The following is a 110000-nucleotide window of genomic DNA, read 5'->3' as shown; positions in this document are numbered from 1 at the left end:
GTCAGAGTAACGATGGGACAAGATACGCCTGACAAGTTATTTTCTGCTGCTTGTTTTGTGTCGTGTATAATATAAAAAGATCCTGGACGCGCACATCACTAAGGCTTGCTGAGTGCTCCGTTGTTTGCATACAGCAGATGAAATGATTAATTTCGATAATTTTTTCTGTGTAACATTGTTTCTTCCGCCATGGAATGCTCTTGGTTTTGCATGAGGCTCAGGATAAATTTTCAGTGTGCAGTTACAGGGAGCCTTGGTAAAGCCTTAGCAAAACCTTAGCGGGGTGGATAAATTCATTGGCCATTGTAAAGCATGGCAGATATTTTAACGGATCTTTACTGAATGTTGTTTTTAATCTTAGGGAATGACAGCTAGAAAAACAAATACATCAATGATTTGATATGCCAAGGTCAAGGATAGACAGGGGCGATTCCAAAATCTTTTTAGATAACAGCCTTTAGAATGTGCACACGACTTTGAGACGCTCCCGTGGCAACCTGAATGAATCAAAAGGCTGGAACAAATCAATAATCATCAGCGAGATCTAGGAAAAGCGGATAGATCTGACTAGGTGGGAGAGTCACACAAAGGTGCACAAGGATGGTGCAGCTGAATGGAATACTGAGAGCATCACGTGGCGGTGGGACACGCCAGCAGGTGAGCAGCGCACAAGCATGGAGAAGGAGCTTCCACACCCCAGCAGACCAACCTCCTCTCCGCTGTGATTATGGTGTCCATCTGCAGCCACCATGACAGATTAACTGTCAGACCCCAGTTGGAATTTGGATTTGAAGTCAGCTGGTCTTGCTGAGGTACCTCTGATTATGTGAAAGGTACCGAAGACATGCAAGACCTTCAGCCATGAGGAGAACTGGTGCACTGATGCTAATTTGCCTGGCTGCTTCAAGGCCCTTCCTCCTCCTGCTCATCATCATCACCACCTCCACCACCATCTGCACCATTCCTCAAGCTCAACTACTGCTCGTAACCTGTCAGTTGTCTTCCAGTTCCTGGGTGGTGCAATGAGAGATGATTCACAGTGATGACTGGTCATCACTGGAGTTTTCACTTCATTCACTCAGAGAGTGACATCTTCATCTCAGAACCCCGGCCAGTATTGAAGAACAAAATCTACCTCTGACAAAATGAAGTACGTCCACCCTAAGTTAGCATTAACAAACATTTAAGTGTAAACCAATCAAATCTCCAAGATTGTTAGATTTATTTTTTTTCCAGCTTTAGCCCCCTCAGAAAATCACTACAAATGCTTTGTGACAACTTACTTTTAAGAGCTGCATTTCATAAAACCTGACTGGCAGATCGACACAGCTGCTAAAAGCCCCAAAGGCAGAGGTGAAGAGAGGACAGTTATGGAGTTAGTGACACTAAACACAATGGCAAGTGACATTTCCTGAGAAACACTAGAAACAGGACTATCATATAACCACACTGATACGAAGGGCAGAAAATCATGAAGAAGGTGCTTTGGACACATGGTGTCTATGGCAGTCTGTGTTGTGTTAGCGCCCCCGTGTGTTCAGACCAGGTACCAGTCCACAGGTGCCTTCTGCGGAAAATGGACCTCTTGTACACACGCATGTAGTGGTCAAGCAAAATGAAACTATGACAGGCACACAGCCTGTGACCTGAACTCGTACAAAGTGTTTCACAGGTTCCCACAATGCACCTGTGTGCCCCATTCAGTTAAAGGAAAACCTTATTACAAAATGGAAACTCATATGGGATGGAAAAAGTAGGGGAGCTGATTCTGCTTGAATGGTAAAAAGACATGTAAGAAGCTCTGTAGATTAACACATTTTATAAATAACTAATGAAACTCCCAGCTAAATTTCCATCTCAGCGTGCCACTTCCCGGCCTTCGATCTCTGACATTAAACCGATTGCCAAGTTAATCTTGCTTTCTCTTCACTTTCATGTTAGACTGAAAATACAGTGACAATATGAATCTGCAAGCACACCAAGCCATTTTATGAAACCAAACTGCTTATAATTTTAGCACATCGAGGGATTTAAACAGCAAGGATGAAAATGATTAGGATACAGAGCTTATACAAAAGTAGCCACGGTAAACTTTAAACTGTTAAACATATACTAGACCATGGGTGGCCAATCTTATCCGCAAAGGGCCGGTGTGTACGCAGGTTTTTGGGATAACCTGTAGGTCAGTTGTTCAAACCCAGTTGTAAGGACTCTTCAGCCAATCAGTCTTCTAATTAGTAATCTAATTAGGGAGTTGCAGCAAAAACCTGCAGACACACTGGCCCTTCGCAAATAAGATTGGCCACCCCTGTACTGGAAAATACCGAAAAGGAGCAGTCAATAAAAATTGCAGCTTGCTAAGTTACTGTTCTAACAAAACAAAACTAACGCTCTGCGAATTTTATAACCAAGATTTATAAATACTGATACTGCATCAAAAGTGAACGCTTCTTATGAAAGTATAGGCAAGTCAGAATTAAGTTAGTTTTATTGTAGTTTGTACACAATACTTTAGAAACCATTAAATTTTGAAAATGCTGTTCAAAGAGTAACAATAGTGCTCACAATATTTTCCCTTACATCTGAAAATGAACAATCCTTCTGGCCATTCATTAAGAAAAGTTACTTTAATACTAACTACTGTAAACTGTCCTGTGATGAGAGATGGCCATACTGCCATCCCAATGTTTGGTGATACTGCAGCTGGGGTATGCATCACCTTCCTCATGGAAGTAACGCAAAAAACGCATACTGGCCATGATGCGTGTGGATCAGTCATGAATCAGACCATGGATCCAAACACTTTAGGTATGCCTGAAAGCATATTAGACCAACATAAAGACTGACACCAATGTGAAGACAGATACCTTGATACAATAACACTCAACTGATCTTAGGAAACATGGCTCATTTATAATGAAAGTCACTCCTGTAAAACCAAAAAGCCCAAACAGCCTAGGAGGGGGGGGGGGTTCAGATACTGCAGTTGACAACAGCTCTAGCTGCAAGTGCAAGAAGGTAAACAGGAGCTTGAGACAAAAACCTGTAGCTGGAGCTCAAAGCCAGACAGGCCAATGAGAGTCATTCCAGTCTGGCTTACAGCTGAAGCACTAGTTAAGTGTTACATCCTCCTAATAGGAGGAGGAAGGATAGAGAGAGGAAAAACCATAAAAGGTCAGTGAAAAAGGGAAGAGTTGTACCAAGAACATAGACCAGGGAGCAAAGGAACCATGAGATCTAGTTTAATCATGGAAACACCAAGCATTACAAATAGCTCCAAGATTAAAATAGAATCTAGTTGAGGATTTGGCTAACCTGGAAAACATCCAGCCAATGAAGCGTCAAGTCAGGCTGTAAGCATCTATTAAGACTAAGCCATCACAGAGTCATCCTCGTCCCGGGCCAGCGTGGAGTTGTAAGCGTCCTCGTCCCGGGCCAGCGTGGAGTTGTAAGCGTCCTCGTCCCGGGCCAGCGTGGAGTTGTAAGCGTCCTCGTCCCGGGCCAGCGTGGCGTTGTAAGCGTCCTCGTCCCGGGCCAGCGTGGCGTTGTAAGCGTCCTCGTCCCGGGCCAGCGTGGCGTTGTAAGCGTCCTCGTCCCGGGCCAGCGTGGCGTTGTAAGCGTCCTCGTCCCGGGCCAGCGTGGAGTTGTAAGCGTCCTCGTCCCGGGCCAGCGTGGAGTTGTAAGCGTCCTCGTCCCGGGCCAGCGTGGCGTTGTAAGCGTCCTCGTCCCGGGCCAGCGTGGAGTTGTAAGCGTCCTCGTCCCGGGCCAGCGTGGCGTTGTAAGCGTCCTCGTCCCGGGCCAGCGTGGCGTTGTAAGCGTCCTCGTCCCGGGCCAGCGTGGCGTTGTAAGCGTCCTCGTCCCGGGCCAGCGTGGCGTTGTAAGCGTCCTCGTCCCGGGCCAGCGTGGAGTTGTAAGCGTCCTCGTCCCGGGCCAGCGTGGAGTTGTAAGCGTCCTCGTCCCGGGCCAGCGTGGAGTTGTAAGCGTCCTCGTCCCGGGCCAGCGTGGAGTTGTAAGCGTCCTCGTCCCGGGCCAGCGTGGAGTTGTAAGCGTCCTCGTCCCGGGTCAGCGTGGAGTTGTAAGCGTCCTCGTCCCGGGCCAGCGTGGAGTTGTAAGCGTCCTCGTCCCGGGCCAGCGTGGAGTTGTAAGCGTCCTCGTCCCGGGCCAGCGTGGAGTTGTAAGCGTCCTCGTCCCGGGCCAGCGTGGAGTTGTAAGCGTCCTCGTCCCGGGCCAGCGTGGAGTTGTAAGCGTCCTCGTCCCGGGCCAGCTGGGCTACACTCTGCTCAGCAGCTCTCAAGAGGCCTGGGGAGAGAGAGAGAGAAAGAACAAGTTCGTCCATACTATGAAAAGTAAATGTTAAACACGACAAGAAAGTAATTAAATAGTGTTTAAAAGGACAACTTACCACCATGAAAAAACAGCACCGAAACAGACAAAAACCATATTGCAGCCATTACTGTTTTACAACTCGCAAATCAACTAACCTACCAACTTGGTTGTTAACAAAAGTGATCCAAAAACATAGACTTTACTGCTTTTATATGCTGTCAGCGCCTGCGGAATCACTTCGTTTCTGTGCAACGCAGCTGTTAACCGTGTTAAATAAACATCAGAGCTAATTAAAATTATTTGAAACCATTTGGGGTTAATTGTATTGATTGATTCTCTGCCATATATTTTAATGTTGATTTTGAATAAGTAGTCTGTTTTTTTTTTTTTATTTATTAATACGACGGTATTGTGTATTTGTAATTGCTTAAAAGTGAACTTAAGAATGATGGATGTTGAACTTGGTAATATTGGCATTGGCCAGCTAAGATTTCTGGGATTGCTGTAGAGGCTGCTGGGATTGCTGCACTGTGCGGGAGTGATGTAGACGCTGTGTGCACTTGTGTTGTGCGCCTTTTGAAGCGGATGACTGGAATTATCTGGAAGTATATTTGAGTGTTTGTTGTTGTTCCATTTTTAACTTTTATTATTTTTTTCTCGGTCTATGTGAGTACTTGTCTGTCCTTGTTGATTGACAACGCGAGTGTTATCGATAGCTGCAGGCGTTGCGCGAGCGGCGTTTCTGTCTGCGTACCTTCGCATCAAACACCCGCGGGGTAATATTATCTAACGCCGGTAACATTAACTCGGAAAGGACAGTTGCTCCTGAGCTTTGCTCGGTCGCCAGTCGGGCCGGGAGGACATTCTCCACTTTTTTTTCCTGCTCCGGCAGTAACCTGCTTTGAGGGTTTTTTGTGGTTTTTCGGCCTCCCTAGAGCAACTTCGGATTGAGTTTACTACTTGAGTTTAGCTAAACGTGGTTCAGCAGGAAGTTAGTCTCGGGTAAGTAATTGTTAATTTGGTTATTTGAAAAGTTTTAATTTAAAGGTTGTTATAGCTGACGCTGTCGGATAATTTTATAAAAAAAGTTCCGATTTAACGCGTGTTAATTTCTAAAGTGTTTTAGTGTACTCGGCACTTTATTGTTTTAGCTATACGTTAAATAGATCAACTAAAAGTTTTTAAATAGGCTATATTAATATACTGGGCTGGGAGTAAAGGAGGGGGGTCATAGTGAGTTAGGGAATTATGGGGCCAGCTCAGTGTTGTGTTTGCAAGATGTTTGCCCTTCTGGATGCTTGCGTCCAGTCGGCCTTCGTCTGCGAGCGATGTAAGTTAGCGGACTCACTCATGGTCCAGGTTCGTGACCTCGAGGAGCCACTGGCTCTCATCCAACATAACAGTGAGTTTTAAAGGAGAGAGTTAACACGCCTTTTAGGGAGACTGTGTGTACGTCACAAGCGGGGAGGGGGGAGAATGATGTACAGGTAGGTCGAGAGAGCTGGGTGAACGTAGGTCGTAGATGTAGAAAAGGGTGTACACAATTCAGAGGCGGCATCACCTGAAGTGACGGTGTCTAAGTGCTTTCAGGTGCTTCCAACTTTAGAGCCGGAAGAGACTGGGGAGGCAGGTGGGCCCTTGGGCACCAAGGAACCGCCTACCCCCAGGAGGAGGGAGGTTGTGGTAGTAGGGGATTCAATTATTACAGGTGTAGATAGTTATGTGTGCACCCGTGATAGAGGGTCCCGTACGGTGTCTTGCCTGCCTGGTGCCCAGGTAGGGGACCTTCCGAATCGAGTGGACAGGCTTTTAGCCCCAGCCGGGGTGGATCCAGTGGTCGTGGTGCATGTTAGCTCCAATGACATAGGGCTGTTCTGCAGGATAAATTTATAGAAGTCGTGGATAAGCTTAGAAGCAGAACATCCACGGTGGTATTTTCTGGAATACTTCCCGTGTCACGTGCGAGTCAGGCTAAGCTAGCTGAGATAAGGGTATTAAATGTGTGGCTGAAATGGTGGTGTAGGAAAGAGGGGTTCAGGTTAATGGGGCACTGGAAGACCTTCTGGAACAGGTGGGACCTGTTCAAGCCGGACGGGTTGCATCTGAACCATAGGGGAACCAGTGTATTGGGGAGTAGTTGAGGAATGTTTAAACTAGGGACTGGGGGGCAGGGAGGTTAGTTACAAATTTATGTGGGGAGAGACGGAAAGCCCAAATAAATATTATAAGTGGGCACTGTAAAAGGCCTACCATTTGTGGTTTGTATTTAAATGCTAGGAGTATTAAACAAAATTAATGATTTAGAGGCTTTAATTTCATCGGACACTTGCGACATTATAGGAATAACTGAAACATGGATGAGTGACAATGATGGGGAAGAATATAATATGGATGGTTATACGTTGTTCCGTAGAGACCGGATAGGCAAGAAGGGAGGTGGTGTTGCAGTATACGTAAAAGAGAACTTGCAGGCAAGGGATCTCACTGATAAAAATAAAAGTGCAGAAGCTGTATGGATAAAACTGAATGCTAAATGGCCTAATTGTCGGGGTTTATTATAGAGAACCTAATGTAGCTGCAGAGGAAAACAGATGATATCAGGATTATGAGTAATAAAAATGATGTGGTGGTTATGGGTGATTTTAATTTACCTGGGATACAGTGGGACACAGTCTCTGGCTCTTCCGTAAATGAACTTGAGATGGTGTAATTAGTACAGGATTGTTTTTTTACTCAGTTTAATACCCCTACTAGGGGAGAAGCCCTTCTTGATCTTTTCTCTAATAACCAGGATAGGATTGGAAAATTAGAGGTTTTAGAACCATTGAACGGTAGTGATCATAACATGGTTAAATTCGAGGTTAATTTTAGTGGCAGAAGAGCAGTCAAAATTAAAAGTATACCATGTTAGGAAGGCTAACTTTAATGGTATGAGACGGAAACTAGAAACCGTCCAGTTTACAGAGTTAAATAGCAAAACAGTTGAGGCATGGGAATTTTTTAAAAGCACATTGTTGCAAGTGCAAGAGGACTTTATACAGTCGAACCTCGTTACAACGTACCCCGTTTATAACGTTTACACCAATACAACGTTCAAATTTCGATGTCCCGAATTCGCGTAATGCATTATTCCATTTGCCGGTATCGCTTAGAACGTACACCTTTACAGCGTAAACTTCGATATAACGTATGGTTTTCAGAGGAAAATAGGCAAATTGACCTTCGTTACAACGTACAGCCTCATCTTCCGAGTGTGTGCACAATTCAGAATCGGCTGTTGCCGGCCATCTACATCGCTTAGCAACGCCTCACTGTATGAACTCTATGAATCCTCACGAAGCATTCCACGCCGGCCGGACTCCTTGCATGCAGCCCCCGTTTTTTCATGGTTTTGCATGGTGTCATGCTGCCGCATATCAAGCAAGATGCCTGCTAAAAGGAAACGGATTTCGCTGACCGACAAGGTGTAAATAATTCTGAATTATACATGGCAGCCTTATACTGCCGACGCGAACTAAGTTCTGAAACTGTGTGGTTATTGGGGTAATTGTGTGACATATAGTGAAAGAAATTAACAAAAGACAGATGTCTAACACGTATCAAAATTTATTTCAGCCAATTGAATCATATACAGGTGCATAATTTCGGTTTGACATTAGGTTACAGTAAGGCGATTTGAACGATAACGCAAAATCCACTGCCGGCTTATGTCGGCTGTCTATGAGTAACTGATATTAACCTAGTTTGAAGAATATAGTTCCTATTACAGTATATTCTTCAAACTACACAAGCTGTATGTCAGTGTCTACTTGAGGGGTGTTTTCTAAAAGTTTTTTTATATACATTTTGTGTTCTATCATTCATTTTGAGGGACTTGGTTACAACGTACTATGGTTATAACGTACAAATTCTTAATTCCCCCGAGGTACGTTGTAACGAAGTTCGACTGTACCTGTTTCCAGCAAAACTAAATCTAGGAAACAACAACCAAGGTGGTTTACTAAGGAAATTAAGAATAAAGTCAGGAGGAAAAGGGCTCTGTTCCACAATTGGAAAATAACTAATGATTCCAAAATTAAGCAGGAGTATCTAAGTCTACAGGTAGAGTTAAAAAAAAATAACATTAGACTGTCCAAGATGGATGTAGAAAGAAAAATTGCATTGGAAGCTAAGGATGACAATAAAAGTTTCTTCCAATACTTTAACTCCGATAGAGCTTTAAAAGCTGAAATCACTAATTTGCAGGATAGTAAGGGCCTTGTAATTGAAAATGAAATTGATATAGTAAATGAGTTTACTGTGAACACCCGTGAAAAATAAGTGACTTACCACCAATTAGTACGAATACAGTGTCATCTATGACCAATATATGTATAACTGAGGCTGATGTGGTACTAAGCCTAGCTAAACTAAAAATAAATAAATCGCAGGGCCCTGATGGCATCTTACCTGTAGTTTTAAAAGAGATGAGGGATATTATTAGCCAACCTTTAACTTTAATATTCCGGAAATCGTTATCTGCGGGTGCGGTACCTTCAGATTGGAAGCATGCTAATATAACAAGTAGTTATTAGAGTCAAAGTCATAGTGGGGTTCCGCAGGGTTCAATTTTAGGACCACTATTGTTCCTAATTTACATTAATGATACTGACACCAATACATACAGTAAACTGGTTAAATTTGCAGACGACACCAAGGTGGGTGGTGTAGCAGATACTGATCTAGCAGCACAGAGGCTACAACGGGATCTGGATTTAATTAGCGACTGGGCTGATACTTGGCAGATGAAATTTAACATAGATAAATGTAAGGTAATCCATGCAGGGAGCAGAAATATAAAGTACAGATATTTTATGGGTTCCACTGAAATAAAGGTAGCTGATTACGAGAAAGATCTGTGTGTATGTTGATGCTTCCATGTCCCACTCTCGCCAGTGTGGCGAAGCAATAAAGAAGGCCAACAGAATGTTGGGTTACATCTCTAGGTGTGTGAAGTTTAAGTCAAGGGAGGTGATGCTACGATTATATAATTCCTTGGTAAGACCCCACCTAGAATATTGTGTGCAGGTTAAGAAGGAGATTGCTGCCTTAGAAAAGGTGCAATGGAGGGCTACGAGAATGATTCCTCGTCTTAGAGGAATGTCTTATGAGGAGAGGTTAGCTGAGCTGAATCTGTTTAGCCCTGAGCAAAGGAGACCAAGGGGAGACATATGATACAGGTATAGATTCTAACAGGCTGAAATACACTTGCTGTGAGCTACGTATGCGTATCCGTACACAGTTGCGTTGTTAACGTTTGTGCTGATATACTTGCGTCCGTACTGTGCGTCGTAATCTGTAGTGTGTACTCCTTACCACCAGGGGTCAGTGTCGAGGCCGCAAACCAAATAAATGAATACCTGTATATTAAATTCGTCATCTGTTATTACGGACAAACAAGTCTTGAAGAAATATTAATCTTCATTATACTGAGACATTATACTTTTCTCTGGTCTTGCCAATGAGAGACATTGATGAGGAAAAACATCGGGAATATTTCCGAATGTCACCTAAAGTGTTTGACGAATTGCTCTGTCGAATTCGCCCTCATACTGAACACAATCAGACTCACAGTGACCCAACAGGCAGCGCTCAGTGACTGGCTGTCACCCTTCGGTTTCTCGCAGCTGGGATGAGCTATAGAGCCCTTGCAGCCAGTTACAAGCTTGGCTCAGCCACAGTTTGGCGCATTGTCAGTGAAGTGTCCCAAGCAATATGGGTATCGTTTAAAACAAGTTTGTTGCATACCCTGATCAAACAAAATGGCAAAGCATTAAGGGGGATTTTTTGTCTCTATGGAATTATTCCAATTGTTTAGGATCAATCGATGGGAAACACGTCAGGGTATGAGCACCACGAAACAGCGGCAGTCAATTTTACAACTACAAGGTGTATTTAAGTTTTATTTTGCTCGCAGTGTGTGACGGCGGATGATTGCTGGGCAAAACACCGGGTCAGCAGGATCACCGTTTCATTTCGCGGCTAACCTTTTCCGCGCTCAAACATACCGGTCTCGCACTTGTCGCCATTTGTTTTTAAAATTTCCTAATTAACATTCAGGATGTTTGAAATCTCTTGCCAACTTTTATTACATGCTATTTTGTAACTGTGAAGAGGCTCTGTCACATCATATAAATGAGGACAGTTGCGGACTTGCTCAATCAACAGGTCCACAAACGTGGACATCTTCATTATTGAGTGCAGATCTCGCAACACTGCCCCCTACAATTTACGCAGGTATTGCATCTCTGTATACGTTCCGTTAAGTACGTGCACAAAAACAGACGCAAAGAATGCAGGATACGGACTGCAGCTGTACGTACGTATATTGTATATTTCTGCCTTAAGGGGGGACATGATCCAGGTCTATAAAATTCTAACGGGTCTGGATGCTGTTCAGCCAAATGGCTATTTCAATATTAGTTTAAATACTAGAACTTGTGGCCATAAGTGGAAATTAGCAGGGGAACATTTTAAAACAAATTTGAGGAAGCACTTCGTTACACAGTGTGTAGTTAGAGTATGGAATAGTCTTCCTGCTAGTGTAGCGGAAGCTAAAACCCTGGGTTTTAGCTAGATAGATAGAGCTAGATAAGATTTTAACAACTCTGAGCTATTAGTTAAGTACTCTCCAAACGTGCTTGATGGGCCGAATGGCCCCCTCTCGTTTGTAAATTTCTTATGTTGAAATTGAAAATATAGCAAACTGGTGGTCAATTTGCTGTGCGCTGTTTAATTCATTACAGTACATGGGACCAATTAGGTACCAGCCGATTGATTGCTCAGTATTGTTGTTTGCAATAACTCCGAAACAGCACGGAAGGAATTTAGGAGTTACCGCACACGAAAAATGACGTCAGCTGCATGTTAATAACTGTTGCAAGATGTTTAAAGCATGTAGACTCCTAATAATGAGCACAGGATGCGTATTAACGATTCATGGGATATGAAATTTACAAACGAGAGGAGGCCATTCGGCCCATCAAGCTCGTTTGGGGAGAACTTTACAAATAGCTCAGAGTTGTTAAAATCTTATCTAGCTCTGATTTAAAGGAACTCAGGGTTTAAGCACTAGCTCTAACGACACGCTGTGTAAAGAAGTGTTTTCTAAATTCAGTTTAAAATGTTCATCAGCTAATTTCCACTAATGGGCACGAGTTCTATTATTTAAACTAATACTGAAATAGCAATTTGGCTGAACCGCATCCAGACCTGTTAGAATCTATACCTGTATCATATGTCTCCCCTTGGTCTCCTTTGCTCGAGGCTAAACAGATTCTGCTCAGCTAACCTCTCTTCATAAGACATTCCTCTAAGACCAGGAATCATTCTCGTAGCCCTCCGTTGCACCTTTTCTAAGGCAGCAATGTCCTTCTTAACCTGCACACAATATTCTAGGTGGGGTCTTACCAAGGAATTATATAATCGTAGCATCACCTCCCTTGACTTAAACTTCACACACCTAGAGATGTAACCCAACATTCTGTTGGCCTTTTTTATTGCTTTGCCACACTGGCGAGAGTGGGACATGGAAGCATCAACATACACACTGAGATCTTTCTCGTAATCAGCTACCTTTATTTCAGTGGAACCCATAAAATATCTGTACTTTATATTTCTGCTCCCTGCATGGATTATCTTACATTTATCTATGTTAAATTTCATCTGCCATGTATCAGCCCAGTCGCTAATTAAATCCAGATCCCGTTGTAGCCTCTGTGCTGCTAGATCAGTATCTGCTACACCACCCACCTTGGTGTCGTTTGCAAATTTAACCTGTTTACTGTATGTATTGGTGTCAATATCATTAATGTACAACCCCAATTCCAAAGTTGGGACATAGGGTAAATTGTAAATAACAACAGAATGCAATGACATATAAATCTCATAAACTGATATTTTATTCACAACAGAACATATAAAACATGTAAAATGTTTAAAGTGAGACATTTTGCTATTTAGTGAAAAAGTTGGGACGGGGGCAATAGGAGGCTGGAAAAGTTAGTGGTACAAAAACCCAACAGCAGGAGGAACAATTTGCAAATAATTAGGTCAATTAGCAACAGGTCAGTAACATGACTGGGTATAAAAAGAGCATCTTAGAGTTGCATTGTCTTTCTGAAGTAAAGATGGACAGAGGATCACCAATCCCCCTAATACTGCATCGACAAATAGTAGAGCAATTTCAGGAAAAAAGTTCCTCGGTGTAAAATTGCAAAGAGGTCGAAAATATCACCATCTACAGTACATGATATAATCAAAAGATTCAGAGAATATGGAGAAATCTGAGTGTAAGGGACAAGTATTCTGGATTCCCATGATCTTCGGGTCCTTCGGGCCTCACAAATAGGTATGATTCTGCAATGGAAATCACTAAATGGGCTCAGGAATATTTCCAGAAAATGTTATCAGTGAACACAATTTGCCGTGCCATCCAAAGATGCCATTTAAAACTCTATCATTCAAAGAAGAAGCTGTATTTGAACATGATCCAGAAGCTCTGATGTCTTCTCTGGGCCAAAGCTCATTTAAAATGGACTGTGGCTAAGTGGGAAAACTGTTCTGTGGTCAGACGAATCTAAATTTGAAATTCTTTTTGGAAACCAGGGATGCCGTATCATCCAGACTAAAGAGGAGAAGGACAACCCAGTGTGTTATCAGCGCTCAGTTCAAAAGCCAGCATCCCTGATGTATGGGGGTGCATTAGTACATATGGCATGGGCAGCTTGCATATCTGGAAAGGCACCATCAATGCTGAAAGGTATATCCAGGTTCTAGAGAAACATATGCTGCCATCCAGATGACATCTCTTTCAGGGAAGACCTTCCATTTTCCAACATGACAATGCCAAACCACACACTGCATCAATTACAACATAATGGATTTGTAGAAGAAGGGTCTGGGTACTGAACTAGCCTGCCAGTAGTCCAGATCTTTCACTCATTGAGAACATTTGGCGAAAATTACGACTAGAATCCTGTATCTGACAAGAACGGGACAACATTCCTCTCCCGAAACTCGAGCAACTGATCTCCTCAGTCCCCAGACGTTTACAGGCTGTTGTTGAAAGAAGAAGTGATGCCACCCAGTGGTAAACATGGCCTTGTCCCAACTTTTTTGAGACATGTTGCTGCCATGGCATTTAAAATTACCTTATATTTATCTTAAAATTATACATTTTCTCAGATTAAACATTTGATGTGTTTTCTATGTTTTGTTATGAATAAAATATGGGTTTATGAGATTTCCATATCATTGCATTCTGTTTTCATTTACAATTTGCACAACGTCCCAACTTCATTGGAATTTGGGTTGTAAATTAGGAACAATAGTGGTCCTAAAATTGAACCCTGCGGTACCCTACTATGAACGCAGGCCCCTATGACATTGTGCCTCTAATAACTACTTGCTGCTTCCTGTCTGTTAACCAGTTTTTGATCCAAGTTGCCACAGTTCCTAAAATCCCTGCAGCTTTGAGCTTTAGCAAGAGCCGTTTGTGGGGGACAACATCAAAGGCCTTCTGGAAATCTAAGTTGATCACATCATACGCCTTTTTGTGATCAATTTCTCTTGTAGCTTCCTCAAAGAACTCAAGTAAATTCATTAAACAGGATGTACCTCTCCTAAATCCATGTTGGCTATCCCTCAGAATGTTATTTGCATCCAGGTAATCTACCATTTTCACTTGGATTATAGCTTCCATTATTTTTCCAGTAATGCTAGTTAAACTGATTGGCCTATAGTTTGCTGAATTACTTCTATCCCCATTTTGGAATTTGGGCGCTATATTAGCATGCTTCCAATCAGAAGGTACCACACCCGCAGATAACGATTTCTGGAATATTAGAGTTAAAGGTTGGCTAATAATATCCCTCATCTCTTTTAAAACTACAGGTAAGATGCCATCAGGGCCCTGTGATTTATTTATTTTGAGTTTAGCTAGGCTTAGTATCACATCAACCTCAGTTATACATATATTGGTCGTAGACGACACTGTATTCGTACTAAATGGTGGTGTTACTTATGTTCTCTACTGTGAACACCCGTGTAAAATAATCATTAAACTCATTTACTATATCAATTACATTTTCAATTATTAGGCCCTTACTATCCTGCAAATTAGTGATTTCAGCTTTTAGAGCTCTTTTGGAGTTAAAATATTGGAAGAAACTTTTATTGTCATCCTTAGCTTCCAATCCAATTTGTCTTTCTATATTCCTCTTGGAGAGTCAAATGTTATTTGTTAACTCAACCTATAGACCAACGGTCACTAGCAGGCGGTCCGCCAAAACATTTAGTTATTATTTAAAACCGGACGGGGCGTTTTTATTTTAACCGGCGCAGCGTTTGTAGTTTTTTCGGTAGTGGAGTAGCAGTAGAACCGCCGTTTCCCACGCCAATGAACGTCAAACGCCTTTGACCGCCAAGCAAGACGTATAGTTTGGCGTATGCAGCCCTTTGTCTGCGCTAATGTGCCTTTCGTGTTAATAGCAGCAGCGAAGCTAACACCCACAAACAAAAAGCGAAATGTTCCTAACAGAGTGGCTGCGCTCTCCTGAAATCGTAAAGCTGAAAAGATTTCAAATACAATATGTATTATATAACACGTTGGATAAATAGACGTAGCTAGTTTATTGTTGATTTCATGTTCGTTGAAGTTTCTGCATTTTAACATATGTATAAAGTAATGTTATCTGTTATATAAATAAACTCATGTGAAACAAAAAATGTACGTTTTCAGGGTTGCCAAATCTCAAGCATCTGGCATGACAGGCTTTCAGACTCATGCTGGAAATCATACGTCAAACCTATATTATTCCATTAAAAACCCTAAAATTAGTTACGTCAAAAGTGTATTAACACGGTTAAATACAAAAGCAGACTATTTACAAGGTGAGAACTGTTACATGTGTGCAGACATCTCAAATTGAAAATCTCACTCCAGCCAGCTGGCCGAAGTTCTATGTCACGTGACAATAAATAATGTCAAAACGTTTTTGAATTGTACTGAATTAATTTGATTTGACAGTCAGGTACTGATTACATACAATGTTGATGCAACCAATAGGCTACTTAAATATACACTCACCTAAAGGATTATTAGGAACACCATACTAATACGTTGTTTGACCCCCTTTCGCCTTCAGAACTGCCTTAATTCTACGTGGCATTGATTCAACAAGGTGCTGAAAGCATTCTTTAGAAATGTTGGCCCATATTGATAGGATAGCATCTTGCAGTTGATGGAGATTTGTGGGATGCACATCCAGGGCACGAAGCTCCCGTTCCATCACATCCCAGAGATGCTCTATTGGGTTGAGATCTGGTGACTGTGGGGGCCATTTTAGTACAGTGAACTCATTGTCATGTTCAAGAAACCAATTTGAAATGATTCGAGCTTTGTGACATGGTACATTATCCTGCTGGAAGTAGCCATCAGAGGATGGGTACATGGTGGTCATCAGAGCATGTGAGCGCAGTGGAGCGGTGAGAATTTCCGCTCCTCGCTCACGAGGCTGTTGGCTCCGCCCGCTCCTCCGCTCTAATTCGCACTAAGTCGCTCCGCTCAACACCGCTCCTCACTCCACTAAAATTTCCTCCCGCTCCAGTCAAATTGCTCCACGCTTGCACCAATTTAAAAGAGGGACAAATAATCTGCATGCCTAACAAATGTCACCTTAAAACGATGCCTTATATCATAAAGAAATGTGAGCAACGGCACTCAGAACAGAAAATATTTATTTTTAAACAACATATAGGCAACAACGGACAGGTTTGGCAATGGCATTCCAGACAAAATAGGCTTTAAAATAAAGGAATCAGTGGGCTTACAGTTTTTCTCAATTGCTAAAACACTAAAACCCATTAGCTGAAGAAAGTTCTCAGTTGCCTGACCTCATTTAGCTAATTGTGCAGTCTGTCGTCAATACCTTAAACCATTTCACATGGTAAAACACAATATGCAGATCTTACTTTTCAGCAAAACTCTAAACACATTCTCATTCTCAAAACACATTCTACACTCTAATGCACACGTCATCCATACTGGTAAACACAAGTAGCAATGCTCAAATACAATTAGAGAAAACATGTCATTGATTGAACACAACCACTCAAAATTGATGTCACCTGTTTCAAATGATGTGACACAACCAATATAAGCCAGTTCATAGAGCAAACAGGTTGTTGAAGGTAGAAAGGAGAAAGTCTGAGCATGGATAGAAGAAACAATGTGAGAGGACGAGCGTATGCAAGGTGGGCGACGAGGAGAAGGAAGAGGAGGAGGGCGGCAAGAAAGAGGAAGAGGAGGAGGGCGGCAAGAAAGAGGAGGAGGAAGAGGAGGAGGGCGGCAAGAAAGAGGTAGAGGAGGAGGAAGAGGAAGACAGAGTGGAAATATCTGATGAAATTCGAGCAACAGTCATAGACCATGTTCTTGTCCATGGACTGACAATGAGGGAAGCAGGACTAAGAGTGCAACCCAATTTGAGCCGATTTTCTGTGTCCACCATAGTAAGGACATTCAGAGAAGAGAACAGGTACAGTATACTACTCTACACTCAGAGAAGAGAACAGGTACAGTATACTACTCTACACTCAGAGAAGAGAACAGGTACAGTATACTACCCTACATTCAGAGAAGAGAACAGGTACATTATACTACTCTACATTCAGAGAAGAGAACAGATATAGTATACTGCTCTACACTCAGAGAAGAGAACAGGTACAGTATACTACTCTACATTCAGAGAAGAGAACAGGTACAGTATACTACTCTACACTCAGAGAAGAGAACAGGTACAGTATACTACTCTACATTCAGAGAAGAGAACAGGTACAGTATACTACTCTACATTCAGAGAAGAGAACAGGTACAGTATACTACTCTACATTCAGAGAAGAGAACAGGTACAGTATACTACTCTACACTCAGAGAAGAGAACAGGTACAGTATACTACTCTACACTCAGAGAAGAGAACAGGTACAGTATACTACTCTACACTCAGAGAAGAGAACAGGTACAGTATACTACTCTACATTCAGAGAAGAGAACAGGTACAGTATACTACTCTATTTTTGTAATTGCAAATTTACTGTACTACACTCTATGCAACTGTTTCAATAGACATTTGTAAAGTTCATCACTGTATGTATAGTACTGCATGAATATTTGTTGTAACTGCACATCTATTTTTTGTAGAATTGCGAGGCTGCCACATGCAGGTGGAAGGACGGCTTTATTCACTCAAGAGCAAGAGGCCGTTATAGTGGGCATGGTCCTTCAAGATAATGTAATACGACTCAGAGAAATCCAGGAACGAGTGATACAAGACAACACACACTTCCAGGGAATCAACAGTGTGAGCATTTCCACAATTGACCGTGTCCTCCATCGTAACAGGATGCGACTGAAACAAGTATACAAAGTACCCTTTGAGTGCAACTCACCAAGGGTGAAAGAACTGCGAGCTCAGTATGTGCAAGTAAGTGTACATTCAGAAACATTTACTGTAATCCAGATTTTCTACAGTACTAACACATGTGTGAATGACATTACTCTTCAGTACATGCAATGTATGTGAATCAGAAGTGCATACAGTAGGCTTAATTGTACTCTACAGTATAGCACTGTCTCTGTATGACTTACAAAATCTAACAAAGAGGAGACGGAGAGGCCGAAACATCATTGGACAGCGGGCCATTGTTGAAGTCCCTGGTCAACGAGGTGGCAATGTCACCATCTGTGCTGCTATTAGCAACCATGGTGTTCTACATCACCATGTTACACTCGGGCCATATAACACCCAGCACCTTCTACGATTTATTGCCAATCTAAGAGATATTTTATTTGAGCTGCAGGTTCAAGACCATCAGGGCCAAGAGCTAAATGAGAATCCCATTCCCACCTATGTGATAGTGTGGGACAATGTCAGTTTCCACCGAGCTGCTCCGGTAAGGGAATGGTTTAACATCAATGAGCAGTTTATGAACTTGTACCTCCCTCCATACTCGCCTTTCCTGAATCCGATTGAGGAGTTTTTCCTCCTCTTGGAGATGGAAAGTGTATAATAGACAACCCTACACCAGAGTAAATCTTCTGCAAGCCATGGATTTAGCTTGTGGTGATATAGGTGAGGAATCATGTCAGGGCTGGATATGGCACACAAGAGGCTTCTTCCCCCGTTGCCTGAGGAGGGACAATATTGCTTGTGATGTTGACGAAGTGCTCTGGCCTGACCCAGCCCAAAGACGAGAAGAAGCAAATTGATCACGTTTACTCCTTTGATTTTTGTCCCTTTTAGTATTGTATACTGTAGTACAGTGCATTGTATGCTGTTTACTGTACAATGAACAAATTGTATGGGCCAAAACATTGAGATTAAAAATTTGCTTCTCCCTGAGAACTATATGTTTTGAACAATGTGTTTCCTGTTTTTTGTTGTATTGTTTACTGAGTGCTTGATAGTGTATATCATTTTGATCACTTTGTTTTTGATTTGAGAGCAGTGCTTGATTTTGAACGCAGGTAAAACAGTTTTTAGGCGAAAGTTTCATTTTGCAAGAGGACTCAGAGGTTTTGTAAATAGTGCTTGAAGATGAGGTTTTGCATTTAATGGTTTCAGAAAATGGAGCAAGGTTTCAGAAATTGTGTTTTAGCAATTGAGAAAAACTGTAATAGCCTAAAGAATATACAGGCTAAGCGCATCCACGTTTTAAATTCCTCAGTTATTTTCTGTTGATGCTGCTGCTGCGTCTATCTCTATAAAATAAAATTTCACTGACAGCTTTACGTAAATTAAAAAAATCCTGTTAAACCTAATTTGAATGACAAACTAATGTATTTGATTACCAAATTATAGGCTTTTATACTTTTATTTACTTTATAGACTTGATATGCTACAACCATATAAAACTTGCTCACGTTTTGCTCTGGCCTCCGCGTGTTCGCGTAGCACACTCATGTTTCCGAGAAAAGTCTTTTTAGATTCCAAAGCGGATCTAAATCTTGATAATTGTATAGATGAATTCTGGGAAGATTTGCGCACGCCTCAGAGTCGAAGTGTGAGCAGTATCGGAGCGAAATTGGAGCGAGACAGAGCGACCGCTCCAGCCTTAATTAAAAAACTGCTCCGCGCTCTGACCAAATTTCGCCCGCTCCGCTCCTCGCTCACGCTCCGCTCCACTCCGCTCACATGCTGTGGTGGTCATAAAGGGATGGACATGGTCAGAAACAATGCTCAGGTAGGCCGTGGCATTTAAACGATGCCCAATTGGCACTAAGGGGCCTAAAGTGCGCCAAGAAAACATCCCCCACACCATTACACCACCACCACCAGCCTGCACAGTGGTAACAAGGCATGATGGATCCATGTTCTCATTCTGTTTACGCCAAATTCTGACTACCATTTGAATGTCTCAACAGAAATCGAGACTCATCAGACCGGGCAACATTTTTCCAGTCTTCAACTGTCCAATTTTGGTGAGCTCGTGCAAATTGTAGCCTCTTTTTCCTATTTGTAGTGGAGATGAGTGGTACCCAGTGGGGTCTTCTGCTGTTGTAGCCCATCCGCCTCAAGGTTGTGCGTGTTGTGGCTTCACAAATGCTTTGCTGCATACCTCGGTTATAACGAGTGGTTATTTCAGTCAAAGTTGCTCTTCTATCAGCTTGAATCAGTCGGCCCATTCTCCTCCGACCTCTAGCATCAACAAGGCATTTTCGCCCACAGGACTGCCGCATACTGGATGTTTTTCCCTTTGCACACCATTCTTTGTAAACCCTAGAAATGGCTGTGTGTGAAAATCCCAGTAACTGAGCAGATTGTGAAATACTCAGACTGGCCCGTCTGGCACCAACAACCATGCCACGCTCAAAATTGCTTAAATCACCTTTCTTTCCCATTCTGACATTCAGTTTGGAGTTCAGGAGATTGTCTTGACCAGGACCACACCCCTAAATGCATTGAAGCAACTGCCATGTGATTGGTTGATTAGATAATTGCATTAATGAGAAATTGAACAGGTGTTCCTAATAATCCTTTAGGTGAGTGTATATCACACTATTAAATAGTTAGACATTATGATCTTCCGGACCTCTGCTTCAAGAATTTTTCTCTAACTGGACCTCTTTAAATTTTAGTTGAATACCCCTGCTGTAGACTTAGATACTCCTCCTTAATTTTGAAATCAGTTATTTTCCATTTGTGGAACAGAGCCCTTTTCCTAATGACTTTATTCTTAATTTCCTTAGTAAACCACCTTGGTTGTAGTTTCCTAGATTTAGTTTTGCTGGAAACAGGTATGAAGTCCTCTTGCACTTGCAACAATGTGCTTTTAAAAAATTCCCATGCCTCTTCAACCATTTTGCTATGGATATCATGTCACGATTATGGGGAACACAGGTCATAAATGTAAATATTTATGTTTCACATACAAAAAATTCCCATTTTTGTCACAGGGTACGTACCATACGCATAAGCTGACAGATCCATCTGTAACGGGGGTTAGTCCCTCTCTCTCTCTTTTATGTACTCTGCGTTGTGTCGTGTGAAGGACGGACGCTACAACCGATCTTCAAAGAAAAATCTGATTTTACTGAAATAAAAGACAATAAACATAGTCAAGCACCGGAGCGAGCCAGACGCACACAGCTCCTCTGCCTCAGGACAGTCGAAAAAGAGCGCGCGTAAGCGCTAGCTGAACATCATACAGTGTACAAATAATATTAATTAAATACATAAATTATGACATACCTGAAATAAAAGACAATAAACATAGTCAAGCACCGGAGCGAGCCAGATGCACACAGCTCCTGCCAAACACAGGTAAAACACACATATAAAGTACACCGTAAGCTCTGCTAGCACATAGAAAGAAAAAAAACTTCACCAGCTAAGTACCTGCAGCTGGACTAACTTGGCTGCAGCGTGGAAAACCGATGTACTGTTAAATATATACAGTATGTATAAATAAAACAACAAACCTATACGTATGGTGCACAATACACTACAATGGCCATTATTATTTCAGATACCCAAGAACCCGATTTGCAAATAGAATCCCCAAAACAAGGACCATGCCTGACATGACACCACCTACCTCTGCCTCAGGACAGTCGAAAAAGAGGCAGAACAATGGACAGCAGCCAAATTAAGGGACCCAGTGTGGGGAAACCACGCCCCTGTATGACCGTACCCCATAAAAAGAGAGAAATCTGTATATATTATATGTATGCAAATCACAGGAACCTTAAATACGGTGGCCGACAAATCCAACGCGTGGGAAAATTCAGGGAAACACACACAACCCTGTTACACATCCATCCACTTTCTGTAACCGCTCGTCCTATTTAGGGTCATGGGGGGTCTGGAGCCTGACAAGCTGATAGGTACTCTAGTCAATAAACTTGTCATCTATATCCACCACTGTCTCAGCATCCAACAGTAGTTTTTCATCATGTTTATTTGTGCTTATTTACTCAATATTTCATACTGCTTTGCGGTACATACCATTTAATACTTTGCACTGTATCTTCGCTGTTGTGGGACTGTGCACACTCCCCAGCTCTACTAAATGTCAAGCGATGTGACAAAGGAGATGGGGGTTTTGGGCATGAGGGGGGCATTGCGGGGCTTCCTGGACAGCAGAGCTGAGCTGAAAAAAAAGCAGCATCTCTTATTGGCATGTTTCTTTTGAAGCCAGACATGCCTGTGGTTTAAGTGAAACCATGGCTGAGGGGCGCATCAAACATTTGGGCCTGATGGCAGCACCCCCCACTGTAATTCTGGCCCCGTTTAGAGTTTACCTTTGTTTAGCAGAAGGCAGCTTCTGTTGACATTTGTGTGAAATGGGGACTTGACACAGCTATGTGGGGACTGGCCATTCATTTTTATGGGCAAAACCCCAAATCCCAACCTTAACTCAGTATTTTGAGGTCAGATTTATAAAATTGAATTTCCCCTCGGGGACTGAAAAAAAAAAAAAAGGTCTTCAATGTCACAGGTTTCTCAGACTGCGGGGAGATTTGGTCCCCACAATGTAATGTACACCTGGCACGCACACAGAGCCTGACAGACACTCAAATCATGAGAGGTCTGCTGCATGAGAAACAAGGCCAGAGCATGAAGCAGGCCACCAGAGCTGGACAGGCAGAAGGTAGTCATGCCCACACTGATGGCTGTGGTGGGCAAAGTACTGCAGTCACACCCAAGCTCAAAAGTACAGTAACAGATCCATTGTGAACCAAGGACAGACTGGAAGCGATGCCTGTAGTCCTGGAGGCATTGCACCAAGAACAAGAGATAAGGGAGCAAAGGATTCAGTAGGTCTAGTTTAATTGTGGAAGAGCCAAGCATTACAGCAAGCAGCCCCAAGATCAAGATGGTTTAACACAACACAGCTCTGAACTGGAAAACATAGTCAGTCAAGCATGCATTATGGCTGAAGCGCCTTCAGCAGTTGTAAGCGTCCTCGTCCCGGGCCAGCGTGGAGTTGTAAGCGTCCTCGTCCCGGGCCAGCGTGGAGTTGTAAGCGTCCTCGTCCCGGGCCAGCGTGGAGTTGTAAGCGTCCTCGTCCCGGGCCAGCGTGGAGTTGTAAGCGTCCTCGTCCCGGGCCAGCGTGGAGTTGTAAGCGTCCTCGTCCCGGGCCAGCGTGGAGTTGTAAGCGTCCTCGTCCCGGGCCAGCGTGGAGTTGTAAGCGTCCTCGTCCCGGGCCAGCGTGGAGTTGTAAGCGTCCTCGTCCCGGGCCAGCGTGGAGTTGTAAGCGTCCTCGTCCCGGGCCAGCGTGGAGTTGTAAGCGTCCTCGTCCCGGGCCAGCGTGGAGTTGTAAGCGTCCTCGTCCCGGGCCAGCGTGGCGTTGTAAGCGTCCTCGTCCCGGGCCAGCGTGGAGTTGTAAGCGTCCTCGTCCCGGGCCAGCGTGGAGTTGTAAGCGTCCTCGTCCCGGGCCAGCGTGGAGTTGTAAGCGTCCTCGTCCCGGGCCAGCGTGGAGTTGTAAGCGTCCTCGTCCCGGGCCAGCGTGGAGTTGTAAGCGTCCTCGTCCCGGGCCAGCGTGGAGTTGTAAGCGTCCTCGTCCCGGGCCAGCGTGGAGTTGTAAGCGTCCTCGTCCCGGGCCAGCGTGGCGTTGTAAGCGTCCTCGTCCCGGGCCAGCGTGGAGTTGTAAGCGTCCTCGTCCCGGGCCAGCGTGGAGTTGTAAGCGTCCTCGTCCCGGGCCAGCGTGGAGTTGTAAGCGTCCTCGTCCCGGGCCAGCGTGGAGTTGTAAGCGTCCTCGTCCCGGGCCAGCGTGGAGTTGTAAGCGTCCTCGTCCCGGGCCAGCTGGGCTACACTCTGCTCAGCAGCTCTCAAGAGGCCTGGGGGGAGAGAGAGAGAAAAAGTTTGTCCATACTATGAGAAGTAAATGTTAAATACAACAAAAAAGTAATTAAATAGTGTTTAAAAGGATAACTTACCATCATGAAAAAATAGCGCCAAAACAGACAAAAACCATATTGCAGCCATTACCGTTTTACAACTAGCAAATCAACTAACCTACCAACTTGGTTGTTAACAAAAGTGATCCAAAAACATAGACTTTACTGCTTTTATATGCTGTCAGCGCCTGCGGAATCACTTCGTTTCTGTGCAACGCAGCTGTTAACCGTGTTAAATAAACATCAGAGCTAATTAAAATTATTTGAAACCATTTGGGGTTAATTGTATTGATTGATTCTTTGCCATATATTTTAATGTTGATTTTGAATAAGTAGTCTGTTTTTTAAATACGATGGGTATTGTGTATGTGCCTTCTAAAGCGGAAAATCACCGTCTTGATGCATTTTATAAGGCGATTAAATTTGCACTCGCAGTGTTAAAGTTGAGCCTCTAGGTCTAAATTGGCGGAGTCTGTTCATGAACTAGTCTAAGGTGTATCTGAGGCGCTCTGGCGTTTTTCATTATCAGTGTCCGATCAATATTAAGATTTTTATTTATGACGACTATATGTAGCATGTGCTAGAATGGGGTGTTGCACAATTTGGGGGAAAAGAAACGGGATTGCAAAGACTAGTTCTGCTGCGAAGTTGTGATGGTGATTGACTGATTATGACGTGTAAGATGAAGGCTACACCCAAAAAATAACCGTGGACATTTTAGCTAATTCATTGTGATTACTGTGATTTTATTTTAAGTGCTGAAAAGTGAACTTGAGAATGATGTTGAAATCGAAAATACAGCAAACTGGTGGTCTGTTTGCTGTGCACTTTTTAATTCCTTACAGTACATTGGACCAATTAGGTACCAGCCGATTGATTGCTCTGTATTGTTGTTTGCAATAACTCCGAAACAGCACGGAAGGAATTTAGGAGTTACCGCACACGAAAATAAGTGATGTATAAGTAAGTAAATAGACTCAGGAGTTGAGCGGGTGGCCCTGAGCCCTCCCCTGGATCGGCAAGGGCCCTCCTCTAGCTAAAAGATGCATGCCTTAACACGTACTAAAACCATATACCAGTTACATTGATATATCTCCTAAACTCTCGACAGCTAGAGCGTATTATTTGTGTCTTAACTGTGACTTGCGATTTTATATATATCTGTCATTTTTGGTATACATTTTTATTATGGTGGGTGTATGGTGCAAATTTCTAATAAAAAAAATTTTTAAAATCCCTACAATATAAAATACATATTAATGTTTTGAAATCAAACTAAGCTGTTCCTTTTGTATTTAATGGTTTTCCGTTTGAGGAATTTGCAAAAAAAAACAAAAAAACGGCAGTGCATGATGGGTAGTATCTAAAGGAAAAAAAAACTTTGAGCAAGTTCTGTTCTAATAGGCTATTATATGCACGCCTTCCGTTTGTTTGCAATTTCGAAATGTAGGCTACGTTCTTAAAAACTGCTTTTTGTTGGATATAGCCCGATTATATGCAGTGGGCTTTTTAATTTGTTTCTTTGCAATTTCGCCAGTGGCCTGTAGTACGAAGCAGGGTTACTGGCTTATCGGGGTAACTTGTCGGATTTAAGGTAGCACAGTTTAAATAGACTAAATATTCACTCACTTACATTATGCCCAGACTACCTTAAATCCGTCAAGTTACCCCGATAAGCCAGTAACCCCGCTTCATAGTACAGGCCACATGCAGGTAGGCTACCTTCTTTAAACTGCGTTTTGTTAGACTACATATTGTAGTCTTTGTAAATATGTATATAGTTTAGCCTAACCCAGCCACTTAAGGGAGCAAGCCAGCTCAACTAGGTGCCGGTGTTCTGTCGATATATGCTGCCTTGTCGAAAAATGCTACCGTAGTGCTAATCGATAGCCCTAACCCTAACCACCCAAAACCCCTAAAACTCCTACCTTAACCCTAACCCTAACCCCTAAAACCTAACCATAATCCCAAAACGGTGGAACTGCACATGCGCATGAGAAAGGCTTGATAGCACGTCTCGATAGGTAGTATTTTATGACAGAACACCTGTCCGAAGCCCGGATTAATGGGGAGGGTTGGCTTCAAGAAATAAAGATCGAGGCTGTATCTTCACTGCATCACTGATGTCAAAATGTGGGAAATATGTGGTTGTATAAATAAATGCGTTAACGTATGTTAATGATTCTGTGCTGTCTAAATTGTATAACAAGTTAGGCTACATAACATTTGAATGGGCTATACCCGGACGCATGGACGCATTATGAGAATGAAAGACGTTGTGTGCGCACTAATTAACCTATACCCTATTCACTTAGACAAGACACTGTAATTTTTGTAATAGAAACGGTTTGATACCGCGGTGAAGTTGGTTTTATGTTCGATATTCACCACATTTACTGACATCTAAACTGCAATATCTTCGGGGTCATGACGGCAGTTCTTTTCAGATTAGGCTCCACATGTGAAGTTAAACGAGGGCAATATTTCACACTTTAAGTTAGCTCAACATTCTCCAGCAATATGAATTAAGAATACAAAGCAAGATGGGAATAGACACATAGTTAGGACACATAGGGCTGGTGTTCTGGAAATCAGATGGGTGTGAAAACTTCCTGAAAGGGTGTGAAAGATGAGGGAGGGGCAGAGGAACTCATTGAACTTGGTTTGATGTTGATTAGTTCAAAAATGATAAAGTTATTACAATTTATCCAACTGCAATATTGATACACGTTTTTAGGACACATACGGCTGGTGTTCTGGAAAATAGATGGGTGTGAAAAATTCCTAAAAGGGTGTGAAAGATGAGGGAGGGGCAGAGGAACTCATTGAACTTGGTTTGATGTTGACTGGTGCAAGAATTAAAAAGTTATTACAATTTATCCAACTGTAATATTGATAGACAGTTATAGGACACATAGGGCTGGTGTTCTGGAAAACAGATGGGTGTGAAAACTTCCTGAAAGGGTGTGAAAGATGAGAGAGGGCCAGAGGAACACACTGAATTTGGTTTGATGTTGATTGGTTCAAAAATGATAAAGTTATTACAATTTATCCAACTGCAATATTGATACACGTTTTTAGGACACATATGGCTGGTGTTCTGGAATACAGATGGTTGTGAAAATTTCCTAAAAGGGTGTGAAAGATGAGGGAGGGCCAGAGGAACTCATTGAAATTGGTTTGATGTTGATTGATTTTAAAAATAAAAAGTTATTACAATTTATCCAACTGCAATAATGATACACGGCTATAGGACACATAGGGCTGGTGTTCTGGAAATCAGATGGGTGTGAAAATTTCCTAAAAGGGTGTGAAAGATGAGGGAGGGGCAGAGGAACTCATTGAACTTGGTTTGATGTTGATTGGTGTAAGAATTAAAAAGTTATTACAATTTATCCAACTGTAATATTGATAGACATTTATAGGACACATAGGGCTGGTGTTCTGGAAATCAGATGGGTGTGAAAATTTCCTAAAAGGGTGTGAAAGATGAGGGAGGGGCAGAGGAACTCATTGAACTTGGTTTGATGTTGATTGGTTTAAGAATTCAAAAGTTATTACAATTTATCCAACTGCAATATTCATAGACGGTTATAGGACACATATCGCTGGTTTTCTCGAAATCAGAAAAAATCCTGAAATGGTGTGAAAGATGAGGGAGGGGTAGAGGAACTCATTGAACTTGGTTTGATGTTGATTGGCTTAAAAATGAAAGAGGTATTACAATTTACAAGTGGTGTTATGCTGATTTGCATTGCACTTTCAAGACGGTCCCTAAATTTTCCGGCAGTTAAATGCGAACAGAACGATATTCCCATCTTGCTTTGTATTCTTAATTCATATTGCTGGAGAATGTTGAGCTAACTTAAAGTGTGAAATATTGCCCTCGTTTAACTTCACATGTGGAGCCTAATCTGAAAAGAATTGCCGTCATGACCCCGAAGATATTGCAGTTTAGATGTCAGTAAATGTGGTGAATATCGAACATAAAACCAATTTCACCGCGGTATATGGAACAGATGGGCAGGCAGCTGGAGGTGGAATTTTTGTCCTTGGTAAAACTCTGACGGTCTCCACACTGCACAGCCAAACAAAGTTCCTCCTGTCTGAAAAGGCAGGTGTAGAAAACGCAATTTAGCCACTAAAACTTTACAGTTTTTGTGAAGGACAGTTGAATTCTCTCGTTAAGTTTTTTGTGTTCTTGCACCCACACTTTAAAACTCGTTTTAGCGCCGCCACATATACGTATGCGTGCGTAGGTGTGTGTGTGTGTGTGTGTGTGCCAGAGCATGTGAGCGCAGTGGAGCGGTGAGAATTTCCGCTCCTCGCTCAAGAGGCTGTTGGCTCCGCCCGCTCCTCCGCTCTAATTCGCACTAAGTCGCTCCGCTCAACACCGCTCCTCGCTTCACTAAAATTTCCTCCCGCTCCAGTCAAATCGCTCCACGCTCGCTCCAATTTAAAAGAGGGACAAATAATCTGCATGCCTAACAAATGTCACCTTAAACCGATGCCTTATATCATAAAGAAATGTGAGCAACGGCACTCAGAACAGAAAATATTTATTTTTAAACAACATATAGGCAACAACGGACAGGTTTGGCAATGGAATTCCACACAAAATAGGCTTTAAAATAAAGGAATCAGTGGGCTTAATAGCCTAAAGAATATACAGGCTAAGCGCATCCACGTTTTAAATTCCTCAGTTATTTTCTGTTGATGCTGCTGCTGCGTCTATCTCTATAAAATAAAATTTCACTGACAGCGTTACGTGAATTTAAAAAATCCTGTTAAACGTAATTTGAATGACAAACTAAATTATTTGATTACCAAATTATAGGCTTTTATACTTTTATTTACTTTATAGACTTGATATGCTACAACCATATAAAACTTGCTCACGTTTTGCTCTGGCCTCCGCGTGTTCGCGTAGCACACTCATGTTTCCGAGAAAGGTCTTTTTAGATTCCAAAGCGGATCTAAATCTTGATAATTGTATAGATGAATTCTGGGAAGATTTGCGCACGCCTCAGAGTCGTAGTGTGAGCGAGACAGAGCGACCGCTCCAGCCTTAATTAAAAAACCGCTCCGCGCTCTGACCAAATTTCGCCCGCTCCGCTCCTCGCTCACGCTCCGCTCCACTCCGCTCACATGCTGTGGTGTGTGCGCGCACCCGCGCGCGGGGAGGCCGATCGGTGTTTTGCCCCGGGGCGTTGTGTGCAGTTGTTCCGCCACTGAGTAGACTCCTAATAATGAGCGCAGGATGCGTTTTAACGATTCACGGGATGTCAGGATGATATTTATGAATTTCACATACAAAAAAATTCCCATTTTCGTCACAGGGTACGTACCTGTATGGCTACGCCACTGGTGATGGCAGAGATGAATTTCTTAATAAACTCCCCCTGAAATCTAAGCTTATTCCTCCATCCATATTCAATGACAGTTTATATCCCATACAGGATTGTGGTGGATATCATGTGTTAGATGATTTCATCACACATAACAACCTTGTCTGATTTCTGATCTATCACACTGCTTGATGAGTGTATTTTCCAAGGCACTTAATTGCTTAAACCATGATTTGGTCTAATAATTATGGTTTACTCGTATTGATATCCACTTTAAAGGTTATGTTAAGAACAGGGCGGTGCAAGCAGAGTGGTATCACAGAGTGCCATCATCCACTTGTTTCCATGGGGGGGGGGGGGGGTTCCTCCAGCTGCCTACAGAACTATGTTATGTTGCATGTAGCTGAATATTTGTGTGCATGTCAAAAACTATATGCTAATCAGTAGTACTGTATAGTGCACCCAATGTCCATTTTCTAAAATCTCCACAGCGTGGTCCCCTGTTACCCAGAGTGATGCTTGCGTCTCCTTGCTAACTGAATGCAGCATCTTCCAAAAGCGGGACCAGCTCAGTGAACACCCGTGTCATCATGCTGGCTGCTGTGCTCCCTCTCTCCTCTGGGTGGGAGTGTGGAACATCTTTGACAGTGAATGGACACCTTGGGGGTGACAGGGACAGAGGGGACACCATCAGGATGGGGTTTCCGTGATTTAGAGTAACTAGTCTTTTCTCGCTGAGAGGTGACTTTCTCCTGAAAACCACAGATATGGTTCTATGTAGACCAGGCTCCAAAAGAGTGTCCTGCACGGGTCCACTTTTGGAGACCTGTACCCGCACAGTACAGCACCACACCCGCCTGTGCACCCGTGATTATTTCAAAGTTAAATCCGCACCCGCCTGAGCCAGTTAACATTCCGCCCGTTACCCTCCGTACCCGTGATAAATTACACACAATTAGTTTTTTCTATGCACCTCTCAACGCGACAAGCGCTAGGCCTACATGAATTTTGAATTGAAATGAAAAAGTCCGTTTAACACAAAATCAAATCAGATAGATCTAAGCTATCCATACTGTGACGAGCGTGAAAGAGAGAACACGACCACACTATTCAACAAAGATTCAGATGTGTATGTGAATGTTTGTCGAGGCGGTTATCTATTGGTGCGTCCGTTTTTCTCTCGGAACTCGGAAATTCCGAGTTGAGTGACGTCACGTCCGACAATCTCCCGTTCTAGCTACCACATCTCGGAACAAACATGGCTGCCTCCATGAACACGCTACTGTGTTGTTTCTTTATATTTTAGCAGATTTGGAGTGAGATTTTTTCCAAGAGACAAACAAGAAACATGAACTAGTCAAATCACATTAAAAGCTTTATAAAATATTTTAGCACATTCATAGCAATATTCTTTTTTCGAGAGGCAAACAAACTACAAACCAAAGAAACTAGTCTGGTAAAAATCAGATATTACATGCTAGGATACTGTTTAGTCATATGGTATTCTCTAAATCGAACACGTGCAGTTACATTTATAACTAAATACATTTAACAAAATATTTTTAAAGATTTATAAAATAGAATTACTGTTGAGTGTGTAAGCCGTTTTTCGTGACGTTTTCATCCGAGTGTTTCTTTTGAAGCCAGACATGCCTGTGGTTTAAATGAAACCAATGCTGAGGGGCGCATCAAGCATTTGGGCCTGATGGCAGCACCCCCCCACTGTAATTTTGGCCCCGTTTAGAGTTTACCTTTGTTTAGCAGAAGGCAGCTTCTGTTGACATTTGTGTGAAATGGGGACTTGACACAGCTATGTGGGGACTGGCCATTCATTTTTATGGGCAAAACCCCAAATCCCAACCTTAACTCAGTATTTTGAGGTCAGATTTATAAAATTGAATTTCCCCTCGGGGACTGAAAAAAAAAAAAAAGGTCTTCAATGTCACAGGTTTCTCAGACTGTGGGGAGATTTGGTCCCCACAATGTAATGTACACCTGGCACACACACAGAGCCTGACAGACACTCAATAAATCATGAGAGGTCTGCTGCATGAGAAATAAGGCCAGACCATGAAGCAGGCCACCAGAGCTGGACAAGCAGAAAGTAGTCATGCCCACACTGATGGCTGTGGTGGGCAAAGTACTGCAGTCACACCCAAGCTCAAAAGTACAGTATCACACATCCATTGTGAACCAAGGACAGACTAGAAGTGATGCCTGTAGTCCTGGAGGCATTGCACCAAGAACAAGAGATAAGGGAGCAAATGATTCAGTAGGTCTAGTTTAATTGTGAAAGAGCCAAGCATTACAGCAAGCAGCCCCAAGATCAACATGGTTTAACACAACACAGCTCTGAACTGGAAGACAGTCAGTCAAGCATGCATTATGGCTGAAGCGCCTTCAGGAGTTGTAAGCGTCCTCGTCCCGGGCCAGCGTGGAGTTGTAAGCGTCCTCGTCCCGGGCCAGCGTGGAGTTGTAAGCGTCCTCGTCCCGGGCCAGCGTGGAGTTGTAAGCGTCCTCGTCCCGGGCCAGCGTGGAGTTGTAAGCGTCCTCGTCCCGGGCCAGCGTGGAGTTGTAAGCGTCCTCGTCCCGGGCCAGCGTGGAGTTGTAAGCGTCCTCGTCCCGGGCCAGCGTGGAGTTGTAAGCGTCCTCGTCCCGGGCCAGCGTGGAGTTGTAAGCGTCCTCGTCCCGGGCCAGCGTGGAGTTGTAAGCGTCCTCGTCCCGGGCCAGCGTGGAGTTGTAAGCGTCCTCGTCCCGGGCCAGCGTGGAGTTGTAAGCGTCCTCGTCCCGGGCCAGCGTGGAGTTGTAAGCGTCCTCGTCCCGGGCCAGCGTGGAGTTGTAAGCGTCCTCGTCCCGGGCCAGCGTGGAGTTGTAAGCGTCCTCGTCCCGGGCCAGCGTGGAGTTGTAAGCGTCCTCGTCCCGGGCCAGCGTGGAGTTGTAAGCGTCCTCGTCCCGGGCCAGCGTGGAGTTGTAAGCGTCCTCGTCCCAGGCCAGCTGGGCCACACTCTGCTCAGCAGCTCTCAAGAGGCCTGGGGAGAGAGAAAGAGAACAGGTTTGTCCATACTATGAGAAGTAAATGTTAAATACAACAAAAAAGTAATTAAATAGTGTTTAAAAGGATAACTTACCATCATGAAAAAATAGCGCCAAAACAGACAAAAGCCATATTGCAGCCATTACCGTTTTACAACTAGCAAATCAACTAACCTACCAACTTGGTTGTTAACAAAAGTGATCCAAAAACATAGACTTTACTGCTTTTATATGCTGTCAGCGCCTGCGGAATCACTTCGTTTCTGTGCAACGCAGCTGTTAACCGTGTTAAATAAACATCAGAGCTAATTAAAATTATTTGAAACCATTTGGGGTTAATTGTGTTGATTGATTCTCTGCCATATATTTTAATGTTGATTTTGAATAAGTAGTCTGTTTTTTAAATACGATGGGTATTGTGTATGTGCCTTCTAAAGCGGAAAATCACCGTCTTGATGCATTTTATAAGGCGATTAAATTTGCACTCGCAGTGTTAAAGTTGAGCCTCTAGGTCTAAATTGACGGAGTCTGTTCGTGAACTAAGGTGTATCTGAGGCGCTCTGGCGTTTTTCATTATGGTATCCGATCAATATTAAGATGTTTATTTATGGCGACTATATGTAGCATGTGCTAGAATGGGGTGTTGCACAATTTGGGGGAAAAGAAACGGGATTGCAAAGATTAGTTCTGCTGCGAAGTTGTGATGGTGATTGACTGATTATGACGTGTAAGATGAAGGCTACACCCAAAAAATAACCGTGGACATTTTAGCTAATTCATTGTGATTACTGTGATTTTATTTTAAGTGCTGAAAAGTGAACTTGAGAATGATGTTGAAATCGAAAATACAGCAAACTGGTGGTCTGTTTGCTGTGCACTTTTTAATTCCTTACAGTACATGGGACCAACTAGGTACCAGCCGATTGATTGCTCTGTATTGTTGTTTGCAATAACTCCGAGACAGCACGGAAGGAATTTAGGAGTTACCGCACACGAAAATAAGTGATGTATAAGTAAGTAAATAGACTCAGGGGTTGAGCGGGTGGCCCTGAGCCCTCCCCTGGATCGGCAAGGGCCCTCCTCTAGCTAAAAGATGCATGCCTTAACACGTACTAAAAACATAGACCAGTTACATTGATATATCTCCTAAACTCTCGACAGCTAGAGCGTATTATTTGTGTTTTAACTGTGACTTGCGATTTTATATATATCTGTCATTTTTGGTATACATTTTTATTATGGTGGGTGTATGGTGCAATTTCTAAAAAAAAAAAAAAAATGTAAAATCCCTACAATATATTTAAGGTAGCAAAGCTTAAATAGACTAAATATTCACTCACTTACATTATGCCCAGACTACCTTAAATCCGTCAAGTTACCCCGATAAGCCAGTAACCCCGCTTCATAGTACAGGCGACAGGTAGGCTACCTTCTTTAAACTGCGTTTTGTTAGACTACATATTGTAGTCTTTGTAAATATGTATATAGTTTAGCCTAACCCAGCCACTTAAGGGAGCAAGCCAGCTCAACTAGGTGCCGGTGTTCTGTCGATATATGCTGCCTTGTCGAAAAATGCTACCGTAGTGCTAATCGATAGCCCTAACCCTAACCACCCAAAACCCCTAAAACCCTTACCTTAACCCTAACCCCTAAAACCTAACCATAATCCCAAAACGGTGGAACTGCAAATGCGCAAAGGCTTGATAGCACGTCTCGATAGGTAGTATTTTATGACAGAACACCGGTCCGAAGCCCGGATTAATGGGGAGGGTTGGCGTCAAGAAATAAAGATCGAGGCTGTATCTTCACTGCATCACTGATGTCAAAATGTGGGAAATATGTGGTTGTATAAATAAATGCGTTAACGTATGTTAATGATTCTGTGCTGTCTAAATTGTATAACAAGTTAGGCTACATGACATTTGAATGGGCTATACCCGGACGCATGGACGCATTATGAGAATGAAAGACGTTGTGTGCGCACTAATTAACCTATACCCTATTCACTTAGACAAGACACTGTAATTTTTGTAATAGAAATGGATGAGATGGGCAGGCAGCTGGAGTTGGAATTTTTGTCCTTGGTAAAACTCTGACGGTCTCCACAGTGGTAACAACGTTGTTTTCTAGGCACAGCCAAACAAATCTCCTGTCTGAAAAGGCGTAGAAAACGCAATTTAGCCACTAAAACTTTACAGTTTTTGTGAAGGACAGTTGAATTCTCTCGTTAAGTTTTTTGTGTTCTTGCACCCACACTTTAAAACTCGTTTTAGCGCCGCCACATATACGTATGCGTGCGTAGGTGTGTGTGTGTGTGTGTGCGCGTGTGCGCGCCCGCGCGCGGGGAGGCCGATCGGTGTTTTGCCCCGGGGCGTTGTGTGCAGTTGTTCCGCCACTGAGTAGACTCCTAATAATGAGCGCAGGATGCGTTTTAACGATTCACGGGATGTCAGGATGATATTTATGAATTTCACATACAAAAAAATTCCCATTTTCGTCACAGGGTACGTACCTGTATGGCTACGCCACTGGTGATGGCAGAGATGAATTTCTTAATAAACTCCCCCTGAAATCTAAGCTTATTCCTCCATCCATATTCAATGACAGTTTATATCCCATACAGGATTGTGGTGGATATCATGTGTTAGATGATTTCATCACACATAACAACCTTGTCTGATTTCTGATCTATCACACTGCTTGATGAGTGTATTTTCCAAGGCACTTAATTGCTTAAACCATGATTTGGTCTAATAATTATGGTTTACTCGTATTGATATCCACTTTAAAGGTTATGTTAAGAACAGGGCGGTGCAAGCAGAGTGGTATCACAGAGTGCCATCATCCACTTGTTTCCATGGGGGGGGGGGGTTCCTCCAGCTGCCTACAGAACTATGTTATGTTGCATGTAACTGAATATTTGTGTGCATGTCAAAAACTATATGCTAATCAGTAGTACTGTATAGTGCACCCAATGTCCATTTTCTAAAATCTCCACAGCGTGGTCCCCTGTTACCCAGAGTGATGCTTGCGTCTCCTTGCTAACTGAATGCAGCATCTTCCACAAGCGGGGCCAGCTCAGTGAACACCCGTGTCATCATGCTGGCTGCTGTGCTCCCTCTCTCCTCTGGGTGGGAGTGTGGAACATCTTTGACAGTGAATGGACACCTTGGGGGTGACAGGGACAAAGGGGACACCATCAGGATGGGGTTTCCGTGGTTTAGAGTAACTAGTCTTTTCTCGCTGAGAGGTGGCTTTCTCCTGAAAACCACAGATATGGTCCTATGTAGACCAGGCTCCAAAAGAGTGTCCTGCACGGGTCCACTTTTGGAGACCTGTACCCGCACAGTACAGCACCACACCCGCCCGTGCACCCGTGATTATTTCAAAGTTAAATCCGCACCCGCCTGAGCCCATTAACATTCCGCCCGTTACCCTCCGTACCCGTGATAAATTACAATTAGTTTTTTCTATGCACCTCTCAACGCGACAAGCGCTAGGCCTACATGAATTTTGAATTGAAATGAAAAAGTCCGTTTAACACAAAATCAAATCAGATAGATCTAAGCTATCCATACTGTGACGAGCGTGAAAGAGAGAACACGACCACACTATTCAGCAATGTGTATGTGAATGTTTGTCGAGGCGGTTATCTAATGGTGCGTCTGTTTTTCTCTCGGAACTCGGAAATTCCGACAATCTCCCGTTCTAGCTACCACATCTCGGAACAAACATGGCTGCCTCCATGAACACGCTGCTGTGTGTTGTTGCTTTATATTTTAGCAGATTTGGAGTGAGATTATTTTTTCCGAGAGACAAACAAACAAGAAACATGAACTAGTCAAAGCACATTAAAAGCTTTATAAAATATTTTAGCACATTCATAGCAATATTCTTTTTTCGAGAGGCAAACAAACTACAAACAAACCAAAGAAACTAACTAGTCTGGTAAAAATCAGATATTGCATGCTAGGATACTGTTTACGGTCATGATATGGTATTCTCTAAATCGAACACGTGCAGTTATATTTATAACTATTAATACATTTGTTCCCAAATGTGCAATTTAAATTGGTATTACCACAAACTAACGGTCACGCCTATCTAAGGGTAAGATGGGCTGTTTGAATGTGAATATGTAATGTAATGTCTGTACAATTTACCCAAAGTGTGATATCTGTTGAGGTGCAACCCAAAACACCAATACCATATACTGATGTGAGTCAGTAACATACATAATACAGTATAAGTAATTGTTAATTAATTAATACAGATGGTATGAGGTGTGAACCGCCAGACTGGTATGGCACGTTTGGTGTCAAACTGATGGACAATCATCAGTAAAGGGGGAATCAGTCTGGTCATAAATCCCAAAAGGACTGATACAGACCCCCGTACGAAAGCTCGCCAAATGGATGGTCAGCCGTTGGTTCAGGTGTCGAATTCCTGGACATCCCTATTCATGAACTTTAGACCATAAAACCTGGCACCTCAGAACAAAGCCTCGGGAGCAGCAGAAAAGAACATCAGCCCAGGAGAAGAGAAGCCCGCAAGAAGCCCTCCTGAAGCCTGCCGGTGAAGGCCTGCTACCCAACAGAGAACTGCAACCAAGACAAAGTCTTTCACCTTAAAGCTTCACAAGGAGAGAGAATCCAAGGGGCTCCACTCCAACAACCACTCCAAACGCCGCGCCTTCCTAAGTGCCATCATCCCATCAGTTCATCAGCTCTGCAACCAACTGTCAAGACCCCCCCCCCCCCCACTCTGCAACCAAGTAAACCAACTTCCTTCCATTCTAACAATCTAAGTTGTTCTGTTAACCTGCTATATAACTTTAGGGTTGTGTTTCCACAAACTGTGCTTGCTTTGCAGAACAGTATTTCCATTTTAAGGTTACTCATTTAAATTTGGTTATTGCATTTCCATAATTACATTCTGTCTGCTTCTATTCCGTTATTTTGTATTTGTTGTTTGTGTTAAGTGTAATGTCTGTCATGTTAGTTGTACTGTTAGTTAGGAATAAATGCATGTCTTTTACACAACTTTAGCCTCCGTTCATTGAGTGCTCACAATAGTCCCTGCCTCTGTGCGATCTGGCTACTAAGCTCTGAAAGCTCAAACTCGCCTGAAATATCGCGAGACTCTCTCTCCACAGCTGTGAGGGGAGCTTCGCTACCAATCGTTTACGTTACCTGGTGACGCAGCTCGGTGGACGAGTATTCTAACCCAGGTTACTAAGCGATACTGGTAATTAGTTAATCACATTCAAGTCTCACATTAACTGACTCACGGGGGTAACCGCAATTGAGTTTGGAGGAACCAATCATTCAGCATAACAATTAAATAATAATCATCGTTAAATAATAATTAATTCAAATGTAATTAATTTCAAAACATATTGGTGGAGATATTAAAATTTACCTGAGTTAATAATTCCTACCATATGAAGGGATGCTCCATGGGCATCGTTTGGTCCGATGTGTAGATGTATGAATTGATGCGGCAGCAAAAATATGAGGGTCAGGCAGAAAAAGAGTCTCTTTAAACGGCAGATCTGACCATACAGCCATCCGGGGGGGTATGGTGCCTTTCCCAGGCAGCACAGCTGCACCCTGGACAGGATCCCAGCCCATCGCACAACACAGATGCATGTACATATTTTACAAGCAATTTAGATGCAATTTATATGTCAGTGAGCCCAACAGTGAGAATAAAATATCACACCTGGAGGAATCCTGCCCAGACGTGCAACCTGCACAAACACACAAAGCAGGGGGGGGGGGGGGGGGGGTTCCGAACCAAACTGGAATGAATCAGTTATGAAAAGTGGGTAAAAGCCTATTTCAGGATTCCCCAGTTCAGTTCCTGGAGAGCCAGAATCCAACACAATTTACCAGTGGTGGTTCTAACTTCTAGCTAAGTTGAAGCACCCTGGGTCAACCCCCCTTTTAGCATCGTGACCTCTGCCCCTGCCAACAAAAACTGTGTCTGCATGAGATTGGAGCAGAGTGGCTGTTTTTGGCAGCTCTAGCACAGGTATCGTTTGAGGTGCTGCATGAGATTGGAGCAGAGTGGCTGTGGGAGCAGGGTAATGAAAATAAAAAGATGCTTTATTTGCCAAAATACGAGTGTAGGTACATCTGAATACTTCATCTCACATACAATGAGGAAAATCATTATTTGACCCCCCATTTAAGTCCTAAGTTCACCCATTTATAAAGAAATGAGAAGTCTATAATTTCAATGGTATGTTTATTTCACATCAGAAGATAGATTTTCAACAGAGCAAACAAGAAAAAATCATTATGTAACAAATATAAATTTATCTAAGGAAATAAGTATTTGATCCCCTTCAAATCAGCAAGAAATTAACACAAGTAGTACTTAATTAAGTATTAACAGATACCAAGCCAGCATTCACATTTAATGGCATTACTTTGTTTAAAAAATATTCTTTGGTCACTAACCTTTCTAGATCTTCAATCTTATCACCAGGAGAGACACCAGAGAGCCGTCTAAGGATGTCAGAGACAAGATTGTTGACCTTGACAAAGGTGGAATGGGCTACATGACCATCAGCAAGCAGAACTACATGGGAGGAGCTTGATAATGATCTCACAGCAGCAGGGACCTCGATTGCCAAGAAAATCATTGGTAGCACAGTTATAGTTTGAAATCCTGCAGTGCTCACAAAGTACCCCTGTTCATGAGGGCCCATGTTCAGGCCCATCTGAGGTATGCCAGTGAACACCGGAATAATTCCAATGAGGCTTGGAAGAATGTGATGTGGTCAGATGAGACCAAAATCGAGCTGTTTGGCATCAACTCCACTCACCGTGTTTGGAGGGAAAAGAATGCTGACTGTAACCCCAGGAACACCATCCCTTCTGTCAAACACGGAGGTGGAAGCATTATGCTTTGGGGGTGTTTTTCTGTCAAGGGTACAGGACGGCTGCACTGCATCGAAGGAAAGATGGATGGGGCCATGTAGCGTAAAATCTTGGAAGAGAACCTCCTTTCTTCAGCTAGCACTGAAAATGCATTGTGGGTGGGTCTTCCAGCAAGACAAAAACCCTAAGCTGCTTCAAGAAGAAGCAGATGAAGGTCATGGAGTGCCCTAGCCAGTCTCCGCACCTTAATCCCATAGATGACCTATGGAGGGAACTCAAGCTTCGTGTATCCAAGTGACAACCTAAAAACCTTAAAGACTTGGAGGAGATCTGCAAAGAGCTCCTGCTGAGCTGTGTGCAAACCTGGTGACCAACTACAAGAAACATCTGACAGTTGTGCTTGCCAACAGTGGTTACTCCACCAAGTACTAAAGCATGTTTTCCAAGGGATCAAATACTTATTTCCCTAAATAAATTACAAATTGGTTTGTAACTGTTACATAATGATTTTTTCTGGCTTGTTTTGTTGATATATTTATCTTTTGCTGTTAAAATAAACCTACCAGGGATGTTATAGACTTCTCATTTCTTTATTAATGGGTCAATTTAAGAATTCAGCTGGAGGTCAAATAATTATTTCCCTCACTGTATGCCATCATACTCTCCTGTGGGGACACATCCACACACAGGGCAGCTTGGGGTCTGAGTGCTGGGTCAGCCATTTATCAGGCTGTTAAGAGCCTTATTCAAGGGCTCCACAGACATGTGACTATTCTGCCATGGACAGGATTCAAGCCAGCATCCTTCATAGGCACAGAGGGCCTGTCTGCTGAGGCTCACATACAGGAAGACTTGACATCCACGTACTGTGGCTGAGAGGAGCCGGAGAGGCAGAGGAGCGTACACTATTTGCCCAGAGGAGATGCAGGGCCTGTGACCTCAGAGAGCACAACGATTCGGAGGAAGCTGAGGACCAGCCTCAACTGGCCCTGATCCAGGCATCTCAAATGTCATCTTTCAAGCAGCTTCGCAATGGCTGACGGTATCACGCCATTCAAGGCTCGTCAGTGACATTGGCTCTTGTGCCGAACCTCATGCTCAAAGGAAAGAAAATTATATTTAATTGCCTTAATTTGCTTTTAGAAGTGAGGTTTTTTCAGGTGTAAGGGGCCAGCTGCACACTGAAGGGTTCAATGTAAGTGTGTCCAAAACAGAATAACAGCACTTAATAATGGTACCTAAGTACACTAATCTCACATAGGCTGTTATTCTTCATTAAAATTGCAGCTTTTCATCCTATTTACACCAATTTATCAGAGTAGCCCATCAGTTCTTTTAAAAAACAGCTATTTAAATTAGATTATGCCAATTCAGTTCATTTTCATTGCAGAGCCACACCAAAGCTGGACTGGATTAACTGCAATGCAGGGGGCAGCATCAGAGGCATGATGGACCAGGATGACACCCTGGAGAGCAGAGCCGACAGAAAATGACAGAAAGTCACTGGCTGCTCCGGGGAAGACATTTCAGCCACCAGGGCCGCAAGCCGCAGTATAACCTGACGAAGACATTTCAGCCACTGGCGCTGCCAGCCGCAGAGCGCAGCACAACCTGACGAAGACATTTCAGCCATCAGGGCCGCAAGCCGCAGTGCGCAGCACAACCTGACGAAGACATTTCAGCCACCAGGGCCGCAAGCCGCAGTGCGCAGCACAACCTGACGAAGACATTTCAGCCACCAGGGCCACAAGCCGCAGTGCGCAGCACAACCTGACGAAGACATTTCAGCCATCAGGGCCGCAAGCCGCAGTGCGAAGCACAACCTGACGAAGACATTTCAGCCACCAGGGCCGCAAGCCGCAGTGCGCAGCACAACCTGACGAAGACGTTTCAGCCATCAGGGCCGCAAGCCGCAGTGCGCAGCACAACCTGACGAAGACGTTTCAGCCATCAGGGCCGCAAGCCGCAGTGCGCAGCATAACCTGACGAAGACATTTCAGTCACCAGGGCCGCAAGCCGCAGTGCGCAGCACAACCTGACGAAGAGCATTCAGACTCCGGCGAGGAGGGAGTGTGTGCAGCACCAGCTTGATGTTCCCTGCAGCATGCAAATGATCAGCATTTACCACATTTCATCTGCTGACATGTGGATTACAGCCTGATGCTCCCTTACTCTAGACTCTATTTTTTAAAGATCATGTCTCCTGTTTTCTGAATCCTTCCATTAAAAGTGCCTCACAAAACACTGAGCTCAATCAGAAACAATTCTTACTTTCACTTGCTTACCAAGTGACACATTTTAAAGCAGATAATCGGACAACGTTCCTGGGCCTATTGTGACCGTGTCTTTTGTGTGCTCTGGCGATTCTCTGAATGGTGAGGAAGGTGAGTGAAGTCCAAGGTCATGCTTATGCTTGGTTGTCTGTGAACCAGCGGAGTACCTGCCCTCAGAGAGAGATGTCAGCTGATGGTCAAGATTAGGAATAAGGGATGAACGGAGGGAAAAGGAGACAGAATGACAGACAGTATATAATTCTGAAGCTTTACTAGACAGACAGACACCGGCAGACTTGCATACACATTATCAATAATTACAGAGAGCTTCCATCAATGCTTTTTTTCTGCTGTTTGTCTATCTCTGTTCTTCCTGACGATGGAGGTGGCTGTAGCCAATGGCTGTCCAACTGATGAAGGTTAACACCATTAACTGATGGCCCAAAGTCGTACGATCCACCAGTTAACAGATCGATGGTCGAGAGAGACAGCGGGGTCGAGTCAGACCTGCCGATATGTCCTGTAGGAGACAAGGTGGAATCTGTGGCGTTGGCGAGCAGGTGCATCGTTATTCAGCTGACTCTCCATGAACAAATCTGTGCCCTGCCTCACATGCTGACATATTTATGGACTGGTCATATATAGACATAAGTCATTCACCTAAAATCTCAGCTAGAGATGCCTGAAGAAGCAGGACAAGCTGGAGCATCCAGGAATAACTGGAACAACATGGGGCAGGATGGAATTTTCTGGGTCCAGCCAGGGATCTCTGAAAGGAAAATGAGCACAGTGTTTAAGACCTATGTACCAATGTTCTCAACAGCCTACTTATTCCACACATGTACATATATAAATACTTATTGATTCCTGGACCCTCTCACTACTAGGGCTTCACGATTCATCAAGTAACTCAAATAACTCCATTACAAAAAATCCTCAATGCAAATTCTTTGCTTCGATGCTTCGTGTAATCCGCACGACTATGTGCTGCTTAGTGATCAACGTGTTTCACTCGAAGAATCATTACTGTTGCAGTGTGCTTACAGTACACTGCATTACATGTAGCAGGTTTGATCAGAGATGGGGTGTACTCAACTAGATCTATTTCAAGGCTTTAGTAATATTATTTTGCAGATTTAGATTAATATGAATAATATTACATAACTATAATAATATAAATAATATAATATAAAAATTACCCACCCCCTATCCCAACAGCCTTGGGCCAGTAAAACTCTGAGACACTGAATTATCATTATTTCCTCTCTTTCTCAGTAAATCACAGTGTCTTATGGACAGCTTTGTTTGGGCAGCTGCACCATGTTCAGTTCAGCAAGCTGCTGAGTTGACCGACAGCATTTTGAGCAATGTGCTCACTCACATTCACTTACACACACATGAACACGAACACCATACATACCTCATTCAGGAGATACAATCCTGTCAGAACTTTTTTTTTATGCCTCCTATAAATGTACAAGAATACAGAGAATAAAGGCCATTTTAATTTATGCCTTAGTTTAAGATATATGTATACCTTTTTTCAGTAATTTTATTTGACATTGCTTTATTTATTTTTGCATTTAAGAAAGTGTTTTCTTTAAAAAAAAAAAAAACAAAACAAAATAAATATGTACATAAATGCACTATAAGGGTTTAGTTCTTTTGTCAGTTGTTGTATGGAGTTCAATCATTAAAAATGTTCCTAAAAAAGGAAACCCATGAGTTGTTCATTTTAAGAGACCTGTCTGTTTTTCCTCTTTTGAATAGATACTATAGCTCTTTAATAAGACAAAAGTATTTCTTATCCGATTACTCGTTGGAATAATCGATAGAATACTCGATTACTAAAATAATCGATAGCTGCAGCCCTACTCACTACCTCCATTTCCTGCCAATTTTCCACATTATAGATATTTATGATTAATATTTAATGCCTAATATTTGTAATACATTATGTCTTGTCTCCTCTTTTCTATTAAACTTACGTCATTTTTCTTCCAGTCTGGGGCTAGGCGATGTGTATTTCTCTGCACACTGCACTCAATATAACTGTGCAGGTGAAATATGAAAAGTATGAGGACAGGGACACTAGAATGTGTTAGTTTTCGCATATCCCATCTTCCTCTCCTTTGAGATATTTACACGTATAGGTGAGAGTGAAGCTTGGGGTCTGGAGTATTTCTGGAGGTTGAGGGCCTTGCTCAAAAGCAACCTTCCAAACACAGGTACACCAAAGTCTCAAGCTTTCACATAGCATCAGAAAGGAGAACTTCTGGGTGGAAGGTTCACAGTGACATTGGTAGTGCGGCAGTGTGGCTCAGAATCGAGGCCCCTGTACACTGTAGAATGAGGTGCACTTTACCAAAGTCATTGCTGGTTCAAAGACAGCTTGATGCGGGGGGCCTTTGAGTTGATGCACTACACACAGACATTAATCCTGTGTTTGTCAATCGGGGTCACTGTGAAGGAGCAAACAGCATCTTCCTGCTATTGTCTATCCACATCATTAAGTATAAACAGAAGCTTTATCTTACTGAAGCCACAGGAACTTCAGGTGGGAACTGCAGGCCCATTCTTTGCCCTCCTGCTCCAGGGTAAGACACCTCCTGTAACAGATATACTGTAGATGGGGGTGGGAGTATTGTATGACACAAGGAAGGAGAGATCATTGGTGGGGTTAGGGAGTAACTACAATCTGCTACATTTTTCGTTTGATATATAAGAAAGAAGTAAACACAAATGGTTTACTTATTTCTTCCACAGATTAGAAAAAGTAACAGATTCACAAGATTATACACTAGACATATACTGTGCAAACAAATAAGATCCTCTTTTACTCATATAAAGGTGGGGAATACTTAAAGGGAACAGCAGAACCTCGTACATTCAGATTTGACACAACCAGCGGAGGCTCCACATTGCCATCAGATTCAGCATCTTGAGGCATCTGCCTCTTCTCTATTTACACAGTAAGACACCGTTGCACTGATTTCAACAACTTCCTTTGTATTCTGCGTTACAATTTTAATTTTTCCAGACAGCGCAGTACTGTTTAACGTATGTGCGATATATTAAATTATGTACAGTGGAGGAAATACACCATACATCCTTTGGTACGCCCGAGTATTCAAACATACTAGCAAGAATAATTATGTCAGAAACGCGTGAAACGGCCCTGCGCACGCGCGCACCCGCACACGCCCGCCCACGCTTCCAAACGGAAAGCCCGCGGTTTCGGGCGCGTGCGCGGCGTTAACTGCACTTAGTCGAAACTGCTGGGGAGTCTGTGGGAAGAATCTGTACAAGAATCTCTTAAAAATACCCAGAGTAACTGTGTACGTCAATATATTACAATTTTACATAACTACCGAAAACAGTGCTGTAACACTCCATTTTAGGTTTTCTCGTTAAACTTAACTGAGTGAAATCTCAAACCACCGCTTCACGTTTGGAAAAGTTCGGCCCGGTTGGAGCCGGACAGTGTTATACGGCTCTTCTCGCACCCAGGTTCGACGCTGAGGATGACCGGGAGAGCCAGGGCCAGGTCCAGGGGTCGAGCCCGGGGTCCGGAGGGCGCGACTCCGGGCGCGGTGAGCCGCTTACATGCATGCCACTTGTGTGAACTTAATATTAAATTTAATTGAAATTTAAGAGATAAAAATACCTCACCAGGACGGATAACGTTACGGTTTCATGTCTTTAGCCGCCACCGCCGCAGGTCCCGCCGCAGGAGCCCCAGAGACCGGGCGCCGAGCTGGTAGGCCGAGGGAGGCAGAGGATGGCACCGGGAGCCCTGGGCGCGGAGAGTAAGGAACGGGCGCGACTGAAAGCAGAGAAAAACACCGTGATGGGCAGTTAAAAGTGGAGTGGGACATCGTAATGCGTGTGTTAAAAGCGGAGTACAGGCGGTGCCAAGGTTACGAACGAAATTCGTTCCCTAAGTTTGTCTTTAAGTCGAATTTGTAGTAAAAATAATAAAATACATAATTATAATGGTACAGTTAGGGCTGGGCGATATCGCCTAAAAGTAATATCTCCAATTTTTTTTTAACTTGGACCAAATTTCCAATTGTAACAATACAAGCATGATTTAGGAACAGCAAACATTTTGCTTTTCCTGTATTTTTTCCTGGTCTTAGTAGTTTACACGGAGATTCCATGCGGCCAGTGAATCTTTCAGCCCCTGGGCGAAAAACGTTGCTGAGGGAAAACAATCGTTCGCCACAAAATGCTGAGGTAGTTGAGTAAAACAGCACATTCTCTAGCAGCTTCGCGGTTTTTTCACGTGTACTACTTTATAAGCGGGGTAGGGCTACTTATGTAAAATACTTTCGGCTTGGGAGCTCATATTTGGGGTCGATCGTTTTTAGCATCTATAGGCAAACCCGCATTTTTTAAGTGTGAATGGGCGCCATATCTTTGGCGATATGAAATGTCACCGCATCTATAATTTCTTTCCATTGGGGTCCCTTCTTATCGTATGGTACGCAACGCAAAAAAGACGCTGCTATCGTTATCTGAATTTAAGCTGGGTTTTGGAAGTTGTCGCTTGCTTGTGCTTCTCGCATACCTAGGCAGTCCGTCCATTCTGATGCGTGCCTCTGATGGAGATTATGAAATGTTTGTTGTGCTGCTACCTTTGGTAGCCAACGACTTGAAACAAACTTTACAGCGGACAGTAGTTCGTTCGGGGTTTGGCGAAACCAAACCACTTACAAATGACGGAGGTGACGCTGCCTGTTTTCCAGACGAGCTCATCACTTGTTAACGCGTGTGCTGCCATTCTCCTATTGTCGTCCATTGTTCTCCGAACGGGTGGGAAGCCTTGACTGCGGTCTGGTTTGCTATAATTTAATGTACCTCACTTTTTTTTTTGCAGTATAAAAAATTTTGTGAGCATCATTTACTCAGTTGTATTAACCTGAAACTACAATAAATCCACGTGAATCCCGATTTTCATTTTGCACATCGTCTTAAAAAATTCTAATTAATTAATAAATCGATTTATCGCCCAGCTCTAGGTACAGTGATAATAAAAGTACGGTAGTGTACCTCAAGCCGACGAAAAGCGGAAGCCGCGCAGTGTTTCGATGAGGTTCACAAAGTAGTTTGTGCGTTCCTTAATGCCAGCCATTGTATTTAACCCGAATTTGGCAGTCTTCCTAAGCAGGAGCTGTTCGTAAATCGGTAATTTTAATCTGGGTGCCTGTAAAACATAATTGGCCGGGGGGGTGTTACACCGGAGTGAAACACAAACAGGGGGGGGGGGGGGGGTTAAATGCTGAGTAAGATTGTAATGTGAGTTTTAAAGCACCTTAATAGACTAATGTTTTGGGGGGGGGGGGTTAAAAGCAGAGCAAAACACTGTTATGAGGGATTTAAAAGCAGAGCAAGAAACCATATTAGGAGGGTAGGCCCACATCTTACGTTATGTTCCCATACAGCCGTCTTCCAGATATCTGCTGGTTTCCAGCAGGTGAAGATAGGCGAACGAGGGGGCCGGAGGCGGGACTTCTATGACACCGGGATCAATACCCGGCAGGCCATGGAACATGTGAGGGAGTCCAAGACTGGTAGGTGTGCTTGGAAATAGGTGGGGAACACTCTCACAAAGAAGCCACTTCAGTCAACCTTACTGCATGTCCTTGGGACCATAGGAGGATAAGCCAGGGCACACTGACACATTCTGGTTCTGTATGAGACTCACACTTGTGAGCATGTCAGCCTGCAGCACCTAACCGTGTCTACGTTTTCCTCAGCTCAAAGTAATTAGGCCCAGAAATATAGTTATTAGTACACAGATGCCTGCATCAGTTAAAATCATCCAGCAAATCAGCCATAGTGATGCTAGCTACAAGATGTAGTTGGATAGACAGGATCGGCTGTAGTGTGATGCTCAAATCTGGAATCATAAGCCAGTCTAAGTTTTTCATCACACTGAATCATTGAGTCATACTTTTAATGATAAATCATCTGTCCATTTAAAGAGTCATTTGTGTGACTAGGAAGAGTAAGTACATGTTCAACAATCTGTGCGCCGTCCCCTAGGTAACTTTGAGTCATTTGCCAGGTAAGAATTCAGCGTTGCATACATCTGAGATTGTGCCTCTCCCCCAGATAAAATCAATCATTAGGTGGATAGGAATTCAGCAGTGCATACATCTGAGATTGTGCCTCTCCCCCAGATAAAATCAATCATTAGGTGGATAGGAATTCAGCAGTGCATACATCTGAGATTGTGCCTCTTCCCCAGATAAAAAGAGTCGATAGACAGGTAAGAATTAGGGCTGATATGTTTCAGCACTGACGTTGCGATGTGCATATGCACAATAATCATATGGCAGGACGTGCAACATCAAGTAAGGCAAGTAAATCAAAAACGTCTTGCTACAATGTTTTTGCTCCTGAATACAAAATGACAACTTGTGCAGTTCACGTTTTCCATGACTAATCTACAAAAGAAGTCTGATATAAATTGCTCTGTGTATTCAGGTTTTTGGATGCAGAGTTTGTTGCTAGTGAGTGACATGCAGACTCTGCAGCAGAACACCAATCGCAATCTTGAAAGAGCAGTAAAATGTGCAGTATTAATATTGACATTGCATGTTGTACACAAAGGATTGGGATGCAACGGAATACAAGCAATGGCAGTATGTATTCAGAATCCAAAAATTAAGTATATTGAGTCCATGTTACATTTTGAAGAAAATATTTATAATTTAGGTAGAATCGATCCGCTGTAATAAAAAAAATTATAAATCTTTTTAAAATATGCCTGTTTTTGAAATCGTGTACAAACTTTTCCTTGTTCCTTCCAATGCGTCAAAATTAGTCTGCATTGAAAGAGTCCACTTCGAATTCAAAGAAACATCTCAAGATAAGTGGCCCTTTCAAATTGGAACTCAACCTAGCCAGTGATGCACAGGTCCATTCAGGAGCAATCCAAACTCTCCCTGTGCTTTAATTCAACTTGATCACAACTGTGAATAGGCAAAAAGGTACCCGACCCGCTTCTTTCTGTAAATTGTACTTGGTGCACATTCATTTATGTACCCTATGGGCTAGGTAGAACTGTTACATTTTAGTCAAGAACAGAAAGTAATTAACAAATTTACCACCCAAAAGTATTTCTATTACAAAAACAAACAAATGATGCAGCACAGCTGTTTTGCACATGCTGTATGAAAGTATCTGGTATTTCATGGAGACGATATTGAGCAAAGTGATTTGTCGGCGCTGCTTTTGTTGTTGACCAACTTATTTGACACACATTAATAAATAAGTTCTGTTTGGCTATAGTTTATTTTGGGTAAATTTCATCTCATTTTTCATTTTATATATAACAAATAAAAATGATTATTAAAAAAAAAAAAAAAACATTTCAAATAGTCCAAGTAAGAATACAGCGTTACACCTTTGAGACACTATGCCCTGCCCCCCAGGTGTCTCCGGGTCCCCCATCGAGCTGAGGGCCAACTTCTTCCGCCTCGTATCCCGCCCACAGTGGGTGCTGTACCAGTACCACGTAGACTTCAACCCCCCGATGGAAGCACGGCGCTTGCGCTCTGCTCTGCTCTTCCAGCACGAGGAGGCACTGGGTTCCGCGCGCACCTTTGACGGTGCTGCCCTCTTCCTACCCCAGCGCCTCCAGCAGACGGTAACTCTGTCCCTGTGGCCACCCTGTTACCTAGGCAGGACTGTGCTGACCTTGGCTGTCCGGTTTCTGCATAGCTGGTCATAGTGTTATCGACAGTAAATGCGGGTGTCTGGTGCTGTGCAGGTTAATGTGGTGCACTCTGCTGATATACCACCGCAGTGGTCATATGGCTAATCTGGTGCTTGGGCTTAACTTCTCCCTTCCACCATGCTCATGGTCGCCCCCCTATGGTCCTGACCCTCCAAATGTCGTGCAGGAGACGGTCCTTTTCAGCGAGACCAAGCATGGCGAGAAGGTGAAGATCACGGTGACTCTGACCAACGAGCTGCCCCCCACCTCCCCGGTCTGCCTCCAATTCTACAACATCATCTTCAGGCGGTGGGTTGCAAAACCCAATGTACAGACCTCATATCCTCTTCTCATTTTATGTTTAGCAGAGGCTTTTTTCCAAAGTGGGGATCAGGGAGAAGTGTCTGCCAGTCCCTGGAGCAGTTGGGGTTAAGTGCCTTGCTCAAGGGCACAACTATTACATTACTCTGCCAGTAAAGGGAATTGAACCTGCAACCTTCTGATCTTAGATCTCCCACCCCAGAGAGCCAAACAGAACCGGACACCTTCCCATATGATACTACAAGAGGCAAATTTTGACAGTAGTACTGGTGTCAGGTAGGACATGTTGTGGACTACTCATGATCATCTTGCAGGATCCTGAGAACTTTGAACATGCAGCAGATCGGCCGGCATTACTACAACCCGCAGGATCCCTTGAACATCCCGCAGCACAGGTCAGCGGGCAGAATGGAGGGTGTGAGCTTTGGCAAGTGGCCTAAAACGGACAGAAGATGACACACTTGGTCCTTGTGCACGGGCTTGTGTTTATAGGTTGACCATTTGGCCCGGCTTTACCACCACCATCCTACAGTATGAGTCAAGTATCATGTTGTCCATGGACGTCAGCCACAAGGTTCTGCGCAGCGAGACTGTCCTCAGTTTCATGGGCAGCCTACGGCAGCAGTCTGGGCCTCAACGCTTCGTCGAGGCCTGCACACGCGAGCTGGTGGGGCTCGGTGTGCTCACCAAGTAAGCCTGTCACTGACTTGGGATCAGCCGTGCTCTGTTTGCAGAAGCTTGATGGGCTGTCAGCTGAATAAGATTCAAGTCTATGCCTCCCAACTTGCTCATTCTGATGTTAAAAACTGACCCTGCCATAGTCAGTGATGCTTCAGTTCCCTCATGTAGCTTTGTGTCTTTGCCATAGTGATGATAAGTGATAAGTCCCTGGCATTTTCAGTCTATTTACCCTAAAACTGCCAGGTAGATCAGTCTAGTCCGGTGTGGTTCATGAGTCCACCAAAGCATTACAATGAGTCTGGCTGCCTTTGGCCCTGTGAACTTTCACTGTACCTGCCTGACACAAAGCTGTGTCTGTCCTTCTCTGTAAACGGTGTACCAATGAAGTTGTACTGCAAAGTGGCCAGAGAGCAGAGCTCTGATCTCACTGTAAGCTGGTGATATAGGTACTTAGCTGGGGCTTGTCCTTCTCTAACCAGATACAACAATAAAATGTATAGGATCGACGACATTGCGTGGGACCAGACCCCCACCAACACTTTCAAGAGGGGGGACACTGACATCTCCTTCAAAGACTACTACCGGATGGTGAGTGAGACCCAACCTCCAGGCCCTTCAAGGCATCAGCCATGCTGGAACGTTATAGAAAACGTTCGAGTATGGTGTTTCTGAAGGGCTGCTCGGTACGCTGTTCTTGAAATTTTATTAAATGCTGGTGAGAGCTGGCTGTCACACAATAGAGCAGCTGTGCAGAGCTTTGATCCAGCTGTACTGATTTCTGGGATGTCAACTTTGGTCAGCTGGCTGGTGTGAGATTTCAATTTGAAACAAGTCTGCACACACATGCACACTCATTGCCTTGAAAATACAGTAAAACCTCGGATTGCAAGCATAATTCATTCCGGAAACGTGCTCGTAATCCAAAGCACTCGTATATCAAAGCGAATTTTCCCTTTAGAAATAGTGGAAACTCGGATGATTCGTTCCATAACCCAAAAATATTCATATAAATTAATACAAAATATATATATATATATAATATATAATAGATTAATACAAAATATAAAGTAAAAGTACATAAAACAACCTACACTTTACCTTTGAAAGGAATCATGGATGGTGTGAGGGAGACGAGAAAGAGGAGAAGAGGAGGGTTATTTTGTAGGACGACTTTCACTATAACTATCGGAATCACTGCTATCTGTTTGTTCACTGGAATATTTTTCTTTTTGTGTGACTTTAACAAGGATTCTATCCAATGACAGCCGCTTTTGCCTCCTTTTCCATTTCGCGGAAATGTGAACATTGTCGTTAATCAGATTCATCGCTCGCACTGCCCTTATGCACACTGCTTTTCTACAAAATTTTGACTATACGAGTGAGGCACGCCGACTGAGACCGAGCATGGGAAACGATTACCCACAATCCCGCAACAAGAGAAAGAGAAGAACCATTGACTCAGTTGTGATCATGTGATGCTTGGCAGACAAAGCGTATACATAATACTCATATTGCAAGACCTCACTCGTTTATCAAGTTAAAATTTGTTTTAAATTTTTGCTTGTCTTGCAAAACACTCGCAAACCGAGTTACTCGCAGTCCGAAGTTTGACTACTCTGCAGGGTTTGCAAACTACCACAACGCTTTTGACATTCCTTTATGAATCTAAAATTAGCTATTGAGCTGGGCGGTTTGACCACTACTACCTCTGAAGTAAAAAATCTTGGAGTCATGATGGACTCAACACTTTCTTTTGATTCTCATATCAAATACATCACCAAAGCAGCTTTTTTTCATCTCAAAAACATATCTACAATATGTGCTTCTCTTACCTATAACTCATCCACGCCTTTATAACCTCTCTGTTAAACTACTGTAATGCCCTGCTATTTGACATTTCAGCTAAGAACCTAAACAGGCTGCAATATGTTCAAAACTCTGCAGCACGTGTTGTCACGTCTACCAAATCCAGGCAACATATCACCCCTGTACTACACCATTTTCACTGGTTACCCATTCAATACCGCATTCATATTTAGAATAGGAACTATATTCTTCAAACTACACAAGCTGTATGTCATAGTGTCAACTTGAGGGGTGTTTTATAAAAGTTTTTTATATACATTTTGTGTTCTATCATTCATTTTGAGGGACTTGGTTACAACATACTATGGTTATAACGTACAAATTCTTAATGTCCCCCAAGGTACGTTGTAACGAAGTTCGACTGTATTATTAAAAATAAAATCTGATTTTTTTCACAATAAATCAGATTTTTAATTTTAATCAATTTTCCTAATCCCCTACTCAAAATCAAACTATAGATGACAAATAAATGGTTCAAAAGTTTTAACTTTATTTTGTTTTTTTTTTTGTTTTTTTTACTCTGAAGTGCCAAACAAAATATGCTTGTGAGATGGCAGACCACGTCATTGTAAACACTTTTAGAAATTTATAAAAACTTTTAGCATGTTAATGAATCCCGGCTTTTCCACAGTATGTATGGGCACCATGTCTTTTGCAATATACATCGCGACAGCGTTTATCGCCTTCCACCGTGCCCCATTCTTATATGGCACACCGTTCGAAATCGTGTCAGGGACGGTTGCTTGCTTAACTTTGTATGTTGTGCTGGTGCTGCGGGTATTTTCATTTCGCTGGGAGCTGTACTTCTCCCACTCCGCTTTGTGCCTCTGCTTTAGGTGCTGGAATAAATTTGTCGTGCTGCTTCCTTTGTAGGGATGGGCATTTTTGATCATATTTCATTTCGACTAATCCACAGGTTTGAGAAACGAGTACTCGATTAATCGGGGGTGGAGTTTAAGCAAAGGGCGGGGCGTTTGCGTCACAGTATACAGTAAACATTTAAAAGAAGTAACAGCATGAGGTGAAGCTGAAGGGCTTTTTCTACATGACGCATTGTATATAAAATTTATCACATAGCCTAGGTACATAAATGTGTAAATGTTATATTACAAATTGTATTTATCTACACAAAATGCATGTGAGCTTGAACTACGTGCCAATCATAAAGTAGTGGATGCGCTTCTCCCGTTACTTTAAAACAACGGCAACTGAAGCCCCGCAATCCTTGCAGTGACCGTTTTGCGCGATGGGACAGTATAATTGGGCTCAACGTAATTCATTAAACGTTTAAAACCTTCACCTTCAACAAAACTAATAGGCAGCAAGTCTTCTGCTGTCATTTCTGCTATTAACTGCGTCATCTTCTCTGTCCTGCCTTTGTCGCATTTCTGTCTGATGGTGAAATCTCTTATGCTTGTCTGACTGCTGGTAGTGGCATCGGCATCATCTGCTTTTTTGTGTTTATGTGCAAGATGATAACACATCGAACTCGTTGTGGAGTTGTAGACGATTGTGGTGCTGCACATCTTACACTTGACTGTTTTTTCGTCAAGTTTTTCAAAGTGTTGCTAGACATCTCTGCACGCTTTAGAAGCCGTTTTCGCTCTGTGCTTCGGTCTTGTCTCTAGACCGCAACTTCTCACAGCCGTAACCAATCAAATATCAGACTACCGCCCAAATACCAGCATAACCAATCAGAAAGAATGAAAGTAGTTTAATTTAAAAAAATGCATTTTTAGAGCCAATTGATCGTCATTTTCATGCTCGATCGTCGCTGATGGGTTCGAGTAATCAATTAATCGAGTACTCGTGCACATCCCTATTCCTTTGGTTGCAAGTTTTTAACTTTGCAATGAGGACTTGTTTGGTCTGTGTCCGATGGCGCAAAACCGAACCATTTAATTGCCATGTTGTTTGTGAATCCGCTACAGTGTTTGGGTGCGGCGTGCTAATTTACCAGTGAAGAACGGCTGAAAGAGGCTGAAAGCATGAGTGCCACGACAGATGCGTGAGAGCTGGCAACCAAACCTGAAAACGTATGTTTACGGTTTCACTGTAAAAAATATTACTTTATACAGTTGTTAAAAAAAAAGTAAATAACAAAATCACCAATAAACTGTCTGTTTATCCAATATTTTATAAAATACTGCATTTGAAAACTTAAGCTTCACAATTTCAGGACAGAGCAGCTACTCTGTTAGGAACCTTACGGCTTTTTGGTTGAGGGTGCTAGATTCGCTGCTGTTATCATCACTAATGGCATATTAGTAATAATAAAAGGGCTGCATAAGCCGAAGTACGTCTTGTTTTGCGGTTAAAGGAATTTGATGTTTATCGGCTTGGCAAACGGCAGTTTGTGTTAATTGGACAGTTGTGCCTTTTACCACACACCTTGCATGAGGGCAGTGGTACATATATATAAACTGATTTAGCAAATTTGTTTTACTTTTTAATTTGCCACTATATGTAACCAGGTTATTTCTGTTTAACGTGTATAATGACATAAAATCTATTTTGAATTTGTTCATTTTTCTATCACGACTTGGCGTCGGAATGTTTAGAAAATTCACACAACTCAAATCGGTTACATATACTATATAATGACAAGTATTCAGATTATCACTGAAGCCTTGAAGAAAAATAAAATGTTCTTTTATAAACAGGCTGTTGTATAAATAGGCTGTTGATATCGCAGCGTTAACAGTATACTGCATATCCATATCCTGGCACACAAACACACCAGTAATAACTATGGCACCGGTGTACTGTCCACCCGTAATGTGTAGCAGTCAATTTTGAATACGAAAGATTCTTTCTTTATAAAATGAAATTCATTTTGTCCGAAGCCTAAACTTTTACATACACGCTAAACCTGTTTTTAATTTATGGAAATTCACAATAATTTACCAAATACCGTAATGTAGTCATAAGTAAGCAATTAACATGAATCTGTAACAACAATTAGTTCATTACAGTACCGTGACATCAGTGTTTCCCCTAGGTTTACAGCTTTGGGGGGGACAGACGGACACCTACAGGATTCATGGTGCTCATGTGTTTCTTTTAATCCTCTGGGGTCGAGTGCATTGTCGGCGACGCAGCGTACTTTTCGCGTCTATTTCAGTTTATAAATCGCTGAAATCTTAATGTAGGATCATGAAAAAAACGCTGGCTAAATCCATAATCTGTCTTCTTTTCAAAACGTCCATTGTCGGAAGTATTAAAGTTTAAATTGGGTTAAATCAGCAAAAAAGTAAACCATGTTATCATACTTTGTTTTACCTGCATCGGGGGCGTGTAGTACCACTGTCACCCGAAGATCGCTATTCACATTATAAATAGCAGCATTAGCGCGTATTCAGATCGCATTTGCATGGTAATTTGATGAACAGCGCAGTGGTGAAACACGATCCAGATGCATCCCCATCAGCACCATAAAAGGGGGTGGGGGACGTGGCCAGGTGACCATGGCTCATTCATATACATGAAAGTTGCTACATATTCAATGAAAGGAGCCAGAAATAGTGACATGAGTTAGCTTTTTCTTATTTATTTATCCAAATGAATGTTGCAACTACACCATTTAGTCATCTTCATGTAGCCAAGACTTTGGTGATCAGATATCTGGGATCAAAACAAACTGCCAGCATTGCTTACTATGTACTTCTATGTTTCTGCAAGTGTTCCAAACTGCATTTTGCAATGTCTATACTTTGATGTCAAAAATCTGACATATTTACTATATACATTAAAATAAAGATGAGTGTAATGGCAAAACAAATATATAAGAAATAATTTATTTGCCATGAATTAAGTTTGAATTATGAAGAAATGTGTGATCATGCCCCAGTCAGTGAAAGTGTGTTTCCTACCCCTAGACCCCAGAGGGTTAATGACAGCAGTCAATATAACAACTGAAATAAACATCAGAACATTTCTTTTTATGGCAATTATACGGAGAATGTGCAGCTTTTGTCACTGCAGTGTATCTTTCTGGGCTTCTGGAAGAACATTTCTAGAGCCTCTTGATATGGGAAGTCCGAAACGTCTGGCCCATGTATTGAGATCCGCATGCAGGCTGCAAGATGGTCTCCTTGCAGCCTATTGCGGATGTTTGTCTTGACCTGCAAATACATTAACTGTTAGGCTTTAAAAGTGATAGCTGTTTAAAATAGTGATACAGTGGTACCTCAAAACTCTAACTTAATCCATTCAGAACTCCAGATCGAATCCTAAAAAGTTCGAGTTCTGATGAAATTTTCCCCATAAGAAATAATGGAAAACCAATTCATTGGTTCCCGGCCCCAAAAAATTAAACCTAAATGTTTTTTGTTTTTTTTACACATTTAAACACAAAATGAACCGGATAAAACAAGAAGAGTATATACTGTACTAAACACATCTAAGCACATTTATCAAAACAATAATTTGTAAAGTAAGAAAATAAATGTATCCAAACAATGTGTAAAGTTAAAAATAACAATGTGTCCTGCCCCGATCGTCCGCTCCTTCTGTGTGCCACGCCCCTTCGTTAATCCCGTGTGATCAGCTGTTTCTGGTTGTTTTTATTAGCTCTCGGTATTTCGTCCGCGTTTCACTTTGTTTTCCCAGTCCGGTCATTGTATTGTCCATCTGCGTTTTGCCTGCCTTACCTGTAATTAAACCCTGTATTCCCCGATACCCTGACGTCTGCACCTTTGTCTCTGTTCCGTCCCTGCTTGGCACGACAATATTATTATAATTAAATATATGAATGGATTATTATTAATATTAAAATAATGAATAAGAAATCTATTTTAAAATGTATTTTATTATATAATAATTACTGTTACTGTCTATCATTGTCTAAATGTATTTTTACTGTCTAAATATACACTCACCTAAAGGATTATTAGGAACACCATACTAATATGGTGTTTGACCCCCTTTCGCCTTCAGAACTGCCTTAATTCTACGTGGCATTGATTCAACAAGGTAGAAATGTTGACCCATATTGATAGGATAGCATTTTGCAGTTGATGGAGATTTGTGGGATGCACATCCAGGGCACGAAGCTCCCGTTCCACCACATCCCAAAGATGCTCTATTGGGTTGAGATCTGGTGACTGTGGGGGCCATTTTAGTACAGTGAACTCATTGTCATGTTCAAGAAACCAATTTGAAATGATTTGAGCTTTGTGACATGGTGCATTATCCTGCTGGAAGTAGCCATCAGAGGATGGGTACATGGTGGTCATAAAGGGATGGACATGGTCAGAAACAATGCTCAGGTAGGCCGTGGCATTTAAACGATGCCCAATTGGCACCAAGGGGCCTAAAGTGTGCCAAGAAAACATCCCCCACACTATTACACCACCACCAGCAGCCTGCACAGTGGTAACAAGGCATGGTGGATCCATGTTCTCATTCTGTTTACGCCAGATTCTGAATGTCTCAACAGAAATCGAGACTCATCAGACCAGGCAACATTTTTCCAGTCTTCAACTGTCCAATTTTGGTGAGCTCGTGCAAATTGTAGCCTCTTTTTTCCTATTTGTAGTGGAGATGAGTGGTACCCGGTGGGGTCTTCTGCTGTTGTAGCCCATCCGCCTCAAGGTTGTGCGTGTTGTGGCTTCACAAATGCTTTGCTGCATACCTCGGTTGTAACGAGTGGTTATTTCAGTCAAAGTTGCTCTTCTATCAGCTTGAATCAGTCGGCCCATTCTCCTCTGACCTCTAGCATCAACAAGGCATTTTCGCCCACAGGACTGCCGCATACTGGATGTTTTTCCCTTTGCACACCATTCTTTGTAAACCCTAGAAATGGTTGTGTGTGAAAATCCCAGTAACTGAGCAGATTGTGAAATACTCAGACCGGCCCGTCTGGCACCAACAACCATGCCACGCTCAAAATTGCTTAAATCACCTTTCTTTCCCATTCTGACATTCAGTTTGGAGTTCAGGAGATTGTCTTGACCAGGACCACACCCCTAAATGCATTGAAGCAACTGCCATGTCATTGGTTGATTAGATAATTGCATTAATGAGAAATTGAACAGGTGTTCCTAATAATCCTTTAGGTGAGTGTATATATATATATATTATTATTTTATGTATTTTTTTTTTTTTTTTTAATACGGTGGCCCTAATATGTTGTCGTGGGGATCAGGCTTATGACTGGCTGAAAGAGCCACTCCCAGTTTTCATGTGAGACCTTAATGCTGGGCCCCAGTCTGATCGATGCAAGGCTCATCCTGTCCTTACAGCAATATGGCCTGGAGGTCACAGACGACAACCAGATACTGCTGGTTAGCAATGTGAAGAGGCTGGGGCCATCAGGTCAGCCGCCGCCAGGCCCAGCGCTTCTGGTCCCCGAGTTCTGCTACATGACAGGTAAGTGTCCCGACCCTAAGACCTGAACCCCCCCCCCCCCCCCCCCCCACAGATTGCACTTTTCCACTTCTACGTCTTCTCAGGTCTGACGGACAAGATGCGCAACGACTACAACATCATGAAGGACCTCGCATCACACACACGGCTGACCCCCGAGCAGCGTGAGAGCCGCCTCTCCCGCTTTATCGGCAACATCCACAGGTTTGGACCCCATCCCCATGTGGTCATCCCTATCCTCGTCCCAGTCTGGTCATCCCTTTCCCATTGTTCCCATCTGGCTGCTCGCCGCCTATGCACCAACCCTCACAGCTGCCCCCTTTCTCAGGAGTGCGGATGTCCAGAAGGAACTTGGCAACTGGGGACTCAACTTCGACAGCAAGCTACTGGAACTGCGGGCTCGTGTACTCCCAGCTGAGAGGATCATGCAGGGCTCCAGGACGGTGAGCGAGAGGGAGGGGTGTCCTTCCCACATTGTCCTGGAGCACTTGTGTGTAAAACCAGGGGAACCTGATGGGATAACTGGTGCTAAGGGACAAGATCACCTGAGGTACCAAGGGAGCCCCCAGAGACTAATTGGCCATGACTGACGCGTTAATGATGGCTCTGCTCCTTACAGTACGAGTATAACCCCTGGGCTGCCGATTGGTCCAAGGAGATGAGGGGCTTGTCACTGATTAACTCACGTCCACTGGAGAATTGGATGATGTTCTACACGCCCCGGAACTACGAGCAGGCACAGGCGCTGCTGCAGACGCTGGGCCGTGTGTCTGGCCCGCTGGGGATTCGCTTGCAGCGTGCTGTCATGTAAGAGTCGGGCTGCCGTGGTCCATTTAATGTTTCTGTGGTGCTTTATGGTCACAGAAGGGATGGGTCTCATCTGCATACTGTAATTGGACCTTTGCAGGATTGAGTATGAGGATAAACAAGAGTCCCTGTTGAGGGCGTTGCAGCAGAATGTCGGCCCTGGAACGCAGATGGTGAGTCTGACAGGCATGTTTGACTGCCACATGTTGGTGGAAAGGGCAATTGGAAGACAGATGGGATTCATTTGAGCTAGATGAGTATCAACACTTTTTAGGTACATCTGTCACTTACATGTGTTCTGCTATTCCCCTCTCCTCCTGTAGGTGGTGTGCATTCTAGCCACCAACCGCAAGGACAAGTATGATTGTGTGAAGAAGTACCTGTGTGTGGAGTGCCCCACCCCCAGCCAGTGTGTGCTGGCTCGCACCTTAGGTCGGCCCCAGGCCCTCATGACCATAGCCACCAAGATTGCTCTGCAGATGAACTGCAAGATGGGTGGGGAACTCTGGAGCGTTGAGATTCCGGTGGGCTTGTCCTTCATGCCGGGGGTGTAACTCAGGGGCCAGGGTTACACTGAGCCCATATCAGGGGAAAGGTTTTTGAGCCGGTAACACTGAGCTTGGCTGCTCCAGACACTCAACCCTGACTTCTGCTTTGGCAGCTGAAGCAGCTTATGGTGGTCGGCATCGATTGTTACCATGACATCTCGGCGGGGAGGAGGTCCATTGGGGCATTGGTGGCTAGCCTCAACCCAGGGATGTCACGGTGAGCCCCCGTGTTATTCCCATTCTTTCTGTCTGTCTGTCTGTCTGTCGGAGTCACTCATATTACTTGTTGCGCTCACAGGTGGTTCTCCAAGTGTGTCCTTCAGAGCCGAGGTCAGGAGATCATGGACAGCCTAAAGGGGGCACTGGAAGGCAAGCAGATTGGATTGGGGGACTGGGGATGAATGAAGCCTTGCTTGGGGTTCTGCTCACACTCGTAGGGATATCAGTCGGCCTTGCTACCTTGCTCACACTCGTAGGGATATCAGTCGGCCTTGCTACCCTGCTCACACCCGTAGGGATATCAGTCGGCCTTGCTACCTTGCTCACACTCGTAGGGATATCAGTCGGCCTTGATTCCCTGCTCACACCCGTAGGGTTATCAGTCGGCCTTGCTACCCTGCTCACACTCGTAGGGATATCAGTCGGCCTTGCTACCCTGCTCACACTCGTAGGGATATCAGTCGGCCTTGCTACCCTGCTCACACTCGTAGGGATATCAGTCGGCCTTGCTACCCTGCTCACACCCGTAGGGTTATCAGTCGGCCTTGCTACCCTGCTCACACTCGTAGGGATATCAGTCGGCCTTGCTACCCTGCTCACACTCGTAGGGATATCAGTCGGCCTTGCTACCCTGCTCACACTCGTAGGGATATCAGTCGGCCTTGCTACCCTGCTCACACCCATAGGGTTATCAGTAAGTCCCAGGGGTCTCACTTCGTGTTCCAGCTCTTTCTCTTACTCCCATTGGATGCAGGCGCCTTGGTTGCCTGGAGGAGGTACAATGACGGGCTGCCGGCACGCATCATGGTGTACCGTGATGGCGTGGGAGATGGCATGCTGCAGAGTGTCGCAGACTACGAGGTGGCACAAATCCTTGAGTGCCTCCGAGCCGTGGGTACTGACTACAAGTGAGTAGCAGAGGTAGCAGGGCTCCAGAAGGGGGTGGGGCTCTGAATGGAAGACAAGCTGAAAGCTGGTATCTGTCTGAGCGGCTGGAGGTGTGAGCCTCTGTGCTCTGGGTGCAGGTATAGCAGGGGTCTTGTGGTTTTTGGATAGCCTCTTTCCCCGGTAATCAGTGATGTGACCATGTGCACGCAGGCCCAGACTGACCGTGGTGGTGGTGAAGAAACGTGTGAGCACACGCTTCTTTGCCCGTATTGACGGGAAGCTGGCCAACCCACCTCCGGGGACTGTGGTTGACATTGAAGTGACCCGACCGGAGTGGTGAGAGGATGTCACAGGAGGGTGGGAGGGGGTGGAGAGTGGCGCTGCTGGGGCTGGGAGATAACTTCTACATGTATGTCAGGTACGACTTCTTCATCGTGAGCCAAGCAGTGCGCATGGGCAGCGTGGCCCCCACCCACTACAATGTAGTGTACGACTCCAGCGGACTCAAGCCCGACCACATGCAGCGACTTACCTACAAACTCTGCCACATGTACTTCAACTGGCAGGTAGGTTCTGCCCGGCCCTATCTGCATGGGACTTTCGCAAGATCCTGTCTCCTAACTGTGGCGCCTCCTACGGCTATTATAGGGGATTATTCGTGTGCCAGCCCCGTGCCAATATGCCCACAAGCTGGCCTTCCTGGTGGGTCAGAGTCTCCACCGTGAACCCAGCTCCAATCTGGATGACTTGCTGTTCTACCTCTAGGGGGAGGTGCTGTCACTGGTGCCAGAGTGTTTGTTCAAGCATGTTTGTGTGAATTGCCTTTTCTGCATTAGGGGAAAGTGATTTTTGCAACCTGATTGTCATCTTAATGATCAGCTGGCAAACCTTAGATCAAGTGGTAGATTTCTGAGTTATAGTTTTGGAATGATTTTGGTTTAATTGTATGTTTCATTTTGATGGCTGATGTATTTCTGTTATTTGGGCTGTTATATTTAATAAAGAACCCCCGTTATCTACTTTGTCTGTCTGGACCTTTTCCTGTGCACACCCTACCCACATTATATTCCTCCCTTGTATCCATATCCCATAATTTATCTCTGTGAAATGCAGGCCTAGTAATGACAGGCTAACCTGTATTCAACTGATTTAACATGGAGGTATGTGTGGAAAACGAATTGGGGAAGAGGTGTCTCCTGATCACCGGGTTCATTACATATCACCAGCCAACAGAACAGAGTCATCTTTGTGTTGGAGAGGTTTATACTTTGACGGTAATTCTGCTTACAAAGCACCTGGTCACATGACATGCAGGGTATTGATGGGACAATACCCACACAAAACAGTATGAGTTGCAGCAAGTACCTTTTATTCTGCACATTGGGAGTTTTGAAAGATGCTTAATTATACTCGTGTGGTGGAGTGGAATCTGTAGATCAGATAGCTTTCTGTTATGACTCCACAATGTCTTTAATTCGTTCTTTAAGCTTCAGCTGAACATCTGGTGGTATGTTCAGTGGTTCAGGCCTGTAGGCATGAAAACTGTAGGGGAGTCTGCTGTTCATTCCAGATATCACCCACCCACAGGGCTGTACATGCTAGACCGATCTGTCAATGGGGCTCCCATAATGGGGAGAGTCTCCCCACCTTATAAGTCTTCAAAAGGTCATTACATGGCACCTGTCCCAATGTATTTACGGGAACTTGTCGTTGACCTTAAGGCAATAGGATCCTGGGTGATGTCATTCCATGATCAGGTGGCCCGTCTGGCTGCCGCCAGCCTCTTCCACAGCCTCTTCCCCTTGGAGAGCAATCCCTTTTTCCTCTTGGAGATTGGGTTTTGGGGGGCCATACTGGCCCTGATGGCAGGTAGGTAAGGGCCAGGACTGGGGGAGGCTGTGGTCTGGGGAGGCTCTTTGCTTTCCTGGGGCACCTGTGGGAGATAAGTATGGGAGGGCTTTCAGAGTGAGAACCCCACCATGACACTCCCAGTTCAAGTTTACTATCAGTTTGACAAGTTAGTGTCCAGAATGATACAGTGGTTCCCTGCCAATTAGCCTACATGGGAGCATCAGAGAACAGCTTTGCGAGGTAATAGTGTACTGTTTGTTGTATGGAGAGCCGGTGTACATAAACTCCAGTATACACATATCTGAACAGAACCAGAATAATCAATTGCTTGTTTTCCAAGCACTATATTCAGTTACCTAAACATCTGGCAGTTTCCTTCAACTCCATTGGTTCATGCTACTTGCTGCCTTTTCTCCCACCCCTTTAGCTCTTGTCAACTTTGTTTTTGTGGAACTTTTGGTGCGGAACAGGTAGGAATTCAGTGTTTTTGATGCACAAATTTCACCTTCTGGTTTTTGGAATGAAGTTGGTTCAGGAATCAAGGAGTAGATGCCTGTTACAACTCTAAGGTCTTTCTATGCTTCACCAGAATGTGTCAAAGTGACTTGCTCATTACTATGTGAGGCATGAGGTCAAACATTTCAATACTAATCTGTTCCCCATACATCTCGCCAGATCTATAGTGTATTGCTCAGCTGTTCTGTTTTGTTCATTCTCCTTTTACTCTTTTTGGATCAAACTGAGGTAATCACATGATCATAGTTCCAACAGCTATGGTCCGGCAAAAGTAGTGTGCTTACAGTTTGGGTGCCCGTCAGATGGATCTCAACATTGTCAGGCACTTCTTCAAGGAAGTTGGAGGGAACTAGGCCTCTTTGTCCATTTATTTCACCCTACAGGAGAACCCGGAGTAGAGAGAATCATCATGGTAGGAATTAACTCATGGCTCACGTCCTGATGTCCGCTGAACCTCAGCCCTTTGTTTCATAGGTTAATGTGCAACATGTATTAGTGCCTCATCCAGACTTACGTAGTAAAAGCCATCTTCATCAATTTCCCCCAAGATGGTTATGATGTCGCCTGCAGAGAAGGTCAGCTCGGCCTTTCAGCAGAGACAGAACAGAGCTCTGTGAGATTGATCAACGTATGAGTTACACATCAAAATAGTATCAGAAGGTCTTGTTGGGGGCCCCAGTACCTCCATGTCAGTATTGGGGGAGTTCTCCCTGGGGTCATAATCGTAGAGTGCCACCATCTTCCTCTTGGGTGTTGGGGGATGTCGACCACCTTGCCTCTTCCTATCTTTATGAACCAGAGTAAGAGACAGGGCAGGAAAAGTGTCCTGGATTGCCAAATGTCTCTGATTCACCCATCTGCGTATCACGGTTTAATGTTCACAGGCTGATCCTGGATCAGAGCACTGCATGCAGGTCAGTTACCGATTTTAGCTACTGGGGTGCTGAGGGGAAGGAAGCCCTGATGAACTAGCTGGTCTGTCGTATTCTTGTCCCCCGCTTCAATCTCTGCCACCATGTTGCAGGGGACGAGGCCCGTTCTACCATTAATCTCTCCGCAGTAGAACCCATCTCTGTCCTTATCACCAAACACCTGAGAATGGACCAGCCACTGTATCATGACAGGAAAGATTCCTGCTGCTCGCTCATTCGACCAGCTACAAGGCAAGCTTTTGGATTTTTCTTCATTGGGCCAGTTTGCTTGCATGCTGAGCTTTACCCTCTATTGTCAAACCTACCTTCAGGATCTGCCCCTCCTCGAAGGAGAGCTCCTCAACTGCCCTATCATGGTTGGGGGACATCGAGAGGGGATCATAATCAAACAGGGCGACAAATATCCCAGACGACTCCTTGAGCCTTGCTACTCCATCATGCTGTTGACCAAGGGCACCATCTACAGTGCAGTGGGAAAAAAGTATTTACAACTAAAACTTGGGGTGGCTGCATCGGAGACAGCTAGTTTTGTAAAGCTGGTCCACTGGTTCCTCCAAAGAGACCCACGTACCATTTATGTGCTCTGAAGATCCATTGTAAAATGAAGGCCATAACTTTCTTTGTGCCAGATTGGCATCAGAACAGGTCTGTTCTTTGGCAAGTGATAGGCTCTCCTCACTGTTACTCTCAGGAGTGATCTCTGTGGGAAGCACCCAATCAAAACTTCATGCATTGATAATTCTGCCTCTCCATATGCTGAATGTTAATAACATTCTATTATTGTACAGTCTGTTAAAACTGTTAGATCCCACAGAAGTACTGTGAGCAGCAGAATCTATAACTGCTTTTCTGAGTGGGGGAGTGTCCTCTGCAAGAGCTACTCACTGACCAATGGATGGGACCGTGATGGCTCTTCTCTGGTAGGATCCACTGCTACTGGCGGACCTTCGGTTTGAGCATGTATCCACTCGGGCAGACCGGCCCACACGGCGACAGCTCCCTAAAATCTTAAAACAATAAAAACTCCTCATATGGCAGCCAGTAATCCAGTACTAAGTTCTGATTTAAGTTGAACTGGTTTAGCCCACCTTAAGCACACTGCGGGGGTGGACACCCTCCTTGTCCATCACTGAGTGCAGCTCTTCCTCATCCTCCTCCATGATGGCGGACAGGTCTGAGCCCCGGCTGCTCTCACTGGGGCAGTCCACACTGTGCCCTCGCTGAAGCCAGGAGCAATGAAACGTTCTTGGCACTGAGAAGTAACTGAAACATTCTCAGCACGGTATTGCTAACTGTCATAATTATATGCTGGATATCCTTGAATTTTAGTGGAATTATTAAATGATTTTTTAATTTCAAGTGACTGAACTGACAGTAGAGTGTTTCATTTATCCAGCTTAGTCCAGTGGAATGTTTTATTGAAATGTTACTGTCACTGGACTGTTTAATTTACTGAAATCTTACTTTCATTGCTCTGTTTACACTAATTGGAATGCTTTTGGTACCAGATTATTTAAATTGCTGGAATGGAAGTGTTCTTACAAATGGATTTTTATACACAAAAACCACAAAAAAATTGTAAAAATTAATTTTGTTCCAGCGAAATACGACTTGTGAAGGTCCGTATGTGAAATACGACTTGTGAAGGTCCGTATGTGAAATACGACTTGTGAAGGTCCGTATGTGAAATACGACTTGTGAAGGTCCGTATGTGAAATGTGACTTTAAATCTTGCTTTACTTCATACAGTACATGGCTCACATTTTTCCCCATTATGTTCTGCTTATGCATGTAAGCACACATCAATATTTTCAGATTAAAGGGGCACTTTGTATATATGTTGTGTCTGGAGGTGCACAAGTTGGTCACCTGTCTTCCAAACTCGGAGTCTGTAAGGAACTCATGCACAGAAGTTCCTTTCTGTCTTAAGTTTTCATGCTCATGTTTATCCTCTTCTTCATCTGAGCTCTGAATACGAGTGCCATAAATCATCTAGCATAAAAAAATTGCAGCATATAGCTAGTGACTGTAGCCACACATTGCACTCTGGAGCACCACACTGACAATTGACCCAGAGCCCCCGCTGAGCCCAGGTTATGCAGCACGCCTCCATGTTAACAGGATGACGGATAGGTGGCACTCACAGTGCTCATGTTGGATTCTGCCCTCTGTGTCGCCTCTCTCGCGATGGCCTTGATGATTACATTGGGAATGGGGGCACCTTGAGGCTGCGGCAGGATCCTCTGGGGGGAAGGTGAGCGACGAGCTTGGAGGGGTGGAGCCTCCAGGGTTGGAGGCACTAGGGTAGGTGGTGGGTGACAGCCCAAAGCCCAGGGCTGGCTGGGTTCTGTGCATTGATGGGCTGGATCTACCTCCCTGTCCTGGCTATCACCTGATGGTTCGAACTGAGCCTGGGGAGTACTGTGCAGCGGGTGTGGTTGTAGAATGCTCTGGTGTGGCTGGAAGATGGGCTCACTCTGGGGGGTGGGGTTGGGGATGTGGGGGTCTGTAGAGATACTGGGGAGTGGCAGGTCAACAAGGCGGGGGCAGACTGGAAGTAGGATGTGTGGAGCTGGGGGCGGAGCAGGAGGCACCATCAGCCCCTGGCGGATGGTGGCGACCTCTGAATCCTGGGACTCGCCCTGCGCTGATAGGGTCCGAACCACAAGCTCTCGGACCTCAAGGTGCCAAATCCGGTTCAGTTCCACAGTTACATGTTCTGCTGCAGGATACATCACTTCTGCAATCTGCCGGGAAAAAAGTCATTTATTTCCAAAGTCACTCACACAGCTAATAAACGATTTTTCATTTGTGCCTTTTTTTTTTTTACCAAGCTAATCGCGTAAGAGCGGTTTCCCAGCACCACTAAACACGATGCTGTGTTATTCATGAAATGTCCACTAGGTGGTGACAGTGCATCACATAGGCCCCGTTCAAAGTGTGACCTGCAATGAACTGTGATTGTTATGCTGCCAGTTTACTCAAATGTTTCCTTATCACAACCAAAAGGTTTATGATACATTAAATACAAAAAAGATACTCCTATGTAACATCTTTTCATCTTTGTCTCCCTTGGCTTGTAGATTTATAGTAATTACTGAGAAATGCCACTTGATTCTATAAGTCCGTACATATGGTTCATGTATCACAGGTGATCCAAGCCCTACAGATGTCACACATGAGAATTCCAACATTCCTTAGATATAAAGCTATTGTTTCCGTGACAACGGCAGTGACATGCTGTTACCCTCTGTCCTCTGGTGCACACAGCGTAGCCGGTGACACAGGCACCATTGGACGTCCCCAAGGGTGTAAGCGCAGGTGGCTTCCAGCTGACATGCAGTTCACCTGGCGTCTGCCCGCACAGCACCTGCACCTTCTGGGGGGGCAAGGGGGGACCTGGGGTGGGGGGACAGGCACAAGAATAAAGAGAAATGAGGGTGAGAGTCCCGTCCACTTTAAGGTTATGATTGCTGGAACAGCATGTACACACACCGCTGGGGGTGGAGGGACAATTATTGGGCCGGCCTCAGAATAACAAAGGAGGTTTGTTGATTGGTTGTGGGTGTGCTGCAAATGTGAAGCTCCGAGGGAAATCCTTTATGATAAGACAAAACGTACCCCAGGGGCTGGTCTGACCCCACCCCCCCTTTCCTGAAAACTGCTCCATCCCCACCAGCGCTTGGGGTGAGTCAGCAAGCCCCCTTCAATCACGCCGAGACATCACATGGCACATGATGTGATGAAGTGGCAGTATTTATATTATAGTGTTGTATGATATTCCCAAAGGGGGTAGAGTTTCTGACCTGCAGGCAGTGTGCAGAGATCCAGGTACGCCGCTCTTTGCTCACGCTGCTCCAGCGGCAGCCGCCAGGGAACACGGTGCGGCCGTGCCACCACAGTGACCCGGTACACTGTCATGGGGCTGAGTCCACACAGCCGACAGCGGTATCGACCTGGGCCAAGCAGCACACGCTCGACCCCATCCAGCAGCACCGCGTGCTTGTAGTTGCTGTCGCAGGGCCACCAGGACAGATCGGCGGAGTGCTGAGTGACATTATGGAGCTGCAGATGTGCCGGAGCCAGGACCACACCGTGACCCACCAGCAGGCTGCAGCGGAGCTCATCGGAGACGCCGTGTTGCGTCACACAGCGGATCGAGATCCGATAGGCCTGCGCCGACAGCTCCAGCTTCTCAATCAGCAGCTTGCGGCGGCCCGTGGGGGGCATGCGGAAACGCACCTCCTGGTCCACAAGGACATCATAGGCGCTGATGGCCGTCTCGTTGGCGCCGCCCCCCTGGCCTGCCGGGGGCTCCCAGCTCACAATCACACTCCTCGCCAGCTGTTTGATCAGGGTGATTCTGCGAGGGTGGGGTACAAGCTCCTCCTCCAGCTCATCAGCATGGAGGCTCCGCCTCCCCTCCTCCCTGTCAAGCTCCGCCTCCTGGCTGTCATCAGAGCCTGGGGTGGGGGCCGCATCCTTGTCCTGGACAAAGTCCACATAATTGGAGGGTACCAGGCCCCGCTGGCCATCGGGCAGCTCCCCTGAGACACAGAGACGCAGCAGATCAGGTGGCCTGTCACATCCCAGCAGAGCAATGCACAGACATTACCCAACATCAGGAACAGGCCTGTAAGCAGGCACCTGGAAAAAGCCCGGAAACAGGACATTCAACGCCACCTTACTGACTGCACGAAAAACAGAAAAGCCACCCAATCAGCCAAAATAACAACACTTGTACAAATACACACAATCATGCACTATGGACATTCACATAATCAACACCCCTCTTTAAGGTCACAGGGCAACCGGGCCTGATCAGACATATCATGCTGCACAACCTCGGTAGAAGCCATCATCATCCATCGTGCCATAGATGTAGAGGTACTTCCCAGCCACAAGAGGGAGCTCTGCCTCCGGGTGGTCATTGGGGCCATCATAAGGGTTATAACTGGAGGCAGAAAGGAAGAGTGCAGCGTGTCAGGTATGTGGGCAGCACTGAGTAACAGCATTGAGACAATCACCTTCATACAAACTGAAAGGCACACTCAGGGACTGAGGATACACAAGGGTGCCAAAGTGACTGAGTCGCTGGACAAGGTGGTAACAATGGCATCCATTGTTTCCATAAAGGAACCCCAGCAGAAACATGCCTTGCCATGACTTCAGCTTACCTGTAGCGAGCGGTGCAGAGACGGACTTTGCCTGTGAATCGGGCCTCAGACCTTGTCGTTCTGCTCAGGTCACCGTCCATCTGGCGGGGGCAGGCAGAGGGTTATAGCCATCTTAAGAGTGTTAGGGTATGATGAGCACATGATGTGGGTGATTATATGATAATTAATTCCAGGTCACACATACTATTGTCATACCTTTTAAGATCTTCAGTAAATGGCTAAATTTCATATGACCATAGCTGTCAAGTCTCCCGTTTTGGCCGGGAAACTACCGTATTTTACCCCTCTTTCCCGCCGTCCTCCCGTATTAGTATTTTCCCGTAAATCTCCCGTATTATAATATCATTTTTAAAAAATTCCTCTGCCTCTCTAAACTGAACTGTCAGTAGCCTCGAGAGAACTGCCTTTACAACTGCATTTACAACATTAACCAGGTCATAAATGCGGAGGTTAAAATGACAATGCTGTGTGCCAAAAACAACGTTACTTTCACCTTCTGTGACGACTTCAACAAGGATACAAAGTCTGCAACAAATCTGTATAATAAGTCATTAGTGAATGCCAGAGAGCCACATGAGTGAACATGAGAAATTACAAGAAAATGTGTAATGAAAATAAAATGTAAATGACAAGTGGTTATTTTAGATTTCTTGTACACCTGTCTTAAAATGTAAGGGATACTGGAGCTTGGTTGGGGTGGTGGGGTGGCTCGCGGTGGGTGCCGGAAAATTTCCATTATTTTCAAATTCAAAACTTGACAGATATGATATGACAGAAGTACACATCAGCGGGGCAGCCATGAAATGCTCAGTTTTTCACATCACGTGACAAGTGGGATGAACAGGGTGGTCAGAGACATCAGGTCACGGGTCAGCAGAGCCCCCGGCGAGCGGCAGACCACTGGACATCAGAGCGACGGGCTGAAACCCGGGACGCACTTCTGGCTGGGAATCCCGCTGGGGGCTGGAAGACCCACCCAGGGCTGGGGGGGCTGCCTGAGTCCTTCCTTCACTGGTCGGGGTCCCTGGTAGGAGCTTGGGCTTCAGCCACCGGTCACCAGAATTTGTGTGGCCTGGAGTAGCAACACAGACACATTGGGCAAGTGGCCATATTGATGGTAGGGCAGGTTAATGCAGCCCTACACAGCCAGGTAGGTACTGCAGGTACCATGGAGCCGCAGAAAATAACACTTTCGCTGCTTTGGGTCGGTCTTATCATAACATATTCATCACTCATTTTACGCTGAACTGAACCAAAACAGATAAATTCTTTATTGGCCATTTAAATTTTTCCCTCTTCGATTGTCCCCCATAGTGCAGCATAGCTGGAGCTAGAAGTTAAGGGCCTACAGGCTTGTGATCATTCTGCTGAGGCCAGGGCTTGAACCAGTGACCTTCTGATCCCACACACAGAGACACAGAGCCACTATGCCAGGGATGGGCAATCTTATCCAGAAAGGGCTATTGTGTATGCAGGTTTTTGCTGCATCTCCCATATTAGGTTACTAATTACAGAAGTGATTGGCTGAAGGGTCCTCACACCTGGGTCTGAGCAGCTGACCTAAAGGTTACCCCAAAAACCTTACACACCGGCCCTTTGCAGACCCCTGCATTAAGGTGGCTTACCTTCCTCAACCTGGGAGGCTAGTCCATTGAGAATATGAATCAGAGTCTTATCCACGGGACCAAGCGGTTCGTCTCCAACAGTGTCCGCCGTTCCAGACTGCAAGCAGAACCTTTCCAGCTGCTGGTATAGGAGGCTGAATTGCTCAGCTTGAGACTTACACCTCATCTCCAGTTCCTGAACCCTGGCCTGCAGTGGACAGGCGACAGACAGAAAGAGCAGAATGCAGAGGTAAAGATGGCACACAGCGATTAGATGGAAGGATGGATACACAAAAAACAGATGTTTGCAAACAACACCAAGTGCTTAACGCCCGATTTAACATCTAAACACTCGCTATCACAGTGCAGTGCTGCCTGCCAGTGACTGTCTGAGGACGGAGCAGGTAGCACAGTATAACACGGACATCATCGGCCTGACATCAGCTAACAAGCCTGTTGTGAATTTTCCCATGTGAAGAGCCACATGCTTCTGCAGGGAACAGAGGATTTCCAGTAGCACCCCCCCCCCCCACCCCGACGCAGATCACAGAGCCCCCAGTCACCACCACTCGCATCACGTGGCTGTCACCAAGGCAACAAGGCTGTGTTCCAGCAAACACATGGTTCTTTATCTGTCTGTGTATATTCATTGGGGTGTCTCCACATATTCATCAGGGGGGTTGCATACATATTCTACATAGAATATCTGTTGATGTTTGCCAGTGCATTTCCTTCATTAAGGAGACAAAAAGGTCCGTTGCTCTAAACATCACCATTGACCTCTCACCTCTCAGCTCTGACTCACCTCTAGCTGGTGCACCGTGCCGTCATGCTCCTTCTCAGCCTCTATCTGAACCTGCACCCTGCCCTCATGCTCCTTCTCAGCCTCTACCTGAACCTGCACCATGCCCTCATGCTCCTTCTCAGCCTCAACCTGAACCTGCACCGTGCCCTCATGCTCCTTCTCAGCCTCTACCTGAACCTGCACCATGCCCTCATGCTCCTTCTCAGCCTCTACCTGAACCTGCACCGTGCCCTCATGTTCCTTCTCAGCCTCTACATGAACCTGCAACGTGCCCTCATGCTCCTTCTCAGCCTCTACCTGAACCTGCACCGTGCCCTCATGCTCCTTCTCAGCCTCTACCTGAACCTGCACCGTGCCCTCATGCTCCTTCACAGCCTCTACCTGAACCTGCACCATGCCCTCATGCTCCTTCTCAGCCTCTACCTGAACCTGCACCGTGCCCTCATGTTCCTTCTCAGCCTCTACATGAACCTGCAACGTGCCCTCATGCTCCTTCTCAGCCTCTACCTGAACCTGCACTGTGCCCTCATGCTCCTTCTCAGCCTCTACCTGAACCTGCACCATGCCCTCATGCTCCTTCACAGCCTCTACCTGAACCTGCACCATGCCCTCATGCTCCTTCTTAGCCTCTACCTGAACCTGCACCATGCCCTCATGCTCCTTCTCAGCCTCTACATGAACCTGCACCGTGCCCTCATGCTCCTTCTCATCCTCTACCTGAACTTGCACCATGCCCTCATGGTCCTTCTCAGCCTCTACCTGAATCTGCAGAGGACACAGAGGACACACTCTATGCCCTCTATACAAAGGGACATGCATGGCCAATGACCTTTTAATGATCAAACAGTGACCCTCACTTGAGCCCCCTCTCCCCTAACCCCACCTGCCGTTCAAACCAGATAATCCACCCGAAGCTAAGCAGGTTTGGGCCTGGCTAGTACTTGGATGGGAAACCAACTAGGAAATTGGGTTGCTGCTGGAACAGGTTAGCCCATCCTGTGCTCTGTGTGGATCCCAATGCCTCAGTGCAGTGACAGGGACACTGTACTGAAAAAATGGTGCCATCCTTCAGATCTGAAGGTGTGGTGCCTTCTGATGGAAGCATGCCAACATAACACCCATTTTCAAAAAAGGGGATAGAAGTAATTTGTCAAACTATAGGCCAATCAGTCTAACTTGTATAACTGGTAAAGTTATGGAGGCTATAATCAAAGAGAAAATGGTAGATTACCTGGACTCAAATAACATTTTGAGGGATAGCCAGCATGGATTAAGGAGAGGTAGATCCTGTTTAACAAATCTTTTGGAGTTTTTTGAGGAAGCTACTCAGGAAGTTGATGATAAGAAGGCCTATGATGTCATCTACTTAGATTTCCAAAAGGCTTTTGATGTTGTCCCCCACAAGAGTTACTTAAGTTACTTAAACTCAAAGCGACAGGTATTTTAGGAACTGTAGCGACCTGGATTGATAACTGGTTAACAGATAGGAAGCAGCGAGTAGTTATAAGAGGCACAATGTCACAGTGGGCCTGCGTTCATAGTGGGGTACCGCAGGGTTCAATTTTAGGACCACTATTGTTCCTAATTTACATAAATTATATAGACACCAATATATACAGTAAACTGGTGAAATTTGCAGATGACACCAAGGTGGGTGGTGTAGCAGATACTGAACTAGCGGCTCAGCAGCTACAGTGGGATCTTAATTTAATTAGTGACTGGGCCGATACCTGGCAGATGAAATTTAACATAGACAAATGTAAGGTACTCCATGTAGGGAGCAGAAATATAAAGTACAGGTATTTTATAGGACCTACTGAAATAAAGGTAGCTGATTATGAGAAAGACCTTGGTGTGTATGTTGATGCTTCCATGTCTCATTCTCGCCAGTGCGGGGAAGCAATAAAAAAGGCCAATAGGATGTTGGGGTATATCTCCAGGTGTGTGGAGTTTAAGTCAAGGGAGGTAATGCTAAGATAATACAATTCCTTGGTGAGACCTCACCTAGAATATTGTGTGCAGGTTTGGTCACCATATCTTAAAAAGGACATTGCGGCCTTAGAAAAGGTGCAGCGTAGGGCCACAAGAATGATTCCTGGTTTTAGAGGAATGTCATACGAGGAAAGGTTAGTTGAGCTAAATCTGTTCAGCCTCAAGCAAAGGAGGCTGAGGGGGCACATAAACCAGGTCTATAAGATTTTAACAGGTTTGGATGCTGTTCAACCGAATAGTTACTTCAGCATTAGTTCAAATACAAGAACTCGTGGCCATAGGTGGAAATTAGCGGGAGAACATTTCAAACTGGATTTAAGGAAGCACTTCTATACACAGCATGTAGTCAGAGTATGGAATAGTCTTCCTGATAACGTAGTGCAAGCTGAATCCTTGGGTTCCTTTAAATCAGAGCTAGATAAGATGTTAACAACTCTGAGCTATTAGTTAAGTTCTCCCCAAGCGAGCTCGATGGGCCGAATGGCCTCCTCTCGTTTGTATAGTTCTTATGTTCTTATGTTCTTTTGAGACAAAAAAAAATGAGGTCCTGATTCTGTGAGATCATAAAAGATCCCTGGGTATCTTTCAAAAGAGTTGGGGTGGTACCCTGATGTCTTAGCTTAATAGTCCACTGTGGCCCTATCAAATCAGGCATCCGAATCATCCCCTATACCTAACTGGTGAATTCTCTCCTGCCTCTTTTCCACATTATCTACTGTGTGGTGAGTATACTGGCACAGAATAGCTGTCGTGGCATCATCCAGGCGGGTTGCTGAAGGGTCCCCAGGGCTTTGGGTATTGTGAAAAGCACTGTATAAATGCAACTTTCATACATTCATACCCCCCCAAATAGACATTCTGTAGCTCACCTTCTGCAGATGTTTGATCTCCTGCTGTCTGGCATGAAGAACCTCCAGCGCCAACTCGTGGTCTTTCTCCAGCTGCTGTTGCCTCTCTGCAGCCTCATGCATATGCTGGGGAGAGGGTAAGGGAAGCGGGAGAAGCGGGGGCAGCGGGGGTGGGGTCAGTAAGCATGGAGTGTGTCCCAGTGTCTATCCCACTGCCAGACACTATGCTGACCCCCTGAGGCTGGGGGATGTATTTCCACCTGCTCCAGCTGCTGTAGCCTGCTCTGCAGCTGGCTCCTCTCCCTCAGGGCAGAATCTCTCTCCTGAATCACAGAGGTACAGGTCTCCCTGAGCTGCTCATAGTCTGACTTCACCTGCAGGTAGAAAGGTTGCCGGATCACCCAGACACCACGTGAGAACCACAGCCAGACACCACGTGAGAACCACAGCCAGACACCACGTGAGAACCACAGCCAGACACCACGTGAGAACCACAGCCAGACACCATGTGAGAACCACAGTAGAACCAGATGCGAAGAGCTTCTGACAAGCACATCACCTGATGATATCAAAAGCAGGTAATATGCCACCTGTCACCTATCACCTGGATCTATGTCACCTGCTTCTCACAAATGTATTACATCAGTGATTCTCACCCGCTCATACTGCGAAGCCCTCTGGATCTGGCTGGAGAGCTCTTGGTTCAGACGACTCTTCTCCTGCAGGGCTTGTTGAAGCTCATTCTTCTACAGATGGAAATGGAGACAAGCTTACAAGCTTGATCTCTTCACACAGGAAGTCATTCTACTGCCATCAGATAAATTCATTTGTCAATAATGGCTTAAAAGAGATGAGAAGCAGGAGAAGCATCTCAAAAGCACAGTAACTTCTACAGGTGTTGGCTGAGACTGCGGCCCAGTGTGAAGGAGGAAACAGGCATGGGGGTAGGGGGAGGAGAAAGTAACAATTTCCATGCCAACCACCAGCCCATAACCATCCTGTGCTGCATGAAAAATGATCTATAAGTCTAATGGAATCAGCCTCCCTCAGTCAGACCATCCTCCCCAGTGGGATCAGTCTCCCCCAACAGGATCAGCCTCCCCAGAGGGATCAGCCCTTCCATAGCGGGATCAGCCTCCCCCAGAGGGATCAGCCTTCTATAACAGAATCAGCCTCCCTCGGTGGGATCAGCCCTTCCATAGCGGGATCAGCCTCCCCCAACAGGATCAGCCTTCCATAACGGAATCAGCCTCCCTCAGCGGGATCAGCCCTTCCATAGCGAGATCAGCCTCCCCCAGCGGGATCAGCCTTCTCAGTGAGTTGAGAGCTGAGCTATATGGTCAGCAAGCCAGCTGCCAAAGCCAAGTGCAGGCGTGCGGGAGGAGGCACACTGTCACACGCTCCCACGAACACGGCAAACGGCGCGGGACGGCACTTCAGCACACGCTCCCACGAACACGGCAAACGGCGCGGGACGGCACTTCAGCACACGCTCCCACGAACACGGCAAACGGTGCGGGACGGCACTTCAGCACATGCTCCCACGAACACGGCAAACGGCGCCGGATGGCACTTCAGCACACGCTCCCACGAACATGGCAAACGGCGCGGGACGGCACTTCAGCACACGCTCCCACGAACACGGCAAACGGCGCAGGACGGCACTTCAGCTTGATCACATTTCCTCATTGCAGTCAGACTATCATTGTATGCAAACCATTAAGTAACACCTGCAATACTCATGGGTAACCGATTACAGTATTCACAGGTAATTATATACAATACTCATAAGTAATGACTCATGATAAACACATTTACACGTTCACAACACTCACTGTACTACAGATCAACATACTCAAATAAAATACTCACAACAGACAGTCCTGACCAGTCCCAGGCAATAGAGTGGCATATATGAATATGAGTAATGACAGGCAGATTTAAAGCTGCCACATCCTCTCTGTGAGTGCCTTCATCAGCTAGTGCTGAAGCCGGCTCCTCACACACACTGCAGGTGAAACGAGAGACAGGGAGCTGAGGAGGACAGCTGGGTATGTATCTGTACACCTGTGTAACTGTGTGTACCTGTGCTGGTCTGTACGCCTTTGTGTCTGTGAGGGTCTGTATGGCTATGTGTCTGTGTGTACCTGTGCTGGTCTGTACGCCTTTGTGTCTGTGAGGGTCTGTATGGCTATGTGTCTGTGTGTACCTGTGCTGGTCTGTACGCCTGTGTGTCTGTGAGGGTCTGTATGGCTATGTGTCTGTGTGTACCTGTGCTGGTCTGTACGCCTGTGTGTCTGTGAGGGTCTGTATGGCTATGTGTCTGTGTGTACCTGTGCTGGTCTGTACGCCTTTGTGTCTGTGAGGGTCTGTATGGCTATGTGTCTGTGTGTACCTGTGCTGGTCTGTACGCCTTTGTGTCTGTGAGGGTCTGTATGGCTATGTGTCTGTGTGTACCTGTGCTGGTCTGTACGCCTGTGTGTCTGTGAGGGTCTGTATGGCTATGTGGCTGTGTGTACCTGTGCTGGTCTGTACGCCTTTGTGTCTGTGAGGGTCTGTATGGCTATGTGTCTGTGTGTACCTGTGCTGGTCTGTACGCCTTTGTGTCTGTGAGGGTCTGTATGGCTATGTGTCTGTGTGTACCTGTGCTGGTCTGTACGCCTGTGTGTCTGTGAGGGTCTGTATGGCTATGTGTCTGTGTGTACCTGTGCTGGTCTGTACGCCTTTGTGTCTGTGAGGGTCTGTATGGCTATGTGTCTGTGTGTACCTGTGCTGGTCTGTACGCCTTTGTGTCTGTGAGGGTCTGTATGGCTATGTGTCTGTGTGTACCTGTGCTGGTCTGTACGCCTGTGTGTCTGTGGTCATTTATACGCCTGTGTGTTTGTGCCAGTGTCTGTCCCCTCCCCGCTCTGATGCGAAGCAGGCATTGATGAGACCGCCTAACAAACTAAGCCAATCACTACGCTGGAATTCCTGACTGGCAGCTAGAGTGGAGATAAGAGTGAGAGAAGGATGTGGAGCGCAGACTTGGCACAGACACAGACAGGTAGCCATTAGTATGGCTGAGATGGACACGGGTCCAATCAGATTTCAATGACTATTTTTATTTTCATTGATTTCACATTGATTTTCACATCTCCCCATTTGCACTGCTGCAGAGGGATGTTTCTGTGTAACCTGTCTGTCCCACCTTACAGGTTTCATCTTCATCTTGCTCTAATCTAGGGCTGCTTTACTGTTATCTTTCATTAATTACTGACAGAAAATTACCATCATCTCTCCTTCATCACCCGTTTCTCAAATGTACCTTAAGGTGCAATGTCTTCAGGAATGTGACACCACAGTCTGCCGAAACAGCAGAGTGAATTCTCCCTCATCAGAGTGTGACTGCGCTGATCTATAGCCTCACAGTCCTACAGATCTACAGTTCCACAGTCCTAAAGCTCAACAGCCTCACAGTTGTACAGATTTGTTGCCTCATAGTCCAACAGATCTATAGCCTCACATTCAACCAATGTACATCCTCACAGTCCTACAGATCTACAGTCTCACTGTACTACAGATCAACATTCTCACAGTCCAAAAGATCTACATCCTTACAGTCCAAAAGATCTATAGCCTTACAGTCCTACAGATCTTCAACTCCACATTCTTACAGATCAACAGATGTACAGTGCTACAGATCAACAGTTCCACAGTCCAACAGATCTGCAGTCACACAGTGCTAAAGACAGCAGCAAGACAAAACGTCAATACTACAAAACCCTTTAGAGTACAAAAAACTGGACCTAGGCTCTTTAGTGTACTTTACTGAAGACATCAGCCACGTCTAACTCAGCTGATGTCTTCATGCGTGGCATTAGTCCCCCCCCAGGGAGACTCACCAGGGAGCGGCACTGCTGCCTTTCATGCCTGAGGGTTGCCACCTCCAGCCTGAGGCACCTGTTCTTTTCCTCTAGGAGGCGCCAGCGCTCTATGCTCTGGGGTGGCAGCACCCTGAGTTGCTGGGTTGGGAGGTCACTCCGTAGCTATGGGGCCAGGTCCATGGGGGAAGAAAGGAAGGAGAGAAAAAGGGCAAAGAAAGAAACCAGGGGGATGTATGGAAGAAAAAGAAGTGGGAACCAGACTCCAGACTTTACTTTTTATGCATCAGAAGGTGGGGCTGTTTCCTCATGTTGGCCAAAGCCTTCTATGATGCCAGTATGCATGCTCTCCTGTGCTTACATGTTCTTTTCCATGTTTTTGTGCTCATTTTTCAACCCACATTGTAAAGACACACAATGCACATGATCAGAGGAACCGATGTTGGTCTTGGTGTGTGACTCTTTGAGTACTCTTTTGTAAAAAAAAATGTATTTATCAGTTGGCAGCAACTGGGGTTAAGTGCCTTGCTCAAGGACTTAAAGGCAAAATCATACTGGTAGCCATGGGATATGAACCAGCAACCTTCTGATCACAGGCATTTCTTGTGTTTATCTTCAGTCTTGTTTTTATTTATATTTATCCTTGTACCTACTGCTGTGTTCTGCCTGTAAGCTGCCATACAAAACTTCATACAATGTCAATAAACTGCTGTCTTATGTTATCTCTTACAGTGTCCCAACCCACAAAGACTTTACTGAAGCGAGAGATCTAAGTAATACTGTTTACTTAGCAGAATAACGTGAGTAATACTATTTTCTGAACAGAATTATCTGAGTAATTGTCATGTTGGCAGGCAACAGAAGGAACAAAGGATCCAATGTGCGAAATACCCGTCAATATTCCAGGGGGGGTGGTCCCATTTCCCTATTGTTGCGCAATACCGATCTTGAGACCCCCTTAAAATTTTGCTTTTGAGGTCTCATGGGTTAATCGGGGGTGTCAGACCCCCCATATTTCGCACACTGTAAGGATCCAATCTGCAGCCTTTACAGACATAACCCCTGCCCCTTTATTTATGGTGGGAATAAGTGCTGAAGATCTTGGGGCCGCATTTATAAAAAAGTTGCATAGAAACCATCTAACATTTCATTTCTGAAAAGTGCGTGTGAGTCAGAGAAAATGAACGCAAGCAGAAAAAAAAATGTGTGTACGCCACTTTCACAGATGTGCAATCTATAAATCAAGAATGATCCTGAAAATATGCACCGCTGAAAACCAATGCATGTGTGTGGGGTTTAGGGTCGTGAGACAGACATATTGAGTGCCCAGCAGTGCCCTCTGCTGGCCAAACAGGAACAGGCGGAGGTAGGATTTGACAGTAATACTGCTTGCTTAACGTGTATTTGAGGCTAACTAAAAAGGAAGGGTTACTATGTCTTTTCGGTGTATGCACACAACCTTCGGAACAATCTCCCATTTAACATCAGCTCATCAATTACTTTTTTCAGATCTGGACTGAAAACCCACTTGCAGGCTGGCTTGTGCAGCAGATTAACAAAAGTCTATTGTTAATCTCTGCTTTCTCGCTCCTGTGGAGTTATTGTTTGTTCAGGCACTATTATTGTACAGTTTGGTCTTAGTCAGTAGTTACCTGCAGATTTTGTACCGCACTTTTATAAATTTCATTTGTTTTTAAATGTGCTTTATAAATGGGAAAATTTACTTACTTGCTAATACTGTTTACATACTTTGCCATCCATGCTTGCGAATATCTCATGGTGTGTTTTTGTTGATATTCAACCTTCATATTCAAATCTATAGTCTGATACACTATCTGGACAAAAGTATTGGGACACCTGGCCATTACACCTACAGGAATTTCTAAATCCATAGGCATCAATATGGAGCTGGTCCCCACTTTGCAGCTATAACAGCTGCCACTCTACTGGGAAGACTTTCCAGAAGATTTTGGAGTGTGCCTCCAGGAATTTTGCCCATCCATCCAGAATTGTTGCTCCCACAAAGTTGGAAGCATATAATTGTCTAAAATGTTTTGGTTTGCTGAAGCAGTAAAAAAACCTCCCTCCAATGACACGAAGGGCCCCAGTCCAACCCCTGAGAAACAGCCCCATACCATTATCCCTCCTCCACCAAACTTTACAGCTGGGACAATGCAGTCAGGCAGGTAATGTTCTCCTGGCATCTGCCAAACCCAAACCCAGATGGAGTGGTGCTTTACACCACTCCATTTGACACTTGGCATTGTGTTTGGTGATGTGAGGCTTGCATGCAGATGCTCGGCCATGGAAGCCCATTCCATGAAGCTCCCAGAGCATGGTTTTGTACTGGGGTTAATGCCAGAGGAAGTTTGGAACTCTGCAGCTTTTGAGTCAACAGAGTGTTGGTGATTTTACGCACTATGCGCCTCAGTGCTCTGCAACCCCACTCTGTTATTTAATGTGGTTTGTCACTTCATGGCTGAGATTCTCTTGTTCCTAAACGCTGCCACTTTGCAATAATGCCACTTACAGTTGACAGTAGAATATCTAGCAGAGAAGAAATTTCATGAACTTCAAAGGTGGCATCTTGTGGCAGCACCACACTTGAGACTCACCTTGTCTCTGACGCGTGGGTGGCCTGCGCTCCTCCTAGAGATGAGTGACAGCTGTCTCTGAACCCACAGCAGCTCCGCCCGGGATCTCCTCAGGAGCTCCTCCACATCCCGTGACCTCTGACCTCCCATAACCTCCTGCAACTCACATGCGGGACCACGGATGAACAGGATGCACAAATATGAGAGCACAGAGCACCCCTACCGAGGGGAAATTACATCATTTCCTGTGTGTCATACCATCACAGTAGCGCCTATGTGACAATGGCGATCTGGTCTACTGTGTTCCAGGCAGTAAACAGTGTGCCTCCTGTGCAGGGATGTTAATCTCTTACTTCCGTTCACTTACATAACGGATTATACTTCAGCCAAACTGAAACGAAAGCACTGCAATTTGTCCGAGCTGCTGAGCCAGAGCAAAGGCCTTTTTAAGTCGTGCAGTGAGATCAGAGTGCCAGGGCAGTCCCCATAAACATACACCTGACAGAGCAGCTCTGAAGCAGCCCCACACCACTTCACGGAAACCTTTCGCTAATAAACCTTCTAAACTGAGGAATGTAATTTCTCTTTCATAGGGGGCCAGTCTCTTCACACGCTGGATGAGTGCAGGTCACATTTCTCTCCTGCCTTCCACCAGGTGGTTCTTAAGCTCCCAAACATGGTAAATGGGCTGCATTTATATAGTGCTTTTCTACTCCTACGAGTACTCAAAGCGCTTTATAATTCATGCCTCACATTCAGCATCCACACTCACATTCATACACCGGTGGCAGAGGCTGCCATGCAAGGCACCAACCTGCACACCGGGAGCAATTTGGGGTTCAGTGTCTTGCTCAAGGACACTTCGATGGGGTCAGGAAGAACCAGGGCTCAAACCTGCAACCCTCTGGTTGCCAAACGATCTCCTGCGCCACCATCTTCCCCAAACACAAAAACATGCAGTCACAGTAGTGCAGTTCGTAACCCTGCCTGCAGATGGCGGTCTCACACAGCATGTGTGGTCACACCAGGAACCTGAGGTGACAGGCTGGACATCTCACAGGATGAGCGTACCTTTAGGGTGAGCCGGCCCAGGCAGGGGCTCGAGCTGCCAGCCTCCATCGGGGCCATAGTGGCGCCTCCAGGCCTTCTGTCTCGCTGTCTCAGATGGAAAAGATGTCAGAGAAGAAAACAAACCGCCATGTTTTCCTTCTCACCTTATCAGCATCACATACCAGCTCAATACCTGAAGGAGGAGGAAGGTAAGCAGTACAAAACACAACTAGTAGAGACAATTGATGATGATGAGAGCAACGTTCTAACCTCACATTCGCGTAGTACGTACATTTAGCCAAAGTAACATACATTTTTGAGTAGTACGTACATTTATCCAAAGTAACATACATTTTTGAGTAGTACGTACATTTATCCAAAGTAACATACATTTTTGAGTAGTACGTACATTTATCCAAAGTAACATACATTTTTGAGAAAGGAGAGTCATTCAGGCTCTAGAGCAATTGGGTTTAAGGCTCTTGCTCGGGGGCCCAACAGTGAAACCACGTTGCTGGCCAGAGATTTTGAACTGATGACCTTCTGATCACAGGTAGGGCACCTAAACCAGCATCCAGGATCCGACTCGGTACCCTGAGCATGTGCTTGCATGTTAAGGTTCTCATCCAAGGTCACATGTGGTGTGTAAAAGGCAAAAAACGGCAATGCCACCCCTGCCGGTACTTCGGCCTGGTAGAACCGCCTGGTAGAACCGCCAGTGAAAACCCCAAACATGTTGACGTACCTGAGCCGATGTCATCTAATTAATGCCACAATGCTGACGTCTTACACTATGGGGGTGTGCGGTGGAGTCAGATCCTGGGGGCGGGTGGGGTGGAGTCAGATCCTGGGGGCGGGTGGGGTGGAGTCAGATTCTACAGGGCAGGGGCTCAGCTGTTTCTGCTCCTCCTCCAACGTGAGGCGGGTTCCTCCTACCGACATAGACAGAGTCTTCTTACTGAAGTGGTTAGCACCCCACCAGAAATGAAAAGGGTGTTTTCACAACAAATACGTGTACACTCACACAACCAGATGTGTGTGCACTCACATGTGTGAAAAAAACACAAACACCAGCAAGCATAAGCAAGGAGAAACCAAGATATCATCGCTTCACCTCGGCTTTGCAGTGGATGTGAAATTATATTTACTCATGTAGAAATACTATTAATAACTGCTGTTTTGTATTATTAAAAGCAAATATAGATGAGGCTGCAATAATACTGCATCCATTCATCCATCAATTTTCCAGACTCACTTGTCTTATGCAGGGTCCAGCCTCATAAATGCACGGTACACTTTACTGAAGAGAGCAATAATACTCCAGCCTCATAAATGCACGGTACACTTTACGGAAGAGAGCAATAATACTCCATCCTCATAAATGCACGGTACACTTTACTGAAGAGAGCAATAATACTCCATCCTCATAAATGCACGGTACACTTTACTGAAGAGAGCAATAATACTCCAGCCTCATAAATGCACGGTACACTTTACTGAAGAGAGCAATAATACTCCAGCCTCATAAATGCATAGTACACTTTATTGGACAGAGCAATAATACTCTAACCTAATGAATGCACAGTACATTTTACTGAACAGAGCAAAAATACCCCAACCTTATACATGGTGCACTTTACTGGACACAGCAACACTTTGCTCATTCTCTTTACTCTTGATGATTATTCAGCTAAACTTAACACAGTGATTAAAAATCTTGGTGTCAGTTTCATACAACCCCAGTGTTTGCTTCCCTCTCAAGGGGCAGCTTGTCCATCTGTACTGGGCTGTAGATCATCTTCCTATCAAGCTCTGTAGCTAAGTGTTTTCCGGCAAATACTTGGTATTCTGAATCACCCGCAGTCATTACGTCCACATTAAAACCATACTTGGTCAGTTTAGCTTACAGGGATAGGGATACTAGCTCTGGGTAGTTACTCAGCCAGTTCCTCACCTGGATCATGCTGCATAGCTGGTCCTACTGAAGCTTCTGTGTGCTCCTCGCCCTGCTATCTTACAGACATGCTCATGAACTGCCTTGATCCTTCCCCCTGCTGGCAACCACACCAAGTGAATGAATGGGGGGGGTGGTGGGGGGTCCAGCATCTAACAAGGCTGAGAACAACCCAGGATGGGGCACCAACTCATCACATGGCACACTCACACACCATTCACTCATACAGGCACTTTGGCAACTCCAATTGACCTCAGCATGTTTAGGGGGAAACCGGAGTACCAGGAGGAAACCCCACAACGACACGAGGAGAACAAGCAAACTCCACACACCTGGAACCCTGGTGGACACTTGAACCCAGGTCCCAGAGGTGTGAGGCAACAGTGTTAACAACTGCACCACCAGGCTGCCCCCAATTATTATTATTATTATTATTAGTAGTAGTAGTAGTAGTAGTAGTAGTAGTAGTAGTAGTAGCAGTAGTAGTAGTAGTAGTAGTATTGTACTGCATTCTCTCTAAACAAATGTGCTTGCTTTGCCTTGCACCTCTGTGTCACACTCTATTCCTTCTTCTGTCTCTCCCAACCTTTCCCAGGTATCTTACCTGTACCACAAGTGGTCTTGAGAAGAAGAGGCCAGATCCACATGTTGTGCTGATCTTCCTGATGCATCACCAATGCAATATCACCAATGATTTATCACCATGTATTGTGTCATTACCGGTTTCTAGGTACTCCTCCATGCCTGAAGACTCCGTCTGGACCATGTGGACTGCCCATAACCTCTCCCTGTGGCTTCCCTCTGGACAGTCAGGAGTCCTTCCTCTCCCTGTGGCTTCCCTTTGCCCAGTGAGGAGTCCTTCCACTCCCTGTGGCTTCCCTTTGCCCAGTGAGGAGTCCTTCCACTCCCTGTGGCTTCCCTTTGGCCAGTGAGGAGTCCTTCCTCTCCCTGTGGCTTCCCTCTGGTCAGTGAGGAGTCCTTCCTCGCCCTGCGGCTTCCCTCTGGCCAGTGAGGAGTCCTTCCTCAACCTGTGGCTTCCCTCTGGTCAGTGAGGAGTCCTTCCTTGCCCTGCGGCTTCCCTCTGGCCAGTGAGGAGTCCTTCCTCACCCTGTGGCTTCCCTCTGGCCAGTGAGGATTCCCACCAATGCACAGTACTCTATCGTCCCTCACTGCTCCCCATGTCTTCCTAGAAGAGCCACCTGAGTAGAGCAGAGAGGTCCAAGTTCCACCTCCACCAATGAAAATTGAACCCAGAGAGAAATGAGAAACAGAAACATATAGACCCCTAACTTTGTGTACATGTGTATACTGAATTCTGGTACTAATGTTGCACAGCAGAAGGAGAAAGAGCCTGTTATCCCTCTCCCTCACTCTCTTCATCTCTCTCCCCTTCTCTCTGCTCTCTCTCTCATCCTCTCCTGCTCTCTCTGTATTTGCTGAGTACTTGCTGTGCCGCCATCTGGCACCACGTGGGTGGGGCACGGCTAAGGGACACAAACTCACATCCAGGTACCCCCCCCCCCCCCAGTGCTGGGACCCTGAAGGGCCGCTGACATACACCCGGTGCTGGCCCCCCACGCCGCCAGGCTGTGAGCCAGAATGGAGCCAGAATGGAGCCAGAATAGGAGCTACATGAAACTGGGGCACTGGAGCCAGAATGGAGGCTGCATGAAACTGAGGTACTATGAGGCAGAAAAGAGGCTACATGAAACTGGGGCTCAGTGTGTGAGAATGGATGCTGCATGAAAATGAAGAACTGACAGCCAGAATGCTGGCGGAATGAAATTGCAACACTGAGACCCAGAATGGAGGCAGAATGAAACTGAGGCACTGAGATCCAGAATGGAGCTAGAAGGAAAGCTGCATGAATATGAGGTACAATGAGCTAGAATAGAGGCTACATGAAACTGGTGCACTGGGAGCCAAGATGGAGGCTGCATAAAACTGGGGCACTAGGAGGTAGATTTAAAGCCAGATTAGATCAGTGGTACTCGGAGCCAGGAGGGACCTGATGGTGACGATGACCAAAATAGAATAAAGAGAAGAAGAAGCCAAAAATGAATCTTGAGAGAACCAAAATAGAAGCTGGAGTGAAAGACACCCTGAAAATGGAAGCGCTAAGAATATCCCTGTGAGCTGTGCCTGTGGATTTTCCCGCTGGCCTACCAGGTGAAGCAAACCCCTGAGTGCAGCATTGCATGTGCGCACTGTCCCATGTGTCACCAGGATTAATATCATCTCTGACAACAGTGTCCTACAGAGGCCTACTGTGGCCAAGGATGGTTTATCATAGACTATAATTCAGGGTATGCAGTGTGACTCTAGAGGCAGCTGACAGGAACCGGCGGGCCAAGCGGAATGCGGCTTCGGCAGTCGAAGAGGCAAAAACTCAGGAGTTTGGCGAGGCCATGGAGAACGACTTCCAGACGGCTGCGAGGGTATTCTGGTCCACCATCCGGCGTCTCAGAGCGGGAAAGTGGTGCAGCATCAACACTGGACTCCCCTATCTCTGGGGCGGAGGTCGCTCAGGTGGTTACTCAGAGTCCTGCAGTATTGGGGGGGGTGACGGGTCACTGCGGTGGGCGGGGGTGCCGGGTCACTGCGGTGGGCGGGGGCTCCTCCGGCTCTGGGGGTGTGGTGGGCTCCCGGTTGATGGGGCCCTTCGGCCCTGGACCCGCTTGCCTCGGTGGGAGGGTCGCAGGCAGAAATGGGGGGTTCGCTGCCCGTCCCCCCCTCTGCGGGCCTCCTTGTCGTGGTTGGTGCCCCCTTAGTCCCTCTGGGGCTCCCTCTCGGGTTGGGCGGGCGGTTGTCTCGGGGACGTGTGGCCGTGGGCCCTTGTGCCATGGGGGTGGACGGGTGGCCTCGGTTGCCTGGTTCCCCCTGCCTTCGCCTTGGGCTCGGGGGGGTGGGGGGGTGGCACTGTCACGCCCCCCCAGCGGCATTAACTACCAGTACATCCAATGACAAATCAGTTCACACCTACACTTGCACATATAAGAATGGCCGCATACGAGGTTGAGCAATCAGTATCATTATTATTATTACTTTTTAGAGTTATAGATATAGGAATTGAAATATACACTCACCTAAAGGATTATTAGGAACACCATACTAATATGGTGTTTTACCCCCTTTCGCCTTCAGAACTGCCTTAATTCTACGTGGCATTGATTCAACAAGGTGCTGAAAGCATTCTTTAGAAATGTTGGCCCATATTGACAGGATAGCATCTTGCAGTTGATGGAGATTTGTGGGATGCACATCCAGGGCATGAAGCTCCCGTTCCACCACATCCCAAAGATGCTCTATTGGGTTGAGATCTGGTGACTGTGGGGGCCATTTTAGTACAGTGAACTCATTGTCATGTTCAAGAAACCAATTTGAAATGATTCGAGCTTTGTGACATGGTGCATTATCCTGCTGGAAGTAGCCATCAGAGGATGGGTACATGGTGGTCATAAAGGGATGGACATGGTCAGAAACAATGCTCAGGTAGGCCGTGGCATTTAAACGATGCCCAATTGGCACTAAGGGGCCTAAAGTGTGCCAAGAAAACATCCCCCACACCATTACACCACCACCACCAGCCTGCACAGTGGTAACAAGGCATGATGGATCCATGTTCTCATTCTGTTTACGCCAAATTCTCACTCTACCATTTGAATGTCTCAACAGAAATCGAGACTCATCAGACCAGGCAACATTTTTCCAGTCTTCAACTGTCCAATTTTGGTGAGCTCGTGCAAATTGTAGCCTCTTTTTCCTATTTGTAGTGGAGATGAGTGGTACCCGGTGGGGTCTTCTGCTGTTGTAGCCCATCCGCCTCAAGGTTGTGCGTGTTGTGGCTTCACAAATGCTTTGCTGCATACCACGGTTGTAATGAGTAGTTATTTCAGTCAAAGTTGCTCTTCTATCAGCTTGAATCAGTCGGCCCATTCTCCTCTGACCTCTAGCATCAACAAGGCATTTTCGCCCACAGGACTGCCGCATACTGGATGTTTTTCCCTTTGCACACCATTCTTTGTAAACCCTAGAAATGGTTGTGCGTGAAAATCCCAGTAACTGAGCAGATTGTGAAATACTCAGACCGGCCCGTCTGGCACCAACAACCATGCCACACTCAAAATTGCTTAAATCACCATTCTTTCCCATTCTGACATTCAGTTTGGAGTTCAGGAGATTGTCTTGACCAGGACCACACCCCTAAATGCATTGAAGCAACTGCCATGTGATTGGTTGATTAGATAATTGCATTAATGAGAAATTGAACAGGTGTTCCTAATAATCCTTTAGGTGAGTGTAGGTGTATATGTGTATGATCACATGTGTGTATGCCACATATATATGATACTATATGATATTATATATGACAAAAAAATGTGTAAATTTGGTCATTTGAGGTTTGGGCCAAAAATGGAAGGTAGGATTATGTGAATCTTGCTCCTGGTTAGATGCCCAGTCGCCGCCTCCTTCAGTGAGAATGACTGTCAGGCTGACTGACACTAGATGGCGATCTCGCTTCTGCAGTACCAGGATGGGAACTAGCAGAGAAAGCAGACACTATATGGACAAAAGTATTGGGACACACCTCTTAGTCATTGAATTTAGATGTTTCATTCAGACCCTTTGCCACAGGAGTGTAAAATCAAGCAGCTAGTCGTGCAATCAGGTTTACAAACATTTGTGAAAGATTGGGTTGTTCTGAAGAGCTTAGTGAATTCAGGTGTGGTGCTGTCACAGGATGCCATCTTTGCAATAAGTCAGTTCGTGAAATTTCTTCCCTGCTACTTATTCCACGGTCAACTGTAAGTGATGTTCTTGCAAAGTGAACACATTTAAGAACAACAGAAACTCAGGCACAAAGAGACAGGCCACATAAATAACAGCAGGGTCATCGAGTGCTGAGGCGCATAATGCATAAAAGTCACCAACACTCTGTTGACTCAGTAACTGCAGAGTTCCGAACTTCCTCTGACGTTAACCTCAGCACAAAAACTGCAAGCCAGGAGCTTCATGGAAGCTCATTCTATCCCAGCCTATCCCAGTGCAGCGTATCTGAGAGCTTTCTAACCCAGCCTATCCCAGTGCAACGTATCTGAGAGCTTTCTAACCCAGCCTATCCCGGTGCAGCGTATCTGATGAAATCATACACCTCGTTCATTTTTCACCTGCCCTCATCATATTTTGAATTTGTCTTCTCCGTGGCATGCCCGCCTGCGCCATCTGCATGGCATGATTACTGACTGTCAGTGCCACTGTGGGATGTACCCCACCGCTGTGATATAGCAGCTCTGAGAAACAGCATAGTCCTGTGCTCCAGGTGATCACTATAGTGTGCTTAAGCATGCATTTGACGCTTTGCTCCAGGTGATCACTATAGTGTGCTTATGCATGCATTTGACGCTTTGCTCCAGGTGATCACTATAGTGTGCTTAAGCATGCATTTGACGCTTTGCTCCAGGTGATCACTATAGTGTGCTTAAGCATGCATTTGACGCTTTGATTCAGGTGATCACTATAGTGTGCTTAAGCATGCATTTCACGTTTTGCTCCAGGTGATCACTATAGTGTGCTTAAGCATGCATTTCACGCTTTGCTCCAGGTGATCACAATAGTATGCTTAAGCATGCATTTCACGCTTTGCTCCAGGTGATCACAATAGTGTGCTTAAGCATGCATTTCACGCTTTGCTCCAGGTGATCACAATAGTGTGCTTAAGCATGCATTTCACGCTTTGCTCCAGGTGATCACAATAGTGTGCTTAAGCATGCATTTCACGCTTTGCTCCAGGTGAACACGATAGTGTGCTTAAGTATGCATTTCACGCTTTGCTCCAGGTGAACATGATAGTGTGCTTAAGCATGCATTTCACGCTTTGCTCCAGGTGAACATGATAGTGTGCTTAAGCATGCATTTCACGCTTTGCTCCAGGTGAACATGATAGTGTGCTTAAGCATGCATTTCACACTTTGCTCCAGGTGAACATGATAGTGTGCTTAAGCATGCATTTCACGCTTTGCTCCAGGTGATCACAATAGTGTGCTTAAGCATGCATTTCACGCTTTGTTGGTATCATTGACAAAAGGATGTCTGTCATAGCCTTTTAATTCTGGTAGCCTGGCGTTTGGCTTCAGAAGAGGCTAGGGGGCACTGTACCGGTCTGGCACGCTCAGCCCCCCCACTTGCGTACTTATCCTGATGGATATTTCATGCCTGGCCGCTTTTGCAAACCCCCCTGCATATGAACACTGTGAGTCTTGTTTTTCTGCACAATCCATCAATAATATCATATCTTCACCTTACGCAGGCGTGTTCTCTACCTGGGGGGGGGGTGGGGCCTTATCAGCTTTCTGTACCCCGCCACCCCACCCCACCCCACCCCGAAGGCAGACCTCACTATTTTACAGGGGGATGCGTCTGTTTGGGCTGTTTGTCGAAGCGCTTCTCCATCTTTAGACGAAGCATATTAAGAGCTGCTTGCCTCTCTGTCGCTCGTGAACAGCGCCTTTTTGGAACCAGTTTCATGTCCTGCACAGAGTCTAGGCGGCGCCAGGTGATATTGGTCCCCTTTATCGCTGCTGCTTCCATTTCCAGGGACCATGCTGGCTACTGCGTTCTGAATAACGCAGAATAGCAGAAAAGGGCAAATTTGTTTTTACTTGTTTAATTAAACAAGGCACAGACACTTAGTGTGCTGGCTACACTCCATCACATACTACAACCCAAATCTGGGTGCCGTAAAGGACAAAACCTACCAATCTATATTGATGACAGGTCTGCAGAGGCACAGGTGACGAGGCAGCAATAAGAGACCAAAACAAACACAGCCAATTACTACATGCAAGGAAGCGCAATCTTTACATGATCATCTTGCACAGACTGCCTCCTAGTCCCAGCTTTCGGCTCCAGTCCACAGCCTCTCAGATTTTGGGACTGCCCCCTTGTGGTACTAATGCAAAATGCAGCAGTCCAGCCAGCTCAATTAAAACTTCCCTATCCACCTTAAAGGGGGAGATTCTGTAGAAAGGGGGCATGAGAATTCAAAAAATCTAAGCTTGGCACAGAGAAGTAAACTGTGAACGAGGCAAATAAATTCATTAGTCATAACAAGCACTACAAAGCCACAATTAGCATAACATTTTTCATGTTGGACATCTACATGTCAATTTAAGTTTCACCCGTACCAGGAAATCTATTTGTTGGTTTCATTGTACATTTCAAATCGGATGTAACCGAATGACACATGACAAAGATGCACATACACATAACAATAAATGAATTCCGACTACTAGTATTTTCAGACCACAAAGTTTCAGTTTGATCCCTGATTTCATTGCTTCCCCTGCTGTGCGCTTACACTCTTATACACCATATACTGTATTTTCATATATTTGATGATTAGTTGGTTTCTGATGTACATGGTTTCTCTCATTGGCTGCAGACTTCACCACCTGAAAGATAAAACAGAAGAAATGACGAACACATGAAGTACTGGAATAATGAAATGTCTGAGTCGTGGAGTTAATTATAAGAGACTCACCGTAAGAGTATCGTAGTTGGGTGAGCTGTTTCTTACATCCAGCGTTGCATAATTATCACTGTGAGAATCTGTAGCACAGTTCTGTGCAGATACAATGTTACATTCCTTTTTTAAATTAATATGAAAAAGTTATTCCCATTTATACAACCAAACTGGCCAATCAGAATTGAACATAAAACAGGAAATGGCTTCTGCTGATCAGTTCTAGGATGGACACAAACCATGCAGCTACATCCAAGGCTTCAATCTCCACACAATCTGACATTTATGGCCTTTTATTTAGCTGATCTATTTTGGCACATCTGTAGGACAGTGACGTCATTTTGTACATATTAGGAATGCTGAAGTCATGGAGATCAGTGATGTGCAATGAACAAACTAGTTCTTTTGTGTTTGTTTTGGTCTTTGAATGAACTTACTGATAGGATGACATTAAAGAATGGATCTCTTTCGACGCAGACTTCATTTCGGGAAATAGCTTATCAGTAAAATGCATCAGCAAAACGTTCATGACGACAACTAGCTAATAACTAACCTGGTAGAAGCCATGAAGCACCTCCACATGACCACTTCACTCTGAGCGATTATGACAGTCTCAGTCCACTAACTGATTTAACAAAGCATTTTGCCTCAACTGATCTGAAGTACTGTAGTGGAAATTATGCATTTACACATAGTGGAAAATTCTGTGTTTAATAGAAAATATTTGCTATGATCACAAGGTGCAAAAACTGTGTTACAAAGCACTGTCTGTGTGAGAGGCGGGTCGCTGAGCAGCTGAGCAGGAGAAGGTCACACTGATAAGTACAGAGCTGGTTCTGACTGGTTCTGTTTGGTTGCACAAAGAGAAGACAGTAACTGTGAACCTTCTTTCTTATCGCATAGAATGATAAACATGAACCAGAAGTACAAAGGAGCTGCGCAAGAAAATAACTGTGGGCACTTGCTTGCGGGCACGGTGTCCCGGCTTATTTGATGCATCAAATAACCTAATAAAAAACTTTACTGCCTTCATACCCTGTCTTTGGCTACAAGTACCATTTCACTGAATGATACGCCAGTACAATACACTGAACTAGTTCACCAAAAGAATCGGTTATTTCACTGAACAAACGAACTGCCGACATACACAACATACTGAATCTCAGTTCACTGACTGGAGCACGTACGCATTAGAGCGCCATCTTCTGGAATTAGTTAGTATTTTTTTCATAGCGACATATAAACCTATAATTATAATATGAACAATCCAACTTTTTTAGCTTACATTTTAACTCCAACATACGCTAACAGTTCTGTATTAAATACAGACACATACTGATGTCATACTCAACCTATCCCAGCCTATGTTGGTTATAGGCTCGTTTAATCATAGTAAAACCATTGAGTCTACAGTTAAGCTATTCAATTATTCAAATTCCTTCAATGAGCTTTACAGCTTGACAACGAATGTTTCATAGTTGAATCGTGAACTCGTTTTATTTTGAAGTTACCACATCTCTTGTGGTGTGTAATAATTCTGATAGTGAAGCTTATGCTTTTCTGTAGATTTCACAGGATAACCATGAAAAGCGTGCCAATTCATCGTAAAAACTTTAACTGTGAAAGTACATAGTAAAACTGTAAAACAAGTTTACATTTTTTTCTGGACCGTGCAACCGGAAGCGATTTTTCTGGTTGTCCCATAGAGTGGCTAGAATTGAACTAAATGAGAGGTGGATATTGTTTTGCGTTGGACTGACCATATATGCTTCAGACAGAAATCGACAAAATCAATTTTGTTCTGGCAATAGGGTGACTGCACCTTAAGCTGAATTGCACAATCAATCGCCAATCCCTCCTCCCTCCCCCACCCATTTGGCAAAACCTACTAAGGGCTTATAAAACTAATCTAAACATGAAATTACAACTAAATTAGCAAGCTCAGTAAAAATACAAACCGAAATAAAAATGGTCAAAAACTAATTAAACTAAAAAGAAATTAAACTAAAAAGGAAACAAAATTGAACGTTCATTCATTCATTAAAAATGCAGATAAAATTACCTTGGTTCTTCCTCCTTGGTTATCTTCCACACTCAGTAAAGTAGTCTTCCTCCTAAAGCATATTAATCAGTCCTTGAGCAGTACTATAGTACACTGACTAGGTGAACATATGTGCCCCATCCAGGGATGTAAAAAAATATTTTTTAAATAAATAAAAATTTATCCTATATCTACAAAATACATGACCTGGGTCAAAATAAATATATATTATATACATTTATATAAATATTGGGGCTGTCGATCGATTAAAAAAACTTAACTAATCACACATTTTGCAATAAATTAATTGTACGGAAGAGGATTAGGGCCACCATGAAAATATTATTTGAATTATGACTTTTTTCCTCAGAATTCTGACTTTAATCTCAGAATTCTGAGAAAAAAGTCAGAACTCTGACATTAAAGTCAGAATTCAAATAATATTTTCATGGTGGCCCTAATACTCTTCAGTATAATTGCGATTAGTCAGGATTTAAAACTTTCTTCCTAAGACTGTGTGATGACATCGTTAATCACGTTAATTTATTTCAACGCGTTTTTTTTAATTAATCACAACGATTAATGTGTTAATTTCCACAGCCAAAATAAATATATGAAGATGTAAAATATAACTTGGCATTTGTAAATCATAAATATACTTTTATAGAGAATGAAATATAAAACACTCACTTCATCATGCAGATGATAATTACAAGAGTAATAGCTAAAATGGCCATGGATATCCCAACAACAATGAATAAAAATGTTGGATTTGATTTAGCTGTAAAAGGAGGGAAATAGCAAAATAAGCTTAGTCTGTTCAGTTATTTCTAGATATATAATTATCGTTCTTTTTTTTCCCAAAATGCACCATTGAAGCATGTAATTTCTTATGGACACACTGAGATTTGTGCTGTTGAAGAAGGCAGAAACCGAGGAATGTTACTTAACAGCTAAAGCGCAAAGACGCTATTTGATGCAATTCCTTTGCTGTAAACTAAGGGAATCTGAGCCACAGATTACTCACATCTGAGCAGGTTCTATTCACTTGCTTTTATTAGAATAGTTTCTGTCTGTACCAGATGTTGCTCAATACATGCAACGCACTGAAACCCACCATTGTTTTATTCCTTTCCAGCCTTGAACATTGTAAGATAAGGAGCACCAAATAGTTTTGAACTCGGTCCCAGGTGCAAAAACTAATTATAGAATGTTCTGCAAAGCCTTGGTCAGTAGTATCTCTTAATTATGCAGTAATGTGACTCCTCCTGAAGGCCCAATAACTGCCTGAGGAATCGTTCATCTCTGGTCACTACATCAACAGCTTGTTAGTGTGTGTCCCCCTACAAAGCAGTGAAGGGGAAATGCATGCAGCACTGAATTTCTGTAGTTTATTAATCCAACTAGAAAATATAATATTCTATTCATATACAAACCAAGTCTGCAGCTGGCAATTGGTGACTCAGTGTGTATCCCTGTAGCCTCACACATTTGGGGTTGTGAATATGATCCTTAATGCTCTATATGTATAGAATTTGCATGTTTAATGGTTGTTCCTCCAAAAAAAAATACAGCTGAGTGAATTGGTATCAACTGAATCGTCCACAGAGTGAAATAGTTTGAATAGTTTGTGTCTTGACATGGACTGGCATCCTGTCCAGGGTGTACCCTGTCCTGTGAAGGATCCTATCCAGGGTTTACCCTGTCCTGTGAAGGACTGGCGTCCTGTCCAAGGTGTACCCTGTCCTGTGAAGGATCCTATCCAGGGTTTACCCTGTCCTGTGAAGGACTGGCGTCCTGTCCAAGGTGTACCCTGTCCTGTGAAGGATCCTATCCAGGGTTTACCCTGTCCTGTGAAGGACTGGCATCCTGTCCAGGGTGTACCCTGTCCTGTGAAGGATCCTATCCAGGGTTTACCCTGTCCTGTGAAGGATCCTGTCCAGGGTGAACCCTGTCCTGTGAGGGACTGGCATCCTGTCCAGGGTATACCCTGTCCTGTGAAGGACCCTGTCCAGGGTGAATCCTGTCCTGTTGCCCATGTTTCCTTTTGAAAGGCTGACTGTCACTCACTGTGAGCGGTTACAGGAGTTTGTTGGATAACAGAATGGAAGTGGGCGGACTGATTATAGAGGTGCACTGTTATGGAACCTGATAAGTTGTATTATAATTTTCTAGGTAATTTGAATATTAGAGGCACTAACACAGACAGCTTAGAACCAACACAGTAGGAGTACAGAAATATTTTACGCATTCTTCTGTTAGTACAAAACGGTGACGTCAGAATGAAACCATTTGGGTTTGGTACTCGTGTTGTATACTCACAGAATCAATCTAAATACTCACACTGAACATTGAGTAGGATGACATCAGACTCAGTCTCCCTGTATCCTTTCAAAGCACACCAGTATTTTCCAGAGTGATGATAGGAGACAGGATCAAACTGAAGTGTGGACTGAGTCTCTGGCAGGTGCTGGTTGTCCTTAAACCAGGTGAATTCCAATTGGCTGTGAGAGCAGTTCCCTGTGTCACATGTCAGATTCACAGAGTCTCCTTCTCTTAATGTACCATTTCCTCCAGATGATGTCATCACCAACTTGAGTTCTAAAAGTTACAGCATGTATTTGAGATTTCTGCAGCAGTTATAAGGTATTTCAGTTTTAAGGTTCTTTTAATCCCTTGCCACACGTTAGAGCCTCAGACTCTCTCCGACTTCTTTATCTCTACTAGATGAGGTCATAACCATCTTTAAATCTAAAGTTAAACAAAGTCATGCGTAATCATGTCACTCTTTTGTATCATTTTATGGAATCACATGGAATCACAGTCTCCACCATAATCTAATTTTGTAAATACAGTGATACGTTGGAACACAAACTTAATTCATTACAGGAGGCTGGTTGAGTTGCATTATGGTCGAGGTCCAAGTAGAATTTCCCCATAAGAAATAATGTAAATTAATTAAATCCAATCCAAACCCCCAAATGATTACCTATTTAAACTTATCTACCTACCTACCTGATAATAAAAGCATTGACAATTAATATAAAACCAATACACACATGAAAAATCACACATACAAAAGCAATAAACATTAAATAAATGACAATCCCACACTCCAAAGAGAGAGCAGACACAAGTGCACCACCTTCAAGTCTCACTATAATTTCCTTTTTAAGTTCTATAGTTACTCTGAATACATTACTTTTTGGTTTGCTGCTATCACTGCTCACTTTCTTACGAACCATGATTATTGTATCACTAAATGTACTGTAGATAAAGCACAAAAAATCCACACTGAACACAGGAACACAGCTTTCGCATGTCAAACTCGGTCGAGAGGCACCGAGTTCATTGGCATAAGCGTCTCAGCAGGTCTGTTTGCCCTTGTGTCGGCCCATCAGAGATGCATCGATCCGTACAAGTTTTAGCGGGTCTTGGTTTGTTATGTTCCAAGTTTTTGGTCAAGTTGTGGCTAGATTTTTTTTGATTGACCTGTTCGAGGTCCGTATTGGTGGAGTTGAATGCGTCTCGACCCATAAATGTTTTAGCAGGAATTGGCAAGTTCCAAGATTTAGGTTGAGGTGCCTGTCAAAAAAATGCCCCAGGTATTCTTGATTGGCTGGGAGTTGGATGGGAGCAAAAATGTGGAAAACTGGGGGTCCCTGAGGACTGGGTTGGGAAATACTGCAACAGACCAATAGACCTTTAAAGCAGGAGTTATTATAATCCCTCTTTGTATGGAGCTTGGCATGTTCTCTCCCCTGTAACCTTGCTCAAGATAAGTGGCTGGGGGAATGGATGGATGGATGGATGAACAAAAAGCTTTTTATAAATACTTACCATCAACTTTAAGAGTCACTCCAGGCTGTCCAGTCCAACTTCCCACTTGCCTATCAGTTGTCAATCGGAATCTATACACTCCAGCATCAGTACCTGTAATGTCCTTTATCTTTAATGTACAGTTTTTCTCTGTGTTCCCCAGGTACTCTGCCCTGTCTTTGTACTCAGCTTTTATTTCAGTCTTATCAGTATGATACACATAAGGTGGCTGACCAAGACACTCAGAATTATGACACCACATGACATCCTGCACACTATATCCTGATGGATAATCATATTCACAGGGAATGACCACAGCAGATCCTCTCACAGCACAGATTGGACTCATTGGATACTTTACACTCCAGTCACCACTCAAGACACCTGGAAAACATCAATAATAGTCAATGGCAACATGACATAAAAGGAACTGGTTCACTTTTTTATAATGAGAAATGAGTCATAATAAAGCAAAAATACATGCTATTCTGCAGCTTACTGAAGTTCCACCAGGGAGGTGATTTCGCCAAAACATTTATACCTTCAGGACAAATTAGCTAGTGATGGGTGAAATTACTCCTTTTTTGGGGACACAGTTCATTCAGTTTAGTTCACCTGAAAGATTTGTGTTTCGATTCGTTCACCACCTCCTTTAGTGGCACTCCCTGTTTGCATGAAATTGTTTGGAAATATGTGAAAAAATTACCCGTTATTTAGGCTAAATAGTGCTATGGTGTAAACTAAATACGCCATATAATACCAATAAGTCATGTGAGAAAAATAATATTTGTTATTGAATTATAGTCTAAGTCTGTTGAGCAATTAGGCGCGCTTCCAACTTTCAAAGAATTTATCCACAATTTCTTCAACCCTCTTCCTGGGTGTTTTATTTAGAGCAACTCAGCAGACTCTCAAACAGTGTCGCCACAGTTGAATAATAATTCTCTAATATTCGTTTTAACAAACCGCACCACGATCAACCGTGGCTCTTACTTTCATAGTACAACTTACAACCGAACAGCCATATGTGACAGTAATAATATAAAGAGCAAGGGCACAATCAATTGACATCATTTAACACTCCCACTCGCTCTTGGCTCTATAACTTCTATGGCATCTAAACAAATAAATAAAATAAATTCTATCTTTTACATTTGAAATGCCAAACTTGTCTTTAACAAACACTTTTAACTTTAACTTTGTAGATGGCTTTGTCATCACATCAGCAATCATTCGACTTGTAGGACAATAGTCCAAGATTAATTTTCCACCATTTACAGCTTCCCTGATGAAGTGGTACTTGATGTCGATGTGCTTGCAGCACTGCCTGTTCACCGGGTTTCTGGCTAGTGCCACAGTACCCTGGTTGTCTTCATACCACTTTTGTCTGTGCATATTGGTAACTGTCCATACCTCTCAGTAGCTGTTCCAAGTAAATACACTCTTCTATCCCTGATGCTAAGGCAATGTATTCTGCCTCACAAGTGGAAAATGCTACTGTTGGTTGTTTCCTCATTTTCCAGGAAATTAAAGAACTTCCTTTACTTAGACTGGCACAATACCCTGTTGTACTGCGTCTGTCTTTTGTGTCCGATGCCCAGTCAGCATCACAGTACATTCTCAGACCCAGTTCTTCAGTGTCATTTCTTCTATTCAGCTGTACCTTTGAGGTATCTCAACATGTGTTTCACTGTGTTCCAATGTTCCACTGCAGGTTCAGCAAAATGCTGAGACAGTTTACTGACCACAAAGTTAATATCTGGTCATGTACATGTGGATAAGTAAATTAAACTCCCTACTGCTTCTCTGTATTCTCGGGGCTCTTTCAATTTTTCATAATTTCCTGTGTACTCTTGTTTTGGCTGACATGCAGGGAGTGTTTTTCTTACAAAGTCCCAGTGTCCACACTCACAGATTCACAGACTTCGAGGCGTATTTCTGCTAAGTCCTTGAGGACTTAGGGCTGTCCCACTGTCATATCAAGTGCACGAGGGCTCTCTCGCAGAGATTTTGACTCCTTTATGCATACTTGCCATAAGTCCACATTTCCACAGACTTTACCAGGAGAAGCCCAGAAGTTGAAATGGTAAACATACCATTTCTTTTTATTTTGCTTTTTGCGTTTCTGCTTAATGATGCTGTTTTGACAAAAAAAAAAAAAACATAATTTGACAATTACTCCTCGTCCACCATATCAGGCAAGAACCTGGAACGCGTTCAAATTAGGCAGCAAGAGTATTTAAATCAATAAACTACATTTATGAATGTTTTTAAAAAGGTTTTTAAAAAGGTTTTTAAATTATTAAACATCATTTGCATTTAGCTTGACAGTATAACCAACATGTTTTATTAGATTACGTATATACAGCTCTGGAAAAAATTACGAGACCCCTCTATATTTAAAAAAAAATCTGCATTCTTAAAGCTTGCTTTAATCCCAGTTCTGCTGGCAGGAGGCTACACTGTGAGGCAGGATGCTTTCAGGCTCAAAGTCTCTGACACAGCAGTACACAAGAACAAGGTGAAGCAGGAGACAGTGGGAATGACCAAAAACCAGCCAGGTAGAGGGCAGAAGAACTTTCTAATGCCAGACGACCATAAACTTATCCGGCAGTGCCTCATAAATCAGAGGATGACCTCAATTGACCTTCAAAAAAAATGGCAAACATTATGTGGTGTGAAGTGCACTGCTAGGACATTTAGGATTGCTAGGAAGCCCTTAAAATGTTTCAAATTTCAACTACAGTAAGGCATGGACACAGCACAGACAGGCATGGCAGCATGCACACTAATCAGAATAACAGCACCATAAGCAATAGAAACACCGGAATACTATTTCTGAAAAAGTGAAATTGGCACGCGTCTCTTCAGATGAATGTGTTGGCCACTAACGACTCCATTTTGAACTACACACTGACACCCCAGGCCACGGTGACTGACGCAGTAACCTGACAAGAGGTTGAGAAATGGGCCAATCTGCCGGTTATATATGCCATTTTTGAACCAGGGACTTAAAAAACGTTATGATTAAGGGGTTTATTTGAAATGTGCATGTCCGGGGTTTTGCTCTGTGTGTGTGTGTGTGTGGGCGTGCGCTCGGATGAGTGTGAACATTTACTGAAAAAGCCTGTTTATTAAAATAACTAAGGCGTTATTCTACCAAAGTTTCAAAATGTTTTTGATGTATGTCGCTAAATACCGGGCACTAGTTCCTATAGCTAACACAGGTAATTAAATAAACCGGGGCCAACTTCTTTAAAATGAACTAACAAAATACAGCTAAAATGTTTTTTGATGCTTGTTGCCTAAATGATTTACTTCACGCTCATACTATTTAAAAATTTCGCTACAACAAAACGATCCTTATACATTTAAAGAAAAACGCAAACTATATATCTTTAGTGTTTTTTGATTGAGTTTGATTATCAAACTCTAAAGCCCCACTCTTGGTTGTGCGCTTGTGCACGTCTGGGCTTTTTTGTGTGCCTGTGTAGGGTGTTCATTTTGCGTCTAAAGTTAAGGTATATACAGGGGCGCCGTAAAATTAGGAAAATAACTGGATTGGTTTGGACTGGGGGGCCTAATATGATATGCTTTCATGGGGCCCAAAATCTCTAGCAACACCCCTGGGTATATATATTTATAATAATTTAAAATAACACATTTTTGTTTGCCTATTAAATACATCTAAAGTTTTTCTACCTTTAAACATTAACAAAAGCCGCTAATGTCTTTACTTTAAAATTTACATGTGATGAGCAGTGCAGTAACAGTTACCGTGATACTTATGGACAAATTCTTCGTGGAAAAAGTTTGCTCTTTCTCGTGATGGAGTTTTCCTCCACCAGTTTAGCAACATCCGCAAATGTAAATTTGGGCAAATTTGTCAGAGAGGTTGTGTACATTCTCTGCTCAATTTTCTCTGATCCCGGGTTTTCTAATGCATTGACGCTTGACCGGAACTAAGTTTACCATACGATAGTGATGTTAAGCTTGACACCGAAGCTCCGAGGCATGTGTCAAAAAAAACGATACAGTGCGTTCTGAAGCAGAGCTTCGATGCTTCTTCCGTTCTACCCTAAACACGTGACCATGGTGATCCGAAGCTTCGTTCTGGGCTCAACCACGTGACTGCTTCAGAAAAGTGAAAATGAGACGCGAACCTCAGTGGCCCCAATATACCACATACTGAAGACCCTTTGAGGTTCTGGGATATGCACCAGGCTGTGTATCCACACTTATACGAACTTGCAGTACAGTTTTTATGCACTACAGCGTCCTCCGTTCCATATTCTCCAAAGCAGGAGAAGTGGTGAATAAAAAACGTAACCAACTTAGCCCCCGCAATGTTGAACAAATACTGTTCCTGAATAAAAATCTGTAGACTAATGGCCCCTCTTCCGTTACAGAAGCACCCCTTCCCAGTTAAGTCAATGGTTTCCCAGTCCACAAGAAGTCACATTCAATTTCACCAGGTCATTAATGTTCATAACGCACTACAGACCGTTTGAATTTTTGCCAATTTATAAATATTCAGATTCACTGCACTCTCAAAATTAAGTGTCATTTCCTTATTTGACCACTTGGTGTCACTAATGGACACCATTTCGGAAGGCTTCGAGTACTGAACCATTTTTCGACACACTTGAAAAGGAAGCTTCAGTGCTTTGGAAAGCTTCGTTTTGCCATCACTACCATACGATTACGTATTTCCGGTTTTCGTGAAAAAGGTCTACATTATCAAGAACATGACATTGGCCCAATCCCAAACCGGTTCCTACACACTCCGCCTCACCACTCCGCCTTCGTTTGCGCGTTCCCGACTCATCCCGAGACCCGTCGCTCACTCTCAAAGCAGCAAGGGCTAAGGGGGAGTGGTCGATTATGCCCTCCTTTAGCGAGTCAGCAACGATAGTGGCTTGCGCGATTTCACTACCACTTCCATATCCCATAATTCCTAGCGCACAGGAAACAGAACAGCGCGATAATTTAATAATTGGATTCTAACATCACTGTGAAATACACATAGAAAGTCTATGTTATATGTTATAATTCATCGCTGCAGAAAAAAAATAGGAAAGCAGTTATTTATAGCTGGTCAGTACAGATAGATTTTATCGTGATCCAATTACGAGAGATTTTGTGTACTTTTCAAACTAGAAACCACGCGAAGAAACATTCGTACGCAAACTCGATCAACATCACACCAGCAATAATAACATATTTGCCTGTTTTTTCCTCTACATATCTGGAATTTGGTACAGAAGTAATGCGTAATGTTTTATGCGTGTAAACTAAGTTAGCTATGGTAGAAATTGTACAATCGTCAATATGACACATGTACATACTTAAAATTGCTCAGTGCAATAAGACGACGTAGCCGTCGTCTTCTCGCATTAGATAAACTTTGTGCTTTTTAAAAATAACTGATATGTCATTAAAGAAAATACAATACAGCTTCTTGGTGGATCCATTTCGTCAAATCACTACGTAATGCATTTCCTCTTTCCGGTAAAGAAGACTGTAAAAAAGGCGCTGCGAGGGCAAATCTGTCTCAAATCTTTCTTGTGACAATTTCCTTCAGTTTAAGTGTATAGGGCGTGTTGATAGCGTGACTCGAAATGAAGGCAGAGTGTCGAGGGTATAGTTTGGGATTGGGCCATTGTGTATTTTTTTTTGTTTTCATTTTTCGCGCTGTTCTGTTTCCTGTGCGCTTGGAATTGTGGGATGTGGACTGTGGAATCGCGCGAGCCACCATCGTTGTTGACTCGCTTCAGGAGGGCATAATCGACCACTCCTCCTTAGCCCTTGCTGCTTTGAGACACACTTAAATATGGCGACGGGTCTCGGGAACGCGCAAACGAAGGCGGAGTGTGTAGGGACCGGTTTGGGATTGGGCCGTATAGTCAAAATTTAGTAGAAAAGTACCACCCGAATAAGGGCATAGCGGTGCGAGCGATGAATCTGTTTAACGACAATGCAATGTGAATGTCTACATTTCCGCGAAATGGAAAAGGAGGCAAAAGCGGCTGTCATTGGATAGGTTCCCTGTTAAAGTCGCACAAAAAGAAAAAGTTTCCAGTGAACAAACAGATAGCAGTGATTCCGATAGTTATAGTGAAAGTCGTCCTACAAAATAACCCTCCTCTTCTCCTCTTTCTCGTCTCCCTCACACCATCCACAATTCCTTTCAAAGGTAAAGTGCAGGTTAATTTGTTTTATATATTTTTACTTTATATTTTGTATTAATAATTTTTATATGAATATTTTTGGGTTGTGGAACGAATCATCTGAGTTTCCATTATTTCTAATGGGAAAATTCGCTTTGATATACACTCACCTAAAGGATTATTAGGAACACCTGTTCAATTTCTCATTAATGCAATTATCTAATCAACCAATCACATGACAGTTGCTTCAATGCATTTAGGGGTGTGGTCCTGGTCAAGACAATCTCCTGAACTCCAAACTGAATGTCAGAATGGGAAAGAAAGGTGATTTAAGCAATTTTGATCGTGGCATGGTTGTTGGTGCCAGATGGGCCGGTCTGAGTATTTCACAATCTGCTCAGTTACTGGGATTTTCACGCACCACCATTTCTAGGGTTTACAAAGAATGGTGTGCAAAGGGAAAAACATCCAGTATGCGGCAGTCCTGTGGGCGAAAATGCCTTGTTGATGCTAGAGGTCAGAGGAGAATGGGCCGACTGATTCAAGCTGATAGAAGAGCAACTTTGACTGAAATAACCACTCGTTACAACCGAGGTATGCAGCAAAGCATTTGTGAAGCCACAACACGCACAACCTTGAGGCGGATGGGCTACAACAACAGAAGACCCCACCGGGTACAGTACCACTCATCTCCACCACAAATAGGAAAAAGAGGCTACAATTTGCACGAGCTCACCAAAATTGGACAGTTGAAGACTGGAAAAATGTTGCCTGGTCTGATGAGTCTCGATTTCTGTTGAGACATTCAAATGGTAGACTCAGAATTTGGCGTAAACAGAATGAGAACATGGATCCATCATGCCTTGTTACCACTGTGCAGGCTGGTGGTGGTGGTGTAATGGTGTGGAGGATGTTTTCTTGGCACATTTTAGGCCCCTTAGTGCCAATTGGGCATCGTTTAAATGCCACGGCCTACCTGAGCATTGTTTCTGACCATGTCCATCCCTTTATGACCACCATGTACCCATCCTCTGATGGCTACTTCCAGCAGAATAATGCACCATGTCACAAAGCTCGAATCATTTCAAATTGGTTTCTTGAACATGACAATGAGTTCACTGTACTAAAATGGCCCCCACAGTCACCAGATCTCAACCCAATAGAGCATCTTTGGGATGTGGTGGAACGGGAGCTTCGTGCCCTGGATGTGCATCCCACAAATCTCCATCAACTGCAAGATGCTATCTGATCAATATGGGCCAACATTTCTAAAGAATGCTTTCAGCACCTTGTTGAATCAATGCCACGTAGAATTAAGGCAGTTCTGAAGGCGAAAGGGGGTCAAACACCGTATTAGTATGGTGTTCCTAATAATCCTTTAGGTGAGTGTATGAGTGCTTTGGATTGCAAGCACGTTTCCGGAACGAATTATGCTCACAATCCGAGGTTTTACTGTATATAACATACTTGCACCATCTGTCTTTATCCCTCTGTGTGATTCCACTTCAAATAAGAGTCCCTCAAACTAGCCATTAAAAGACTCAGGAACTCCCTACTGGAATTAAATTGTAATTATATTGTGGGTAACTTTAGCAGCGCAATAGATTTTTTAAAAAATGTTACCAAGTACTGAATGACTGATGTTCTTACCAGGTAAGACGACCAGAATCAGTCCCCAGAAGTTCAGAGGGTCTCCACCTCCCATCTCTGCTGCTCTGAGCTCCTTCTCACTTACTGTCTTCTCACAGTTTGCAGAAGCACCATTTAAGTGGTTTTAGAAAGGAAACCAACACCCTATCTTTGCTGTGTTGTGGGTTATTATACTTATCATACTATATTAGGATTGTGTGTGTGTCCTGACACAGACTGACATCCCATTCGGGATGCCTCCTGTCTAATACTCTTTCATTCCTAGTATAAGCTGCAGGCTTTCTGTGACTGGGAATTACTGGGTAGTAATTTGTGGAAAACAGACGGATGGACATAGGTCACAATTTTAACTTTACTAAAAAGAAAAGTGTGACTTTACCTTCCTCTTTTTTGCTTGTTGTGAAACAGCTGTACTTTTATCTTCATCACTGTTTCCCTTTTTTGCTTATTGCGAAGCGGCTGTAATTTTACTTGCATCACTATTTCCCTTTTTTTGCTTGTTGTGAAACAGCTGTAATTTTACAGCAAGAACGTGGACTGTCCAGGGTTCCCGAGGATTGGGCTGGGAAACACTGTCCTAACCCACTGAAACACCTGTGGTTCACCTGTTGGAGTCTGTTACAGCTCATTATTTTCCTCTCTTTACCTCCATCTACATGACACTTCTGTGTTTGTATGTCTGGACAAGATGAATCTCAAACACTACAGGAATCCACTGACAAGTGATTCATGTTTCTAGAACTGTCTGACAGCAAACAGCACAGTACCCAGTAAAGAGAATTTACATATTGATGTACTATAGTACCCAGATACAAGTGTTAACCTTAAAAACTGGCAAGAAAAACTGTAAAATGCCTCAAAAAAACATTTAACTGTAAAGAAGAAAAAAAGGGTGTGAAGGATGTGAGGTCAGTGGACAGGAAGTAGCTCTGAATTATATTTATCAGACTACCAGTTAATCAAGGGGTACAACTTACAATGTATCTGCTGCCAACGGCTATGTTTTTTACGCCAATCAGTCATAAAATTAAAACCACCTGCCTAATATTGTGTAGGTCTCCCTCGTGCCACCAAAACAGCCCTGACCCACTGAGGCATGGACTCCACAAGACCTCTGAAGGTGTCCTGTGGTATCTGGCACCAAGATGTTAGCAGCAGATCCTTTAAGTCCTCTGAGTTGTCAGGTGGGGTCTCCATGGATTGGACCTGTTTTTCCAGCACATCCCACCGATGTTCATTTGGATTGAGATCTGGGGGATTTTGAGGCCGAGTCAACACCTTGAGCTCTTTATGTTCCTCAAACCACTCTGGAATAATTTATATAAAAAGCACTATAGAATGGCTGAATGGAATGGATTCGTAATGCTAATTTACACAAGCTAACACTAATTCTGCTAGAGTTTGATGCTTACATAATTTGGCGATTATCACAGATGTACTAGCGGAAGTTAGCACAGAGTGAATCATGATGTATACAATGACAAAAACCCAATCTGACCAGTACATTTGCCGTTCAAAAGGTAACACTGACACGCGTGAAAGTGGCAGGTTACAGAGATGGCCTCGCTCAGCTGGCTTGCTTTCATTTGCATCCTCGTTACCCGTCGCCTGGCGCCTACTCACCATTGGTCCGTGATTTATGATTTGGTCAATGCCAGAGCAGACTCAAGACAATTCCCGGTGGACTGTCCTGGTTGTAGTCTAGTAACAAAGGTCAGGGAATGCAATAATTTTATGTTAATGCTATAGCTTTCTCAGAGGCTCTCAAACTGTGTGGTGTCCCCCCCAGGCTGATCTGGAAACAAATATCATACACTGGGATCCCACCTCCAGTCAACACAATTTACTAACCGTAATGTCTGGGGTGACATTCCCAGGCTCACACTCAACACACCCCCAGCATGTCTATTTCATCACACCCAAGCCTCTGGGTGTTTATCCCAGAGCGAGTTGCATTTCATTTATTTAGCAGAGGCTTGTATCCAAAGTGACACATTTTTACAGGGTCAGAGATGCCCTGTGGGTGTTTCTTAGGCATCCAACAGTAACATCACTCTGCCAACTCAGGGATTTGAGCCAACAACCTTCCAATTACAGACACAGCATCCCAACCCACTGAGCCACACACCATACAGACACTTGCAAGTTGCAGTTCTTGATGTTCACATTTGTAAGCAGGTCCCTAGGAAATGTGCTTATATACATCTTGGAAAATGTAGAACTGAATTTCGTTATGATGCATAACCCTGAGCCTAACTCTCATTTGTCTTCATCAGCCACTGGGCTGCTTCACACACTCACAGGCTCTCCGGCCTAATTAAACCATCACACTGCCATGACATCGGCTGACCCTCAGGAGAGACACCCAGTTCCACAGAAGTGTAAATAAATGTATTTTATTTATTTAGCAGAAGCCTTTATCTCAAGCAACATACATTGTTGGGCAGGAAAGCAGGGTTAGCCAGTGCCTGGAGCAAATGGGAGTTAAGGGCCTTTCTCACGGACCCAAAAGTGACATCACACTGCCGACCATGGGATTTGAACTGGGCACCTTCCGATCATAGGTATGGTGCCCTAACTCAGTGTTTCCCAACCCAGTCCTTGGGGAACCCCGGACAGTCCACATTTTTGCTCCCAGCCAATCAGGAACACCGAATACCTGGTACAGGTGCGTCTGGGAGGTGAGGGGAAGCAAAAACGTGGACTGTCTGTGGTTCCCCGAGGATTGGGCTGGGAAACACTGCCCTAACCCACTGAGCCACACTCTGCATGGTTCACCTGTTGGAGTCTGTTACAGTTTCCATTCCACTACTGCAGTGGCCATGAACACCCTCACTGTGGGTCCTGCAGTGGACTGATGCTGGCAGACCCCTTTTCACTGTTCCTGCAGTGGACTGATGCTGGCAGACCCCTTTTCACTGTTCCTGCAGTGGACTGATGCTGGCAGACCCCTTTTCACTGTTCCTGCAGTGGACTGATGCTGGCAGACCCCTTTTCACTGTTCCTGCAATGGACTGATGCTGGCAGACCCCTTTTCACTGTTCCTGCAATGGACTGATGCTGGCAGACCCCTTTTCACTGTTCCTGCAATGGACTGATGCTGGCAGACCCCTTTTCACTGTTCCTGCAATGGACTGATGCTGGCAGACCCCTTTTCACTGTTCCTGCAATGGACTGATGCTGGCAGACCCCTTTTCACTGTTCCTGCAGTGGACTGATGCTGGCAGACCCCTTTTCACTGTTCCTGCAGTGGACTGATGCTGGCAGACCCCTTTTCACTGTTCCTGCAGTGGACTGATGCTGGCAGACCCCTTTTCACTGTTCCTGCAGTGGACTGATGCTGGCAGACCCCTTTTCACTGTTCCTGCAGTGGACTGATGCTGGCAGACCCCTTTTCACTGTTCCTGCAGTGGACTGATGCTGGCAGACCCCTTTTCACTGTTCCTGCAGTGGACTGATGCTGGCAGACCCCTTTTCACTGTTCCTGCAATGGACTGATGCTGGCAGACCCCTTTTCACTGTTCCTGCAATGGACTGATGCTGGCAGACCCCTTTTCACTGTTCCTGCAGTGGACTGATGCTGGCAGACCCCTTTTCACTGTTCCTGCAGTGGACTGATGTTGGCAGACCCCTTTTCACTGTTCCTGCAGTGGACTGATGCTGGCAGACCCCTTTTCACTGTTGAGTGGGCTCACACACCAATATATGTAGTAACTCCAGAGTCGCCATAACAAAATAGCTCATCCGTCTTCCATTTCCAACTGTTCAGCCCTGGTTACTGCCAGTCCCTGCAGCTGCACGTTACTCAAAAATACACTATTAAGACGTTCAATATCATTACCTTTGGGAAGGAGCTTAAATTGGAAATTGGAGGTGATGTTGTAGCTGCCTGGAGTGATGAATGTGTATGTTTGTAAAATGGAGGGGAAAAGGTCAGTGTTGATTCTTGCATTTCATCTTACCTCCGTCAGTGGCAAGGTGGATGTTGTTACTATCAGTCACCCTATGAAAAGGAACTAGACAACATAATCACAAATCCTAATCCTTAATTTCCACGCCATCTGGTGGTGGACATGAACATTTCCACATGGTCCAGAGTGAGTGGTGGGAAAAACTGAGTCTGATCAGTGGGTGTCACAGTGAAGGGCTTCTGGAATGGGCAACTTCTGGTTCTTGAAGGGGTTGTTCTGGAACAGAGGAATTGTCTGGGTCAGGCCTAGGTGAAAACCCACTGGTGCAGAGGTGTCAGTGCTTAGAGAGGGTCTTCAGGCCTTACATACACACTCAGTGTAATTAATTTCTTTTAATTACCTAGTCTTTAAGAAGATTGTGTGTTAGGTTTGAGGGGCTGAGCAGATTTCCACACACCAATTTTAGGAAGCAAGATTAAACGTCACGCAGATACTCAGGTCAACACAAAACATAATAACATAATAAAAAATAAGCACTTAATATCAGAGGAATTTTGTAACATTCCAGTCCACCTGTATTGACCTGAGATTTCATTTTACATATGTTACAAAAATATAATTTCTCGCCTGAATGCTGTTTTATGACTTGTTTGCGTTGCTGGGGAAGTCAGGCTCATATTCTCAGTTATTAGATATTTACATTGCCAGATGTACACTTTCGACTTAATAACACGCCTCGCTGAAGGGAGAGTACTTATCTCACGGATTACCAGACTCAACTTCCATCCAGAGTAAATACCACACGACTTCACTTCACCACTTCCTTACCAATACATTTTTTTAAACCAGCAAACTAGTTTTACTGGACTCAGATCAGACAAAACATAAACCTTTCCAAACCTGACCATGTCATCTATACCAGCAGGAAAGAGGCAGCCACGGGGACTGAGGGCCATTGACTGGA

The 110000-nt window shown here is 44.4% G+C and overlaps 5 protein-coding genes and 3 long non-coding RNA genes across 20 annotated transcripts; 2 read left to right on the top strand and 6 right to left on the bottom strand.

The window, feature by feature from the left end:
- Positions 1-3226: 3226 nt before the first annotated feature.
- LOC140592051 (uncharacterized) lies at positions 3227-4578 on the bottom strand. The gene is made up of 2 exons (XM_072713921.1): positions 4403-4578; positions 3227-4299 (listed from the first exon to the last, which is right to left on the bottom strand). Exons 1-2 carry the CDS (start codon positions 4449-4451, stop codon positions 3371-3373), a joined length of 978 nt encoding a protein of 325 aa, XP_072570022.1. The 5' UTR covers positions 4452-4578; the 3' UTR covers positions 3227-3370.
- An 18100-nt stretch (positions 4579-22678) lies between these two features.
- On the bottom strand, positions 22679-23987 carry LOC140592052 (uncharacterized). The gene is made up of 2 exons (XM_072713923.1): positions 23805-23987; positions 22679-23705 (listed from the first exon to the last, which is right to left on the bottom strand). Exons 1-2 carry the CDS (start codon positions 23851-23853, stop codon positions 22813-22815), a joined length of 942 nt encoding a protein of 313 aa, XP_072570024.1. The 5' UTR covers positions 23854-23987; the 3' UTR covers positions 22679-22812.
- Positions 23988-31381: 7394 nt separating this feature from the next.
- On the bottom strand, positions 31382-32419 carry LOC140592053 (uncharacterized). Its single transcript, XM_072713924.1, has 2 exons — positions 32242-32419; positions 31382-32142 (listed from the first exon to the last, which is right to left on the bottom strand). The coding sequence occupies exons 1-2, from the start codon at positions 32288-32290 to the stop codon at positions 31514-31516; spliced, it is 678 nt and encodes a 225-aa protein (XP_072570025.1). The 5' UTR covers positions 32291-32419; the 3' UTR covers positions 31382-31513.
- Positions 32420-41558: 9139 nt separating this feature from the next.
- LOC140592055 (uncharacterized) lies at positions 41559-45110 on the bottom strand. Of its 2 annotated transcripts, XR_011992291.1 has the most exons (5): positions 44197-44968; positions 43847-43932; positions 42730-42775; positions 41970-42078; positions 41559-41829 (listed from the first exon to the last, which is right to left on the bottom strand). It is a non-coding gene; the product is annotated as an uncharacterized lncRNA (long non-coding RNA). The 2 variants fall into 2 exon arrangements; XR_011992290.1 differs by lacking the exons at positions 42730-42775; positions 44197-44968 and adding an exon at positions 44982-45110.
- Positions 44499-61756, top strand: piwil1 (piwi-like RNA-mediated gene silencing 1). Its single transcript, XM_023841278.2, has 21 exons — positions 44499-44647; positions 44820-44902; positions 45016-45118; positions 46757-46885; positions 48755-48969; positions 49226-49347; positions 49674-49754; positions 49852-50049; positions 50520-50628; positions 58152-58278; positions 58362-58479; positions 58604-58718; positions 58895-59082; positions 59183-59255; positions 59406-59606; positions 59744-59847; positions 59929-59999; positions 60604-60757; positions 60948-61073; positions 61156-61303; positions 61386-61756. The coding sequence occupies exons 2-21, from the start codon at positions 44834-44836 to the stop codon at positions 61500-61502; spliced, it is 2568 nt and encodes an 855-aa protein (XP_023697046.1). The 5' UTR covers positions 44499-44647; positions 44820-44833; the 3' UTR covers positions 61503-61756.
- Positions 46893-48574, top strand: LOC140592056 (uncharacterized). The gene is made up of 3 exons (XR_011992292.1): positions 46893-47586; positions 47805-47962; positions 48145-48574. It is a non-coding gene; the product is annotated as an uncharacterized lncRNA (long non-coding RNA).
- Positions 61757-61982: 226 nt separating the features above from the next.
- Positions 61983-85327, bottom strand: LOC111859004 (RIMS-binding protein 2-like). 6 transcript variants are annotated; one of them, XM_072713889.1, is made up of 24 exons: positions 84528-85327; positions 81991-82901; positions 80941-81075; positions 78347-78490; positions 75119-75208; positions 74723-74836; positions 74484-74588; positions 70839-71025; positions 70152-70285; positions 69214-69293; positions 68881-68990; positions 67843-68583; positions 67284-67435; positions 66181-66783; positions 65906-66028; positions 65125-65256; positions 64926-65043; positions 64608-64736; positions 64342-64496; positions 64028-64196; positions 63787-63890; positions 63619-63690; positions 63389-63481; positions 61983-62670 (listed from the first exon to the last, which is right to left on the bottom strand). In XM_072713889.1, exons 2-24 carry the CDS (start codon positions 82045-82047, stop codon positions 62491-62493), a joined length of 3927 nt encoding a protein of 1308 aa, XP_072569990.1. In that variant the 5' UTR covers positions 82048-82901; positions 84528-85327; the 3' UTR covers positions 61983-62490. The 6 variants fall into 6 exon arrangements, with proteins under 6 accessions (XP_072569990.1, XP_072569991.1, XP_023697052.2 ...); XM_072713890.1 differs by having other exon boundaries at positions 84644-85327; XM_023841284.2 differs by lacking the exon at positions 84528-85327 and having other exon boundaries at positions 81991-82074; positions 82715-82739.
- Positions 85328-91001: 5674 nt separating this feature from the next.
- Positions 91002-105215, bottom strand: LOC111859001 (uncharacterized). Of its 7 annotated transcripts, XR_011992288.1 has the most exons (6): positions 105126-105215; positions 95830-97689; positions 94177-94267; positions 93508-93559; positions 91464-91544; positions 91002-91374 (listed from the first exon to the last, which is right to left on the bottom strand). It is a non-coding gene; the product is annotated as an uncharacterized lncRNA (long non-coding RNA). The 7 variants fall into 7 exon arrangements; XR_011992289.1 differs by having other exon boundaries at positions 91464-91568; positions 94177-97689; XR_011992286.1 differs by having other exon boundaries at positions 94177-97689.
- Positions 105216-110000: the final 4785 nt, after the last annotated feature.

The sequence above is a fragment of the Paramormyrops kingsleyae genome, chromosome 7, assembly GCF_048594095.1.
Source record: "Paramormyrops kingsleyae isolate MSU_618 chromosome 7, PKINGS_0.4, whole genome shotgun sequence".
Lineage (NCBI taxonomy): Eukaryota > Metazoa > Chordata > Actinopteri > Osteoglossiformes > Mormyridae > Paramormyrops > Paramormyrops kingsleyae.
This window is presented reverse-complemented; position numbering and strand designations above follow the sequence as displayed.

Excerpts from the sequence above, each read along its gene's own strand:
- LOC111859004 (XM_023841284.2), bottom strand. Across the intron at positions 74,837-75,118 it reads GGGCTTCGCAGTATGAGCGG|GTGAAGTCAGACTATGAGCA; the intron begins GTGAGAATCACT and ends TTCTACCTGCAG. Across the intron at positions 64,197-64,341 it reads AGGAGGGGCAGATCCTGAAG|GTGTTTGGTGATAAGGACAG; the intron begins GTAGGTTTGACA and ends GTCCATTCTCAG.
- LOC140592052 (XM_072713923.1), bottom strand. The coding sequence starts at position 23,853 with ATGGCTGCAATATGGTTTTTGTCTGTTTTGGCGCTATTTTTTCATGAT. Across the intron at positions 23,706-23,804 it reads GGCGCTATTTTTTCATGATG|GCCTCTTGAGAGCTGCTGAG; the intron begins GTAAGTTATCCT and ends CTCTCCCCCCAG.
- piwil1 (XM_023841278.2), top strand. The coding sequence starts at position 44,834 with ATGACCGGGAGAGCCAGGGCCAGGTCCAGGGGTCGAGCCCGGGGTCCG. Across the intron at positions 45,119-46,756 it reads GGGAGCCCTGGGCGCGGAGA|CCGTCTTCCAGATATCTGCT; the intron begins GTAAGGAACGGG and ends GTTCCCATACAG. Across the intron at positions 46,886-48,754 it reads TGTGAGGGAGTCCAAGACTG|GTGTCTCCGGGTCCCCCATC; the intron begins GTAGGTGTGCTT and ends CCTGCCCCCCAG.
- LOC140592051 (XM_072713921.1), bottom strand. The coding sequence starts at position 4,451 with ATGGCTGCAATATGGTTTTTGTCTGTTTCGGTGCTGTTTTTTCATGGT. Across the intron at positions 4,300-4,402 it reads GGTGCTGTTTTTTCATGGTG|GCCTCTTGAGAGCTGCTGAG; the intron begins GTAAGTTGTCCT and ends CTCTCTCCCCAG.
- LOC140592053 (XM_072713924.1), bottom strand. The coding sequence starts at position 32,290 with ATGGCTGCAATATGGCTTTTGTCTGTTTTGGCGCTATTTTTTCATGAT. Across the intron at positions 32,143-32,241 it reads GGCGCTATTTTTTCATGATG|GCCTCTTGAGAGCTGCTGAG; the intron begins GTAAGTTATCCT and ends CTCTCTCCCCAG.